General features: G+C 45.6%; 6 protein-coding genes across 9 annotated transcripts in view; 4 read left to right on the top strand and 2 right to left on the bottom strand.

The window, feature by feature from the left end:
- Positions 1 to 42,378, top strand: part of LOC118312704 (voltage-dependent T-type calcium channel subunit alpha-1I-like) — a 176,677-nt gene extending 134,299 nt beyond the window's left edge. For 3 of the 4 annotated variants that reach the window (XM_035637532.2, XM_047333994.1, XM_047333996.1), the window contains 17 exons: positions 5,554 to 5,732; positions 6,649 to 6,775; positions 7,997 to 8,122; positions 9,019 to 9,108; positions 10,713 to 10,905; positions 12,917 to 13,068; positions 13,711 to 13,820; positions 16,557 to 16,690; positions 18,056 to 18,126; positions 19,845 to 19,923; positions 21,093 to 21,214; positions 22,342 to 22,821; positions 30,103 to 30,243; positions 33,918 to 34,052; positions 35,214 to 35,400; positions 36,799 to 37,019; positions 38,472 to 42,378. In XM_035637532.2, the coding sequence (XP_035493425.2) occupies positions 5,554 to 5,732; positions 6,649 to 6,775; positions 7,997 to 8,122; positions 9,019 to 9,108; positions 10,713 to 10,905; positions 12,917 to 13,068; positions 13,711 to 13,820; positions 16,557 to 16,690; positions 18,056 to 18,126; positions 19,845 to 19,923; positions 21,093 to 21,214; positions 22,342 to 22,821; positions 30,103 to 30,243; positions 33,918 to 34,052; positions 35,214 to 35,400; positions 36,799 to 37,019; positions 38,472 to 39,140 (3,216 nt within the window). In that variant the 3' untranslated portion in view covers positions 39,141 to 42,378. The remainder of the gene's footprint in view (positions 1 to 5,553; positions 5,733 to 6,648; positions 6,776 to 7,996; positions 8,123 to 9,018; positions 9,109 to 10,712; positions 10,906 to 12,916; positions 13,069 to 13,710; positions 13,821 to 16,556; positions 16,691 to 18,055; positions 18,127 to 19,844; positions 19,924 to 21,092; positions 21,215 to 22,341; positions 22,822 to 30,102; positions 30,244 to 33,917; positions 34,053 to 35,213; positions 35,401 to 36,798; positions 37,020 to 38,471) is intronic. The other variant, XM_047333995.1, reaches the window with a different exon arrangement.
- A 16,459-nt stretch (positions 42,379 to 58,837) lies between these two features.
- LOC124850463 (cilia- and flagella-associated protein 251-like) lies at positions 58,838 to 59,892 on the bottom strand (the record flags this gene model as incomplete). Its single annotated transcript, XM_047333619.1, has 2 exons — positions 58,838 to 59,693; positions 59,726 to 59,892. Coding segments are annotated over 2 exons (1,023 nt in total), but the record flags the coding sequence as incomplete, so codon positions are not given.
- A 5,331-nt stretch (positions 59,893 to 65,223) lies between these two features.
- On the top strand, positions 65,224 to 82,261 carry zgc:92360 (uncharacterized protein LOC436988 homolog). The gene is made up of 11 exons (XM_035637986.2): positions 65,224 to 65,673; positions 67,082 to 67,212; positions 68,744 to 68,835; positions 71,345 to 71,427; positions 71,521 to 71,633; positions 74,137 to 74,283; positions 74,708 to 74,791; positions 74,953 to 75,015; positions 77,671 to 77,742; positions 79,511 to 79,742; positions 81,277 to 82,261. The coding sequence occupies exons 1-11, from the start codon at positions 65,583 to 65,585 to the stop codon at positions 81,303 to 81,305; spliced, it is 1,137 nt and encodes a 378-aa protein (XP_035493879.1). The 5' UTR covers positions 65,224 to 65,582; the 3' UTR covers positions 81,306 to 82,261.
- Positions 82,262 to 83,070: 809 nt separating this feature from the next.
- uts2r4 (urotensin-2 receptor 4) lies at positions 83,071 to 85,754 on the top strand. Its single transcript, XM_035637181.2, has one exon. It carries the CDS (start codon positions 83,781 to 83,783, stop codon positions 84,855 to 84,857), a length of 1,077 nt encoding a protein of 358 aa, XP_035493074.1. The 5' UTR covers positions 83,071 to 83,780; the 3' UTR covers positions 84,858 to 85,754.
- Positions 85,755 to 85,772: 18 nt separating this feature from the next.
- lgals2b (lectin, galactoside-binding, soluble, 2b) lies at positions 85,773 to 88,845 on the bottom strand. The gene is made up of 4 exons (XM_035637182.2): positions 88,719 to 88,845; positions 87,097 to 87,170; positions 86,790 to 86,961; positions 85,773 to 86,203 (listed from the first exon to the last, which is right to left on the bottom strand). Exons 1-4 carry the CDS (start codon positions 88,719 to 88,721, stop codon positions 86,057 to 86,059), a joined length of 396 nt encoding a protein of 131 aa, XP_035493075.1. The 5' UTR covers positions 88,722 to 88,845; the 3' UTR covers positions 85,773 to 86,056.
- A 1,551-nt stretch (positions 88,846 to 90,396) lies between these two features.
- On the top strand, positions 90,397 to 103,283 carry gtpbp1l (GTP binding protein 1, like). Its single transcript, XM_035637180.2, has 14 exons — positions 90,397 to 90,526; positions 90,851 to 91,044; positions 91,520 to 91,631; positions 93,374 to 93,554; positions 93,680 to 93,863; positions 94,935 to 95,099; positions 95,195 to 95,318; positions 95,873 to 95,987; positions 96,559 to 96,703; positions 97,479 to 97,661; positions 98,157 to 98,292; positions 98,375 to 98,553; positions 98,697 to 98,819; positions 100,860 to 103,283. Exons 2-14 carry the CDS (start codon positions 90,853 to 90,855, stop codon positions 100,971 to 100,973), a joined length of 1,953 nt encoding a protein of 650 aa, XP_035493073.2. The 5' UTR covers positions 90,397 to 90,526; positions 90,851 to 90,852; the 3' UTR covers positions 100,974 to 103,283.
- Positions 103,284 to 144,179: the final 40,896 nt, after the last annotated feature.

The raw sequence follows: 144,179 nt of genomic DNA, 5'->3' as shown, positions 1-144,179 counted from the left end.
TAATATTAATATCACCACGACCCCTGAGAAGACCTCATTTAGCCATGAAGTCTCATTGGAGGGATCTTAAACTGACAGACTGAATTGCATGGCCCAATGTCACATACTGGGCCAAATGCAGTGGGGACGTTGGGCCGCCGATGCTCAGGCCGCATGGATCAAAAGTGTCATTTGTTTGGGCGAGTCACTGCATACGCAATAAACAGGAGGAGAAATATTAGCAGGGGATTCTTTGGATTGCGTACGTTCTTTGAAAATGGAAGCATAACCAATTTTGCAGATGGCACAAGAAAGACTGATGTGACGGAAATGGAGTTTCATGAACGTGTGTTTACCTAAAACCTGATTATTGAAAACAAATGTGGTGAATATATTGCACGAAGAGTAATTCTAAGTTGCACCTAACACCATAAATGTGTTTGATTTCCAACATCACACGAGTTTTGCAGCCACATACGTCCTTACTTTCTTTCTCGGTTACTTATGTCCTTTGTCAAATACTTTCTTATACACTATTTCTTTCGTACATACATGAGTTGACCTGTCAACCAGCACTATTCTACCTTCGCAATAATATCTTTGTCTATGCTGCAATGATTCAGTGATTCCTTCATCTCACCTCGCTGCTTTCCTTTTGTCAAAAAAATGATAAAGAAATCATACATATATATATATATATATATATATATTTACGACATATTCGTTGTCGAGATGTCAGTCAAACAGAAAAAACCTGAAAGTTGATCTTGCTGATCGCCGCGTGAACAGCAGATCATTTATTATCCAGCAGCTTCACAAACTCCCATGTGAGCTGTGTGTTGGGTAGAATATAATCCATATATATGCAAAGTTTAATGTCTTTAATTATTATTATTATTATTATTTTTCCTATAATCAAACCAATTTTCTTAGAACAAAAGACTCAAGACTCAACAAAGGACAGTGTCGATAACGATCTCCCTCCACGCTGCTCGTGTTATTATCATTAATGAAAAGACAATGACATCATTATTTTCTTCTCACTGTATTTTTACGCTCTTCAATCCTGCGTCCCCCCCCTCCCTTCCCCTTCTCTCCCTCCCTCCCTCCCTCGTTGCTCTTAATCTGCTCTTCCATGCCGGTCAGTCTGATCTCTCCCCGAGGAGCACTAATTAAACAACCGCAATAATTAAACAGAGTTTCCTCTCGGAGAGGCACTCCATCACTGGTTTCATCTCCTGTCCGCGCACACACACACACACACACACACACACACGTGAGCAGCATGGATCAATGTAAACAGTGTTACCTGCTCAGTGTGAGTCTGACCTTGAACACAAGACTCTAATTAGAAACGGGGGGGGGGGGTTGTCGAGCGGGCTGTTTTCCACATTTTCTCACACACACACACACACACACACACACACACACACACACACGTGTCCAAACACACATTCACACACACGCGACCTCGTGCAAGCTTGTCCAGAGTTGACTCGGTCTTGTCACCCCGCGTCTTTCGCCCCCTGAGCCCGATCAGACCGTCCTGAGACTCGAGGAATCCTGACAGACCGAGTTCCATGCAAGAATTCATGCGGACAATCTGTGGCACTGCTGCTCTGTTGGTTCAACATATGATGTCACAGGATGGATATGGAATTTGTTTTGTTCTTTTGACTCTGTTGACCTTTAGTTTTCCTTCCTCACCTGGTCCGGTTTCTTTCCACCGCATCTCGCTCGAGGCTGAGCTCCAAAAAAAAGAAAGAAAAAACATGCTTCCACCAAGGTCTTGCTTTTTCTCTCTCTTTAAAACTCTTCATAACACTTTAGCAAGGAGCTTATTAATAGGAGCTCAAAGAAATGAGTCTGAGATCTGGCTTTGTTGCTCCCAAGAAGACAGACAGGGAGCTTCATATCCTGAGTCTGTACTTCAAGTACGGCACAATTAATGCCATTCGCTAAAGAGCATCTCGGGAAAAAAGCTTCGCAGGTACAGCAGCGTTCGCTGGTCAAAAGCCTTCCATTAAAAATCATTCTCTTAGTGTTTTTTAGCAGCGGTCTGTTGGAACCAGACATCTACCACATTTCAAAAGGTGGACGGAAAAGCTCTTACAGTGAAAAGTGAATGACGCTCTTCACCTCTTTAGGTTAGTGATTTTGAGCAAGACACAACATGTCCAGACTGCTCCACTGAAGCTCTGGTTTTATCGTGTTGTCAGGTTTTGGTCATTTGGCGGGCGCAGCTGATTTTGGAAAAAAGGATGATGCCGAAAAAATGTCTGAACTTCTACTGATGTAAGCATTCCAAATGTACGCCCTTAATATTTTTGCCAAACCTTCGAAGCGCAAGAATATTTTTTGCTTTTCCAAGAATGATGAATTAAAAGTGTGCGATGATGACTGATGCACCACGATGGGAGACACGCCCACCGATGCTCAACAAACCCATCCGCTCGTCCATCTTCTTCCGCTTATCCGGGATCGGGGTGCGAAGGGTGTTCCAGACCCTGGCCATGCCTTCCAGCTCCTCCTGTGGGTATGCCGAGGTGTTCCCGGCGCAGGTGGGATATTCCGTCCCTCCAGCGAGTTCTGGATCTATACCTCCACGTCTCCTCCCCGGTTTCCCAGTTGGAAGTTCTTGGTAAACCTCCAAAGGTAGGCGCCCGGATGGCGTCCTGACAAGATGCCCGAGCCACCTCCCCTTTCTTTCCAACTCCTCACCTTATCGCTAAGGCTGAGAAAGCTGATTTCAGCCGCTTGTATTTCGAGAAGTCGCTCAACAAACCCATCCGTCCATCCATCCCTTTTTCTTCTGCTTATCCGGGATCGGGTCACGTAGGCAGCGGCTAATCTTGGTGTTCCAGACATCCCTCTCCCCAGCCCATGTGGGATATTGATTCCATCCAGCGAGTTCTGGATCTATACCTCTAGGTCTCCTCCAAGTTGGCCGTGCCCCGTTAAACCTCCAAAGGAAGGCGCCCGGCTGGCGTCCTGACAAGATGCCCGAGCCACCTCCCTTCTCTTTCGCACTCCGAGTCCGAACTCCTCACTTTATCCGCGAGGCAGAGCCCAGCCACCCTACTGAGGAAGCTCAATACAGCCGCTTGTATTTCGAGATTTTCGCTCAACAAACCCATCTCCTCGAAAAATGAAATGCTGCAGGTATTGTGTGGGTTTTTTTTTTTAATCAACACAATGGGAGCATGTTTTTAATGAGGTTCTGTATGTCGGGCATGTTATATATTCTTTTAATCATCACTATCAGAGCATGTTTTTAATGAGAGTTCCTGCAATTTTCACACGTCAGCATTCCTGTCAAACTTTGACTAATAATATATATATATTTTTTAATTTAGGCTCTCACGCCTCTTTGTTATGCTCAGGAAAAGATTGTCGTCCTGGTTATATATCGAAAAGCTTGATATGGGACGTGTTTAACATTTAACCGTAACAAATGCACCATCTGTTGTTTTTGGGTTTTTTTTGTAAATTTGACCACATGAGGACATTGTGGCTAATGATGACAGATCAGATTCATAGATAATGGAGAATGAAAGCTCAACGTCAAAAGTGATGGCAAAGTGTAAAATAACATAGTGGACTCAAACGTCCGCTGACAAAAAACAACTGCGAAGCCACGAGTTTGTCTGATCAGAGAGATTTACAGATGGAGCTAAAAAATCTCATTTAAATTTGAATGCGATGCGACGTGCTCACCAAAGGACAGCCGGCGGTGTGAGAGCAGAGGAGAGCCGGCTTTGATAATAGCGCCGGCATCGACCCGCCATAGATTTCCCATGCATCATGTTTTATCACAGTGATATTTGATCTGCCTAATGGAGGTCCCCGCGGCGCTGCGACGGCCCCCGAAGGGGGCTTCGGTGTCGCCGGCTGCTATTAATAACCGAGCAGATGTATCATAACTCGCCATCCGGCCTGTCAAAACATGACAAAGGACCTTTGAATGCCACGGGTGAAGCATTTTTCCCACAGTGAAAGTTTTTCAGTTGGTTCCGCTCTCCCTGCCTTCTCTTGGTCCTTCTCTCCCTCCGTCCCACTTTGTCTTCATCGCCTCCATCTTCATTATTTCTCCTAATTCTTTTTCATGACGCTCATGTTCGTTGCCTTGACGGCAGTTTTGACGCTTTCCGCCGTCACTCACTTTGGGTTGCTGTGGCGACAGAGGGAGAATATGTCGCCAAGAGTTTCCAAGCAGACGTTAAACAAGCATTTCCAGAAGCAAGAAAGACGTTGCTCACACGTCGTCGCCGCCGCCGCGGCGGAACGGCCTCTTAAAAGAGGTGCGATATGAGCAACCGACGCCGAACTTTCACTGACCAACAGCCCCACGGAAAAAATATACTGAGGTTATAATAATCACTGCACGATGTCTCAGAAGTATCCAAGGTACGGAGCCCTGGAAAGGGGATTAAAAGAGATGTACTTTTGCGAGATTTCGCAGAACTTCCAATTTGCGTCCGCACAAACAAACCCAAACCCGTGGGAGAGGTTTATGGGGCTTTATTTTGAGATTGGCCTCAGTTATAAAGACATTGAATCAGCGATCGGCGGAAGACACGCGTCTGGGGACGTTCTCGACGCAAAGATCCTGCAAATTTTGCGGGATGTCGCAAAATATAGATACATAATGTCACCTTTTGGGACTTTGGGGCTCCATGACCAATGGCTTGATCTTAAAAGACAGTTATCTTGCGCGCAAAAAATAATTTAAAAAAACCCATCATCACTTTTTGGGAGTTCGGGGCCTCCGTAGGTGAAACCTGCCATTCCTTTGCAGTTTTCTCTTATTGTTGTTGTTGCCGTGGAGTCGCCTCTCAGCTGTCAAGCGATGTTGCACACCAACATCTGCCGAGTAACTTTTCTCGCTTTTCCTTTTTTTCATCTCGGAACTTTTCCATTTTTTCTCTCTCTTTGAGCCTCTTCTGCCTGTCGACTTCACTGACAGCTGTCTCCTCCTCCTCCTCCTCGTCCTCGTCGTTCTTCTTCTCTCATAAAAGAATATTCTCTTTTCCTCGCGCGCGACCTTGCCGTCCAGCGGTACGGTAGCTGGAAGGTGACGGACTGTGAAGCAGAGACGGTCCAAACACCCTCAGCCACATTTCAGTGTCAGCGAAACAAAGTTGTCTCACGCCACAGAGCAAATCCTGAGGACTTTGACGTCGCTGACGAGGCGTAATTCTGATCGCGGGTCTGATGTTGGGAGATTTCCACCTTTAATCGCCTCCCCTTTCCCCCTCCTCCCTTCGCTTCCTTTATCCCTCTCCTTGTGTCGGTTCCTTCCCTTTTGAACCTGCACTTTCTAATGTTGGGATTAAGGAGCCGTTGATCTCCACTCTCTTCTCCTCCTTCCCTACTTTCATCTCCTCGGAAATGCAACGGTGTCTTGGATTGAACAGTCCTCTCCTCCTCCAATATTTGTGTCTTTCATCTTTGTTTTCAAATCTCCCGTCCCCCTGAAATGCCTGTTGGAGGAGCTGAGGAAAATCTGAATATCAAAGGCGGCCCCCCGACTGTCGCGTCTCTCTCTCTCCCCCCGTCCCTTCCTCTCTGCAGGTGGTGTCCATGGGTCTGTACCTGGGGGAGAAGGCCTATCTGAGGAGCAGCTGGAACATCCTCGACGGCTTCCTGGTCTTCGTCTCTCTGATTGACATCGTGGTGTCCATGGCGGGCGGGGCCAAGATCCTGGGCGTGCTGCGCGTCCTCCGGCTGCTCAGGACATTGCGGCCCCTCAGGTTGGTGGGGACAAACGCTCACGTTCTCAGTTTTAGATTAGATTAATCAATATTTCTACCGTTTGGATATTTATATATATATATGTATATTTAACCAAGACAAAACCAATTGATAAGGAAGAGCAAAGAAAAAGGATGAGGTGTGACAGGGATATGAATAATAATCAATATTTTTCTCTAACTATCGTCCTATTACAAAATTTACAGTTGGCAAAAATGTTATATGCAGTACGTACATTTGCAACGTGAATCAAAAGCTTTTTACCACACGCCCCTCCATGTAACTGTGTGTGCGATGTCAGGAACTCGTTTACCAAAATTTGAACCGACTCTGTGAGTTGTTGTTCCGACTCCAGGCGGCGTTCACGTGAACGTTCACAGTCGGGCACTAATTTTTCCGATTATTCCGACATCACGTGAATGCACCGTTTTCATGCTTTCGTGTTATGGCTTCTCTGACTCCTTTTAATAATACTAATGATAATGACCACAAACTTTATTTCAAATAGCAGTCTTCATAGCATGAAGCATTAAAAGCATAAAATGACTAATAAAGACAATAAATGATGTTAAAGCGGTGAAAAAGCAACGTTGAGATTATGACAGAAGAAAAAACAATGGTTCTGATTGTTATTAATAATTAAAAGCAGGACCATGAAATATACATTTTGAGCAGGTTTCTATTAAGGTGTTAACAGAAGATGCATTTCAAACATGTGGTGGGAGTTTGTTCCAAGAATATGGGGAATAATCACAGAAAGATGCTTCTCCGTATCTCTTGCAGTTTGTGTTTGTGTGTTCAGCAGGTCGGCGCTGAGCGCTTTGAACACACTAAAAGAAAAAATGGTGCCAGGACATTTTTTGGCTTGAATAATAAGGAAGATGATTTTAAACATTAGTCCCTCCGTCTCTCCAGGGTGATCAGCAGAGCTCCAGGGCTGAAGCTGGTGGTGGAGACCCTCATCACGTCCCTCAAGCCCATCGGCAACATTGTCCTCATCTGCTGCGCCTTCTTCATCATCTTTGGCATCCTCGGTGTTCAGGTAGACATCAACAAATACGGATTCACAAGCCCCTCCACCTTTTCTTTTTTTATTAATCGTGGGATCTCACAAGCCTTTAAAAATGTATGCTTCCTCTCTGCAAAAAACTTTAATTGGGCCTGCGACGGTCAAACTGTTGCAGATATAATGGGACCTAACATCGCGACCCCTGTTCTCGCCGCGGCCTCATTAAGTCTCCGTAGACGTGAGGATTCAAGTGGGTCAAAATATTATGTCTCCCATAAAAAGAAATATTAGAAATATTATTATATTATTAAACAGTAACGGTGAACATGTATAGTAATGAGACACTGGCCCCGTTCGAACCCACGGTGACATCACACTCGCACAGCGCGGCTAATGCTGCGTCCCGTTGTCCCAAGTGGGGGGGGGGGGGGGGATTTGATAAATATTAACTGACGTTACGAATCAAGTGAGAAGTCGAGTCATAATTTTATAGACTTCCGTAGAAGCAACCAGTGGAGTCGCCCCCTGCTGGGCATCCCCGAGAATACAGGCTTCAGACACTCCAGCGTTGGCTTCATTTTCAAAAACCCGGTGACTATACGTCCATTTTTATTCACAGTCTATGGCAACCTGGCTATTTTTATAGTTTTTAACCTATTTATTGTCAACTTGATAATTCCCGTTCACGTCCAGCTGCCACGTTTTTCCCCCTTTTAATTAAATCGGTGCAGCAGCACGTATTCTTTATGCATCCAGTTGTCGACCGCACCCTGTTCTCCCTCACGCCACTCCGCCGTTTTTTTAAATTCTCTCTGTATGCCGCCGCCGTTATGCATTATTTTTTTGCTCACTCCCCTCCCGTCTTTGATGTGGTCAACATGATTGAGAATTAAATAAAACCCTTTTTTTCTTCCCTCATGAGAGGAAAAAAACCCGCCAAACTGTTGATTTGGAGGGCTTCACTTCAGACTTCACACCCACGCACACCAGTTACAGACGCTAATTACGAAATTACTTCAAACGCCGCGAGAAGTGGCTGCGCACAAGTGTTGTCACGGCCCCATCACGATTTATCTCTGTGAGCCTCTGCCTCTCATTTCCCTCTCGCTATGTGTGTTTTTTGTGTGTGTGTGTGTGTGTGTTCGTGTGTGTGTGTGTGTGTGTTTGTGTGTGTGTGTGTGTGTGTGTGTGTGTGTGTGTGTGTGCGTGTGTGTGTGCGCGTGTGTTCGTGTGTGTGTGTGTTTTCCTTCCAAGCTCTTCAAAGGCAAGTTCTACTACTGTGTGGGCTTCGACGTGAAGAACATCACCAACAAATCCGACTGTCTGGCTGCCAACTATCGATGGATTCACCACAAGTACAACTTTGACAACCTTGGACAGGTACGAAGGAAGAGGAGAAGAATCAAAACGCACGCCTGACATCCCGTCTGGATTGTTTTGAACACAGCTTATTGTGGATGTAAACACAAAGAGCGGCATAAACACGGATGAGGATTATTTCCGCTCTGCTGGATAATCTCTCGCGTTGTGTCGTGCAAGACAAATAACTAAGACGTGCTGCGTGGAACACAGGGTTGGGTCAGATTATTTTAAAATGTAGTCTGTTACTGGTTACAAATTACATTTCTGTAAGCAGTAATGTAATCCATTGGATTACAAAAATAATGTTATCTGATCTGAATAACCTTTGGATCACTTCAAAATCAAACCTTGAAAATATTGCACCTTATACCAAAGAAAATGGACGCAACCACAGGCAGAATGTACACTGTGATATACTGTTGAGTATTATTGTATATATATATATTTACATTTTGTTAAATGTGAAATTAAAATTGCCGTATTTTAAAGACATCATCACGATGTAATTGAGTAATCCTTGAGACCTCAACAATGTAACTATAATCTAATTCCAATTTTTTCTTCAAATGTAATCTGGTCGGATTATAGTTACTTTTTTTTTTCTAATCTAATTACGTGATCCAGATTCCATGTTATCCGTTACTGCCCAGCCCTGACGGAAGATAGTGAACTACATTGAGTTTAAGTTTAAGTAGTTAGTTTGGAAAAATTAAACTAATACATGGATTGATGGACAATTGAAAAAGAATTGGGCCTCAATGAAATTGTTGTGCGCCATTTTGTCCCTTTGTCATACTTTTATGGTGACCACATTATCACACAAATAACCATGACAGTGTGTGTGTGTGTGTGTGTGTGTGTGTGTGTGTGTGTGTGTGTGTGTGTGTGTGTGTGTCCTTGTGTCTCCTCTCCAGGCTCTGATGTCCCTGTTTGTACTCGCCTCCAAAGACGGTTGGGTCAACATCATGTACCACGGCCTGGACGCCGTGGGAATCGACCAGCAGGTAATAACAGACACCGTCGCCGACACACACCCAAAGTGTTGGACTGCCTCGTGCCTGGGTGCAGTTTTCGCACTGTCCAGCCGCTGCTTCCGGGAAATCCCGCGCATTCACAGTCCCAGATCGGGATATGAAATCCCTCGGTCCGCTCTGCCCCGTGACGTCCTCCCCCCAGACGGATGAGCTCAAACCTTTCCCAACGTGTAGGGAGTCCTGCGAGGCTTACCGACACGCACTGAAGTCCGGAACACGTTTTTCCGGAGGCTGAATGTGAGAACGCGAAATGCTCGCAACCGGATATCGTCCCCGTTGTAACAATTCCGCAGAATTCCCGTTGGCGTGAGTGCGACTTGGACACTCTCCTGCTGCGTTCGTCATAACGGCAATCTCCGATAAAATTGCCCGGACGCAAATTTTGCATCCGTTTCCCGGAGTCTGAAAACAGCAGATGTTATCTTATATGGTCACTAACAATAGTCGGCTTCTTAAAGTTCTGATCGTAGGTGAAGGTTGGATCGTGGATCGGCCGGTAGAGTGGGGGGGCATTATTCCGGATGATTCAATTTCCCCCTCTTCCCGGGAGAAGCCTCACTGCAGTCCAACATTACTAATCCTCACCCGGCCATGCTGAGCTTTTCTCTCTCCTTCCCGTGCCTCTTGTCAGCCTGTCTGAATGCTGGCAGCTCCGGTGATTGGTCATACGCGGTGCATCGGGGAACTTCAGCGTATTTGAGCCCAGAATCTTCGTGGGCTCCCATCATTTCAACTTTCTTCTGTTGTCTTTTGGATTTTTCGTCTCCCACGTCGAAATTCTTCTCCTTTGTCTTCCACGGTTTGTGCTGGTTTTTGCGCCATTCGCGCGGACATTGGCCCCGATCAATTCCTTCGTTCCGTTCCCCGACGAATCTCGTCTTGACAAAGACACACACACACACACACACACACACACACACACACACACACACGCACGCACGCACGCAGGTAAACATGAACCGTTGAAGGACAAAAGAAGTCAGACAGGAGTGCCGATGGCAAAGCCACACAAAGCGGTTGTTGTGCTAACTGTGGCTAGCTAGCTAGCTAGCGTCCAAAACTCCTCGATCACTTCCTGCCGAGCCCTCTCCTTCGTGACACATTGATAGGACGCCTGACGGCAGTGACGGAGGGAGGGATCTCAACGCTGACTTGCTATCGCGGCGCGCCAATGTGCCGCCCGAGTTCAAATACTTCAACTCAAGCGGCTGACGAGAATTTGCGAGCCTCGAGTCGCGCCACTCGCACCGTCCGCGTAGCCCACGTCAACGCCGCGACATCTGCGTCTTGTCGTGTCTTTGCGTTGACATAGCACGTCATCCTGTCATGCTAAGAGTTTGAGTCGCATCCCGTGTGAACGCACCATAGCAACCACTCACGGTATCTTCACTTTCTTTTCCTGAATGACTCCGACCCCTCTCTTCCTTCCCTCCTCCTCACTTCGCTTTTACCCAGCTATTGACTGTATTTCCTCCCCCAGTTGTTGCTCCTCTCATCCTCCTCTTTGTGCCTCTTCTTCTATCCTTCCGTCCTGCTCCCCCCCCCCCCCCCCCTTCATCCGACTTTCCCGCCAGCCGCTGACCAACAACAATCCGTGGATGCTGCTCTACTTCATCTCCTTCCTCCTGATCGTCAGCTTCTTCGTCCTCAACATGTTCGTGGGCGTGGTGGTGGAGAACTTCCACAAGTGCCGGCAGCACCAGGAGGTGGAGGAGGCCAAGCGGCGCGAGGAGAAGCGCCAGCGCCGCATGGAGAAGAAGAGGAGAAGTAAGATGGGGTGGGAAACAGGGTTCCTGTGGGTCCTTTAATAGTAGATTAAATTGAAATTGGTGAAATTAAGGGTCATAAATTGTCTTAAATGTACTGTGGGTATTAAATTTGCAGACGTCGTCACCGATTGTCACACACAATAGCCTACCGTAAATATGTCTTTGGCTACCTTAGTAGGCGTTTGTAGCCTATGAGGCAGGAGTTTTTACGCTACGTTAGCTAGCTAGTGACGGTGATGCGTGCGTTTCTAGGATTTCACCCAATTAGGCGTGGGTGCTGCGTTCAGCATGGAACGACACAAGCTGAATGAAAAGCGGTTGGACGAGGGTAGGTTTCAGGGGGGTGGGCGGAGTCGGCAGGACGTGTAATTTATGCCGTGTGACGTTCACATCGGGGACCGTGGGAGCGAAAGCCCCTTGAATCCCACATGAGCTCGCAAAAACGCAATTAAGCTCTATACCATGGCGGCGGCTAGTCGGGCTAATGCTAATGCCTGCGTTGTGTCGCCGCCAGAAACTCAAAGGGGCGGAGGTATTGTGGGTTCTTCACACGGCGAGCAGACACCATTCATTCAAATCCAATGAGGACATAAGTAGTGTCCTCAGGGGCGTAGCACTGGGGGGGGTAAGGGTAAAGACTACCCAGGGCCCCCAGCTAGCAGCTGTGTCGATCTTAGCTAACTAGCAGCTCCCTAGCTGAGACCGACACAGCCGCTAGTGCTAGCTAGCTAGCTAACTGTAACCTTTACGACCTGAATACAGTAGGAGTTAGCTAGCTTGTTACTATAAGAACACACACACACACACACAAAGAATCATAAATGAATCAGCATCATAGCTGCGGGGGGCCCATAGAGACTGCTCATGTATAGGGCCCAGAATTTGGTGCTACACCCCTGAGCGTCTTTGCCGCCATGTTCCCTGATTCAGATGATGCGAAGTCATTCACCTGCAAATTTCGGTTGTTTTTGGATGCACAAGGAATATTAAGACATTATTAAGCTATTCAGTTTGTTAATAATATCTTATTAATGACTCAATAAATTCTCCTTTCTATCAAAGAAATTTTTTTTTCAACATATTTTGCGTCTTAAACTTTATTTGTGGTGGTCTTGAAAAGGTCTTAAAAAGTATTACATGTGACTTTAAAAATGGTGCAAGAACCCTGGGAGAGGACGAGGTAAAGAAAAAAGAAAGAAAAGGAGGATAGATGGAAAGAGCTAAGGGACATGAGGATGGACGGGACAAGAGGAAGACAGATGGGACACACCTGAACCTCCCGGGAGGGAAAGAGGGGAGCGAGCACGGAGGCAAGAGTGAATGATGTCGGGTGGGATGAGTCCTTCTGGAAGGGTGGACGGATAGAGGTTTGCAATGAATCAAGAGAGAGAGCGAACAGGAATTTAAGCAATGTTATCTTCTCTCTTATAAATGTTTTTACCATTTCAGAATACATATTTCTTTTTTTTAATATCTTTAAGTTTCCTTGCCAATTCCTTTGGCCCATCCCGCGTGGGATTAATAGACACTCCTATTTTACAAAACATACATCTCCATAATAAGATACGCGTCAAGCAGGTGAGTTCACGTGTAAAAAATGATAATAAGTTAATACTTTTCTCCCTGCGTACGATCCAAATGCCATATGTCCAATTTAATGTTTTTTCTGCTACACATCTTCAATGCTGTTTGCTTTGCACCTCATTTCCCCCTTTTTGCATAAATATCTCACTATCATAAATAAATAAATCATTTTTTGCCTTGCAAACCTCTTCTCTTTTTATATTCAAATGTCTTATATCTTCTCCTACTTTATTCCTTTCCTGTTTCCTGCTATTTCTCTTGATTGTATACGTGCGTTGACTCGCTCATCTCCACTCACTTCCTTCTCCTCCACATCTCAACTCCCCCAATCTGGTCCATTTTTGTCCGACAATATTTCTCTTTCCTCCCTTCTCATTAATCCAATTCCCAGTTTAACCTTACATACCTCATCTCTTTCCCTCCAGAGGCCCAGAAGCTGCCCTACTACGCGTCGTACGGCCACATCCGCCTGGCGATCCACACCCTGTGCACCAGCCACTACCTGGATCTGGTCATCACCTTCATCATCTGCATCAATGTCATCACCATGTCCCTGGAGCACTTCAGCCAGCCGCGGGTGAGCAACGCAACGCTGCGGCGCTCGTCTCGTCCCAGGCGGAAGGGGAAAGGCCGGCGCGCGGGGGTGTCGGGGAGCGAGGCAGACTTGTTCGAGGGGAGTTCTGAGTAGGTGGTGAATGATGCACCATCTGGATTAGAAAGTGGGCACTCCCAGAGGCCGACGCGCCAACCTGCTGCTCTGGATCAGGCAGCAAAAAAAAAACAGAAAGAAGCCAACAACCAAAACATTCGCGTGCACACGCTGGAATACAAAAACACTCTGGCAGATTGGGGTATTAGTGATGTGAAAATATTTCTCAGAAGCAGAGATAGAGATGAATAAAATCCGCTTTGAGTTAAATCCCAACAATGAGACCTCGCGTATGCTCCCAGGTTCTTTCTTCTTTTTTTTACACTTTGCATAATAACACAAAAAGCTCCGGAGTGCGTCGTGCCGGCTCCGAAAAGAAAAGAAAAAATGTCCAAAACGCTGAGGTAGCGCTCCCAACTGCAGCACGACTGTACAACAGGGTGAGGGAAGAGGAGTGCTCCTGCGCTGACCTGCGGCCCAACGAATATTAATTCCCCAGTTTATTACAGGAAAGAGCCGAGATGAAGACGGAGGAGATTAACTTTTCAAACCTCCGTTTTGTCTTCTCAGTCTCTGGAAACCGCGCTGAAGTACTGCAACTACTTCTTCACCTCCACCTTCGTGATCGAGGCCACTCTGAAACTGGTGGCCTTTGGCTTCCGCCGCTTCTTCAAGGACAGGTACGAAGGGCGAGCCGTGGTGAGAATGTACCGATGTGCGTTGATGAGGTGTGTGAATTGTCTCGGCAGTGTTTACCACTGCCTTGGATATATATTTAATATAGAAGGAGTGTATAAACTCCTGATAGGGGCGTACTGCAATTGCTCGCAATATTCATTTACCTACGAAACGTCACGAGGCAGCTTCACTAATTGACAGTGAGGGCGTCGCCTTAATCTCCAGGAACACACAAATCCTTTAATGTGACATGAGGAATCTGTGCTCAGCACACGTGTCGTCTGGTTCTGACTCCTGCTCATTAGCAGTGCCGCCCTTTATACCTCCTTGTTTTTTCGATTCATGTCACAACCTGCGTACGTTCTGAGAATTGACGGACAAAAGCAATCGAAGCAGAATAAGATTTCGTTCAAAATGGCTTTTTTGCTGTTGCAAATTTGTTGTATATGAATGGAATTTCTGGTAGATACAGTAGGCTTGGATGGATTAATCTCTTATAACATGATAAATAAATAATAATAAATCCATCCTATTCCTTAGCAGAAATGACGAAATTCTAAAAGTTATATGTCGAATTATTGGTTGTAAAAAATAATTAATATAAACAGGGTTGGGTAGATTAGTAACTAAATCAGACCAGATTACATTTGAAAAAATGTGTATTTAAATTATAGTAACACTGTTGAGGTCTCAAAGATGACTCAATTACATTTTGATGATGTTTTTAACATATATATATATATATATATCATTGTTCGACAGTATATTACTGTGTACATTACTCCTCTCTGGTTGCCAGTTTTGTTAATGTTTTATTTTGCTTTTCTATGATTTAAAGATAATGATAACGTTGTTTTTATTTGATTTGTATATGCTGAATATGCTCAATGCATTTTATTTTCGCCGAAAATTCTTTTGATGCCTAAACAGTTTTGAAAGATGAATTTGTGGTATTCATTTTTTTGGTATACAATGCAATATATAAGTGATCAAAAAAGTATTCTGATGAGATTCCATTATTTTTTTGTAATCCAACGTGTTACGTTACTGATTGCGAAAATTGCCATGTAATTTGTAACCAGTGACTAACTACATTTCAAAGTAATCTGACCCAACCCTGCAGCTTTACTTGGTGTTGGACTTAACAAACGACTCACACTGAGACTAAGCAGGTGGATTTTAATATCTTCTCCCAACAAACCCTATAACGATCCAGCCAGAGGCTCTTTTTCTTTCTTTTTTTCTCCGTCAGCCACGTGCACAGGCCCGGGGAGCAGCTGTGATGGTGCTGCTGAATAATATTTGAGATACGCTGCCATGTAGATTTTATTATTGCAGCCTGCGATCCATTTTCTAAAGAATTGTGGGTGTGCTGGGCGGGAAATTGCAGTTGGTTATTTATTTTTTTTCTTCCAAGCTATTTTAATGTTCTTTTCCTCTCTTGCTGTTTCAGTCTCTTCCTGTTTGTCCTATTCTCTATGTATAGACAGAATAATTAATAGTTATATTATTCCTTCCGTCCCTCAATTTAAATGCATGTCTTTATCCCTCCATTCCTTTTGTCCCTTTCCAGGCTTCCCCACTCTTTGTATGGTTTTTATTTTGGAAAGCTTATGGTTTTCTGTAAGCCTGACGAGGGGCGGCGGTTCTGCTGAGAGACACATTTACTGTGGAACGAACCCCCGCCGGCGGCAGCAGTTTTGCAGTAAATTTAGTTAAGAATAAAAGAAACATCTCTAGATTGAAAAACAAAAATGGGGGAATATGATTTTTGTCATTATTTGGAAATGATATTGTAACGCCATCTCAGGTGGCGATCAATATGATTTGACTTCACTTTTTGGATCGTCTCATGTCGTCCATCTTTTTTATACAGCCTATGATATAAACACATTCAGGAAGATGCAGCATCAGGCGCATTTGCAGGGTGAACGGTCTCCTCACACGTGGAAGAACAACACACAGAGCTACACAAAACTAAAAGAGCAATTTAAAAATGAAAAAAGGGGTGGGGAAAAAATTAGGAAAGAAATGTGTAGTTAGCACAATGGGCACTTTTTGTACAACCTTTATCACACGTTAGATATTCAACTGATATTGTAGACGTGAAACTGAAACAAATATACTTTATTATCCACCACCATGTTAATTATAACATTCACATCCACGTAACCGCAGCAACAATCGTGTTATAACACCGGCGGTTCCTTTTGGCACGTTTACAAAAAAATAAATAATCACATGATGACTTTCTACGAGTCGAACGTGAAGTCGTTAAGTCAATTTTCCTGAAATGACAACAGACAAGCTAACAAACGAGGAGTAATGGTTCCGCATTTGCATAGTATTAAAAGGTGTTCTTCTTATTGTATTGACATAAATATTCATGACGCCGCTTCGGGTAAATGGCGGGTTGTGTTACCCATCCCTTCCGCCAAGTCAGTTGCGGGTGAGTCATGCAGATTATGCATAAAGTTGATGTAGAACATTAATATTCATTTGAAAATTAACATAACACAGAACCTGATGTGTGCGGGCCACGAAATCCTGAGCCCACACGCGCACACACACACACACACGCACACACACACGCACACGCGCGCGCGCCCACGCCGAGCGGAGACTTCAAATTCGCACAGATTCTCCCGCTCGTGGTTTTACCCTCAGTGTGTGTGTGTGTGTGTGTGTGTGTGTGTGTGTGTGTGTGTGTGTGTGTGTGTGTGTGTGTGCGTGTGTAGGTGGAACCAGTTGGACCTGGCCATTGTGCTGCTGTCCGTCATGGGCATCACCCTGGAGGAGATTGAGATCAACGCCTCACTCCCAATCAACCCCACCATCATCAGGATCATGAGGGTGCTCCGGATAGCACGAGGTACACACACACACACACACACACACACACACACACACACACACTGTCAAACCAACATTTCATGAGGTGAAAACTCTTTATCAACCTCACCTGCAGATTTATCCGGGACTCTATTTGAGTGTTGTAACCTTTTCCCCACAATCTTTCATGTTGAAAAGATGTATTTTTTCATATTTTAACTACACGTCTCCATGTTGTCTGCTTTCATTTTCTCTACATACTGTTCGCTTTGAATTCAGCCGAAAATAAATCTTCTACGTTTACTGCCGTAAGCTTTTAATGTGACACTTCAACAGGACGTGTTGAAGTTTCACCGACATGTGATCGACGCGGAATATTGAAAATTTAATTTGGCAAAATAGATAAACAAGGGAGAGAGAGAGAGAGAGAGAGAGATGCTTAGTGGTGAAGATGATATGATGCAGTAAGAATTGAATTTTTTTAGTGCTCAAACTATTCATTCGATTCCACACGTGTGTCATTTACCGTCCGATCGTTCTCCCTGAAACGAGGTGAAGCTGATATTCCACTTCCGTCTTTCACCCACTCGACTTTTATTCAGAACTCGTGCTCCTCTTATTCGGAGGAAACTATAAGACTCCCTCTCTCTCTGGGCCGCGTCGCCTCCTCTTGACTTCACGGCACGGAGGATAAAGGGCTAATTACGTCAATCTCTCTTAATCCCTCGCCCCGTTCCATCGACCTCTGCCCCCCGTAACACCACCCAGGGACCTGTGAGTGGACCCGTGGGTAATATGCCAATTAAAAACAGCAGCCCGCTGGTAATTAACAAGCAAGTGGGGGTGATCCGATGACGAGCGTGAGGGGGGCAACATTTTAAACACGAACCCAAAACGGAGCCCGTTCGGTGGAAAGGAGGCGAGGTCAGGGGCCGACGCTGGAACCAGGCTCCTGGTCATCAACAGGTAATCAAAGGACAAAGAGCTCCTCACTTAACGACCTGAAAGAGAAGGTTCAGAGGTGGATAATGATGTAGAGAGGCTCTAACCAGGCATCACCACCACCACTACATCCACCTTCGCCACATCATCGGCCGCGTTCGCCCAGAAATTGGACCGGTGGGAATATTGTGGAGGGGTCTCCGACCGCAACCGTTTCATCTATCGTCGGTTCATTATCCCTCTCTCCTCCTCTGTCTCTTCGTATACCTCTTATCTTATCTCGCCCCCTCCCTCTGCGGTCTTTTGAGTATCTGCCCTGTGCTTCACTTTCCGCTCACTCTGCAGGTGTTATTCATCACATATACACGTGTGTCATGTGTATCACACACACACACACACACACACACACACACACACGGTGTGGATGTTGCAGCCTAACCCGCTGTGGGATCCTCTCTTCCAGTGCTGAAGTTGTTGAAGATGGCGACGGGGATGAGAGCTCTGCTGGACACGGTGGTCCAGGCTCTTCCTCAGGTATGTGACATCACACGACACACACACACACTCACACACTCACTCACACACACACACACACTTCCTCCACCGAGCTTACCACAAGGACACACAGGAGTTTATTAACATTTGTGGAATGATAAACGACCGGAGCTCCCAGAGAATCGTTACATTCACGAAGTTGGGTTATACCCCAAAAAAAAAATTTTTTGCACCCAATGTTATGAACCATTATTAACTTACCACAGCTCCTCACATTCATTCAGGAAGAAACAAAGACCTTTGTGGCGTTAATTTAAAAAAAATGTTTCATCCCCACTACTGACTGCGGCTGAAAAGTTCTGCTCCCTAGGTACGAAAAAAACGGAACTTTTAATTATTCAACCTTCATATCATAATCAGATTCATACATTTCAAAGTTTTGCGGCGTCGTGGAATACGGAGAGCTGCAGTTACAGCCAGGGAATGCTAAAGAGAAGTTTAATCTTCTCTAGTGAGATCTCGGGGTTGAAGGAGAAGAAACCAAACTTCTTGCTTTCGATGAAGTTGTCTGGGAAGTAACATCTTTACCATCATTGGAAAAATCACGGGACGGTCGGATTCTTACGTCCTTCAGTTTTCATGCGTGTCCCTCTCAACTCCTCCAGCACTTTGTCCGCGTTCGCCACGAAAAACCCACAGGTATAAATGTCCGAGGTCCAAGTCTCGACTGCATTTCACGCAGGCCTCCGTGGCCCACAGGTTCAAGCCGCTGTTCGTTCCAACCCTCTGCGTCCGTAACACGCCGTTCTTTCCCTCCGAAGACGATGGGCCCGGGCTCTGCGCGACATCCTGCCTCCTGCCTCAGGGCGAGTCGCAGCCTCTTTCATCATCCACCAGGAAACATCAACACGCACCAGGGGGGAGAAAAGCCTCAGGTCCTCACCTCGCCAAATCGCCCCCGTTTTTCTCTCCATCGTCGTTTCATTCCCTCTCTCTCTCTCTCTCTCTCTCTCTCTCTCCCCCCTGTGCAATATTCTTACATCTTAGTCCTTCCTCATCCTTTCTCTCGCGTCCAATGGAATTCTGCCGTCACGTTCTCCAAAGCACCTCATTGCCTCCCCCCGCCCGTGAGGTGACTTACCTAATGGTGTTCAGCTTCAGCGCCTGATATACCCCCCCCCCCCCCCCCCAGGGGGTCCTTTTTTACCGAGTTTGCGTTGCATATCACTGTCTGTGAACGCTCTCGGCTCTCTACACGGATGGATTCACGCCAGTTACGGAGTCAGCAAAGTGACAATCTCCCTCCAAACCGTGTAATAGAGTGATTCCCCTTGACTCGAGTTTTGCCGTTTCCAACTCATCTGATTAAATGCTTGCAGGATCCCTTTGTGTGTCTATTTTAGTTTCATTAAGGCCGCAGATTAAAGCCCACTAAAGACATTATCTCCAAATCTCACGCATCTTGAAAGATGCACGAGCATCAATATGCAAAATAAGCCTTTGGTGAAAAGCGAAAGGCTTCCTCTCCGGGACGTCGTCCCATCCGGACACAGAGGGCGAGTCTTTGCACAGAAGAAAGGAAACACTGACAGATTATTCCGCAGCTCCTCTGTTTGTAGTTTGTAATATCTGCAACGGAAGCTGCACAGATCGTCAGTGAATGCTGAATGAGACCTCGTCAAAAAACACCGGAATCTTCTGTGCAACATCACCGCAACCCATTTCTGCAGGAAATGAATGTGCGTCTCTTGTGACAGGTGGGGAACCTCGGCCTGCTCTTCATGCTGCTGTTCTTCATCTACGCTGCTCTGGGAGTGGAGCTGTTTGGAGAGCTGGGTAAGATCCGCCATCGACTGTTTTTAACACTTGGACTGACTGTACTAGTAACAGAAGGTGTTCCCCCCGGTTACAGTGTGTTTGTCCAGTAGCCACCAGGAGCAGGAAAGCTTATCAAAGATAATATATCTCGCCTGTCAGGCTGAATAAAACCGAGGGAACGGATCTAAGAAATAGGCAAATCCATGTTTTATTGCTGTGGGGGGGAGAAAAGGAAGCAGCAAGGGTAAACTCAGTTGATGTGAAATTATTAATGCAGTGAACAAAGTTCAAAGACCATAATGCTTATTCAAGGTCACAGGGACTTCGTGGAGATTTGTTTTTTATTCCACCGTGATGCCGCAATTAATTTTTTTAACTTTACCGAAAGACGGACTCCCGCAACCGGTGAGTCCCGTTGCAACTGCGGGTCTAATGATCGTCATCCAAGAGTTACTTATCGCCTCATATTATTTCTCATGAGGAGCACGAACAGACACAAACAGAAAGAAACGGTACGGGTCATTCTTCAACTGTCTAACTGTTCCGGCGCCTATCGTGTTCTTTTCCTCGCTCTTATTGAAAGTAATTGATTTGGATTCAGTGGGGTTTTTTTCTTCTCCCACGGTCAAACTCAGGAGGATTCATATCAGTATTTAATCTTCTCTTCATACAAATAACCAACAGTCCAGGTTTCCTATACGTTTGGCAACAGCAAAGAAATATTTCACGGGCGAAACGTTAGCCCTCGTTGTTCTTGACAGCAGACGTTTTCCACTTTCCCCCACACATGCAACTATTAACGAACTACTGGCGAAGACGCAGAATTCGTGTGTCTACTCACGACTTTCCGTTGACGACTTTGTCTGTTCATTATCTCAATCACACAAGAAATTCACATTGCGTTTGGCACCATGAGGCATTGAATATGTGCAAATTATTAAGTTACTTTTTTTAATTAGTTTGACAATTTGCTTTCATAACCTCGGCATCCTCGAGGGGATGAGGCGGCGCCCACCTCGGCGGCCCTCCGCATTAATCGGCCAATCAGGAGGTCAATTGTTGCCTGTTTCAGTCAGACACGTTGGGCTGGGTGATTCACTTTTTGAACTTTCTCTAGTTTTTCCCAGGATGAAGATATCTCTCTCTCTCTCTCTCTCTGTGTCTTCCCCCGTCATGTCTCCTCTCAGTGTGCAACGCCGACTACCCCTGCGAGGGGATGAGCCGCCACGCCACCTTTGAAAACTTCGGCATGGCCTTCCTCACGCTCTTCCAGGTTTCCACCGGTGACAACTGGAACGGCATCATGAAGGTACCCCCCGCTTTTTTTTCCCCGCCATTCACGTCACACTAACCACGCGGCATTTTCACATTTCATCACTTGGAATCCGGGGGGGCAAACCCCGGGTAATCGGCCGTGCCGATTGGACGCTGCGTTCCGCCGCCGCCACCCTCACCTGCAGCGGCTGAGACGGCGCAATGTTGTCGTACACGAGGGGTCGACCAGATTTTTATTTGAAATCATACTTTCTCAGCGGCCCAATTATATTTTACAGCACTCTCCGCACGGAGGCCGGGGCGTGATTGTAATTGAAAGTCGTCAGCTCACGCTCCGTGGCCAGACGGTATTTAGACGAGGGGAATGAAGGGAGCAATGAGTTTGTCCTCCAGCGAGGGATAAGACGAAAAAAAAACTTGGGGGGATGAAGATTACATGTCCTCATCCATCACTGGGCCTCGTCGCGATAACTACTTTTTGTTGCACGATATATTGTCGCAGAAATGATCGCGATAAACGATATCATCGTGATTCTAAGGCCATTTTTTTAATGCTGAATCATGTGAACTTGCAGTAAAGGCCTAGATATTACACACTGGAGCTTTAAATCTTTAAATTCGAAATTGCTAATACAATTTTTTTTTCGGTTATTAATCAACTCATCGATCAACTGAATTCTTCAACAAAAGTTGCCGTATTCAGCAACATTATATGACACTTATTCAGCAAAACTGTCACACATTTGCTCGATGCAGCTTCTCTAATGTGATGCTTTGCTGCTTTCCTTTTGTTTTATTTCATTGTAAATCCAATCGAAATGTCCTTGGGTTTTGGACAAAGACGCTAAAACGAGACCGTGGGCTTTAGGAGATCATCATGGGGTTTTTGTTTCACAGTTTTCTGACATTGTATTGATCCAACGATGAATTTATTATATTGTTATTCTTGTTTTTGTATAACCGGTTCTTGGTCTGATTGATTTTCACCCTGTCCTCTCTTCCACCTTTCCGTTCCATTACCTTTTTTTCCCTCGGTCTCCCCAAATGCTCGCTCCTCTTCCATGTCGTCCACCCACTCGTCCTCTGTCTTTTGGCTTTTCTGTCTGACCCTTTCTTTCGTCTCACTCTTCCGTGACCCCCCACTACGCCACCACCCACCAGGACACACTCAGGGAGTGCCCGCCAGGTCACCCGGGCGCCGACTACGGCTGCCACGCCGGGCTGCAGTTCATCTCGCCGCTGTATTTCGTGTCCTTCGTGCTCACGGCCCAGTTCGTGCTGATCAACGTGGTGGTGGCCGTGCTCATGAAGCACCTGGACGACTCCAACAAGGAGGCGCAGGAGGACGCCGAGATGGACGCCGAGATCGAGCTGGAGCTGGCCCAGGGGGGCCTCTGCTGCATGATGGGCGGCATCGGCGCCATCGCCGGGGCCACGGGCGCCGCCGCCAGCGGGGCGGGCGTGGGCGGGGCATGCGTGGGCGGAGGAGTGTCCAGTGCAATCGCGGCGGGGACGGTTGCAGGGGGACCCCGAGGTGTCGGGGTGATGGCGCCGCCGCGAGATGGAGGCGGAGGAGGAGGCGGAGCAGCGGCTCACGAGGGACACGCTCGCCATCGCTGTCGGCTCTACTCTCCAGCTCAGGTGAGAGGACTTTTAGACTTTCCAGAGAATAATCACCTCTGATTAGGGGCGGGCGGTTTCTCCAATATGTCTGTCCCACTAGAAACCATTAATGGATATAATTAAGATTAAAGAATGTTTTAATACACACGACTAGAATCGTTACACATAAATTGGGCATCTATGTGCCTTAGAGGAGATTTAAAAAAAATTCTTGATGTATATCATGTATCGCGATACAACAAAAATATATCGCAATATTATTTATAGGCCATATCGCCGAGCCCTACCTCTGATACACCAAAACCTTTAATAATGCAGATAAGAGCGGAGGGTATTCCTCAGTGCTCTTGGACCAACTCACCTCCAGCAACAAAAAGACAATTGAAATAAAATGAGCTCATCGTACCTGTCGTACGATGAGCATTACAAGTATTCATTACAAGGAGCTCAACATTGAGGAGACTTCTGGCTACTTATGGACAATATATTCAGTTTCTGTAAGTTCTTCTCGAGACTACACAGTGAAGCTTGAAGTCAAACGAGCTGTGAAAGTCTAGTTTTTAGTCTCTGGTAACTTTTTTTTTTTCAGATTTGAAATTGCCGTCGTTCATCGTGCGGGGAAAAAAAAACCTTATTCGTGACAAGTTTTGTGCCGAGAGTTTGGTGATTCAGACTCGGGAGTATTCTGAGTGTAAACAGGCTGTGATATTGATATGATCCTAAACCAGGCGACACATGATTGGCATGTTTATGCTGGTTATTTCAGGACTTCATTAACTCGCAACAGGTGGTGCTGAAGCTACCAGCCGAGCATCTGGAGTTGTTCTTATTCGTGAAACACGGCCGCCCTACTTACATACGTACAGCGTACGGATGACTTTTACACACGTGCACAACCAATGAGTGTAGATACGTTCATCTGATCGTTAAGTGTCACAGAGATTGTATTTACAGAGACTGATGCAAAACGCGAGCAGCTTCTAAACATCAGGGATACAAATGTGAAGCCTTTAAAAAAAAAATTATGGAAAAAAAAAGGAAGAAGTGCCACTAAAGAAGCTGTGGAGTGAGTTTTATTTGGAAGTCGCCTGATTGGTTGCCGTTGCCGTCGAGAGAGAGGGAAGTTCACCCTGACGTCACCTGTTGGTCTGTGAGCTGCCGTTCTGAGGTGTCACATTTTGACCAGCGCCATGTTGGGTTATTTTGCAACCGCACGAAGAACTGGGGGGCGGGGTCTGACTGAGAGCTCGTCCACTGCGCGCCCACCTACACCTGCAACCACGGACGGTACCCGCTGTCAATCACACTGTATCCACGCTACGGTGCTTAATCGTATTATCGACACAAAGTGAACATCATCGAAGAAGACTTGAAACTAGACACTCGACCATTAACTCCTCCGGAAAAATGTTAACCGACGTTCACAAATCAAGTGAGAAGTTGAGACTTCCTCTAGAAACAACCAGCGGAGTCGCCCTCTGCTGGTGGTCACGGAGAATACGGGCTTCGGGCGCCTCATGTCCGTCCACTACGTCCATTTTTATAATCCAGGCCATGATTTCCACCCTACACCTTGAAGAAAGGTCTGTGGCTCCGGAGGTGGAGAACGGGCCGGTGCCCCGGCTCCTCCAGTCCGCGTGCCCATGAGCAAGATAGTGAACCCTGAATTGTATCGGGTTCGAAAGAACGCTTTCGGATAGAAGGTCAGGGCGAATGTGACGTGTCCCCGTGTCATTGAGGGTTTTCATGTGCCGTCACAGTGCAGCAATCGCCACAGTTGGAAAGTAATTCTGCGGCAAACGACTGCCGCGAGTGTCGGCTCTCGCTCCTCAGCTCGCTGATTACTGTATCGCAGAACAGCAGGTCGGTACAGGCCACGTTCATAATCACAAAATCACAGCACCCGCCGACATGAACAGGTATTTTTAGAAAGACGGGGTAAATAAACAAACGCGGGCGGGAACAAAGGAGAGAGGGGGGGGGGGCGGGATGGAACAAAATATTAAATGAAAATTGTGCGCGACATAGTAATAGGAGTGAAGTGGAAGGAGAGTTTTCGCTGGTGTCGGAGAAGTCAGCAAATGAGCAAATGATGGCTGCCGCGAGTGGCTGAACAGATTACAATCTAACTAATGACTAACTTAATGAAGGAGACACCTCGTCACTGACGGAGCGACTACCGGCGCGTCGGTCTCCCAGCAGGTTCACGACGGAGCGTTCACTCCTTCAAACTGCGGGTGGTTTATTTGGCGAGTGACAGCGGTAAACTGCAAGTGGGCTCATTAGGAGCGACACGAACGCCGATGAGCAGAAGTCGAGGGAGGTTTGAGTGACAGGCGCGCTTTAACGGCAAAGAGGCAGCTCCGACGGCTGCCCGTCTAATCGCTGTCGTTCGCGTCGTGTTAAATATTCACTGCGTTTGACATTGCTAGGAATATGCACATTAAAAAATATTATCACCATTTCAACAACACGCAGTTTTGTTTTTTTTGTTTTGTCTCAGCAGTCGAAAATTGACAACGTGAACAAATTGAGTAAATGCAGGATAAGTTCAAGTTCAAGTTTAGTTATTTGTCATTCTGCTCATTGGACATGATATAACGAAATACAGTACTCAGGTCTCGGTAATGATAACAACAATATAGCGATATCTGTAGTGAACACATGACACATGATATAAATACATAAAATGACCATAATGCAACTGGGTAACCCTCCAGACACATTCATGTTCCTGTACTGTGGGTTTGTTACTATGAACACATTGCCAATTAGTCAACTCTATATGAATATGTAAAAATATTTGTCAATGCAGCTTTAAGAGTTATATTAATATAATATTTAAAGCTTCTTTCACTGCCTTTAAATTGCAAAAAAAAATGGCACCACACAGTCCAACTTTGTCCAGCGTATTTTAACTGCCAGATTATAATAATAATCAACCGAACAATCTAAATCCGTGTCCGTCATCTTGACTTATCCATCAGGAATCTGATGTCGGACGTGTTGTGGGGATATTGTCTTCTGACACGAACCTCGGCCGGTTTGAAACCGTTGGCCCCGCGGAGCCAATCGACCTAAGTAACCTTTTGTACTTTGGTTTCATACCAAAGGAAGTTAACTCTGTCATCCATCTTGAAGACTGACACCGGATCAATGGCTGAGTGGAGCGGGAGGAGAGACGGAGGCTGACTGCGGACAAGGGAGATTGTGAGAGTCGGTCTCATTGTGCTCAGAGCTCACTGTCCGTCAGCCGGCTGATCACGTCTTTCTATACGCACTTTATTTAGAATCTCTATGTACAGTATTCTGATTAGCCAGCAAGTGGCTTTGTCAAAGCATAAGCAGTTTTTTTCCAAGGAACACTTAGTCAGCGGAAACCAGGATGACAGTCGGTACAAAAAGAAAGATTTGTAGACAACCCGCTGATGTTCCAAAACTAAAGCCTCTCATTGATACTGTCATCAAATATTTGGTTGATCTTCTTGATGAAATTCGTAGGCATATTAAAACCAATTTAAAGGAGACATATTATTAGGTTAGGCTCCTCTTTCTGAAACACTTGTTTTGGTTTTTTTTGGGCTCCTGTCTCTTTAAGAACCCCCTCCCTCCTGCTGAAGCCCAGTCTGCTTTGATTGGCCAGCTGGCTCCTCTTCTCTGTTGTGATTGGTCAGCGCATGTAGGAAGTTCTCTTGCTGTCACTCTACCCGGCTTTGTTGGGGGCGCGTCCGACTAGCCGCTAGCCGTGCTTGATGCACGGAATATCGACCGGACTATTGACGAGCCGTCCGTGATTTCTGTCGGGGAGAGGAGTTCCCTTTGCCGCCGACTTTGGGCTTTTAACTTTGCAGCCCTTTTTACGTACTCGAAGGAAAACTATAAAACACACCAGAGGAAAGGGGAGAAAAAAAGCATAATATGCATAAACAGTACAGTTCTTACCAACCAAGAGCGGTGAGCATACTTACGTACTGTAAGTTCCCTCATATGAAGCGAGCTAATGAAAATTAAAAAATAAAGTGTTGGAGAGCGGAGGGCGAACAAAGCGAGAGAAACACGAAGCTCATTAAAAACAACTCAACTTGTGTCAGTCTTATTACTGTGGAGTCAAAGAATATCCCTTTGTGGGAAACTCATTAGAGTTCCACAGATTATTAACGCTCCCTGTGGAGAAGAAGGTTATTTATTTATTTATTTTTCATGCACAGCTGATAAAGTCGGAGTCAAAATGAGAATTGTGGCACGTTCATACGTGGTATTCATCATTATCTGGAAGTGTCGTTTTAAATCACGACGGAACGATCACTTGTGTGACTCCGTGTCTGCGCAGTATATATCGGCCGTGTGGGGTTCAGGTCAGATCCCAGTGTTGCTGGATGGCAGAAGCCGGATGTGGCAGGGGCCGGATGTGGCAGGGGCCGGATGTGGCAGGGGCCGGATGTGGCAGGGGCCGGATGTGGCAGAGGCCGGATGTGAAAGGGGCCAGATGTGGCAGAGGCCGGATGTGGCAGGGGCCGGATGTGGCAGGGGCCGGATGTGGCAGGGGCCAGATGTGGCAGGGGCCAGATGTGGCAGGGGCCGGATGTGGCAGGGGCCAGATGTGGCAGGTGCCGGATGTGGCAGGGGCCGGATGTGAAAGGGGCCAGATGTGGCAGAAGCCAGATGTGGCAGGGGCCAGAGGTGGCAGGGGCCAGATGTAGCAGCGGCGGTGAATGAAAGAGGGGTCGCGGGCCTCGTTCACCACCACCACCAAGGCCCCCAGCTCAGCCAATCAATCATGGCCGCCTCATGCCCCTCGCTGTGCTTTTCCAGGCACTTGAAGCGAGCACGTCAGGCGGGCGCGGGGGCCGAGGATCTGGCTATCGACTGCGGTCGACCCTCTTCACCGAGCCGGCTCCTCCCATGTGGAGAGAAAGAGAGAGAGAGAGAGAGAGAGAGAGCAGACTCCGGAGGAAGCAATCAGTTTGAAATTCAGACATGCAGAAGAAGTGCGCTGACGAGGGAGAGAGAGAAGAGAAAAAATCAAAAAGGAAAAGCCAACGTCAGAGGCCGCAAAGTAGTTTTGATTTCTCTTTCGCTGGGAGGTTAATCAGTAAAAGAGACAATGTAAGATGAGATGTTGTGGTTTTAAAAAAATGCTTATTCACCATTAATAAGCCTATTATCAGTTATCACTTATTATGGGGACTTAACTGGTCCACCGGGGGTGTGCAGCTCCTCTGAGTCCTTCGTGTGGCTGCAAAGTGAAATACAGCTGATTAGCTACACAAGCAAATTAAACACCTGCTGTTTGGAAAAAATATATATTTGAACAACACACGCTGCCAACTGCGTTTTTATCTCCTTCAACATCAGAAATAAGACCTTATTATACTATAAATGCGTAAATGATCACGCCGCCATGTGTCAGATTCAGTCTGTCCGAGGTTAAAGGGGCAGTAAGCGATTCTAAAGCAACACACGCTTTGTAAAAATCTGCGAATATTTCCTCACCGTCCGTTAGCTGTCGCTTTTGTGTGCAAATCGGGGGGGGGGGGGATGGTGCGGACCGCACCACGCAACACTGCGAGTGCATTTTGTTACATCACTTTCGACACCTTAAGGGACGTGCTAGCGGACGGCGCTGCCAAATCTGCGATTTTTTTGGGCCTCGTGGTTAGCGCGTCGGTCTCCCGTACCCGCCGAAGTCGTGAGTTCGTTTTCTCCAGAATCTCTTACTGCCCCTTTAAGTGAGATTAATTTCCTAAACTATAGTTTTGAGGTAACAATGTGAACAACTAAACTGCAACTGCTGACCTCTAAAATTGTTTTCCTGACTAAAACATGTATATATCTATATATATAGATAGATATATATATATCTATATATCTATATATATATTTATATTTGTACGACGCGGACATTCATCTGTTTCCTCTGGCTCGCCTCGCAGTGGCAGAAATTACCAGCAGCTCCGACAGATTGCGGTTAATTAAGCACAAGGTGTTGAGTCATTACAAGTTCTACACAAAACGACGAAGGCAGGAGAGGAAAAACAACAAGGGTGAAGGGAGGGAACGCAGAGGAGCAGCTGAGACGGTGAGTCAGAAGCTCGCGTTGTCGGCTGTAAAAGATTTTGTACGGCGGCCGAGAAATACGTGGACGTCGGCCACAATGCGAGGGGGCTGAGACGGAGGCAAAAGAAGTAAAAGATGACGGCAAAACCGTGGGACAGGGCTGACTGGAGAAGAATGACGGTGGGGAAAAGCCAACGAGCAGATCCACCGACTGTGGAGCGACTGAGGGGTGGAGGCGGTGGGTGTTTCTGTGGCCGCGTCAGTCGTTGCTTCCGTAATAAAACTCTACAACTTTTTCCTTCCGTTTGTGGAACGACGCTCGTGCTTCTTCAATAACTCGGCGAGAGTCGGCTGAAGAGCTCCACCTACCTGTTCTCGTGTTCGTGACCAATGTGGATTATGGGGGCCGATATCGATATTAGGCAGTGCAAGATTTCCAATACCTCTTCGATAAATGTATTTATTTAAGAGAAAAAAAGTAATCTGTCACTGACTCCTAAAATGTAGTTATCAAACCTTTATGATATTTTATTTTTACCATGGACTAAATGACATATATAGATATATGCAAATATGTAGAAATTGAATTAAGAAAATTAACATAATTTATTCTGCGTAAAATATCAACATGAATGCAAATTTTTTTCTGCATTGTTTATTCTGTACAATAAAAGATTTCAGTGTAAAAGCAATAATTCTTTGTTTCACAGAGTTTACATATATATATATATATATATATATATATATATATATATATATATATATATATATATATATATATACTGTATATATGTTACCAGGATGACCACAATCAACTATTTCAAAACAGAGGACTGAGCTTTCTAAATGATTAATCTAATTTCCTAAAATGTCAAACGGATCCTTGTATCTAAACCTGTAAATATAAAATTGACAACTTATTGTTTTTCGGTAGCATCTATATTGAAAGTTAAAGTTTATATAAATCTAATAATTTATTACTCTGGGGGGAGAAAGTGATGAATTTTATTCCCTTAAATAATGTGTACACATTGTTTTGTACATTCTTCAACAGTAATGAGAAAAAAAAGTTTATTTCAGTCACAACTGTACAATGCGTGTGTGTGTGTGTGTGTGTGTGTGTGTGTGTGTGTGTGTGTGTGTGTGTGTGTGTGTGTGTGTGTGTGTGTGTGTGTGTGTGTGTGCGCGTGTGTGTGTATGTGTGCGTTTATGTGTGCGTGTGCGCGTGCGTGCGTGTCGCAGGAGAGCCAGTGGCTGGACAGTGTGTCTCTGCTGATTAAGGACTCATTGGAAGGCGACATGATCGACAACCTCTCCGGCTCAGTTTTCCACCACTACTGCTCTCACCCCGTCTGCAAGGACTGCAAGAGTCACCCGCAGGAGGTGAGTGGTGGGCACACACACACACACACACACACACACACACACTGATATACATACACACTCATCCCCTCTATCCCAGGTTTGTTGACCCTGTCGTTCGGTCGATACATGTTGGTCTAGAGCCGTCTTTTAACGTTCCCTTATTTCCCATTGAGCACTGGGCTTTCAATATAATATTCACTCATGAATCAGAAGCAGCAGTTACGTGTTTCACTCCTGTTGGATGTTGGTGGTGCTGCACCAGATGTTTATTACTTATTTCTTTGTAGGTATTCATATGACAGAGCGAGAGATCAACTCCAGGCAGCATTCCTGTTCATGCTAATATAAAGTCTACCACTGTGGCTTGTTTGACCCCCAAACCAAAAATAATGCACCTCACATAAATGAAGGTTATTGTTCTGCAACCCCTTTAATCACAGTCTTCTTTGTTGCTGCAGTGATATGGATCCTGATAAACTTTGCACAGAAAGAAAGAAAAACAGCATCTTCAAAGAAAAACAACTTGCAATTTGTCAAGGTTGTGTGAACATTCAAACAAAGTGTCGCCTGGGACTTAGAGACACATATACTGTAATTACAGTCAATGCACAAACCTTTAAATAACCGCCGCTGCATTCGTGTTCTGAAAAGTACATTTCTCCCAGATGAACTATCAAAGAAACATAACAGGCCCCGGGTACGTCCTCAACAAAAGCTACAACTAAATATTTAATAACTGAAGCTGCAAACAGATTATACAGGTTTTTTAACCTGAGTCTCTTCACTAATTGAGGCGTCTGGTTGGTTGTTCGCCCACCGGCACATCCTCGACGCCTGGCTGCGCTGTTTGTGCTCGGCCATGGACGCGCCGCGGACCACATTGAGTTTCTGGTCACACCGCGAGTGGGAAGCTGCGGATCGATCTGTCGACTGTGCCTCCTCCAGTCGTCACCTTTCCTCGGCGCCCGAGTGGAAGGTAGCAGCGGTGAGAACTGCATTGTGGGGGAAACAGTTCCTCGGAGCACTTTGCCAAAATGTGGTTCCGACCAAAAGAGGTGGTTGTCTGTCCAGATCAAACTGTTAAAAAACAGCTGGGTTGCTGTTGCGTCTGCAGGGAGTTTCAATTATTCTTTTATTTCCCTGACCCTTCTTTTTTTGGCTCATGGCTGAATGTTGTAATTTCTTGTGGTTGGATCTTGGCCATGCGAGGAGAGCAGCTGTTATACATTTTATATATTTTAGCATCATACATGTAGCATACATATGTACGGTACATATAATACTTGAATGCTAACATATACAGTACATAGTAAATCATTTTTTTTACAGGTATGTGTGAACCGCGGTTCGGTTCGTTAGCAGCGTGAAGACACTTGTTTGGGGGGTTGCTTCGGACATTTGGACCAATCACAGGAAGCTGTAAAGTGGCAACGTGAAACCAAAACTCACCCGGTCAAATATTGGCAATGTAACGAAAACACAAGCGTTGGTTCGGACCGCGGGATCTGACATTCAAGTGTGAAAACGGCCTAATACAGAATCGTGGGCGCCTACTGTAAATACTGTACATGGCTGTACTATATCACGTTGGCCATTCTTCACATGCCCTCGGCTGCGTCCGTGTCCCCTGGTCAATGTGAAATCAAACATCTCAGCGAATCCACAATCCTCCATCTCCCCAGGTTTGTTTGTTATTAGACTCGTTTATATATTTGCGTTTCTGTCCCCAGACGCGCTGTAAATAATCCTACACACGTTTCATCGCTGTAAGATTCATTGCCTCTGTTTATTTAATAACACACACACACACACACACACACACACGAACGTCTTGTTTTTCTTGTATTTGAGAAATGTAATACTCCTTCTGTATTCTGAAATACATCATTCAACTAAATGATCAAAAATAGTATGAATACAAATGTCCAAACTACTGCGAGTTTGCTGCTAAAGTCTTTCTGGGTGAGAGGAATATGACCGTGATGGTCCTTGTAATAGATTCGCAGTTCAGCACTGAATGTTCTCAGTGCTCTGTAATCAGGACTCCGTGTTCTAATGGTGTTTTCATAGCTGTGGTCAAAAAACGACTTTCATCCACAGTTTCCATCATGACGATATTGACGGACTAGTTGACCAAATCACCTTTATTTTATCGCTCCAAGTTGGAAAAGAAAGATCAAGTTTCATAAATAAAAAATTATATTTTATCAATATCGCCCTAAATCACTCCATCCTGAATAAAATCTGGTACAGTTAATACCCAGATCTACTGCTATTTACCGTAAAGATAGAGACAGCGCTATCGCATATCGGAGGACTCATCTGCAAAAGAATTCCGATCGTATTAATTTCTGTGGCCGGTCACACGTCGCCACGAAGAAATGATTTACACTCCCGACCTGTTTTCTTCTCACACGCGTGACGCGAACGCATCAGTCACTCATAAGAAGTAAAAACCAAATCCCGCTGATGCATGTGCTGATTGCATATTGTGCATATTGTGCGTGTGTGTGCGTGTTTGTGTATGTGTGCGTGTGTGTGTGTGTGTGTGTGTGTGTGTGTGTGTGCGTGCGTGTGTGTGTGTGCGTGTATGTGTGCGTGCGCGTGTGTGTGTGTGTGTGCGTGCGTGTGTGTGTGCGTGTGTGTGTGCGTGTGTGTGTGCATGTGTGTGTGTTTACTCCTTTCTCCCTCTGAGCAAATCAGAAGGTGCCGACGCGCTCGCACGAATGCAAATATGCTCGAGCGCAATGTGGCCTTTCATATTTTTTCTTCTTATTCTTTGTTCCTTTTTTCCCCTCAATATCAAAGGTGTGCTCCATATTGGAGCCCGACCGATGATATTGGCCGATACGAACCTTTTCACAGACGTATCGTATATCATGCGCTTATGTTTACAGATACAAAATCTTTTATTGTACAACGCAGGAAAAAAATTAGCATTTTACGTACAATAAATGATTTTTTTTCTTGATTCTAGCTCTATAGATTTGGTTGTGTTTGTGTTTTCTTTTTATTCACAGTTATTAATGATAAATGTTTATGGTTAAACTAAAACATCAAGCCTCAGTTAAATTCTGTGTCATAAAGGTTTGGTAACATCATTGAAATATTAAAAAATATCGGCCATCGGCCCCCAAACATCCACATCGGTTCATATGTATTTAGTCTTCTTTCCCAGGTGGAGAATGTTGGTGATTTTATAATTAATCTTCAAATCTTCAAGATAACGAATCTGTATTTATCTGTTATATATATTATAAATATTTAGGCCTAGGCTGAGCCTAGTCCCAGACTCACATCGACTTGCACAGAATTGTCTTTAAACAGTCGTGGATGTGGCACGTTCTGAATTAAACTAAGCTGATTGCAGGAGGGAGGATTACTCGACCCGCCCCTGGGACTAAATTGAAGTGTTAATTAATCCTTTGAGGAGGCAGGTTTTAACTTCTGCTCAGCGATTGTTTGTGAGGGGGCATGGACGTCATGAAGTATCTGAATGAACGACCAACGCGCGCTGGTCGCGAGTCCAGCGGTCGATTCACTGTGGTCACATAAGTTTTCGAGACCTCTTTCACGTGTACAAATCCAAATAGAGGAGAGGCAGACAATATCGCCCACTTCCTGTTGACAACTCCCATCTCCTGTGGATGTCACCCTGACTTGACTTGTTTCTCTGCGCGTCCGCGCGACAGATCCGATTGGCCGAGGTGGAGCAGGCGTCTCTCATGTCGGAGCAGCTGTCCGACAAGTCGTCGTCTCCGGCGCTGCCCGATGACCTCAGCCTCGACGAGCACAGCAGCTACCAGCTGCTGGTCAGGGAGAGCCAGGTACACAAACACACACACACACACACACACACACACACACACACACACACACACAGCATGCTCATGTCAAGAGCACAGAGGGATGCAGCTGTTTTAATCAGGCAGGTAAAGCATGTAAATAGTAATTAATGATGATTAGTAGCTGTGTGTGTGTGTGTGTGTGTGTGTGTGTGTGTGTGTGTGTGTGTGTGTGTGTGTCTGTGTGTGTGTGTGTGTGTGTGTGTGTGTGTGTGTGTGTTTTCTGAAAAAGTAGGCTCGTTTTTATATTCTAGTGTGGACTTTAATGTGAATGCACACTAACCCACGGTCCCGAAGGCAGCGACTGCTTTTGTAAGAATTCCGTCAAGGTTGGGGGCCGGGACTGCAACTAACAATTATTTTCATTAATCGATGAATCTGACGATCATTTTCTTGACTAATCAAAGAACCCAGAAAAATGTTCAGAACATATTCACATTTAAGAAGCTGAAATTTGGAGGATTTGGATCGATTACTAATCGATTAATCGATTAACTGTTGCAGCTCTAGTTAGGGGTCGAATTTGGGAGAAGGTTCGTCATTTAAACGTGAGAGCAAATCAAAAAAGATTATGAAGCTGTTATTTTTAAAGGGGCAGTAAGTGAACCCGCAGCTCGGGTACGGGACACGGACGTAGTGTTCAATTTACAGACCAAGTGCTATGTTTGTGTGTGCGTGCGTGCGCACCACTTTCATATCTCCATCTTCCCGCGATGGCTCGGCTCCCAGCGGTTCCACCTGGCCCGTTTCATCGCTGCCGTTATTGAGGGGGCCTGTTCATTTGATCCAGTTTACAACCGACGACGACGACAACAACATCAGCAGCAGCAGCCGCCGAGCAATCTGGAGCTTTGAAGGCCGCCGTCACTTTCTTTCTACCACATCCAATTTTAATCAGAGCCGTGTTGATGGATAAAGGAGGGGGACATGAAAAGGGAGCTTTTTCTTTTTGAAATTGGAAACAAATTGTACTCAGATTTCTATTACGACAAGAGGAAATGAAAGGCTTCGCCCTCGTATCGCTCTCGCTCCGGTGAACATCGGTTGCACCTGCAGACGTTATGCTTATTCTTCCTCCGTGTCGTTGTCTCTCCCGACTCTTCACCCGCTTCCCTCTATCTTCTTTCCATCTCGCTCTGTCAGATCGGCAGCAGTGACTCCCACAGTTCAGAGGAGACGCCCACACACCAGGTGGGCTACAGGGGGCTTCGTCCGTCCAGCTCAGGGAGCGAGGACGGCGTCCAGGAGCTGTTGGAGGTGGGCGTCCATCCCCGGTTGAGTCCTCCATCGCTGGAGCAGCAAAGCCCGGCACGCTGCACAGGTGACAGAGGTCAGTGGTCAAAATGGCAGCTCACAAACCAACGGGCTGCCGCTTGTTCAACACCAGTGGAATGTGGCACATCCTATGATAATCCCTCTCAGGGTTACCTTTCCTGAGCGATCCTTATTATCGTAACCAGGGTTCTCTGTGACCCTCGTCGGTGTTTAACCCCAACCATGTCATTAAGACACACGACTTTGACATGACATTGATAGTATCGTTTAAACGAGCGGAGGCTCGTCTCTGTGTGTAGAAGCAGGCACACGGGGACGTGTGTCATATTACACACAGTTGATTGGCTTCCACAGCAATTAAAGCAAAGTGATAGATGAGGCCCAGCAGCGAGGCCGACGCATGTTGATGAATGACGTGATGGCATTGCTGATGACTCCCCCACCCCCCCAATAACACGGTTGTCATCACGGGAACAGATGGAGCACCACGAGGCGAAGTCAATTCACGGGGACTGTTTGACAACGCAACAACTGTGTGTGAGCGATGAAGACAGGATGTCACTGAAGACGAGAAAGAGCTGTCAACATGGCGTGTTTACCGTCACTTTACTCTTCATCTCAGAGCCCCATATAAAAGATCTAGTTGCTCTGACGTTCACCTTTTGTGTCTCTAAAAAATACTTATATGTAGGTTATGTTGGCACTTAAATCATTCGTGCTGTTGTTAACATTGTTTTCATATTGTAATTAATAATTCAGTTGGTTCAGCAAACACTGGAGGTCTTACTGGGAGCCACAGACTTTCACTATAAGATGATCCCTCATCGTCTGGAGTGAAGCCATGAAGTTATTTCACAAATGATGAGGAACATTTTTAACCTAAAAGCAATTGTAAGGCATACAGGCATATATGCATATATGTATATATGTATATTGCTATGACGCGTGAAGGAATTTAAATTTTGGTGATTATACCACCTTATATACTACCTTATACTACCTTTAAGTGGGAAAAGTCAACTTTTAGTTGCATCTCAAATGTGTTAAATTAATCTCAAAGACTGTCCCTTGATTCTTATCTAGAGATGTAGTGTTAAAGGAATATGTGCCAAGATATTAAATTAGGTTCTCTCTTTTGACTTGTTCCACAATAACCAAAGATCTTTTTTTCCTCATATAGCCGGGGAAATCATAGGCATCCAATTATTATGCCTAAAATTCAATTCACAAGATTATCCACTGGGCTGCCATCATCAGTCGAAGCAGACATCTAGATTTTTATGTCATCCGCGTAGGAGTGGTGACTGATTCCATTTTTGCACATGACAGAACCCTAATAGCTGTAGGAATCAAAAGGGACCCAGGATCGAACCTTGGGGCACACCACAAGAAATACTGCACGCTGAACTTATTTACACCCACAAAACTGTACGACACTATAACTTCTTTCCAGATGGTGATGGAGAAAGTCGCAGTGGAGGCGGAGGTGGAGGCGAGTCCTCGCCCGTCTTCCATCTACCGGCGGATTTCTTCCACCCGGCTGCGGCGGCTCATCCAGGCAGTCCCGGGAACGGTGTCAACCCAGGGGACAGGGGGCCGTCGACGTTGGCCTCCCCGGCCTCCTGGGCCTCCCTCCGCTCACCCGCAGCCAACAGCAGGCCCCTGAGCTCCCAGGTATTAGCGACAGATGGGTGGATTTGTGTGTTTTCGATGGTTGGATGGACGGATGAATGGAAAATCCTGCCATCGGTATCTCGGCGCGGCACCTCAGAGACGAGACGGAGCAGTGTAAACAGACGATTCCTGGGAGAACGTTCAGTGAACCAGAGTTGTCATGCATCATCACACATCAGGCAGTCAGATGGGATTTGCCAAATGAGGTATAATGTGGAGCGGGAAGCTTGATACGGTAACCTGCCGCAATTTATAGCTACACGTGACAGAGGCACCAAAGACTGTCATCCTTATAGGTTCAAAAGTATTTCATGACAGTTTGCCAACAGTGAAATGAGGTTCACCACGCTTTGGTGACAGAAAACTCGAGAATGTCTTCAGTGGCTGATCAGATCTCGTCCACTTTCATTGATGTCCCACCGTGGTGTGAAATTGTTCAGTTATAATAAACGCCAGAAACTCAACAGCATTGATATTCTCCCCCGTTCTCCTCCCCTCTGTTGGCATGAAACAAACCAGAATGAAAAGGCCCTTATTTTAGTTTCTTGTTCCCGCGTCACCATGGAGACGGATTTTCTCTTTCCGTCTCCTCTACCTGTTTGGTTTGTTGAGCGCGGCTCGTGCCCGAGTGCCTCTGTGATCCTCAGCTGCTACAGTAATGCTCTGCGGCACTCGGCTAATTAGCCCGGCCATCCCCCCGAGCCCGATACCGACTCTGTGCACATTGTTGTTCCTGGCCCTTCGCGCTCTTCTCGTGTCGCCTCCTCTCCCGTTCCCTTTATCGCTTTGTGTCTTTCACCGGAGCTCTTTCTCTCCGCGCCTCGTCCCTCTGTCCTTCTACCTTGTTCTGGTTAATCCCTCCATCCCTCCCTCTTTCATTATCTTCCACCCTAACCCCTCGTGGTCTTGTGTTCTGAGGGCATGGCGTGTAACAGGGCCAGCGTGAGCAGTAGTGATTAACGCCCTCCCGCCCCATGTGAATGAAACAGATACACACGACACAATGGGTGGGTTGCAGCCGCGAGGACGCAATTCTGTCGCAGCCGAACTTTAAACCCTTGCTTTAAACTAAGCAGTTTGTATTTTTAAATCGTTCCTTTTTTTTTAATCTATAAGCCACGATTAAAATGACTTCACCAGTGGCTGCGTTGATGGAGCAAATTGAGCTCAGTCAATGAAAAAGGAAACAAGGACGATTTTTGTTAATTGGGAGAAAATGAAGTGAAATCAAAAGCTTCCTCTGTTTTCTTCTGTATCAACTTTGGTTTAAATGATCAAACTGAAATCACTAGTCCTGATTACCGTTGAACCTGGTTCAATTACTTTAAATGATGTTTAGCTGAACTCTTCTCCGCTCAGAATTTTAAATTCCCTGTGGCTGCAACCCACAGTCCTCTCTTCTGATTGCCTCTTTCCTTTCCTTTCCCCCGCCTCCCTCCCTCTCGTGTGCAGCACCCGTCCCACAGCGACTCCTCCCTGGCCACGGGCAGCTCAGAGGGCAGTCTGCAGACCACTCTGGAGGAGGGTCTCAGCTTCAGCGCCTCGCCGCCGCGGGGTCTGGATCTCGCCGCGCCCCTCCCCGGCCACCGCTCACATCCCCCGGCACCGGTCGCGGCGGACCAGGGCGACCTTTCACTAAAGAGACGCGGCACCACGTTGACTCTCAAAGCCACCAGGGGGCACCAGAGGAGCCAGAGCAGCAGCGGCGGCGGCGGCGGCAGCACCAGCCCCGGCTGTCCCCGGCAGGACTCCGTGGACCCCTCGGACGAGGACGTGGGCACGGGGGCGGGGACGGGCGGGGACGGCTGCCGTCAGACCTTTGACAGCGAACAATTGTCGGAAACACTGAACAGCCTCTCGCTGACGTCGCTGCTCACCCCGCGCCCTCTCACGCCCCCGCTGGTGAAGAAGTGTAACAGCACGGGCTCTCTGGACCAAACCAATGTATCCGGCCGGAGTAAAGTGGGACGCCACGTGTGCGGCGTGGATGCCCACGGTTACCTGTCCAACCCCTGGACAGAAGGAAGGGCGAGGGGCGAGGAGGAGGACAGTGATATCACAGGCTTCAGCGTGGAAAGCGGCGGCCGACCCGCAGACACAACCTTGAGGAAAAATAGATGAAACTCTGCAGCGGAACTCTTTATCCATTCGCATCGCTGGACCTTCTGGACCTTCTGGACCTCAGGAGCAGAACGGAGAGAGACTTTTAATGCTCGTCCCGTGTGAACCCAATTCCAAAGTTCTCTCTCGTCTTTGAGTCGTCTGTTCTCTCTCTCCGGCTGCTCGGGAACAGCTGTCACTTCCCCCCAAAAAACGACAGCCTCTGCTGAGTTTCGGCCCCCCCTCCCTTTCCCCACAGGATCTGTGGTTCCTGTTGAGAGGACTTGACAATAATGACAAGGGGCTTAGGGCCTGGGCGGTCCTGGGCTTTACAGTTGAGCCATGCTGAAACACAGATTATTCAGAAAGCCATGAGAGAGAGAGACAGGACTGAAAACTCCCCGGTGATTGATGAACATTACTAACGGTGATGTCATTCGGGTGAAACTGCTAAAAAAATGTACATTTCCTCTAAGGAACAGGGCTTGCTTGACCCCACGTGCCGTCAACCTTTGTGCAAAAACAGTCTTGTCAATATTGAAAAGATGGCCGACCCTGGTGCCTCTGAGGACGAACTGAACTTTGTACAGGTGTTTTTCCGTCTGTCTGTTTGTTTGTCTGTCACGTCCATCTCTAACGGTAGCATCGACCGACCTTTCGTCCTCTTTGAGCAGATCCGACGGGTGACAGAAGACTGACCGGTTGTATGATTTCTGTGTTCTTTTTTTTCCAACTTCCATGTATTGAAGTTGTGCGAATGTAGACGTGTGTGTCTCAGTTCGTGTGGGAGAGGGAGACGGTCTGGACATCTTTGAACAGAAGGACAGGTTGAGTGAAACGTGTGGGTTGCTGGTGGCCGCGTTGGCCACAACCCCATGAAAGGGCTAAAATGTGTCGAGTGCAGACCTGGGCCAAATCGGCAAATAGTCTTTTGCTATGTAGTTTTCAGTGTTTCAACAAAATCCGCGTCTTTTAAAGAAAAAAAAAAAAGGGTGCATTCATTATTTTTAAAGACTTTTTCCGATGCTAATCATATAAACAGAGATGATAAACAGATTATACTGTTTTCCGTCGCGCTCCCCGCGGAGTTCAGCCACCGGGTGATTTGAATTCCCTCGCGCGAGTGACGTGAATCACCACCCGAGGATATCCGCCCGTTCTCTGTCAGACGCGGACGTCGGGAGGATCTCGACGGCGATTTGCGTCCGTGTCATCGCATCGCGCAAATATTTCCTGAAGCGAACGGCGGGCATCTCGTGCCATTGCGTTTGTCCCGTTGCGGTATTCGCGTTGCCGACCGACGACCTTGCGTTGACTTTGCATGTACTCTCGCTGCCCGGAAAATTTGACTTGCGTTTTGGTGTGAGGGCGCCATCGTGCTGTGATCGCGCCAATTGCAAAGCGATTTGTTTTGGAGTCATTGACCTCGGCCGCACGCGGATGTCCGCCCGTTCTTCCCTCCACCACATGTAGTGTAGCGGCTCAAAGATTCTATTGCAAATGTTCTTGTTATTAAGCTATTTCTGTTAGTAAACTGTCGACATTATAACTGATCAGTCATCGCTGCGGCCATGCTGATTCCTCAGTAGATCCTCACCTTTTCCCAACTTGTTTCCGTTCGGCTACAGACCAACGCTGCGCCGTCATATTCAACTCAAAGAGAACTGCAGAGGCCAACACTCAGGGGAGTAATGGCTAAGGAAACGGATCCGGTGTGAGCTGTTTGGGTAAATGCAGCTCACGTTAGCTCTGTCACCTGTTCAAGACGTTCAACCTGCGCACAAAGGCGAGAGCCAAAAGAAACTAGACCTAGTCCAAGAACTACATCCTCCCAACAACACGTTTGTAGAGTCGATGAGAGTAAATCCTATTGACTGCTTTGGTCTTAGCTAACCGAACCGAAACAAAATGGCAACCGATTTGGAAAGTTTCACCAATTAGTGGACGGGGTTCTTTGGGAATTCGGCGCACGCTGGATGACACCCGACCGCCGTCGTTTACTTGAGCAGCTCTTAATATGCGTTTAAACGTCACGCTAGCTAACTATGGGAAACGCCGCTAAAGGCCCTCGTGGGGTCACTTCCTGTGTCCCGACTTACCGGCGACATGACAAGATGGGACTTTACAGGTTTTGGTTTTTTTTCGCTTTTAAAACCCCAAAAATGAGCGTTTGACTCGGGTCTGCTCGAGTGTAGCAAGATGTACAGAGAATGACCCGCTGCAGTGTGGACCACGTGGGCTGTCACTCCACGCTTGGAACACTTTGTCAGACATTTTTTGACAAAAAATGGAACGACCCAGCATAAATCGCGTCGCACCTCATCTCTTGAAAACCCATGGCAGGGAGACGCATCATAAAGCGTAATACATACGGTTCACACACGTTGTCACCGCGCAGGACGTGTCCGTAGCCGTTTGAGACGCGGCAGGCGAAGACCCCGGTGTTTGTCCCTTCCTCGGCTTTGTCTGCGTCCCTCCTGCTTATTCTCGTTCAATTGTATTATCTCTCTTCCACGGGGAAGCCGGAGTATTAAATGACTGTCGACCGCCCCCGCCCCCTTCCTCTAATCGAGATATGCAATATGCTACAGTAGATGTACAGTTAGACGTGTGAGACTCGTATAGATAGGCAATACGGTGAGAGAAGATTATATTTATGAGTTCATGTATTAGAATGAAATAATGTCACAGAGATTCAAAAGGTCACTGAGAGGACGATGATGGTGATGATGGTGATGATGGTGATGATGATGATGATGATGATGGTGATGATGGTGATGATGATGTATTCATGTATTCCAGAGTGTCGGAGTGTGTGTTCTCTCTCTTTTCACCCTCCATCTCCCCAGCCTGATTTTTCGTTCTCCAAAAATGCATGTGGGTTTTTCTGTCCCCCCCCCTCCTTCCCCTGTTTTCTCAATGTCCTTCGAGTGTCATATAAAAGTGAGATAGATTTTCAACAGCCACTGACTCTGGACGGTTGTTTTTTTTTCCAACTGAAGTTTGGTTCATTTTTCTGTCCTTCACGCTTGTGTCAAAGGTCAGTGTTGGTTTCAATTCCTTCTTTCTTCACACACAAAAAGCCCAACCTTATTGTTTTTACAAACCTTTGGCTCGACGAGATGCAAAACACCTGAAACTGTTGCCAGCGACATGCCGTATTTTGTTTGCATTTAATTAAGCTGAATGAATAATTCAGCCTGTGGCTTTAACTTCGTTCATTTTTCATGCATTGATTCATTAAATATACTGCAACTCAGTGTCGTCTGTCTACCTTAGAGCCACATGGAGCTTGAGCCTCAGCTAACTGGGTCCTTTAGAGCTCCTTGGGAAGAAAATCACAAACCAATCAAAGACCTTTTAAAATACATAGAATTTAATGTTGTTGTTTTGTTTCTTTACACTGCTTCTTTCCTTTATACTGTTGTTTATTTTCCTGTTTTGCAGTGTGACCTATTGGTCAGACTCTGATCAGCCAATGGTGCGTTCACAGCAAACCCGTCGCGAAAAAAGCCAATTAGCGCTTCAACCGGCATTGCTGACGCTCGCGTACGTAAGAGGAGCTGTGGCGGCGTCCTTCTTTGTCTTTTTTCATTTTTATAGTTTATTTCCGGCTAGCAAATGAAGCGGCGCAGTCCTTCTGCTCTGCAGCTCCTATTGTCGCAGAAGCAACGGAGGGGGTCTTGACAGAAGTGGTGATCCTCCAAGACAAAGACGAGATGCAGAAGGTAAACGGACGGCTTGGACCTCGGCACAGCGCGTCATGTTGTGTACCTCCCCGTCCCATAAGATGCAAAGCATTTCCTTCAGTCGGCAGAGGTTCCTGCACCAACGTTGCTTCCGCTACTTGTTGTTGTCGATCCCGACCCAGTGGCTCAGTCTGTGGATGTCACTGCGAGCGGCAGTGCTACTGTCGGAGGAGCTCTGTCATCTTACCCCTGCACTCGGTTACTGATTGTGTGGATGTGGTGGAATAAGGTCAAAATACAGACCTTTTTTTTTTTACGATTCCTGCACCAGAGAGCGAGACAACACACACTTTGAATACATGATATGAGAAGATGCTCAGGAATCCACTCGCTCCCTTCCATCCCCTCCTCGTCCTCTCTGACCTTCACCCGGGTCCGGGGCCCGTTGCGGCGACGAGCCGCCAACTCCGAAAGAAATGTCATTGGGGGAAATATATTTGACACTATCACGTGAAAATAATAATTCAAACTCTATTTTCTGCTCATTTTGCAAAAGCCCCGGAAACGTCTCTGCCGAATCCTCCCGGCGACATGTGGCACCGACACGTTTACACATGTATGGAGATTAATATGAGCCAGGCCTGCAAATTAATGAGTGTATCGACGGCAGTCACAGACACACACACGGTGGCGGACTTCAGTCTGAACACATGGCTGCATTCAAACACGGAGCCCCGGGGGCAGAAATGAGCCGCGCTCGCCCGTCCCTCGCCCGTCCCTCTGCTGCCTGTGTGTTGTGTCGCCTTCCACTCGGCCGTCAATACGAACAGCAGAACGCACTTTAATTACATTTCTGCTCCGTGCTTCAAAGTTACTCGCTCGACACGGAATCTGTTCTCGGGGAACGTCTGGAGCCCTGATGTCAAAAGTCAACAGAACTCGGTCCAACGTCCGCTGGCTAGTTTTCTAATGACTCATTTCACGGGGTTGAAATAGTTCAGCGCCAGTGATTCCAATGTGATTCCAGACTCTTTTGACAGTGTCTGTTTCATCTTTCAGCCAATATTTGAGTAATGGAATAGCAAGTGGCACCGTTGGTTTGTGAGCGGCCATTTTGAAGCCTCCAGTTTAGCAATTTTGACAAGTGCCATCTTGATTTTTCTGCAAACAGACGTGGGGGGGGGGTCTGACTGAGAGGCTCGCCCACCTACACCTGCAGCCACCTGTTGGACGGTACCAGCTGTCAGTCAGTCTGTCTCCACGCCACAACGTACACGGTGCTTTATTGTCAATTTTCCTCTAAATGAGATCATAATGTACAAAATGAGTCATCATACTGTGTTGAAGAAGACTTGAAACTAGAGATTGAACCATAAACTCCTCAGGAAAAGGTTTAACTGATGTTTTAAATCAAGTGGGAGGTAGAGTCACTTCCTCATAGACTTCTATTGAAACAACCAGTAGAGTCGCCCTCTGCTGGTGATTACAGAGAACACAGGCTTCACGCACTTAAGTATTGGCTTCATTTCCCGGACCCAGTGACTACGTCCATCTTTGTATACGAGTATCTGAATGAAAATGACTTTTGTCAGACGTCTTTTGCAAAATGCAAATGTACCGTGACGGTATGGAACACGTAGGTCTGGCAGAGCACAGCATCTTTTTGGATTTGGTTGATTTTTAAAGTAACACGACGTGAACCGCCAATACCGACGCAGCGCGATGGCGATCAGCACTGAGCGGTGAGTCGACGCGACGGACTCTGGTGAAGCGGCCGAACACTTCTCCGCTCGCAGGACGAGAGGCGACTGTTCGATCTCCGACTGAGGAAATTCACTCGCCCTGCCGGCGAAACTCCGCTCACGTTAATGGAGAGTAATGTTGTACACACACAAACACAAAACACACACTTGAATCTGTACCAAACCTCCCACCTGAGACTCCACACACACACGGACACACATGCACACACACACACACACACCTGGCCATCTATACTCTAATCAAAGGTGTATTAACATGTCCAAACCCATCCAGCAGACTAACGAGATCCTGATCAATTGAATGTGACTGTGCAGCGGTCGGACGCCTGAGAGCAACAGAAGTCGGGACGGGAGGACGGATGGAGAGACGGAGAGACGGATGGAGAGACGGAGAGACGGATGGAGAGACGGAGAGACGGATGGAGAGACGGAGAGACGGATGGAGAGACGGATGGAGAGACGGAGAGACGGATGGAGAGACGGATGGAGAGACGGATGGAGAGACGGAGAGACGGATGGAGAGACGGAGAGACGGCCGATCGATGAAGAGGCAGGTGAAATGTGCTCCTATAAAATTCCAAATGAGGTGAACGAGGGATCAGTGGCTCAGTTGATAAACGACCCCATAAATGGATGGATATGAAATGGGTGCAGTGGTGCACAGTGGTGATTAAACTCAAACTTCTGGATCCATAATAAATATCTGGAATACAGAAAATACAAAAAATTGCCAGCGCATTATTTTCAGGACTGCCTGTATAAAAGTAATTATTGATTGTGTTAATATTTTGTATGGAATATGATATTTACAGTGATGGATACAGAGGAAACTCTACTCGAGGGTCGACAGTAAGAAAATAAAAAAACTGCATAGGTAGGTTTGTCAGCGCAGTTATGATTTTAATATTCTCTTGTTTTATTTTCAATTGAAGAGATCAGTGCCCTTTTGGTCACTGCCATTCAAAATAAGCAACGAAGATGAAATATACGGCATTTTAATAACTATCTTGTTTGACAGTATGGTCATTTTCTCTCTGTATGTTAGTTTTATTAGTTTGAGTCTGTCATTTCCCACAGTGGACTACAGGAAGTGAGGAATGCGTGTCTCAGCTTGTTGCTTTTTTCTATCTTTAGTCATTCATTTTTTTGTTGTCGTTATCAAAAATACGTCTACAAAAAGCAAGACACATCATATTTGATATTTTGTTGCAAGGTTTGTCACCAGTTTAAAGCGATGACAACTCAAAAATTTTGAGGGAAAAAAAAATAATATTTCAGCAGCTGTGAGTTTGCTGCCATTTCCCATTTGGCAAGAAGAAGAAAAATAAGATGAATTGATATTTTCTTTGAATTGTGTCGGAGTCGGGGAAAAAAACCAAAGACTGTCGCACATCCAGAGTCTGAACAGAGCCGGAGAGAGAGAGCAGATGTCGGCCAGCTGTGGTGTGTGTGTGTGTGTGTGTGTGTGTGTGTGTGTGTGTGTGTTTGTGTGTGTGTGTGTGTGTGTGTGTGTGTGTGTGTGTCGTCCAGGTAATATATTATTAAAGCCGTTGTACCTGTTACTTGTGGACAGGGCCACATGCTGTGAACATCAGCGCCTCCTAATTGGAAACTTTAACAAGGAAATGTTCAATTAGATGTGACCATTAAAAGTTAAATGCCACACGGCTTCAGTGACATGTGACACACACACACACACACACACACACACACACACACACACGCCTAAATGTCACTCATTCGCTGACTTCCCTCTGAGCTCCGGAGCAAACTGCTTCAACATGAGAGTTCATTTCTTCCCATGCCTCAAAAAGGATTTCCCCCAAAAGACGAGAATAAAAAAAACCCCCTACATCCTCATTTTCAAATCCATCTGCGCTCCGACCGTCTGTGGCTCCGCAGCTTCCACAGCGGATTAGAGCGTAAATGCGACGGCGAACCCCCTTTCAGGGAAAATATGTCAGTGACGAGAATATGAACTGGAATTACATTTTTTTTTTAAGTTTTCGAAACACTCGCGTGAGTCAGAGGTGATATGTGCTGCTGTGATGTATTCTGGGAAAATACCACAAGTGGTTTCAGTCATGGACACACACACACACACACACACACACACACACACACACACACACACACACACACACACACACACACACACACACACACACACGCGCGCGCGCGCGTCCTTGACAAACCAGGCGCGACCCCTTGATAGGATTTACCACGCGACGACGCGATAAGAGCTCCTGCAATTTAATTCCCATTCCCATTAGGAGGAAAACAATCGAACTGCGTCGCAGAGCGTGAACTTGCCGGCGCCACAGAATTCACCAGCGTCCGCAGCTGGACAACAATAAGAGGTCACGAGACTGCAGAGCCATATATATATATATATATATATAAACCTCCCTCCCCTCTCTGCGACTCGGGCTCTGCTCGAAGCTCCCGCCGGAGGCCTCAATAACAACTTTTATTACATATTTTAAAGCTGTGTGCTTCTCACCCTGTGTATGGAAGTGATGATCGTTTTGAAAACCAGATCCGTACAGAGAATGAAGGACATGTACAACTTCTTTTGACAGTCGTAACGGGGGGAAAAGGACACAACTGAATGAATGTGGGGTTGAATAACGATAAGTTCCTTCACGTAACTGATCTCACCAAAGTTTTCCCGCTGGCAACAACTAGCTACGACCAATGAACATGGACGACATGACAGCGCCCCCTAAAGGAGAAACCAAAACATCTTGGAAAAAAATCCTAAACATCTTGGGCACCCCCTGGTGGCTGGCTGCAGTATAGCTCATAAACCCCGCCCCCTTCATGTTAGCAGATGGAACATGGACCCCCCCCCCCCCCCCCCCCCAAAAAAAAATAAAAGAACACGCCAAATTTTAAGGTCGTTATATAACGCTGATGTATGTTCTAGTGTTCAAGCTTCTAACAATTTGGGTTTCAATTAGTCATCTGATGCTATAAAAACATCATCATGATGACGTCATGATGGACGGGTGAGAACGACTCGCGGTACCGATTCCGTGGCTCCACTTCACGATCACCCCGCTGGCTGCGAGTGACTTCGCCGGCACAAGATGGCCGCCACCCGTGAGCGAGACACGTCGTGCAGTGGCGGGAAAGTGAACAGGCGTCGTCCGATCTTACACAGTCATTGGATAATAATAATAATGTGACTGCAACAGTTCCACTTAAAAAATTAATTACACTGCTGCGAAAAAAAGTCTGCTATCGAATGCGAAACATGTGCACGTGATTAATCTCCGGTGTGACATGAGAGCACGCATGTGGGTGTTGGGGCTGGTTTCATGGAGCAGAGAAGAGGCCGGAGGCAGATTGAAAAATGAAGCATGTTATTACAGCAATGACTCTGTAGGCCCTCGAGTTGGAGGACTGAGATGGAGTGTGTGTGTGTGTGTGTGTGCGTGTGTGTGCGTGTGTGTGTGTGTGCTTATTGCATGCCTGCATGTGCGCATCAGCGTGATTGAGAGTCGAGGGGGCATCGCTGTGTAAATCCCATCCCATAATTTGTAATTCCGCGCTAAACTGTACTTCCCAGGCTAAAAGGCTTGACGGCGGAATAAGAGGACGGAAGATGTGGAGGATGAGGAGGATGAGGAGGAGGAGGAGGAGGATGTGGAGGAGGAGGAGGAGGAGGAGGAGGAGGAGGAGGAGGAGGAAGAGGAGGAGGAGGAGGAGGAGGATGTGGAGGAGGAGGATGAGGAGGAGGAGGATGAGGAGGAGGAGGAGGATGATGAGGAGGAGGAGGAGGAGGAGGAGGAGGAGGAGGAGGATGATGAGGAGGAGGAGGATGTGGAGGAGGAGGAGGAGGAGGAGGATGATGAGGAGGAGGAGGATGTGGAGGAGGAGGAGGAGGAGGAGGAGGAGGAGGAGGAGGAGGAGGATGATGAGGAGGAGGAGGATGTGGAGGAGGAGGAGGATGAGGAGGAGGAAGAGGAAGAGGAGGAGGATGTGGAGGAGGAGGAGGAGGAGGAGGATGATGAGGAGGAGGAGGATGTGGAGGAGGAGGAGGAGGAGGATGTGGAGGAGGAGGAGGAGGAGGAGGAGGAGGAGGATGATGAGGAGGAGGAGGATGTGGAGGAGGAGGAGGAGGATGATGAGGAGGAGGAGGATGTGGAGGAGGAGGAGGAGGAGGAGGAGGATGATGAGGAGGAGGATGTGGAGGAGGAGGAGGATGAGGAGGAGGAAGAGGAAGAGGAGGAGGATGTGGAGGAGGAGGAGGAGGAGGAGGATGATGAGGAGGAGGAGGATGTGGAGGAGGAGGAGGAGGAGGATGTGGAGGAGGAGGAGGAGGATGTGGAGGAGGAGGATGAGGAGGAGGAGGTCGCTGGTCGGGTCAATACGCCACAATGAGCCTGATGCGTCGTAATGGGACGGACAGAAGCATCAGTCTTAGGGGGGTTGAGCCCCTTGAGGAGCTAAGTGACGGAGAGGACGGAGAGTAATAGGTGGCTCTTGTGTTTAGCCTCTCTTCCAATTTACAAGATAATGACTCCACCACGATAACATCCCCACGTCCTGGTCGCTTCCCCCACTCGGACTGTTAGCACATGTTCACATGCCTGACACAGGGAGCTACAAGCCTTGAGTTTGGTATTTTGAAAACAGGAGTTACCATATTTTTTTGGGGGGGAGGAGCAGGGGGTGTGGCCTGACTGAGAGCTCGCCCACCTTCACCTGCAAGCATGCAACTATTGGACGGTACTGTCAACGAGGCGATATCCAGGCCCCAGTGCATCCGCGGCTTTGTCGTCTTTTTGAACTCTAAATGGACCACAATGTACAAAAGGAACATCGTCATGCATTGAACAAGACTTGACACTACAGGTTGAACCACGAACTCCTCAGGAAAAGGTTTACTGACGTCATGAATCAAGTGAGAAGTAGAGGCCTTGTCTCAAAGACTTAAACGGGCCGTCAGGAAATAGTCGCAGATTTTTACATTTTACAAAATGTCCGAATGTTGCGCTGCTGCAGTGCATGTAAAAATAAAACGTCATTACATGGACTTTCTCTCAGCAGCCCCCTGCTGACTACACAGACCCAATAACATTTGTCTCTTGCCTTCGGTGGGAAAGGACGGTGCCGTCGATAACCGTCCCCGGGTCGATTGAATCTGCAGTTGTCACGAGTAATCAGCAGCTCCAGCTCCGACCAGCGGGGGGTGGCGATGGGTGTGAGAGGGTTTAGAGCGTCGAGTTCCTTTTTTCTGAATCTTCCCGTGAAACCAGTTTGCACTTGTTGTTGTCTTCACCTGCTGGCCGTCGTCATCCTCGCTGCTCCTCCGCGTTGTGCCGGTGCAGAGCGGATGACACCTCACAGATTGAATTCGGGGGGGGGGGGGGGGACAAATGGGTTTTCTCTCTCGTTGAGCCGCTAATTGGCCACGCAGTGTTCTTCGGGGCCTGACCTCTCCATCCTCTCTTTGGCCCGCGAGGCGTATTTGCCATGCTACCGACCCTTCGGGCGCAGAACTCTTCTACCTCTTTCTGGCGGCCTGGTTCCCGAAGAGACGGCGGACGCGAGCACCATCCAGCTCCCGCCCTGTGCATCTGCCGCGCCGGCTTGTTAATTGGCGGCGAGAACATCTGCCCGCCGCTGGCGGAGAAGGAGCGAAGGGGAGTGTGAGGACTCTGCGGAGAGGGAGGGGAGACAACCCCCGAGCTCGGTCGGGACCCCGCAGCAGACGGATGGAGCCGCACACGAGTCCTCCACCGCGCCGCGCCGTCAAGGGGTGGATGGTGGCGAGTGTGGGGAGGTCCAGGCAGTTACGTTTGGATTTTTCTGACTGAATGAAGCCATATGCAATATTGAGCATATTTATTTACAGACTCAACCAAGCGAGAGTCAGTAGTGGATGAGAGAAGAACTCTATCTAATCTGGTAAGTCTAATGGAACCTTAAGCACTAGGCTACATGCACACTACGAAGCTACGTTTTAGTTTCAGAACGCTTCACAGCCGTCCACACTTTTCTGAGGTTCTCCGAAGTTTACGAGCGCCTGAAACCGAGACTTTTGGAAAACGCATTCGAGAAACCAGGAATGTTGTTGAATGGACGAGCTAAAACGGATTCTATTGGAAAATGCACAAATTCTCGGGGGAGGCAATTCGCCGTAAACTCCTGTTGGTGGCTCCGAGAAAAAAAGAAATCCCTGCTCTTCCATTTCACCATTGGCCGCTTCTCGTCACTGGTGTTGTCCGGAGTAGACGATCCTCTTCCCGTTTACACCGGCACGCACACGGACGGTGAACGAGAACGACCTGATGCCGAGCAAACACACCAACACGTCCTCCGACTCCTACGGCGAACTGTGTCGTTTGAGCCGAAGTAAGACCAGATCGGCCGCTTTACTAAATTAGCGCCTCTACTGGTGACGGGAGGTACGTCGCAACGCATAGTTGGTCATCTTGTTAGGGTTTGTGTGACATGGCAGAGAATCCCAACGATTACTTAACAGAATATAAGCAAATGCTTTGAAATACTCGACGGACTTACCAGGTCCGCCGCTGACCTCTAGTGGCCGTGAACGTGACTACGCGCTCTTTAAAGAACGACCACATGCGTCGCAATGAGCTGCTTCCAAACAGCGACCGACAGTCTTGACCGGGATCATTTAACTTTTAAAATGAAAAGGTTTTCGTAACACACAAAAGCTCAGCGTTGTTCCGCAGACATGAGACGAGCCGCAGCGTCGTGATCCGCGTCAAACCGCCGTCTGCTGCAGCCTCGGGGGGAGTAGTCGTTTGATTTCCTCTTCTGCTGCCTTCTTCCCCCGTCTGCGTTTCCGTTTCACTTTGCGACGCTCAGCAACCGTTTGGAATCTGTTAACCTAGAACACGATCAAATAGTGCACGAGCCCCCGACTGAATAAGCATCGATTTTTCTTCCCCCCGAGCGACTCGGCCGCGGAGCCGAGGGAGGCGTTAACACGGTGAAGAGCGTGAAGAGACGGGGAGAGGGTCCGCGCTCCATCAGCGGTAATTTCTTACTCAGACCAGTGGACATGATGTTATTGGATGAGAGCGGACAGCCTCCGTCCCCTGAGCCAATCAGATCAGTGGACCGTGACTTCACCGTCTCCCACCTCCGTGCGATCGCAGCCTGTTGACCTCCGGGCCGCGGCCTGCTGCGAGGTCGCGTCACTGTCAGGTGCACAGCGTGTCGGGGCGAGATGGTGTTTTGGTTTCTGTGTGTTCAGGTGTTTTTAGTACATGTGGAGTAAGGTCGGAGGACAGTGGCCGAACGCACCATGTCTTGACAACCACAGCATTTCAGATGGGACATAAGATCGTCAACGTGTTAGACTGACAGAGGCGTAACCTGCTACTGCCAGCAGCCAATCACAGGCGGTTCAATTTTCTCTCTTTCCCTGCATTTCATTGAACTGCTCGGCTCGTAGAAACGGGTCGAATAGATGAAATCCTCCTTCACGCCCTTCCTTGACCTCATGACGTTTTCCATCGAGGGTCAAGGAATGGGGGACAGGAGAAGACGACATGAAGGACGATCCCAATCCACCCCACCATGTGGACCAAGAGACGGCCAATGAGCATCGAGCTTCCTCTATTTTGGATTCTCTGTTTCGCCGTCTGATTAAAAGGTCGCCGCCGTCGAGCTGAATGTAAATTCCCAAACGTTTGCACAGATTTAAATTGTTGCCTCCTCCACACGCGACCACAGTCGTAAACATTGTCTCGTTACAAGACGGAAATCAATGCTGCTCTGGATTGCGACACGTCGTCGCCGTCGTCGTCCTGCTGGAAATCACAAATTGGCTTCGGTATTTTAAAATGAAGAAATATTCAAAAAGCTAATACATACACAGTAAAGATGTTGAGTTTTCCAAAGCAGTGAGAAGCACAAAGAAGTTCATTCATCTCTCTTGTGTTCGGCGGATGGCAGAAATGAATATATGATTTACAACTTATTGCAAAACCCTTGGAGCAAAAAAAAACAAAAAACGGAACTAAGTGCATCTGGATACAACAACAGGTAAGTGAGACAATATTACCTTTTTGAATTTGAGGGTAACCGGACAGTTTTTGTCATCATAAATATTCCAAACGTTTTAATGGATTAAAGCACATTGTTGTCGAGACGACGCGGGCAACTCTCCAAATGAAGACGCACACAAACACACCCACACATACAGTCGCCCATATGGACAGTATATCACACACACACACATATAAATATATACATATCTTCCTCCTCCTATGCAATTTGCAACATATCATCTATGTTGCAAATTGCAATTGGTGCAAACATCTGCATCGGCTCTCGCTAGGTTTAGGTTTGTCAACTTCACCAAACCTCGTCCACAAATAACACGACCCCCCCCCCCCCCCCCCCAATAATTTCCCGTCCACATTACATAACCCAGATAGATAAGATAGATAACCGTCATTTTAAATCAAAAAACCCACAGCTTTGCCTCTCAGCGTGAAAATTGCTAATCCCAGCCCGGGACGCCTCGTCGGCCGGCGTCAGCCAGTTTCATTTTCAATAACATCTCAACAGGGTTCTTATAAGAAGTGGTAGTGGAGGGGGGGGGGGGGGGGGGGGCTTCTGCCATCTTAAACCTCACAGGGAGTCGTGCTATGTGTGGACGAGGTTTGGTTAAGTTGACAGCAATGAGTCCCCGTCGCTCGTTCCCATTATTCTCCGCCCGTAAGAAACTCAGAAAAACAATCCCAATCTCTCCTTTTCTTTCTTTTTCCTCTCTTATTGCTCCCTCCGCTCTTTGCATTCGACGTGGTCGTCGCTCGCTATTAATGTCACATGAGAGTAACGCTGCAGAAACCCGGCGGAGGAGGAGGAGTGGGATCACACACCGGCGTGCACACGGCCCGGACCCCCAAAGCCGCCACGCACACACCAGAGAGAAAACCGATTTGATCAGTAAGTAGGACTCTGGAGTCTTGATCCCACCACAGTGAAAAAAACAAAAAAACTGAATTAGTTCTGTTCTATGAAAGGAAGCATGATAACATTGACTGTCCCTCTCTCTCCTGCCTCACGCTCACGCTTGGACAAAAATAGTCTGACGCCTGATGAATCTGTTTGGCTCCTTTCCCGTCATCCATGGTGAAAGTTATGGGATGTGGAGATGTGGCGATGCGGAGGGAGGCCGGGGGGTCGTTGCCGCGGGAGACCCACTCAGGACGGGGGGAGATATGATCGTGACGTCGGAGGAACGTCCCACGCCTGTGGACTTGTTATCTCCGTGTTGAGACGAGGGAAGAAGAGACAGATGTTGGTGGAGGTCGTGACTCCTGATCGCTGAAGAGGAGGAGGAGGAGGAGGAGGAGGAAGAGGAGGAAGAGGAGGAGGAGGAGGAGGAAGAGGAGGAGGAGGAAGAGGAGGAGGAGGAGGAGGAAGAGGAGGAGGAGGAGGAGGAAGAGGAGGAGGAGGAGGAGGAGGGTGGCTGGGCCGCGATTGGCCGAGAGGAGATCAGGTCAGATGACAAACCCTGCCCTTCCGTCCTTCAACAGTCTATTGACTCAGAACTATAACGTGATAAGAAAAGATCTCTATGGCGTCGCCTCTGAATCCACTACTGGATCTGCTCATCAGATCCTCTTTAAATCCCCTGTCCTAGCCTTTTCTTTTCCACCATACACTTTTAACCCCCATGGATATAAAGATATCACATTAGCGATCGTGGAGTGGGGGGGGGTTTGGAGGACAGTCAGTCTCAGTCTCGACCCACCACCCATGACCATCAGCTCCAAAGGTGAATCATCTGGAGAGACCCTCCCATTGAATATTCCCACCAAGTTTGGTGGAAACTCGTCCATGCGTTCTTTAGATATTTTGTACACACACACACACACACACACACTTTTAGAAACTAGTTCACTGCGGTGCTGGCAGGTTAATAATGAAGCACATAACATTCAAGATGCCGTGTGTGTGTGTGTGTGTGTGTGTGTGTGTGTGTGTGTGTGTGTGTGTGTGTGTGTGTGTGTGTGTGTGTGTGAGTGAACGCACACTCGGACGTTCTGCCAGTAGATGGAGGAAACAGATGCTACCCAAGCAGAGCACAGTGTGATCTTCCTTTCCCACGCCCAAATGTCAAACTGTCGTTGGTTTACAGTACACACACACACACACACACACACACTTACACCTACAGTGAGATTGAACAGAAAAGATGAATCACTCAATCCTACACCCAGACACACACACACAGACACACACACACACACACACACACACAAGCCTACAACTGCTGCGTATGTTCACACACATCTTGAGTGTTGAGTTTAAAAACGTGTCGGCAGCATATCTGTACCTTTTTACATGTAACGCAATTGTGAGAGAAGTCTCTTGAAAGAAGGATTTTCACTACAACTCGACCGTGAACCTTAACCATCACAGCTAAATGCCCAAACCTGAACGTTCAACTCACGGGATTCTAACGTAAAGACTCATCGAGGCCGCCTTCACGTACGAAAAAATAATTTGTCCGTTTCAGCAAAAACAATCCACCAGAGGGCAGCGCGGAGTCAAGAGTTTCCGACAACAAGAAACATGGCGTCTGTGGAAGTGTTCATCTTACCGCATGGGAAACGACAGTGGCGGCCATGTTTGCAACTGCTTACCAACTCGTAAAGTCTCCGAGGTTTGTCTGAGGCCGACAACGCGATAAGAATGAGGCCCTTCGTTGATTTCCCCGCTTGCGCCTGCGTATCGTTGCGTTTCCCCTACAATTATAAAGGTGGTGAACAGTGTACGTAATATTCCATGCATTTTTTTATGATTTTGTTATTGTAAAGTGTTCGGGTAAGGGTCGGGGTTTGTTGTCGTTGTCTATCAAAATGAAGAACATATTGATTTCTAAAAACAAATCGTCACTTAATCTTTACAAGGTCAACGTAGCCATCTGTCTTCTTTCCCTTTGTGCCATATTTTGATATCTGCCACTGTCAGAGGAAGCTACTGTACAACCGATCACGTTGCGATCTCTCATCGTGTTGCGGCCCTACGACACCACGATTCCCGGTGGTACCGCTCCGTTTCGTCCTGTCCGCGAGCCATCGTGATGGCGTCAGGACCTGAACTATGAAAGAGAGAGAGAGAAAAGGCAATTTTGGCAAAAAGCGAGGAGCAGTGGAGCGGAGAGGACAGATTTAAAGAGAAGGAAAATTGGATGCGTCTTTTTATCCAGGGAAGCATTTAGTCTGGCGCTTCTGGCCTGTGACACGAGGGGAAACCATAATTGATGCTGAATCTGAAGCTGCTGTGGAGCCGCTAACGGCAAAATTACCTGCGTTTGTGCTGCTGCGAGCAATTTAAGGTTGTTTTTTTCTCTTTTGACTCGCTGCAGCGTCCGTATGAAACCAGACACATTGATTTAAGATACACGGGAAGACAATTCTCTTCCAAACAGGTCATTGGTCACAACGAGCCCAAAAAACCAATAGTTGGTTTTGTCTCCTCGTGTGGGGCTGCAGCTCAGTCAGAGCAGGTGAAGGGCGGCAGCATGAAATAATATTAGACAAAATCCTTTCATACTTAAAAAACACTGTATTGGTCAGCCTCTAGTTTTTTTGGTAGATGACAGGCTGGATGACCAACACAAGGCAGAATTGGGCAAAGGTCTCAAGGCCACAGAACTCAGAGCTCCCCAAACGTTTTTGGACAAGCTTCCCCCGACTAACTGGTCTTAAGGCGGAAATTTGTCCCCGAAGGTCGTCTCCATAAAATGGCCAGAAAATTGGGCCTGGCGGGAGATTTCCCCAAAACATTCCGGCGAGTGGTCGGGTCCTGGGCTCCACTGGCTCGCTGTGAATCCTCCGGAGATTATCCTGCTCTATTCTCCATGGGCTCACTCACTAGGGGGCTCTTAAAGTGAAAGCTCCTGAAAAAAATGTCCGGAGCAACATTTGCAGACATTTGCGTTCTCACATACAGCCAAGTCAAGGAATCACCAGAGTCATTAGGACTCATCCGACATCCAAGACTGCCATCCATCAATTCCATCCATCCATCCATCCATCCATCCATCCATCCATCCATCCATCCATCCATCAATTCCATCCATCCATCCATCCATCCATCAATTCCATCCATCCATCCATCCATCCATCCATCCATCCATCCATCCATCCAAAGAGCCATGGTCAGTTCAAGTTCTGTAGGATTCATCCAGTTGAGGCCATGAGTCCAATCTGGCAACGTTTCCTGGCAGTTCATCCAATAGTTGAGATGTTTCAGTCCGGACCGAAGAGGCGGAACGCCCGTCCGACGCCGTCATCCCTAGAGCCGTGTGGTTAGAATTGTTCAACTCCCCCCACGCCTCCATAGTTTTCTCTGCCCATCTCTCCTCACAGAGCAGGTTTGATACAGCTTCATACTGTAATTACAGGACAGCTCCCGGCTCATTGACTCGTGTCCTGCCACCGTCCGCCCGACACGTCGGCCCTCCCCGGCGCTGACACGAGACCGAGCCCTCGGGCTGCGAGGGTCTGACACTGACACGTGGGTTTCCTGTGAAGAAGATTCCTCGCTATGAGAACGGCACAGTCGCCGCCGCAGGTGGAGGAAACATCACAACGGCCCCTTTTTCTCCTTTCTAGGACTTAATCTATTCATCCAGCGGCTGCTCGACACCAGCTTAACCTTGGCTTTGAAGCGCGCTGCGGGTGATTGCGGCATCACGTCTCATACATATGCCGCTCATTCGTCGCCGTTCATCATTTGCGCATAACAACACTGTCAGGGAATCCTTCATCTGGCCTTGGTGCTCGCACAACGCAGGCTGGATAAATCCTTCTCCTGTGATCTGTCTCCCGCCGCCACGATCCCCGCCAGCGGTCACGTTCACAAACGGTCTCTATAAATAGAAGCCGTGCGCTATTTCGCCCGGCGTCGAGGCTCAAACATGTAATCTTGCACTCCATCACCGTGAGAACGATCAAGGATAAACAGACAATTGTGTTTTTTCAAAGAGGAGACAATAGATACAAGCAGGGAAGCCTGAATGAATTAGAGGTGGAGAGGATGGTTTTTTTAGGGCGTCATCTGCTTCTGCTGTTGCTTATGGATTGTTGCAACATATCCATATCTGACTTTGGGAATTCCATCTGTTATGGAAGAGAAATGTTTTAAGTGCACTTACCTCCATTTTATCCAAGTGGCAGCCCACCGTGACGTGACCCGTCGATTTGTGAGCTGCCGTTTAGAAGCCTTGAGTTTCGCATTTTGACCTGCGCCATGTTGGCTTTTTTGAAACCAGACGTAGGATTGGACCAATTGGACGGCACTAGCTGTCAACCATGCTGTAACCACGTCTATTTGACTCTTAGTGAGACCACGATTTACAAAATGAACATCGTGCTGTTATTGAAGAAGACTTGAAACTAGAGATCGAACCATAAACTCCTCAGGAAAGTGTTTACTGACGTTCTAAATCAAGTGAGAAGTAGAGTAGTTTTCTAGTAGACTTCTACAGAAACTGAGGTCTTCTTGCAACCAGGGAGTCGCCCTCTGCTGGTGATTCATGAGAATACAGTCTGCAGACACTTCCATTGGCTTACTTGACCGGACCTGGTGACTACGTCCATTTTTATAAACAGTCCACGATTTTATCATATTGAAATCTTGTACGACAAGTGTGTTTCTGGCCACCGGTGGTGAATCTGTGAAACCAACGTTGGACGACAAATTCGGTGACTGAAGTAACTTGGGAAGTTTCCCCTGAAAAAATCAGGGATCAAGAGAAAAGGGGGCAGCAACGCAACTGCTGAGCCCATAATTCTCCTCTTGTCTAGATCAGCGTTCAGTCAAGGGAGCATGAAAGTTTTTCTTTTTTTAATCAATTTGCAGCTCAGATGAAGAAGACAGACGAGCTGTTTTTTTCTTTCCCCCTCTCTCTTCTCCTCACCCAGACTGAAATATCAGGAGTTCGATCAGACACGAATGCACAGCGTCTTGATTCATCGCTTGTTTGTGATTTGTGTTCTGGCTCCGCGAGCGGCAGGATGGAGTGAACCTGCCGGAATAAAGGAGAGGCGAAGGAAGGGGGATGTATGACAGTGACCTCCCTCTGGCCCTGGCCCTGGCCCTGGCCCTCTTCCTCGTCCTCCTCCTCCTCCTCCTCGTCCTCCTCCTCGTCCTCCTCCTCATCATCCTCCTCCTCCTCCTCCTTCTCCTTCTCCTTCTCCTCCTCCTCCTCCTCCTTCTCCTCCTCCTCCTCCTCCTCCTCCTTCTCTTCCTCCTCCTCCTCCTCATCCTCCTCATCCTCCTCCTCCTCGTCCTCCTCATCCTCCTCATCCTCCTCCTCCTCCTCATCCTCCTCATCCTCCTCCTCCTCGTCCTCCTCCTCCTCGTCCTCCTCCTCATCATCCTCCTCCTCCTCCTCCTTCTCCTTCTCCTTATCCTTCTCCTCCTCCTCCTCATCCTCCTCCTCGTCCTCCTCGTCCTCCTCCTCCTCGTCCTCCTCCTCATCATCCTCCTCCTCCTCCTCCTTCTCCTTCTCCTTCTCCTCCTCCTCCTCCTCCTTCTCCTCCTCCTCCTCCTCCTTCTCCTTCTCCTCCTCCTCCTCCTCCTCCTCCTCCTTCTCCTCCTCCTCCTCCTCCTCCTTCTCCTTCTCCTCCTCCTCCTCCTCCTCCTCCTCATCCTCCTCATCCTCCTCCTCCTCGTCCTCCTCATCCTCCTCCTCGTCCTCCTCCTCCTCCTCCTCGTCCTCCTCCTCATCATCCTCCTCCTCCTCCTCCTTCTCCTTCTCCTTCTCCTCCTCCTCCTCCTCCTTCTCCTCCTCCTCCTCCTCCTTCTCCTTCTCCTTCTCCTCCTCCTCCTCCTCCTCATCCTCCTCCTCGTCCTCCTCCTCCTCCTCCTCGTCCTCCTCCTCATCATCCTCCTCCTCCTTCTCCTTCTCCTTCTCCTCCTCCTCCTCCTCCTTCTCCTCCTCCTCCTCCTCCTTCTCCTTCTCCTTCTCCTCCTCCTCCTTCTCCTCCTCCTCCTCCTCCTCCTTCTCCTTCTCCTCCTCCTCCTCCTCCTCCTCCTTCTCTTCCTCCTCCTCCTTATCGTCCTCCTCCTCCTCGTCCTCCTCCTCCTCCTTCTCATCGTCTCCTCCTCCTCCTCCTGCTCCCCCTCCTTCTCCTCGTCCTCCTCATCCTCCTCGTCCTCCTCATCCTCCTCATCCTCCTCCTTCTCCTCCTCCTCCTCCTCCTCCTTCTCCTTATCCTTCTCCTCCTCCTCCTCCTTCTCCTCCTCCTCCTCCTCATCGTCCTCCTCCTCCTCCTTCTCCTTATCCTTCTCCTCCTCCTCCTCCTCCTCATCGTCCTCCTCCTCCTCATCCACCTCCTCCTCCTCCTCCTCCTCCTCCTCCTCATCCACCTCCTCCTCCTCCTCATCCTCCTCATCCTCCTCCTCCTCATCCTCCTAGTCCTCCTCCTCATCCTCCTCGTCCTCCTCATCCTCCTTCTCCTCCATCTCATCCTCCTCCTCCTCCTCATCCTCCTCGTCATCCTCCTCCTCCTCCACCTCACCCTCCTCCTCCTCCTCCTCATCCTCCTCCTCCTCCTCCTCCTCATCCTCCTCCTCCTCCTCCTCCTCCTCCTCCTCCTGACTTGAGGATTTATCCACCTGATTACCCTGCGGGTATCCCGCCGGTCCATCCCCGTCCCCGCTCTGCTCCACTCGGCATCAACAGCTCTGCGGTTCGGTCCTTGACCTGCAGCTTATTGCAACATTAGCGGCTTATAATAGTGAGCGTCGTGGAGTTTTAAGCTGGTCGAGACCTCGCGATTACCCCGGAGCGGCTACCTGCGTTCTCCTTCACCGTCACCGGAGATGCACTGTTATCAGTAAATACAGTTACTGAATCACGGACGCGAGCTCTCCCTAACAGCTGTAGCGCCAGTTTTATAGCAAACGCTCAAACAAAATCACATTTTCCAGCCGCTGCGGCGGAACTGTAGCTGCGGTGTGACGTGGCATTCGGCTCCACCTGATGAACGCAGGTCCCATATTCATTCCCGTTTCAACTCTGGTTTTTCGCGCCTGCACCGTTTAGCCGCTAAACGCTGACCCGGGCAGCGGCTCGCGGCTGACCCGGTCTGGCGGCCGGTTGGCGCCGGGACGATTGTACGTAATGGGTTTTCCAGCTGAATTCTGAGCAGTTGTCTGCTGCGGCCAAATACACGGCGGCGAGGAGAGCGGTGACACATTCAGGTACGTAGAAGTTCTTCATTGATCCCAAACTGGGAAATTCCTGTGTTCTACAGCAGCAGGTGTCAGGCACACAACACGCCTTACAAATATAACACTGTGAAAAGAAAGGAAAATATGAACTGCAAATGTCACGGTGTTGGAAAAGTCTGTTATTAAAAAAAACACACAAAGGGCAAAAAAAGCTGCTAATCACCAAGAGCTGCCGCGACAGGTCGCCACCTGGCACAGCGCCATCTTGCATCTTGCCATGTGGTCGGCTATTTTAAAAAAAAAGTTTTGGTGGTCTCTTAAATACAACTGGAAAGTTATTGTGTGACGTGTAAAATGATGATGACCTTTTTTGGGGGGAAATTGATGCCGTCTTCATGTCGCTGTCAGACCTCTCATTTCAGTGTCGCTCGGTTGGTGTCATTCTTGATATGACCACTAGATGGCACCTCGCCAAGGGATTTTAGAGGGCTATAGTCACTTTGATCCAAAATTATAACAATATTAAAACAATGAAGGGTTAGTAGAAACCATGGCAACATGGTGCTTGAGAAAGTGATTAGGGTTTGTATGAAGTAAGATTTTAAAAAAACTGACTAAATTTCCAATTAAGCATGAAAATCCTTCCAAAAGCAACTTGGATGGGAATAATCCAAGCGTTGTGTAAAGAAACAACCCCCCCCCAGGTGCATTGTGGGTCCAAGACTCCAGAATGTTCCTCTCTCACCGACACCGCTGGCAGTGGGCGGGCCGCCACGGCAGCGTTGAGCCCTTCAGATGTTTATCACCGAGGAAAGTTTTGTTTTTTTGGAAAAAGTCACTAATGAGGAAAATAACTGGACCGTCGCTTTTGGGGATTTGGCGTCGGACACCGGGTCGTTCTAGGTCGTGGAGGCCTCGAGAGTCCAATTGGGCCCAAATGTGTTTCAGTCTTCGTTCGGCTTTCCCCTCTCTTCTCGCTCAATCTGCAACATCTCAGTCAAGTGCCAGTGATCTTCTCAGGAACATGTTGTGCACTGTAACATCCAGTGTGACAGTGGTGAGACGAGGCCGAACCGAGGGTTAATGATCTTTCTGTATGCAAAGGCCACTGGGATGATAGGAAGTGGCAAAACCCCATTAAGTCCATGACAGAGTCTGCCACGGGTAATATGCTCTTCTTCCGCTCTCTCTCTCTCTCTTTCTCTCTCTCTCTCTCTCTCTCCTTCTCTCTCTCTCTCACCTTCTCTCTCTCTCTCACCGGTTCCCTCTTTTCTCGGTGCTTCCTGTTCTCCGCCTCTCACTCTGGTCCTCTCACGCCACTCTCCTTCATCCCTTCTGTCTTCAGGATGTGTCTCCGTGTTCCCCTTCTTCTTCTTTACTTCCTTCTGCATCTCTTCAACTATTCTCTCTTTTCTTTTTAAAATCCCTTTTCTCTTTGAACGGTATCATGCCCTGTTCCTGTCAACTCCCTATTGCGTTGGGCGCGAACACATCATGAGCCCCAATTGACAATCCCAATACATCTTTTAACTCTATAGGTCTTTGGTTTTCGCGCGGAATTAAACCACCGCGTCTCTCAGCAGAGCGCAAACCACCGCCGAGGCCCAGCGGTCCTGACGGTACATTCAACCAGGCGGCATCAAATCTCACACACTCATAGATATATCGGTCCACTTCTACTCGTGAAAGGGTTCTTCGAAGATGAGACACCGACCGGTGATTTTGCCTCACGACTCGGGGGGCCGTCCTGAGGCATGAGCGGACTGAGCGGCTGCCAACGCACAATGTCACGACAGGCCCGGTGCAGGACAGCCGATGGAGAAGGCAGTAGCTTAGGAAGATACGGATGAAGGCATATGTCACAAAAAAAAGGACATGCATGATGTCCCGTGTTGTACCATAAACATTCACCGGCCAGGTGGTCCATCGTCACGGTATCTTCAGCTAACGGGTGTGTTAGATGTACAGAAGGTGTGCGAACGATCAAGCATCGACAACAGTACCGGGGCGCGCTCACGCTGGGTGTAGTTTGTGTTTTCAAAGGAGGCCGGGTCAAAGTAACCGCCGTCCGATCTGCCCGCCTTCGCTCGTGATGCAGTGCGTGTGCCGGTCGGCTGGAATCTTCTCGACCACCGCAGTCCCGTCGTCCACGCCTCCTCTTCCGACGTGTCGTCCGAACTCAACACACTCGCTCGATTCGATCTCTTCAACCGCGTAACGCACAGCGGGACTTTGTTGGGTCGGCTCCTGCGGGTTCATTTACTACGGGTGTATAAATCACAGACTGGACCTGAGAGACACGGCCGCAGCACGCAGCCAAGACACTTACTAATGACCTGGACGCTCCGCCATTTAGTCCCTGTCATAGCTCGCCAGCTTCAAAATGCCACCTACCGCTGCATATAAATCACAGGAGAGAGAGAGATGGAGAGAGAGAGAGAGAGAGAGAGACGGAGAGAGAGAGAGAGAGAGTGAGAGAGAGAGAGAGAGAGAGAGAGAGAGGGGACGCGATGTGCATTTGTGGTTCCAGAGTGTGGCTACGAATAAATACAGGGGGGAATTTATACGGCCGCGCCCGAGGCCACGGAACGTAGATTTTCTCTGATTGGATTGTAATTGTGCTTCTTCAGACAAGCGAGGAGACGACGCCTATAAATTCATTAGATCCTCTATTCATTTATGTCTGTATAAAAAAAAACCCACTCAACAGCCAGGTGCTCCTACACAACACACACACACACACGTCAACTTGATGCGCAATCAATTGACTGTCGCCAACCCACGGCTTTGACATGCAACTCCAAAACTGACAGAGAGGAAGGGGCAGATTTAGGGGCCGTGGTGGGGTCGGGGGAGAGAGAGGACGAGTGTGTGTGTGTGTGTGTGTGTTGACGAATGAGCTCTCTAACAGGCGATTAGCCTTTTAGCCGTCAGATCCTCGGCCGCTCACCGGTATTATCTGTCTCGCTCGGGCAAGTGGATCTTCAGGAGCGACGGGGAAGATGCTCTCAGGGAGGATGGGGGGGGGGATCTATTTCTCGTAGAGTATCGTTTTCTTTGTAATGGAAAGACGATTACAAACTGCCAGTGACATCAGTCCTGTGTGTCTTAAGATAAGGAGGGGAGAGATGGTTTGGTACAAAAGACACGAGATGTTAAATCCACAGAAGGTACAACAGCCACTCCTGAACTACACAGCAACTGACTCATTACAGGAAGCAAAAGTGGGGAACTGTTGCCACCTAGCGGCCAATCACAGAACTGCCACGAGGTGCAGACTTACTTCTACTACAGCAAATACTCAAAGACAGGGACATTAAACGCCTCGCGGGGGAACGTATTGCCATGGAACACACTCGGTCCAGACCCGTGGGCGTCGATCTACTCTCCTCTCTAAGACTTTCCATCAAGGTTTTAAATAACCCCACAAGGGTCAGTTTGTCTGCACGAGGTGCACTTTTATATTTGATATTTAACTACTTTGTGTACCTTCATCTAGTCTTTATTTAGAATTTAAACGCAGGATTCTCACACTTTTAAACATGCAGAATTGATACTTTGCTACACTTCTCAATACCTGTTTCCTCCCTGCATTCACCTCCCTCGACTGGCCCCGCCCACATAACTCCACTCTCCATCAAATCCATGGCTGTTTTGAACTATATTTGCTTGTTTTAACTGTAGCGTGTCCCCGGGTGCTTTGAAAGGCGCCCTGGAATTAAAAAGATTTATTAGTATTATTATAAAATAAAAGATTCATGAGGCGATAACATTACATTCACACAGTTATCCGCACTTTTTCATCCGGCCCATGACTCCGGTCGTGTCCTCTGTAAGTGGTGATCACTGGCTGGAGTTCTGACTCTTCGCCACCATGTGGAAATGTGTCAGCATCACTTGAGCTGGGGGCCTTTACTGTACATACAGTAGCAGCCCACACACTTCACACGCAGCCACATCCCCTCCTCGTACACTTTTACAGTGTAAAGCCTTTAATCCAAAACATAAACGTCGACCACACGCCGGATGAGTAAAAGTGGCCTCGTCGCGATACAACTACTTTTGGGCGCACGATATACACGTTGTCCCAGAAATGATCGCGATAAACCGATTTTTTCTTTTTATACCTTTTCTTTTTTATTATTCAGATATGTGACCTGAAAACTGTATTATTGTTAGAATGCCGATTTTATTTGTCTGTGATTTATATGTTTTTGTGAAAGCACTTTGTGAAGCTACTTCTAAAAGGTGCTATATAAATAACATTATTATTATTATTATTATTATTATTACGCTTTGTCACTTCTGCTTTTTCATAATCCTCTTTGAGAACTCTACTGTAGGTAAACGACGCTCACGTGGCGACCAAAAAAAAAACCCCTCTAAATATGCGGAAAGGCAAGTTTGAACAACGACCTCAACAACGACGCGTTCCACTTCCTAGTCTCCCTCCGCCCCGCACCGCACCGCCCCGCACAGGGAGGCCGGAGGCAGGTCCGTCCCGCTGCGGGACTGGGGTTCGGCTCCAGGTGGCTGCAGGACGTCGCCACCAAGCTGAGGCGGAAGTTTTCCCAATTGGATCTAAACTTCCTACGACGCGTCACCTGTGTGCCGTGCCTGTGCCGTGCCTGCGCCTGTGCGCTCTTGCGCGCACTTGCCCGCTGGACAGAAGAGGGGGGAGTGGAGACACACCTTTACCTTTCGCGGCTGCACGGCGCCCTCCGCCCCACCCAACCCCACCACCCCCCTCCCTCCCCCTCCCCCCTCCCCCTCTCTCTCTCTCTGTCGGTGGAGGAATAATAATCGCTCCGCGCGCGGACATGTCGGCGGCGAACGAGAGGGCGACGCGCGCGCTGAGGGAGACCCTGCTGACCCCCGGGAACGACGCGTGCGCGGACTGCGGCGCACCGGGTAGGAACCATTAATAATACACACACACACACACACACACACACACCACATGTCTTCATTCACTGTAATGAAGGAGTCTATAGGAAAGGAAAATCAGTGTCGCCGAGGTGAGACGCGTCGGAGGTGCCATGTTGTCAAAGGAGTCAAACACACCTGTAGCCAATGATATTGTGGTATTATATATAGTGTACTGGATTTGTTTTAACTATATGGTAACACAGTTGGTTGAGTTGTGTGTTTCCTGAGTCCGACTGTAAATGTGTGACGAGGTAAAGGAGGGGGCGGAGCTTGAAGGTAGAAGTATGTGGAGGCCACGGGCGTAGCACAGGGTGGGTGGGGGGGGGGGGGGGGACGACAGACTACCCCAGGGGCCCCGAGGGTGGGGGGACTCAGGAAAGCCTGGAATTAAAAGTTTTTTTATGTTTGTAGTTAGTGTCATAACGTGAATTAACAATGTGGCCGAATTCACTGGTTGAGAGACTGAACTGTGTATTTCAAAAAAATAGTGGAGATTCTCTGAGAATGAATTAGTCCGCCGCCCGTCACGACACTGCACGGGGATGTGTCAGCTGGTCTACTGGCCGGTGACTCCGTCCGACCTTGTGTTCCCTCAAGAAAGAGTGACGTCTGGGTCCCAGAAGAGAAAAGAGATGAAAAAGAGATTAGAAGACAAACCAAGGGGTCTCTGGTGCTGCGCTCCTGGGTGGAGGCATGTGTGGAGGCTGCCGGAGAAGAAACTATTCACAGTCCACCAGCAGGTCTGGACATGCAGAGTGTGTGTGTGTGTGAGGCTGCATCTCACACACACACACACACACACACACACACACACACACCTCGCCCTCACCTGGCGCTTTGAGCCTCCAGCAGAGCAAGAGGTCCCTGCACGCAACTCCCGCCTCTATAAACACTTTCACGTGTAGCTGCAGTCGAGCAATGCAACAAATGCAGTTGCCCGTTTACTTTTAGTTTCCACTGAGAGGGGGGGGGCATTTGGGGTAATAGTGAAGCTGCCGGTCAGGAGAAAGGCAGCGTTCTCACATCCGACCCCTTCGCTCGCAATTCTGGCTCACGTTCCTGTCAGTTTCGTCTGTTCCTCGTGTTTGGAGAGTGTGTGTGTGTGTGTGTGTGTGTGTGTGTAAGAAGAATATTGGGCATCAGTACTAACCAGCCAAGCACACCATCACACTCTAATCTGCTGTTTTAGAATCAAAGGATGTTAAAAGACAGATAATTAACCCTTGGAAGATTTCAGGCCGCAGAGTTAATGGTGTCACCGTGATCGGGTTCTCAGCCCCATCTTTTCTTTTCTAATCCTCATTTCCTCCGTACGCTCCTCTCATCCATCTGTTCCCTCGCTCCCCGTGTGCTCTGTTGTCCATCTCCCCCCCCCCCCCCTCCTACGCAGACCCCTTGTGGGGCTCCTGCTCCCTGGGGGTGTTCATCTGTCTGGACTGCTCGGGGATCCACCGCAACATCCCCGACGTCAGCAAGGTCAAGTCCCTGAGCCTGTCGCGCTGGGAGGACCACGAGATGCAGGTGAGGCGCCCCAGAGCCAAGCGTTGTCTCCATGACAACCAGCGTCATGGTATCCAACGCACCGGTTATGATCACAGTCACAAGGTCCTGAACCATCATGTGTCGCAAAAGACATCGTCTTTCCTCCATTTGGCTGAAGAACATAACGTCAAGTCATCTTCTTCCCAACTGCTCATTTCATAGACTCTGAACTCTTGAATTCAAAGACGTGTTTGATGCATCTTTACGTCACTTGTCAATCTAACGGTGCGAATTTTGAGTTTGGTCTCCAGCTAGGGCTGGGCGATAAAACGATAACGATATGCATCGCGACAGACGCGTTATCGATATCAACAGAAAATGCGTTCGATAGAACGTTTCGATCATTTTTTTTTTTCCTCGTTGGAAGAAACCGGAGCAAAGAGTCTCGCTACGCCGGCACTCGTCCTCTGGTACCTAGCAACGTATGGGGTGACACGCCTAATAGCCAATCATGTAACAGTATCACGTTTGGTTGCGCCATCTCGTTGGCTCGTGTTTGTGTTTCTTAGGTCATGAAAATGATCAATAATTATCGATATCGACCGATATGAAACACTTATATCGTGATACAGTCTTCAGCCATATCGCCCAGCAAACATTTGCGTCATTCGCGCATAATATTTGCCCGTTCTTCTTCCTTCCACCTTTCTCCGACAAATCTCATCTGAACGGACACACAAACACACACACACACACACACACACACACACACACACACACACACACACACACACACACACAGCGACAGTAGGGATCCTCCGTCCCCGACAGGACGCGACTTTGCACGTGATCGGAGTCGCGTCGCGTCCGGTGTGAACGCGCCACAAGGAGTCGCTGTCGGTTGAATAAAATGACAAAGTTATTCACACAGTGATTACATTTTGTATTTCTGTGCTTTCACGTCCAGTTCTGTCTGATGGCGGCGTGAAGGACCTTCATGACGCAAAAGAACAAACTTCAATCGCCTGGATAATTGAAGCTTTTCAGTTTCATCCGCCGTGTGAAAATGCTCGAGGGGAAATTATCACAAGAGGGAAAAAAAACTGTTTTCCAATTTTTTTGTATGTAGTTTATCAAATGATCTTCCTCGTGAAACAGGGTTCATTTGTACGTTTACACATTATCAGCCTGTTGATGGATAACTGACCTCCCACTGACGCTGATTATGGGAACGTACAGAATACTTGGGGGGGGGGGGGGGGGGCATCACATTCAAGTGTGAGAACTGAAACTGTGCGAGCGATTCCCAGAAACGAAAATAAAAAATGTTGTCGGTACCTTGCACGTCTTAATCTTCCAGGTATTTGTCGTGTTTATCGTCTGAGCCTCTCTCGATCTATGAGTTTAACGGATGTTCGTTCCTGTTGAGTGTTTTTTTTCTCCTGCCGGGCAGATAACGGACGATGAACCTGTCAGGTTGCGTGTCACGGTGTCAATCATCCCTGAGTAATCTGTTGCCTGTGTGTGTGTGTGTGTGTGTGTGTGTGTGTGTGTGTTCACGCTTTGTTAGTTCATGGCTGAGAACGGCAATGAGCTGATGAAGAGAAAATACGAGGCTGCTGTTCCAGTCTACTACTACAAACCAACGCATAAAGACTGTCAGTGAGTAACCGTGGCAACACACACACACACACACACACACACACACACACACACATCACACGTGCTGTATAAAATGTTCTAATTATACATTTTCTGTTTTGAATCTATACACAATATTTGTGCACTATATTCAAAAGTTTGTATTGCTGTACTGTGTGTGATCAGGTTCTTCTATGCGTGTGTGTTTCCTGTTTCAGTTAAGATGCTCATACACTCACATACGTACATCCTAGAAATGTCAATTAATTTCAGCTCTCATTCCAGAACGAAGATGGAAAATTAAAGCTTGCGATATTCAGTATGTTTAAAAAAGCTAAAAGATGACTACAACCAAATACATAGAACTGGAATGAAGGAAATAAATGAAATGTAAACATAAAAAAACAAACTTATTGCTAGTGTATTGTATATTCTCTAGAATATACGTCTTATTATATCCGTGCATATCAGGGAACATAAACCCAGATACCCATGCGTCTCTGAAAGGCTCATCAGCCGACAGCTTCTTTTTTTTTACATGTGGCTGTACATACGTGTGTGTGTGTGTGTGTGTGTGTGTGTGTGTGTGTGTCTGCTTGGTACATCGTGAAGTTTAATTATTATCTACGTAACTCAGTCTTTTTTTTAATGTTCTCCACGACTTCATTTGATGTGTAGAAAGCAGCTTTAATGAGACACAGTTATTGTGGCACTATGACTCATCGTCGTAGTGCGTCTGTGAGACACTATGAGATGGTATGAGACATTTTGAGATGCTATGAGACACTATGAGATGGTATAAACACTATGAGAAACTATGAGACGCTATGAGACACTATGAGATGGTATGAGACGCTATGAGACACTATGAGATGGTATGAGACGCTATGAGACACTATGAGACGCTATGAGACACTATGAGATGGTATGAGACATTTTGAGATGCTATGAGACACTATGAGATGGTATAAACACTATGAGAAACTATGAGACGCTATGAGACACTATGAGATGGTATGAGACGCTATGAGACACTATGAGATGGTATGAGACACTATGAGACGCTATGAGACACTATGAGACGCTATGAGACACTATGAGATGGTATAAACACTATGAGACGCTATGAGACGGTATGAGACACTATGAGACGCTATGAGATGGTATGAGACACTATGAGATGCTATGACACACTATGAGACACTATGAGACGCTATGAGATGGTATGAGACACTATGAGACGGTTTGAGACGCTATGAGACGGTATGAGACACTATGAGACGCTATGACACACTATGAGACACTCTGACACACTATGAGACACTATGAGATGGTATGAGACGCTATGAGACACTATGAGATGGTATGAGACACTATGAGACGGTATGAGACACTATGAGACGCTATGACACACTATGAGACACTATGAGATAGTATGAGACACTATGAGATGGTATGAGACACTGTGACGGTATGAGATGGTATGAGATGGTATGAGACACTATGACACACTATGAGACGCTATGAGACACTATGAGACGGTCGTCGTGTCTCGTAGAGTCAGACACTGGGATCGTCTCACGTTGTGTGACTGTGGCTTCAGCGGGCGGCCACCAGACAAGGAATGTTTCATTTGAAGCCAACTGTCTCAGGAGACACAACATCAAACACACGTTGAAAACCCGCCGGCGAGTTTTTGGCCAAAGTCTCGAGAGCTCGCCTGGAAAAGAAGGAGAAAAAGGAAAAAGAGTGTGTGAGCGGAAGGAGAAGCTCGCCGCTGGAGTTGTGAAAGTTTGCCCGAGGACAGCTTGAATGTGTACACGCCCTACACTGTCCTGACACACACACACACACACACACACACACACACACACACACACACACACGACAGAGCTGCTCGTAAAAACCCACGCAGACGAGATGTTCAGTGAAGGACGATTGAGCTGCATCTGAAATACTTGAGCAGTGACGTTAATAACACCAATTGCTCAATATTTGAGTGTAACAACTGACCCCGGCGACGTTTAAAGCGGAAACTGACCGATTGCCATGGCGACAGAAAAACGACCCGCTCGTTCACAGTCGGCAACTGAGGTCGGAGCTCCGTCCATTAATCGCCAAAGTGGCGACGACAGCTTCCTCCGGAGCTCTGAGGGACAAAAGAACCACGCGTCCTCACTGCGGCGTCTTTTACGACGGCGACCGAACGACAATTTCACCTGGAACCACCAGGGGGGCAGAAACACAATATGTTTCTGCCCCCCTGGTGGTTCCAGTCGGTATTGTCGTCCTTTTGTTTATTACCAAGCGGCATTAAAAAACACTTGGTGTTAGTCTGCTTGCTTTAATTTCTGTATTATTGTTAATGGAACCACATCAGAAACAAGATGACCTAAGACGATTTCTTTTATGTGACTGTAAACTTTTGCTTGAGGACAAAACACGGTGTGGGGAAAAAAATCTGATGTATGAACAAGTGAATTGTGCACAAACAATGTGTTACTTTGTGTGTGTGTTTGTGTGTGTTCAGGGTGTTGAGGGAGCAGTGGATAAGGGCAAAGTACGAGAGGAAAGAGTTCTGCGAGCCGGGGAGGAATTTTACATATGAGGAAGGTGAGTGTGTGACACACACACACACACACACGCGCACACATGCATGCACACGGGCATGCTCACAAATGACCTTTGTTGCCGGTCGTCCTGCAGGACCTCGAGACGGCCTGTTGATGAAGAGAGGGCGGGATAACGGGCAGTTCCTGAGCAGGCGATTCGTCCTCTCCGAGCTGGAGGGCACGCTGAAGTATTTCACCAAGTATGACGTAAGCAGCAGCAGCAGCAACACACACACACGCAGCCACAACACACACACACACACACACACACACACACACACACACACACACACACACACATACAGCCACATCTCACACACACACACACACACACATGCAGCCACATCACACACACACATGCAGCCACATCACACACACACACACACACATGCAGCCACATCACACACACACACACACACACACACACACACACACACATACAGCCACATCACACACACACACACACACACACACACATGCCGCCACATCACACACAGTTCTTAACAGACATGAAATGTGCTGCAGACGACTCCCCGGCACTTACGTGCTACAGTATTTTTGACACACGGTTTCCCTCAGACAATCATACATACCTCACGGAAAGACAACAGAGCGAGATTTGCATGCTCAGACAGGCCTCACCGGCCTGGATCCTGAGGCGCTTTCCTTTTAAGACGGGGATTTAGACGATGAGATTTATTTATTGATTCCGACCTGGGAAATTCCCGTGTTGCAGCAGCAGGTATCAGTCACACAAAACACCTTATGAAATATAAAAAAATTTATAAGAAATACAAATGTAAAAAGTTAGTTAGTTAGTTCAGATAAGATAAACCTTGTTTGACCCCCCGCAGGGGAAGTTCTGAATCGACAACGCAGCGGGAAAACGTCATGATAAAATAAAGTAGAATATAAAATAAAGTAGAAATAGTAACAGAATCTTAGTTAGTCAGTTAGTTCGTTGACTCTGAGAAGAGATTTGAAGTGTGTCAAATATTCCGGAGACGACTCGTCGCCCGATTTGTCTCTTTGTGGCTGGCAGCATTGTGTTTTCCCATTCTCATGAACGCAATCTCTCTCAGGAACGCCTAGAAGGAAGTTCTTCAACTTCCGTTTTTGAGCTGCGCAGAATCTGATGGCCAAAGGTCAGAGGTCATGGTGACGAAAGACACGTAATACCCCTGGACGCGCATTGGATGTGGAGACTTTGGTGGGGGCGAACAACCGCCGGGCGGGATTTCTAGTTTTAGACTCGAGAGATGGAGAGAGAGAGTGCGAAACCCAATCAGATATCTTGTAAAAGAACAGACGAGGGCAGACAGATACACACAGACGAAGACTCTGGTCCCGCGGAGGCAGATTTAAATTCCCGTCAGGGTAGATTAAAGCGGGGGATTAGTTTCTGTTTCAGACACGATGGTTATCAGTGATGCAGGTCGATGTGGAGATAACAGTTCAGCATGGAGCCCCGGGCCGTGACGCCATACACACACACACACCTTGACTTAATAACTACAACTTTTCTTCTTTTTCTTTCAAAGTCAAGTCGTGGAAGCACTAAACTTTATGAGTGCTTCATAAAAAAAAGTTTGTGTGTGTTCAAGGCGTTGGAGTCGGGAAGTAGTTTATAAATGAGCCCCAGGAAATTTGATTCTTAAATAGTAAAAAAACAACAACACATACTTAACATTATTTTATCATATTTTTTCCCTATTATCTGATAACTGCTTGTTGCGTACTTCTAGTTTTTTTGGAGTAATCCTGCTGAAAGATAGAATATTTAGAGAAGAAAGTCGAAATGTGGAGATTAAAGTTCAAATAGCCCCAAACGTCCGCGTTGTGTTTCCAGTTCAGCTGTCACACATCCACGTTAACTAGCGTTAGCAAAGCTACGCTAGCTCCGGTAACTGCACGCCGCTCGAAATTCATCGACGGTTGTTTTGCGATTGAACGTTATCGTGTCGGGACGCACGTCGACGTTCATTGTCACCGCATCGTTTCTTCCAGATTCAGCCTGTCGATAATAATATCGCAACTTTACAACTTGGTTAGCGGCTATCGTTAGCTTAGCGAACTGGCTAGCAAAACATCAACATCCTGGTTGTTTGGTGTTGCTGAAGAAGTGCTTCCGGGTCACAATTTTGAACTTTATTCTCGACATTTAGACTTTATTCTCGAAATGTTAAAAAATAAATAAAAAATCTTCCCCGTCATTTTTCTTCTTCTTATGACTATTATTATTATTATTATTATTATTATTATTATTATTATTATGGCTATATTTCGCTGTTATTATTATTATTTTTTTTTACACATACAGGTTTGTGCGACCCCCGGACAATGAGGAGGTAAAGTCCGTGTCAACGAAGCACTGGGGTTAAAGATAAATAAGTAAAAGTTATGGAGGTTAAGCAACAAGATTATTTGATTCCAACAGATGAAATCAAGTCTGGTTTTTTTTTCGAAAACACCCGACTCCACGTTCATTTTTCTACCAGTCATGTTTTATCTTTTTGCCCTGAAGCCTCACCCAGAGCAAACATTATGAATATGACATGTCTTCAACCTGAAATCAACAAATTTACAATATTCCATCCTGTATTGCCTGAAGGCAAGCAGGCTTGTTGTTATTCCATTTCTCTGACCCCTGCATTTCACAGAAACACACTCTTACAGCTCTTCCGCCTCCTCTCCTCCCCCCTTCACGCAGGCCAAGGAGCCCAAAGCCGTGATCAAGGTGGACACCATCAACGCCACCTTCCAGCCAGAGAAGATAGGAAACCCCAACGGCCTGCAGATCACCTACCTGAAAGACTACAGCACCCGCAACATGTTCATCTACCACGAAAACGGCAAGGTCGGTTCCGCAACGGAGAGAAAATCGGATTCCTCAAGTGAATAATCCAAAGTAGAACCCAAACTCCCTCGTTTAAGCTGCAGCACAAGTTGGCGTTCGAACGTACGTCGGCCGAGGACGATCGTGTTGGATTCATGTCGATGTACCAATTTTCCGCCTGGTTGTGTTGTGGAAAACACAATCATTTTTTTTTTCTAACTCCATACATGACACAGTGTGGACACAGTTACCACACGACCAAAACTCCATGTGAAGGTCATGTGGTAACGAGACCCAATATCGCCATGACGAGTGAGCAAAGTCCATCTGATGAGGAAGGCGGCAAAACGAGCTTCGTGACGCGAGCTCATGTTTTGTCAGAGCCGCGTTACATTCACAGTCTCCTCAGTCTGTGTGTCTGATCCTCTCTCTCTCTCCGCACCAGGAGATCGTCGACTGGTTCAATTCAATTCGTGCCGTTCAGCTCCACTACCTGAAGGTGGCCTTCCCCGGAGCGACGGACGCCGAGGTGAACAACGCACACGGCCACTTGCCGCTGCTGATGACGGCCCGAGATAGAAATGATATTTATATTGGCTTTAATGTCTGCTCTGATGAAGTGCTGGAACTGTGACGGATATAAGAACTCTCTGAATTTATACCTTTTTTGTTTTTGCTTGTTGCCCTCAGCTGGTGCCCAAACTCACCCGCAACTTTCTGAAGGAAGGGTACATGGAAAAAACAGGTCCCAGGGCAAGTAACGCACACACACACACACACACACACACACACACACACACACACACACACACACACACACACACGCACGCCTCTAGATCTTGGTGATATTAAAATCACCCCAGGTCGTCGGACTGGGGTTTAAAATACAAAAGGTATGGGCTGAGGGAATAATAGCCTAATTGAAAAATTGTTAATAATAACAATAAAAATGCCCACAGGCAGTTATTTAAATGTATTTGAGTAAATCAGCTCACTGGTAGACCGAATGATTAATTTACAATAACTTCCCACTGCATTACACCTTTTCAGCTCTGACGCTCATAACCTGCACACACTGTTAATCACGTTCACGCCCTGTTTGTGTCCATGTAAAACAGTTTTCTGTTGCATGTTGATACAGCAAAGGACGGCCAATATGTGAGGTTTAAACATATCATTTTTGTTTTTTTATTTATTGAATTAAGATCACACCAAATGGTCAGACTCAAATTTGACAAAAAATTGTCAAAAATTTCTTCTTTCCTAGAAATTAATTCAAAACAACACGTACATAACAGACGTTCTCTGTAAATCTCCATTTCATTTTATCGTTTTGAAAGCAATAATTCCATCTCAAGATTCCAGCCATAATATGCTGACGACATTATTCTGCTCGTGCACTGGAGCTGTTGATTAGTTTTGACAAATGATAATTTATTTCAATGTGAAAACTTTTAAAGAATGTCCCGTTCACGAGTGGACAGAGCAGCACCACGGACTTTGCTAAGACTCGCAGTATCGTAATGTGGTCATTTAACTGTTATCATGCACCATTTTCTCTATGATATATATATTTATTTTAGAGTCAGAGCAGCGATTCACGTGAATTACACATGAACAGATGAGCTATCGGTAAGAGAGAGAAAAAATGCCACAAACCCAATCTGTCGTTTCCTCTACACTTGCTTTTAGAATTACCTTCTTTTTTTTTTTTCCGCTTTAATTCCGAGTCGAGCTAAATTGATCCTCGGTTCTCGCTCTGCGATTGAATCTCCCACTCTGCTCCGATTTAATTGAGCGGAAGGCGAACTAAGAGGGTAACTAGCCCAGCTGTCGGTGCAGCAGCTGCCCCGACAGGCTGACTGACAGCCGGGGGGGGGGGGGGCGGGGGGCGGCGACCCTGCCACACCGTCCGGCCGTCGGCCGGTGCGGGAGCGAAGCGAAGCCCCTCCAGGATCCACTTAATCCTCGAGCGTCAAACCCTTGAATGCGCTCGCAAAAAAGAAAAAAACAGCACGGACACGTCGGGATTAAAGAAACTCGCAGAGAGGCCCTTGTACATATGCATGCAGTCGTGCGCCGTTGCACTTTTGTAGTAACGTATATGCAAAAAAACACACGCGCAATTGCTTCTTCACATCAAGCACCTGCACAAGCAGCATCAACACACACACACACACACACACACACACACACACACACCGACACTTTAATCCTCGTCTGTCAGGTTGAGACATGAACTGACTTGGGCGAAATGGGCGTTGGGCTCATATGCTAAACGCTAAATGTCATATTTCAGCTCCCTCTCATATCCGGGAGACATATTGGGATACTCGTGGAAGGAGTCGGTGGTAAATTGAGGAGGGAGCGGTCGCTTTTTTTTTTCCGGGCTTCTGTCAGAGCGAGAACATCACTCAGTCGCATCAGAACGGGTTTGTCAGCATAGTCGGGGGGGAAACCCGAGCACCTTCGTCACTTGAATCTCGGCTCAAGTGACTTCAATTCTGAAAAAGAATTTTCAGGTGCCTGTGCTTTTCAATAAACGCTCCAATGGCGTCGCGCGTCACCTTCTTCAATGGCTGCCGTCGGTGTGGACTCGGAACCCCTGCACTGATGCAAACCTTCAGATCCGGCATCGGCGTTTTGAGAACCTTGTCAGGAAATCTCAAAAGGAAAGAAATTGCTTTTATATCACTTTCTTCAAAGCCTCATATCATGTTTAATACGCACACATGGTGACAACGCAATGCTTTACTCATGATCCAAAATGAAGAAACTCTTCTTGAGTAAGTGGCTGCAAAGAGAATCATGGTTAGTCGAGGAAAAAAGTGAAAAATGTGGCATTTGATCGGTAATTATTTTATTCATGGTGCACTTTTAAAGCAAATATGCACAAAGCGCTATTCCAAGGTCAAAATTAATCATGCACCATCAAAACGTAGGCAACATTTAAAGATTTTATTAGGTGCAAATAATGAAACGTGTGCATACAAACATACATGCATAAAGAAACACATACAGGTATATGTATATATATATATATAAAAACACACATACAGTAAAAAAAGAATTTTTAGTGACCAATAGCTAAATTCTATCAGTTAAAAAAGAAGCCGTCCTGTAAAAGTAAGTTATAATACAAGATTTATACGTAAAGTCATCAGATCTGTGGAGGAACCTGTTTGGTTCTGTAACGTAAGAGGAAGTTTAAGTGCGAGAGTATGATTCACATTTTGATATAAACAAAAACCAGACAGACGTCACCTGCGGCACAAGTACAATGCTGCTCTGTATATTGTTTCCATATTCTCTCTCTCTCTCTCTCTCTCTCCCCCTCTGTCTGACTTTCTCTATGTCTCTCGCCCCCGGTCTGACTGTGTCTCTTTCTCTTGTTTTCCGTCTGTGCAGCAAACAGAAGGCTTCAAGAAGCGCTGGTTCACCCTCGACCAAAGGCGACTCATGTACTTCAAAGATCCACTGGTGTGGCATTATCACACACACACACACACACACACACACTGGAAAGACTATACAGTCTCTGCATCATTTTATATTCCATAGCCGGCGAGGCTGCTATATGGTACTTTAATTCCCGATGTAACGTTATTAAATCATGGGGCCTGTCACTTTTTTTTCCTTTCATTTAGTCCCACAATGGGGAGATTTGGTCATTACAGCAGCACAGTGGACAGAATATAGAAGACATATATATATAACAAAATATAAATAATATGTACAGAGCCGTAATAGTTGCACATGGAGGCAATGTGGAGCTCCTCATGAGCAACGTGAAACTACCCTAGATCTGTCCTCCGGGCAACACTTTCGGCTAAATGATCTGATGTCAGTGGTTTAAGATGTTGTGGAATTCAGGATTCAGAGTCAGTGACTGATTAGAGGGGAGTTTTTACTGCAGAGGTTATCGCGGAGACGTAAGACGGGTGGGCGGAGGGTGGTGGTGGTGGATCGGATTGCTTAATTCCTTGGCTGAATTCACGTCAGAATAGCAAAGGGCAGATTGGCTCGCCGCCACTGCTGACGCAAACGTTCAATGGAGAGAAGCAATAATCATCAGACCTTTCCCTCGATGGTTAGGGGTTAGACGAGAAAAAGGAGTAGATGAAAGGAGAAGGGGGAGTCTTTAACTTCTATTCTATTTCCAGAAATAGACTTTTTATTTCCTCATGTTTGTTGGTTGGTTGGTTTGTCGGCTGGATTATGCAAAAACGACTTAATGGAATTCCCCGAAACTTGGTGGAAGTTTGGAACATGGACCAAGTTTACTTTAGGATTACTTTCTTTAACATTGCGAGATTATGGCAATTTTTAAACTGTTACAGATTTTCCCAAGCGACTGATATTTTATAGCTGTTTTCAGACATAAACTTCTGGTTGGAACACCTGGTTGGAACACCTGGTTAGAACACCTGGTTGGAACACCTGGTTGGAACACCTGGTTGGAACACCTGGTTGGAGCACCTGGTTGGAGCACCTGGTTGGAACACCTGGTTGGAACACCTGGTTGGAACACCTGGTTAGAACACCTGGTTGGAACACCTGGTTGGAACACCTGGTTGGAACACCTGGTTAGAACACCTGGTTGGAACACCTGGTTGGAACATCTGGTTGGAGCACCTGGTTGGAGCACCTGGTTGGAGCACCTGGTTGGAACACCTGGTTGGAGCACCTGGTTGGAACACCTGGTTGGAGCACCTGGTTGGAACACCTGGTTGGAGCACCTGGTTGGGGCACCTGGTTGGAGCACCTGGTTGGAACACCTGGTTGGAACACCTGGTTGGAACACCTGGTTGGGGCACCCACTCGCTCGCCGTGAATCTTTCTGTGATTTTTTTTTCCTGATGGTTTCTCACATGGGCCCCCTAGGACATTTTCCATGAAAATTGACTCGGGGGGGGGGACTTGGCGGGAAAAGTTTAAGAAAATGGCTGGAGCAACATTTGCGGTGCATTCTAGAATAAAAGCCCCTCCAGAAGGTCAGGAAAATGTCCGGACTTCTTAAAGCAACTATTGAGCAGTGTGAAATTCCGTAAGACTTGTTTGAGTTTGTTGGGATTGTTGGGCCTGAGTGCCATGCTTGTTCTGAATTGTATTTCACTTCCCGCGGTGTTCATGTTTCCTCCGTGAAGTGGATCTGACAGAAGCTATTCTAGGAATTCACAAAGACAATGCTAGCATGTTGCTGTAACACGGGTCATTTGATTTGGTCATTCTCCCTTCGGCCCGCAAGGACGCTTTCGCCAAAGGCGAGGTCTTCCTGGGCAGCAGGGACCATGGCTACAACGTGTCGACCGGCTTCCCCCCCGGCACCCACCGCAACGGCGCCTGGCAACACGGCGTCACCATACAGACGCCCGACCGCTACTTCGTGTTCACCTGCGAGATGGAGAGCGACCAGCAGGAGTGGGTGAAACTCTTCAACGAGGTCATGGACGCGCCCATGTCCCCTCAGGAGTACACAAGTGAGAGTTCAGAATTCTTTTAAAGATTGTAATTCAATATTCATAAGCCGTTGGCCTTTGTAATGAGCGGCTGATTAAAGTGTGTTGTTGTTGTTTTTTAAAGCTCCACATCAAATAGATGCTCTACTCCACAGGGGAAACTACGGCATGAAGAAGATTCCACGAAAATGAATTTTTTTTAAAAAGAAACTTAATTAGGCGTTAACATTTGTTCATGAAATAAACCCCCTCTGCATCATCCAGCAGCTGCCTCTTTGTGGACTTTCCATGTTCACACGAAACGGCGGCATACCGGCCACAGAGCAGTTTCAGTGGGGAAGCTGTGGGTTTAACGACGCCTGTGATAGTTAAGGGAGGATGGGATTTTTCTTTGCAGACTTCCAACTTGCATTGCGTCACTCGTTCACCGCTGCCTACATCCGAAACCCCTCAGTGCTTCACTCTGCAGGGAGCGAATAAATCCAAGACGTCAGACACTTAAATGACTCATTGTTGCTCTGTGTACTCCCCCGGACAGCTGGAGAGTTTTGTGTAGGATCGCATTGTGCGCAGCTACGAAATCGTAACCTTTCAGCGAAAATTGGTAGTTTTGGCATCCGCATATTTTATGTGAAAAACGCCTTCTGTGATTTCCCATAGAAAAAGGTGATGTCCCCAAATGACTTTAAGTGAATGATATTTAAGTTACAATGATATAAAACAAGTCTCTTAATTTTTTTTTTAAAGCTACAGTGTGTAATTTTTTTTACTTTTCTGGCGACATCTGGTGGTGAAGGTGCAAACCGCAACTAACTCAGCGACCAACAGGGACAATTTCTGGTGGCGCACCACTAATTCCAATTCCGTTTTCTGGCGGCGATGAAAATTCAAAGCGAATACGACGTATTCTGGACCGTTAAGTGCAAATACCATAATCAACACGACGTATCACCTCATGTAGCTATATTTAACTCATTCAGAGTTGAGGAAAAAACTTTGTGATTATACATACAGTATATGAACACATAGTTATGGACAATATATTCAATTTCTGTGAATAAGTTCATCTAAATATTACACACTGTAGCTTTAAAAAAGTTGTTGCTGCATGTTAACATTGTCCCGCTAACGCGCACATGATGACATGGTTGAGATGCTAATGTTTAGCATGTTTACTGTTCTTGTTTGGCGTTATGCTAACATTTGCAAAATTAGAACCGAGGACAAAGGCTGTGTCCGAAATCATTCCCTACCCCCGACTCACTATCTAGTGAATTCTATGTAGTGCGCTATAAAGTGAAGTCATCGGCAAAATAAAATTCAAAAAACACTTTCAAACACTGCTTGCGTCGCTGGATTATGGCGTACGACACCAAAACCGGCCGGTGGACAATCCCAACAAAATATTTTTAATGTTTTAATTTGAATGCATAGATGAAATGGAATGACTCTTTTGCAGATATTCGGTCATAATTGAAAGTACTGGAATTATCTTGTTGGCCGATTATTACGAAATGTTTCATTTTCTAATTTGGGGCTTTTGTGTGTTTTCAAGTGGAGGCCATGTTCAAGCACAGGCACTGATGGACCAGAGGCCTGCGGGACCATCTCCTCTCCCCCTCAGTCCATCACCGATCCGACACAGGACCCACATCGGTTCTGGCTCCGTTAGTACTTTGACTCGAGACTTGACTGTCATCACGTTCATTGGTCACCCTGGAGGCTGGTAGTGAGGTTAGGAATGCCAACAAGAGGACCATGGCAATATTCATTAGTAAACTAGATATATAAATGGCCAAAAAAAATGTCAATACATATGTAGTAATTGTGATTATTTGGGTTTTGTTTTAATTGCTGCAGTTTTTTGTTTTCACTGCAAACTCCCGAGAGATCACTTTCCTGTCTCTGGACAGTAACAAGGTTCGTCTTGGATTTTATGCAGCTCATGTTTGAAATAGTAAAAGGCATTCTTGTCAGACTCAGTGCCGGCTGCCCATGCTAATGAACTATGGGAACATAAACACACTTACTCTCGGCCAGTGGATTGAATTTTTAAAGAAATTATATTAGATATTCAACTCGAGATATAAGAAATTGGATGCTGTCAAGGTGAGAAGTGCCTTGGTCCCCTCAAGCATTTTATGCAAGTGTGATATGATGATTTGGTAATACTAATGAGGAAAGAGTCAAATGGGTCAAACAGCTGCAGAAAACAACTGTATCTGCTGGATTCACAATTACTTTTCAGGTTTTTTTTAATAAAAGAAACAGTATTCATCATTATGTTAACTTCTCACACATTTACTGATATTTGTATCGTGCTCCATGTGCTGTTTCAGTTCAAAAAGTGAAAAATAGTTGTTGTTTTTTTTATCTAAACTTAGCAACACTACAGTGCTACACTTACGTCATGAATCAAACATTATTTTCATGGTTTTGTGTTTTCTTTAATGAATATTCAAATGTTGATTTTGATATGCATTCATCAAGACAATAAAGGAGTTTTGTACAACTGTAAGTTAGTACACGATCTAACAGCACCTCCATGTGGCAGATAGTACACAAGTCTGTTAAAACCACCAAGTCCACTACTAAGTTATTTTCCCATGTTTTTATTCATATCAACCATTGAATAATTTGTATTCTTTTTTCCCCCCTCATTTTTTTAGTTATTGGTTAAAGAGGTACTCACATTATTATTTCAAAGGCATTTCTATGCTTTATCATGGCTGACTGACATCACATTATTGAGCACTAATAAAAAAAAAAGATATGTTCATTCATTAATTCATCTCACAGCACTGTTATTTATTTATTTTGATTCGCTTGCATTTACACCCTCCTCAAATATCAGACGAAGGTGAGTTGTTCCTCTGCACAGTCGACCTAAATAGCACGACGCTGGCAACTTGAAATGAATGCATCAAAAAACTTCTTAATACTGCGAACTATTGGAAAAATATTGTTCACATGAAGGGTAAAGTTTGTTGAAACACCCCTTGCAGTTCACAAAAGTTCTGACGACATTTTTTACCTTTTAAGATTAATGAAAATGAACTCCCTATTTATAAGAAATAATCTCAAAGTGCGCGTGCACCTGTGACAGTTGCCCCCAGTCAGTGATTTTCGGGGGGTTGTCTAAAACTACACCTTGGTGCACGATGAGGCCCGCCAAAGGAATACCTCATGAATCTATAGGCCCATGCTAGTTTTTCACCCTGGTGAGAAAGAGGTAGGACCGAGGGGAGAAGTGAAGGGCAGGGAGAGAGGACCGTGACCAGAGAGAACATAAGTCTTTTTTTAAAATCAAAACCGGGAGATGATCTGAGGCTGGGAGATTGGAGGGGTAACAAAAGTTCGTGGATCCGTGGACAGAAGATCTGCGGGGAAGCATCATGGAGGATTTGTGTTAAACGAAGGATCTTAGAGGAAAGAAGACGGGATATTTGCCATCTACTCGAGACGCCATGCTGTCGTTTTTCCCTGTCACATTGAAATGGATATTATGAATGTTCCGTCGCAAGGCGAGACTCTCCGGAGATGTCAGTGGCCGAAGTCCGCTCTGGAACTGTGGGAGCTCATTATGAGCCATTTTGAACAGTCTGTCCAGTTGAAAGGCCGAGTCCTGACTCACCGTGTTGCCCCTCTGCTCCCAGATGTCCCCTGTCAGATCCACGTCGGCCCGACACCCACCGGAGAAAAACCGTGCACTGTGAGAAACTGAGAGAATCTTTTAAATCTCTCCTGGAGGCCTTATCGCGATTTGAGAGACGTATGGGATCATGAGCATGTGGAGGACCTATATTATTGGGGGATAAGCCACAGGCAGATCAATAGTCATTGCTCAACTCTATCTGCTGCCTTGTAACTACTGTTCCTTGATGTTTTCTCTTGAACAACTAGATCTAACAAATCAAACAACCCCAATTTGACTGTTCCATTCAGCTGCCATCTTCGTACTGTGCTTCATCTGACAGCGTGATATGCTCGTGAGCCTTTTTCCGATTTCACGAGCCAACCGTCAAAGAACTGTACACGTCGGACCCTGACCATTCTGCAATGAACTGCACCCCTAACGCCACCGTCACGCCACAGCTGGGACTTGTCCTGAGCCCTGAGGCTGGAGATGGCGCGTCCCAGGACAGTGGTGGCGGCGGCGCCGGCGCCGGCGGGAGACTGTGGGTGACGTCGCTGCTCGGCGCCACACTGATAATCATGTGCGTCATGGGCGTGGCAGGCAACACGTACACACTCATCATCACGCGCTCGGCGGCCCTGCGCCGAACGGGCTCCATGTACGTCTACATCGTCAACTTGGCCCTGGCCGACCTGCTCTACCTCTCCACCATCCCCTTCGTGGTCTGCACCTACTTCGCCCACGACTGGCTGTTCGGTGAGGCCGGCTGCCGCATCCTGCTGAGCCTCGACCTCCTCACCATGCACGCCAGCGTCTTCATCCTGGTTGCCATGAGCCTGGAGCGCTACCGCGCCGTGGCGAGGCCCTTCAGCGCGCACAGGTCCCCGTCCCGCCAACGGCGGCTGGCGGCGGGGATCATCTGGGGGTTGGCTTTCGTGCTGACGCTTCCCATGATGGTGATGATCCGACTCAGCGAGGGCAAACCCACTGCGGCGGGTTTGGTCAAGAGGATCTGCTTCCCCACGTGGACCCCTGAGGCCTTCAAGGCTTATATCACCGTCCTGTTTTGCACGAGCGTTCTGGTGCCGGGATTGGTCATCGTCGGGCTGTATGTCGAGCTAGCCAGGCGTTACTGGGCCGCGCAGGCGAGCTTGGGGGGTGGCAGCCGCTCAGCGCGGAGGAAAGGGCTCAAACAAAAGGTCATATCGATGATCTTTAGCATCGTGGTGGCTTACTGGGCCTGTTTCCTACCGTTCTGGGGATGGCAGCTCGGCAAACTGTTCTCTCCGGAGTCCCTCAACGCCTTGTCTCCGGCTGCTCACAACTACGTGAACTTCTTTGTCACGTGCCTGACCTACGGCAACAGCTGCATAAACCCATTCCTTTACACACTTCTGACCCGGAACTACAAAGATTACTTGGCCCAGAAGGGTCACTCGGTTGGGTCAAGCAGGGCCGACCCCTGCTCGGCGGTGACCACGCCCCTGCAGGACATTTAGTGGGGAAATAAACGATTTCTGAGCATAAACACTCAAGTTAGACATTTTGTCAATCACCCTTTTTGCTCTACTTTTTTGTATGAAACGTAAAAATGTCCCATATGTGACATACATGCAGTCTGTAGTCGGACTCTATCAACTTTATGAATGTTCGAAACATATGTTGTGTGATTTTTTACACATGTTAAGGAATCAGAGACATTCAGCTCAGCAGGTGGATGTTTGCTGACATGACAGTCTGACTTGCACGCGTCTTCAGGTTGAAGGGTAAGGAGCGCAAATGTAATGGATTTCTGTTCTTTATGTTATAATGACTCTGACGATGTAATCCATACAAATTAGTTTGGAATACTTGGATTTAAATGTTGAGTTCATTTTCAAACTAAAAAAGTTTCAAATTACAGATGAAGAAGTTGAAAATTGGGGATTTTCAAATGCACTTAAGGAATTTTTTAACTTTTTTTAAGGAATACAGATCAGAAGAACCATAATAATCAAATTCACAATAGAATAGAACAATATAATCAAATGTAAAGAAGTGTTTCAATTTTTTTCCTCTACTTTCCTATTTGATGTACACATACACACACACACACACACACACACACAGACACACACATATATATATATATATATTTCATCATCCCTCTAGGGAATGTCGTTGCATCGTGCCACATTCCTCAGCCTCGGGCCACGGCTCTTTTGAGTCCTCCTGTAAATTGTCCCTGTAAGAATGTTTCTCATCTCACCTCCGTCATATATTGTCTTTTCAGAAACTGCTCAGATCTAGATTGTGTTTGCGCTGCATGGATGTTGCATGAAATGTAAATCGCTCACACACATCAGTTGCAGATTAAAGTGTAAACATACAGTGTCCTGTGTCAGAGAGTGAGAGACGAGGAGATGAAGAAGAGATTTTTTTTCCTTCACAGCATTTATTACAGTAATAAACCCGGAGAGTGACGAGACGTCAAAGAGACACAGCTCAGGGACATGTGCTGTGTCTCCCTCTCTGGGCCATTTCCTCTTACTACAACATCAGCACTCCACTGTGTGCGGGTACATTTCCGGTGTAATATTTCCCATAAGCCTCAACGGGAGAGTAAAAAGATGGATGATCAGGCCTGGGCTCAGTGATGTAGGAGAGACTCCAAACGGTGGACGGGTCAAGAGTCAAGGGGTCAGGACGAGGCGGACCTCTACTTGATCTTGATGCCGATGATCCTCGCGTCGCCGCTGACGTCGAAGTACTTGTACTTGACGTCTCCCAGGCGGTTGGGGAAGTTGGTCATGGAGCCGTCGGGGAGCTTGATGTAGAACTGCTCGCTGTTGAAGTTGATGTAGAACTGATGCGCGTGCGAGACGGGGGAGGGACAAAACACACGCACAATTATATATCGCACTGCTGCGCGTTGAGGAGAACAAACAGGTAGGACTCGCATGTAGGAAAGAAGGACTGGGGCGGAATAATACGCCAGGAGACACGGAGGTGAGACAATCTATCTTCGTCTGGGGGGGGGGCATTTAACTTTTACGAGCCTCCGTGAGTCTGTTGACCAAACAGTGCCACAGTCCACTAACAACCTCCCTGTGGTTTAAGACATGAGGACATTTGAGCTTGAGCCAAATGACCGGACAAAAAAATACAGCAAAAAATACTTTAATTTAATTAAAATGCTGTGTGAGTTATTATCACGCTCCCCAAGAACAGCTTCATGCCTCTGTCGTCTAAACACGATAAAACCTCAAGGCTTGACAACTTTGTCTCACGGACCAATCGCTGACCTCGACTGGACGTGTGTTTTCATTCGAATCAAGCAGATGTGGCTTTAACTTTACATCGGAGACAGTGAATAACATATTTATCCTTTTACATCAGAGGATTTGAAGATAATAGCGGTTTTAACTTAGTAGTTGAAGTTTCACACACACCTTGGATTCCTCCCCGCGCGAGAAGGGGAAGTTGCCGTCGCGGTGCTCGTCGCCCCAGCAACCCCCGGACAAGGAGTTGAAGACGAGGGTGTTGCTGTCCCCGCCGTAGTCGAAGCGGGGGTTGAAGTGCAGCGCCAGGTTGTCGGAGTCGTGGCCGATGTTGATGGAGAAGCTGCGTTTTGGGGGGGGGGCACGGGACGTTACAGTGCAGAGGTCAAGACCACGAGTGTACGTCAACAATGCGATCGAATGAGAGATTTTCAGTCTCAGCGCGTGATGAGTTTCTATCTCATGAGGGGAAATTTACCAGGTGCAGTCGTCCTTGGGTTTGACGCGGATCTTGAACTCCTGACCCTCCTTGAATGTCATGTCCTTGACTTTCTGTGAAGGGAAACGACAGAGAGGATTATGGGAGCTGCTCTGCAGGGGGGATGGATGGATGGATGATGTCATCAAATGAGATTAAAAAAAAAAAAATTGATTTAAAGCAAAACTCCGGCAGTGGTATCTGCATTTCACACGCCAGTGAGGGAACAAGTGAATTTACAGATTTTACATGACAGAATTTTTTAAGCTAATTTCCTGATTTGAACACATGAGCCCATTTTAACAGATTCTCTCGGTGGCGAAGTTCAAAGAGGAAGACAATTTCCTCGTTTTCCATGGACAAGTTTCATTTGTCATGTCACTTCTGCATTTAATTCAGCCACATCTAAACGACTGTTTGCACGGTGCGCCCTGGGAGAGGAGAATCGATAAGTTCTTCTTATCTTCCCCCGTTGATGATCAACCAGGGCGGAACAGTGTATACGCACGGCTGTAAAAAGGAGAGGAACAGCAAGGTGCCGTGTTTGTTCGTTATCATGCGGTCGTCATGCGGAGACAGTAAAACCATAAAGCCCCCACACAGGGACCTATACCGCCGCTATAGATCCTCGGTCGGACGGCAGGTATGGCCGCACCCCGCCACAGGATGCGTGAGCTTATATGAGGATTAAATAAAAACTCACCTTGACATACCTGACCTGTTCACCTGATCAATAAAACGACAAATGCCATTCTCAGGGGGCATCACCTGACCGTTACACATGACATCCAACATCCTGGCCCCTGTACACACCTGCACCTGCACCGCACCCATAGAGTCTGCAACACCCACAGCATAATCTCCCAAGTCATGACTTATCTGCCTATCTCACATCGGTACGAGTTTATCATTGACTAAACTGGGATATGTGTTGGATAATACTTAAGCTTATTGATCTTGGTTTGGTGATTTGAATCATTCTGCCAGAATATTACACCTGAAAATAACCAATTATTAATTTCTTTAGCAGGTTACCTGCGCTGAGATGAGTGGATATTTTGGATTACTTGCTCATTATTGGTTTTGGTGTACGCACTTTTATCAAAATCACATCAGGGCAGATGATAATAATCGAGGGATCTCTGTCCCCTGAATTAATGTTAACAAAATTATTGGTAAAAAAAACAACCATCATTAACAAAGAAATGTATAAAGGTCAATGTGGACTTAAAATGAAGCCACCAGCAGCTTTTACAAAACCCGGTGAATCTGTGTTAATGACGTTAAAGCACAAACCTATTAGACCTTTACTAATATCCAACCTGTAAATCTGAAATGTATAAATATGTGTTTGAAGATTGTGAAGTGCAGCCAAACTCTTGCACACAGCAATATGTACAGTATATCTCTTTATGATAACATTAAACACTAAAGCTAAATCATAAGTATTTACCCTTAAAGTTACAGATGATTTAAAAAAACAACAACATTCTTTTTCTGAGCTTTGCCTGTCGCTCTAACTGAGATAAGGATTGGAATGACACACTGACTGCAGATCTTTTTTTTCTTCCATGTGGCGACTGAAGAAATGTCCAATGAACGGACCTGTTCCCTCCACTTACCATCTTGGCCGTCTTCAGTGGGTTGTGCCGAGAGTAACGAAGTCGGCGGACAAGTGCGGGGTTTATATAGCTCTGGTTAACGTCCGGGGGCAGGGAGCAGCCAACAGAGGACCGGTTGTAAAAAAAAAGAGATCATTCACAGATGATGATATTTACCACTCTATGAATTTGTTCTGCCACGTCGCTGTTCTGCCTCATGTTACAGGATTTGGATAAAAGTGTGTAGGTGTAAATTCACCTTTCATAAAAAGACAAAACTCTAACAACTTGTATCTCACAAATAGACAGGTTTAATACATATATAGATATATATATCTATATATGTTGTTTTTTAATGGAAAAGCTTCATGAAGTCATGAACAAATTGGTTGCTCATTTACTCTCTGATAATGTTTAGCATTTCTAAGGATTTCTGATGAATACTGATTTCGATAAACATGTATTTTGGTTTTTCAGAGGGATATTTTAGTTCAACACCGTATGTGACCTTTTTTTTATTACATGTTGCTGAGACATATCATATTTGCTGAGTCAGAAGAAGCAGTTATTCATTAGTTTGCATTTATCACTAATACTTTTACATCATGACTTTAAGACTTAACAATTTCAGTGACTCCATAACAAATAAATAAACACATGTAGAATAACAAAAAAAAATACCCATTACATTTGTTTGTGGTACAATTTTGAATGTTATTGGAATTTTGGCAACGCATATATGAATTGAGAACTGATCATAATTTGTGCAAATGGGTTTCATATTTACATTAGTAAAAGTCTACGAGGGGTCTAATATACTGTATGCAGAAAAGCATGTGTTTTGCAGAGAAATCCAAAAGTCCATAAATACTGTTACTTACGTAAAAGTACACTTTTTAAAATACTGTTACTTACATAAAAGTACAGTAGTAGTATTAATGTCAAAAGTAAAAGTACTTTGTGCACAACAGCTCTTTTCAGTGTTATATTATTACAGTATATCAAATAACTGTTTGAACTACCAATTTTTATACTACTGAGATTTTGATATTAGCGCTGCACCATATTATGTCAAAGTTTATTAAATACTCAAGAAAAAGTAACTAGTGTATTTCCATTTTCACTTTAATTCTGTTCAGGAGTAAATGTACTTAGTTATACATCCCATCACAGATCATATGCTTCAAACAAATAAACAAATAAAACAAGGAGAACAGGAAAAAGGAGGAAAGGGGAAAATGTCCAATATCATTATTAATTTTTAATCATTATTAGCCAACTTTTAAATCAAACCTTGACACCACATCAGAATACATTCTGCACTAAACTGTGGATGCTTTCAAAAAAATAATGCAATGATTATTTTTTTAATTTGTCACTTATTGGTATATATCATTATATGAGATATGGCTGGCAGAGTCTGTGCCTTCTTTTAAGTCACTTTTAAAAACCCATTTCTATAGACTTGCTTTTATCTGATGTCGTCTTTTATATTGTCTTTTAATATCTTTAAAAAAACGTATTATTGTTGGAATGCTGATTTTCATTGTCTGTGATTCATAAGTCTTTGTGAAAGCACTGTGAAGCTACTTGTGAAAGGTGCTATATAAATAAAATTATTATTATTATTATTATTATTGTTATTATCGTTGGTAAAAATACTCTGACGTATTAAAGTCGGTGTGCGTCGACGGTGGGCGTGACTTGACGTGGAGCAAGCCAATCCCCTTTAGGCCGTTTTGTGATGGGCGTGTCAGAGATCCCACTGACCGTAAGCCAAGCCCGCATAAACAACCGAAGTTAGCTTGTCGGCTAGCTAGCAGCCTCCGGTACGCTTTCATTTAATATGCGATTTTAATTGGCTACTTCAGCTTCATTTAACCATTCACATGTTCAGAAGTTACAAAGTGAAGTTGACGCGTTGCAGTTGTGGCCAAATATCTGATGCACATGTTTTCCAATTTGAACAGTCTTACGTGTTACAACAGCAAGTTTGATATTGTGTTAGCATTAGCATTAGCCTGCTGTGATGATCAACCTTAACTTTCCGTCTTTGCTAGCGGCTAACGGTTAGCTTAGCAAGGGAGCTAAGTTGGTTTGTTTATGTATTGCTTTTGCTGATGTTGCAATTTCTTTTTTCTCTCTCTCTCTAGAAATGGCATCGGTATCGGCGACAGATGAAGCAGCGGAGTGCCCGGCCGCGACAGCCGCGGTGGAGTCCATAGTGCCCGCCTGCATGTTCGCACCCGACCGGGGGTGTGCGGACGACGCGGCCGAGGAGGAGGGCTTCGAGGACGGCGAGGGCGCCAACGGCGAGTCCGCGGATCATCTAGACTTGAGCAGTAAGGTGGGCCTCTCCCCTGAAAGTGCTTCTCGTGACGTGACGTTCCAGGCAGCCTCTTTGTAAATATTATTTCTAATGTTGTGTTGGTAACGTCTGCGTAATCCCACGTTGCACGTTTTAGCTGCACACGGTGCACGTCCGTGCAAGGCTGTGCAGCAACTGAAGGAAGTGACACGTATGTTGCTCTGCGTGCATGCAGCAGCTGGCAGGTTACATAGACCTGAAGTGTATAATTATACCTGATTATCCAGGGTATTTATAAAGCAACGTTGCATTTGTTCGCATACCGGCTTTGTCAAATCAAAAATCAAAAGTGAATTGACCGATTTGCAGAGAACGAAACCTTAAAAGTTTTCTTTGATGAATTGCTGGAGTTGTGACTTGTTTGCGCTCATTTTTTCTTTTTTAATTTTGTTTTTACAACTCTTCCTCTGTTGTTGTTGTCCGTCCCCGTCCCTCCTCCTCCTCACGTTCTCAGATGGTCCTCGTGAGTCCAACAGGGGAACAGTACGACTCATTAATCCGACACCTGCGCGAGCGGATAGACGAGGGCAGCGGCGAGACCATCTTCGTGGTTGGAATGGGCTCAGGTAGGATGAAAGAATGAAAACTCTCCTGGCACTTAACGGACGAGGTCCTCGGCTGAGTGAAAATTATTTTGTCATATTTAGGCTTTAAGACTAATGACAAACTCCGCACCCGCCCTTGTTCTCACTGTTACGTGTTGAGGAATTCCCGTCTATCCTCCCTAAGAAACCCTAAAGACGAGTCTTCTCAGGCACCAATCGAGGTCATCTCATCTATGGCAAGCCGAAAATAATTTGAGTGCAGCTGAAGTCTCTCTCGAGGTGTCATAGTCGCGGGGAGATGACGACACTACTCAAAGCTAAATACACTACAGAGACCAGGATGGGCAGACTGTCTTGGGACGGCGGACACTGTGAACGTGTTGATCTGTGCAGCGAACCAGAAGTCTCCTCAATATTGAGCTCTTATAATAAATACTTCTGCTCAAGATGTCCACGGTTTCCGTCTTCCTGAATCAGCATCCACGCCATCGATTGTTCCATTTCAACGGTGTTGGTTGGGCGTCACTAGAATCCCGAGGAAACATTCACATCATGTTATTTATATTGAAGATTTACTGATAACAACTACCAGATTATTTTACATCACTCATTTTCTGCTAAATCCAGTAACTATAGAACGAGATCCGCCAACTATTTAACTTTGGACATTCCCTGCATTCACACAAAAGATACAAAAAGATAATAAAGTAGATTTCGTTGCCCCAGCACTGGTTATAGACCAGTGCCCTCAGCACTGGTTATAGACCTCTTGTTAGACTCTTGTGGGTTTTGTCACTGCCTCTACAGTCCCAGCAAATACTATTTTATAATAAGAAGGGGGGAAAAATCCAATAAGTTGCGAAGTAGTGTTTAAATGTACTATTGATTTTTTTTCTCTCTCCATGACCAAGAACGAGATGTCAACTGTGTCAAAATGTGTGTCGCTAAGTAACCACCAGGGTGCAGTCGCAGCTGTCACTCGTGTCACTTCGTGGCTCCCGGGCAACTAAAACCCATTTGACTTGTTATTTAGTTTTTTCGTTCAGAGACTCTCTGCCCCAGGGCAGACGCATGAAGGGCTTTTGTTGACAACCAGAGTAATTTTTTTTTGCCTGTTACAGCAACATGTCTGACCCTCTCTGACCCCGACCCACCCCCTCCCCTGAGAGCATGTGTGAAAGGGTGTCGTTTTTTCCCCTGCTCAGCACAGGGACTGTCACAGGTTCAACAGTTCATGGATGGTGTGTTTGTCTGATCTGTGTGGCTGTTCCCCCCGCCCCCCCCCCCCCCCCCCCCAAGTCCTCCATAGTGAATTCTTTCAAAAGAAAAATTGATATTTACATTTTAAAGATACAGGTATTTTTATTTGCGTTTGTATTTGGATCCCCATTAGCATCACAGCATAAGCTAGAAGCTATTCTTCCTGGGGTCCTGCAGTTTATGTTGTGACGATGACATTAAACACAAACATTAGCCATAACATCACATTACACACACACTACACAAAATACAGCTCATGAATAGTTACAAAATATCAGCAGATGCAATTAATAAGAAGCTAAGAAAAACAGACCATTACACCACTCCGAATGAATCTATATCTAAAGAATTAGTGATGACAAAAAAGCCCATGTAATTGACTCAATACAATAATTAGTATAAGACACTGAACTTTTTTATTATGTTCTACATAATGCAACACGTGTCTCTTTCACCCTCCTGTTTCGTCTCACGCCTCCTCTCTCGCCGCCTCCTCCGTTCAGATGGAGGCGACTACGGTCTGGATGATAAGGACATGGACGCGTCTGTAGCCACGGTGCGGTCGCTGTGTGACCAGATCGAGGCCGACCTGATCCTGCTGCGGGAGAGGGCGGACACCGGCGGAAAGATCCGGGACTACCTCATCAGACGCCGTGTGGGCGAGCTGGACTTCCTGGAAGTCAGGTGAAGAGAAAAACAAAAGAGAAGGAGCACCCTCAGTCACTGGTAGAACATGTACAAGGTGCAGGCCTAGTGAAACACGTGTCTGCTTCACTCTTAACATCTACTCGTCTCCACCTCGTCTCCAGAGTGGCGGTTGTTGGGAACGTGGATGCAGGGAAGAGCACTCTGCTGGGGGTCCTGACCCACGGCGAGCTGGACAACGGCAGAGGCTTCGCTCGCCAGAAGCTCTTCAGACACAAACACGAGATGGAGAGCGGCAGGACCAGCAGCGTGGGCAACGACATCCTGGGCTTTGACCAGGAGGGACAGGTGAGCTTCTGCCCATCATCCGCGGGAGGCGTGACGTACCTAGGACAGCATTGCACTCCAATAGAAACTTTACTAACGTGAAGGAGGAAGCTGTCAGAGCAGGGCTTTATAATGCAGACGGATCAACATTTTCTGCACTAGAGTTGTTAGGATTCATGGAAACCTTTCACGGTCATTAAGTTGTCTGATTTCTACTGTGACTGCCTGTAATTAGTCTTTCACATTTCTGACAACTCTCCATAATTAAGTGAAGGGAATCTATTTTCTCAATTTTTTGGGGTCCTGAATCACTCACTCTCTGTCCGACTCTAATGGAGCCTTCACACACACACACACACACACACACACACACACACACACACACACACACACACACACACACACTCTGTTTGTGAGGGCTCCATTGGAGGAGCTACAGTTGAGGCCGTGTTCTTGGGCCAGTACCAGATAAAAGATCACAACATGATTGGTCGGACACTCTTCTTTGTGGGTTTTTCAATGGCGGTTGGCAACCAGCGCAACAGGCCTGTATCTGCACCTTCTGCTCCGGAGTTTTCCCTTTGTCCTCTGACAGTGGCAGATATTAAAATGTAGATGCATGAAAAGAGGTAGATGTAGCGATTATTTGATTGATTGAAGGTTTGGAAAGTTGTTGTTTGATGTTAAATGTCGTGTACAACGACTACTAACCCCTTACCCCAACCCTAACGTAACCAAATTAAATGCAGCATTTAAATGCTTTCAAAGAGTAAAATCAAAGAAAATATGTGAGTTGTGAAATGTTACATTTGTTGCCTGCCATCTTTGGAATTCCGGGAAACATGACAACACGCATGCACAAGCAGTGAACCAACGAACAAGCTCATTCTTATCGCACTCTCTGCCTCAGACATTCCTCCTTTTGAGGCGTAAACGCCGCTCATTCACTTCTAATGTGTCGACACCGGGCGTTGCCAAACTGCATTGTGGTTCCGACGGGGGGAAAAGTTATGAACTTTTCAAGCAGGACAATCGCACCGAGCATCAGGCATCGTCCACCATCCGAGCATTAAAGGTCTTGCGTTTCTCTAGGTGGTGAACAAGCCAGACAGCCACGGTGGCGGCCTCGACTGGACCACGATCTGCGAGAAGTCGTCAAAGATCATCACCTTCATCGACCTGGCCGGCCACGAGAAGTACCTCAAGACCACCGTCTTCGGCATGACGGGGCACATGCCGGACTTCTGCATGCTCATGGTGAGACAGAGAGAGAGGGTGGTTGTGCGTCTTTAGTTCTGTTTATATTTAATTTGCATCATATAATCCCCCCCCCCTGTCCCTTTTTACCGCAGGTTGGCAGTAACGCCGGCATTGTTGGCATGACCAAAGAGCACCTGGGTCTGGCACTGGCCCTGAACGTACCCGTGTTTGTCGTGGTCACCAAGATAGACATGTGTCCAGCCAACGTCTTGCAAGGTAACGAGACTACTGATACTGTATCGCTTATATAAATCCCTATACCTGCAGGGCTGCACATCTTTAATAACCAGCTTCACATCATTTTCTTCTAAAAGGCAGTTTGTATAAACCCCCCCCCCATCAAAAAAAAAACTCAGACACACTCGAGGCAGTGTGTGTGTAAAACTTAACACTTACTCACAATAAAAGCCTCTCAGGGAAATGGAAGGAATTGCTCCCTCGAGACTGCTGCAGGGTTTTTAATGTGGAACAAAAATGGAGAAAGAGTTTTGAGTTTGCATAAAAGTGCAAATTAAAAAAAGCAAAGCAAATGGGAGCAGTTGAGGAAACGGGAAGTCTCCTATAATATGATTTAATACGCCTTTAAAACAGGGGGATTGGAAATAAAAGGGGGGTTGTCTAATGAACGGCCGCCTTTGACCAGCGTCTTCATCGCGAACTCGTTAAACCCAACTCCTTGTGAAGTGCGTTCGCAGATGCTCTGATGTGATATTTTTATTAACTCAGGCAGTGGATTTTTTGTTTGTTTGTTTGTTTGTGTTCACCTGCAGAGACCCTCAAATTATTACAGAGGTTATTAAAGTCGCCGGGCTGCAGGAAAATCCCAGTGTTGGTCCAGAACAAGGACGACGTCATCGTCACAGCCTCCAACTTCAGCTCGGAGAGGTAAGAGGTTCTTTGCCTCACATTTGAGAGATTCTTGCTACTGCAGCCTCGGTTTGTGTTCTAGCTCATGAGACGAGAAGCACTTCCACTACAATTTGCCCCCTCTTCCACCCTGAGTTTCGTCAAGACGTCTCAAATCTCAAACTTTGGGTAAATATTCAGCGCCATTCCCTGAAACTAGTAGAGCTAAAACACTTTAGCTTCAGGGCATTTGAGCAGAGCAGATGATTGCTGACATTTGCGCTTGAAGTCCCAAAATCCATTTCCTTACATATATGTTTTTTGGGGCCCCTCTGGCTTTTATTGGATAAATGACAGTGTTGGGAAAAAATATTGAGAGAAGAAGGGAATGACTTAAGGTGAACTGTCCGGGGCCGTCTGGGAATCGAAACAGGGAAACGGCTGCCTGAGGGCATGTACGCCCCATTTAGTGCGTTAGTGCTTTGACCATTCGGCCATCGGGTCGCCCAGCTCTCTCTTTGACAGTTTGACGAAAAACAGAACAGAGTGCAATTTTTTTTCAATGTTCCTTCATTTGTTCAACGCCGCCTGTCCCCCTCTCTCTCCGCAGGATGTGTCCGATTTTCCAGATCTCAAATGTGACGGGCGAGAACATGGACCTGCTGAAGATGTTCTTGAACCTGCTGTCCTCCAGGACCACCTTCAGCAACGACGAGCCCGCGGAGTTCCAAATAGACGACACATACTCAGTACCGGTATGGGGGGAAAAAAGGCACAACTGCACTAGAGCTGCAACAGTCAATCGATTATATCAAAATTCTCAGTTTTCAGCTTCTTAAATGTGAATATTTTCTGGTTTCTTTGCTCCTCTGTGAAAGTAAACTGAATGTCTTTGGTGTGTGGACAAAACATCATCTTTGAGTTTGGGAAACGCAATCAACCTTTTCCCAATTTTCTGACATTTTATCGATCAAACTAATGTATTAATCGAAAAAATTAATCGACAGATTAATTGATAATGAAAATAATCGTTAGTTGCTGCCCTACTTACTTATATTTGTAAATATTAGTAAATTAGTAAATTAAACTGTTTCAACTTATGTTCAATTTCAAGTTTCAAATTGCCTTAGCAGTAAAAAAAATCATTTTGTGCATTTTGTGATTATTTTCTTAATCGATTAGTTGTTTGGTCCATAAAATGTCATAAACTTGTGAAAATGTCGATCGTCTTAACCAAATCCCAAGATGATGTTTTGTCCACACACCAAAGATATTCAGTTTACTGTAACAGAGGAGCAAAGAAACAAGAAAATATTCAAATTTAAGAAGCTGAAATCAGAGAATTTAGACTTTTTTTCCCATAAAAACTTTAACCGATTAATCCATATAGTAAAAATATTTGGCGATTGATTTAGAAATCAATTACTTCATCCTGTTGGAGGTGGATGAAGACTTTCTCTGTAGATGAAAACAGACAGTAGAAGCACCAGATGTTGACTTGACCTCCTGTTGATTTTTTTCTGTCGGCAGGGCGTGGGCACGGTCGTGTCGGGGACTACGTTACGAGGGATGATACGGCTCAACGACACGCTACTCTTAGGGCCGGACCCGCTCGGCATCTTCATCCCCATCGCTGTGAAATCCATCCACCGTAAGAGAATGCCCGTCAGAGAGGTGCGCGGCGGACAGACGGCGTCGTTCGCCCTCAAAAAGGTAGTTTGAAACAACCTCTATCGTATAACATTTAGTGCTCGTATCTACTACAAAAACAGCACAAAGACAACTTAAAATTAAGTTAAAGCTACAGTGTGTAATATTTAGAAGGTCACTCGACGTATTTGTAGAACACGACATTGCAGCGAGTAGTTTAGTCTCTTTTCGGAGGCCGTCGCTGCTCCTGAGCGCTCCGGAAGGGCGGTCTGCAACTTCACCACCAAGTGCCGCCAAATATCAAACAATGTAGCTTCAAGTTGTTAAGTACTTCTTAAAAAAAGGCGACTCTTTTGAAACTCTTCGATGTAATATGCACATAAATGAGCTTCCTAACTTTTGTAATCAGTTTTGTAATGCATGTAAATCCCAAAGCTTGGGAGCAGGTAGTCGTGTGTCTCTAATTCTTGTTTGGCCTAACTAACCCCCCCCCCCCACGCTTTTGTTCCTGCTGTTTTTTTATCCTCCTTCTTCCGTACTTTCTTTCCATCGGCTCAGATCAAACGTTCATCTATAAGGAAAGGAATGGTGATGGTCTCCCCAAAGCTGATGCCGCAGGCCACCTGGGAGTTTGAGGCGGAGATTCTGGTGCTGCACCACCCGACCACGATATCCCCGAGATACCAGGCCATGGGTCAGTAGTGACCTGTACCATCGAGTCCCTTTAACGCTGACATGCGTACGTCTTTGATTCAATGAGCTACTCTCTCTCTCAGTCCACTGTGGCAGCATCAGGCAGACGGCCACCATCCTGACGATGAATAAAGACTGTCTGAGGACGGGCGACAAGGCCTCGGTTCACTTCCGCTTCATCAAGACGCCCGAGTACATGCACTGCGACAAGAAGCTGGTGTTCAGGGAAGGACGCACCAAAGCTGTGGGCACCGTAACCAAGGTACGAAAGTTTTGTGGCGTATTCCGAAACACGTTAAGAGCAATTCGAAGACTAACGTGGTGGCTGGCGGCCATTCGATCCACTCGTCAATTCAAAAGTCACTGAACAACGTGGAACACTTTCCTGCGCTCGTGCGTCCGCAGCTCCTCCAGTCGGTGAACACCCTGGCAGCGAAGGCCCAGCAGGCCAAGATGCTGGCCAATAAGAAGCCTGAGGAGGCGGGATCGACAGCGCGGCCGCCTAGTCCCAACTCCGCACAGCTACCAGTGAGTAAATCCTGAAAAATAAGGGAGACGCGTTTCTGGTTTTAACAAGCTTTAAGTCACCTTATATGAGAAGAGAGTATGTAATAAAAACTTGTTTCTTAAGGTTAATTCCACCCGAAATAATAATAAGTCAAGGACGAGTCAATGTGTTGAGGATGATATAATTGATGCACTGAACAATGTACATTTTTGATCTCATATAGGTACTGTTCCTAACATACATTTAATAACATCCTGAATTTAACAGATAGATAATCTTCAGGACACAGTTTTGTAATCCTGCTTCAATTTGGATGAATTATTTTGTGCCACTGACTGAGAAGGAGGAAGTTAAGATCACCTTTTAAAAAAAAAAAGATACTTATTTCCTTTTCTTATGCTGCGTTCACACCAAAGAAAGCTACATTATCGTTTGGCCGCCGGATCATTTATATCTACTCTCGCGAGATTGACGTGGGTGAACGCGAACCGAGAGCATCCGCCCGTTCTCTGTCGGACGTCGGTGACTTTGTGTCGTCGCGTTTGGTGTGAACGCACCATTGCTCCTTTTGAACTTCTTTAAATCCACAAGTTAATTTCTCTTTCACTGTTTCCTCTCTCGCCCGTTCTGACATCTCCCCCCTGCCCCTGCCCCATAATATCCTGTTTTCATCTCCCCGTATGGTTTCCACCTCTCCCCCCTCACTATTATTTTTCCTTTCTGCTGTACTCACACTCTACATTCGACATCTTTTTCTGCTCCTGTTTTACTCCCTTTTCCTTCCACTGTAACACTTATTACTTCGATGCTGTTGTCCCGTTTTGCTTTTCCTTCCTTCCCTCTCTCCCTCCCTCCCTGTCTTGGCATGCTGCGTCAGACAGTGGCGGAGGAGGAGGAGGCTCTGTGTAAAGATGGCAACAAAGAAAACAAGGTAAAGAGACGTTTCTTGCAGACTGCGGCAGTCGAGTTCGGCTCTTCTCTCGTTGATTTCCACACTTTTTAAACTCCACAAACCATTGTTTCCTGAGCATGCAGCCGTCTCCCAGTACAATCTTCTCTGTCTATACGTGGAAGCTACTCGGCAAGGTGCAGTTGTTTCACTGCCGGTCACCGAGCAGCTTCACTTCCTGGCAATGGAGTGCAAAAGTAGAAGCCCAGTGATTTTATTGATTCAGAAACAGTCAATGTTTTTAAAGAGAGAGAAATTAACTGACTGTTACTCAGTCTAATTCAACTAATTTAGAGTCTTATCTGGCCATGAAATTCAATTTCAACAAGTAGTTTTGAAAGTTTGACTTAATAAAATGACTTACAATGGGCGATAATTTGAATTTTCATACTCTCTTGTCAATTGCCTCTTAAAAAAAACAAGTTGGGAATTTCCCAGTTCTCCTCATATTGTAATGGGCCCCCCCTACATGTGAGGAGGACCCCACTTGCTCATGTCACATGAAGTCATTACACTGTTATTAAATAGAATAATAACATGGATGGATGACATGGCAGCTCCCTAAATTGAAGCCAAAACATCTGGATCGCCCCCTGGTGGCTGGCTGCAATATAGGTCATAAACCGAAAGTCAAAAAGCATGTTGACATTTTTTCCCCCTCAAAGATGGTTTCTGTTATTTAAGGTAGTTTTTATCACGCTGACGGACGTTCAGTTGTTCATGTTTCTGATGAGTTTGGTGTCAATTAGGTATTTGACGCCGATCGATGATGTCATGATTGTCAGCTGAGATTGATTTAACTCCCAGATCAATGCTCTGCAGATTTTCGCTCCAAATTACTTCACCTGCTCAAGTATCCGGGATACTTTTTGGCTTCAGTTTTGTCCAGAGGGAGGAAGTGAAGACGTGTCGTCCATCTTTTTATACACTCATTGATATAAACCGCTGTGACTTCTCCTCACCTCATCTTTACCCTCTTAACCTTTCACGAGTGAGAGATCCGAACATCTGCACTGCTGTGGAGCAGCCAGCGTTATTTCCCCTCAGGATTTACCCTACACTTGATTTCCTGTAACACGCTGGCTCACCCCGTTCCCTCTCTGTCTCGCAGCTCAAGTCAGGAGGCGGAGGACGCAGGAGAGGCGGCCAGAGACATCGAGGGAAGGGCCTGAACGCCGCCACCATCCCCACGCCGGTGGCCGCCGGAGCAGCCGGCACAGCGTAAAAAAAATTCATATTTCATTTCCCCTCAGCACGTGTCATCTCGTTAAAGGGAGGAAAAGTGACTGCACGGCCCTCTGGTGGTTGTATTCAGACTCTTAACAGATTGTTCAGCAATTTTGAATCCGAGAGAGAGTGAAGTACGTTTTAAAAAGTTTTTATCGGGGTATTTTTTTCTTGTGGGCTGCTGGAGACGATCAAGTTTTCTTAGTGTTTTTTGAGTTTTATTGCAGTTAACTGCGTCATATAACATTTTATTTTGTAATACAAAAAGGTTTTCGGGGGAGCGTTCACCTTGTCTGTTGTTCATCAGAACTCGTTTTTTTGTAAAGCATTAACTGTTTGTTTTTGTCCCAGCGAGCAGAGGCATCAGTCACTTTCCCTGCCTTGACATTTTCCCAACCTTTCACACTGCTGCTCGTCCGTTCTTCCTCATTCTGCTTCCTTTCAGCCCAACTGTCATTAATCAATGCACCATTCCTGCGCGACGCCCGTCTACATACCGGTCACATCAGTCCTTTGAAAGGGACACTCGCTGAAAAAGGGTTATTTTTCTTCTAAAAAGCTTCTGACTGACAGTTCAAATCGACTAACAATGGAAATGGAAACTGATGCCAGACTTGACGGCCACACGTTTTGTCACATCTGCTAAATGATGTTTCACGCGTCTGCTGATACGTTTGTTCGCCGCGCCACCGTCGTTCAGGTTGGTAGCTAAAAGTTGTTTTTTCCCAAAAAATGAGAGATGGCGTCGGGTTAAATTTTGTGGCCACTTTAACGGAGAAGTTCCTGGGATCGTTGCCACTAATTGCACTAATGTTAACCAGGGGTTACCCGACAGGAACAGAAAAAAAAACGCCTCTCGTCCATTTTATACTAGACGTTTTTATATAAAACCCCTTTTCCAAGAGCCCCCGTGGAAGTTTTACTGGATCCGTGTAAGTAAAGTCAAGTGTCGATGTTTCTTGGTCACGTGTCACCGTGGCGCAGGTCCTCCTCACGTCACCATGCCAACTGGTGGGTTTTTTAGGTACACCTAGCTAAAAGCTAATGCAGGCTAATGCTACAGGGTGGTAATGACTTCTAGCTACATTTTTTTTGAGTGGTGCTGATTCAACTGCAAGAACATTGAAGGCTGCAGTTTGCTTTACTTGCATTATTTAATAGTTTGATTATTAGGCTGCATTGGCTTGAGCTAGACGTTCCTGATCAAGTGAAAACTGAGAATCTTAAACCAAGCAGGCGCGTGCACAACTTTCTTCCACGTCGATGAGGCTTGACCACCAAAAACAAACAAAGAGGCTGATCCACGAAAATGACTGAACCTGTATTTTCCTTTATTAGACTAAGTGGTGTTTCACACCTTAAATGTCAAAAGCCAAGTAAGAACATGTGTGAGTCCCAAAGCAAAGCATCAGGGGTCAAATACAGATTTGTAATCAAGACGCGGGAAGTCGATCGGAGATCATTTTTAATACGTTTAATACCAATAATCTACAGAATGTTTCAGTTTTGACTCTTTGGGAGTCGATCAGCCGGAGGAACAATGAGACGGAAACTTTGTGGCGTTTTTGTTAAAGGGGCAGTTATCGATTTTTTTTTAACCCCCCCCCCCCCCCCCCCCAAAATGGGACGTGCTAGCTCGTGGCGCCTTGACTCGGGTTTTGGCCTTTGTGGTTAGCACGTCGGTCTCACATAACAAAGGCTGCGGGTCTCCGGGCTCCGACCAATCGATCAACAACAACAACAACAAAGACGGAGACAAGTTTTCTCCAAAATCGCTTACTGCCCCTTTAAGGGTCTAAACGGAGCACAAGTTGAAAGTGCAAGTCATAAGTAAGCTAAGCTAACGTAAGCTATCAATCCCAATCAGAATAAACTAGATTAAGTTGCTACAGTTTATCGCCACCAATAACTACAACCTTTTCTTTTTCCACCGGTTACATCCAGTCGTTGGACCGCCCCTAGTTCAGAGTTTTAATATTGGGGATGAAACGTTGAAAGTTTGATGATTTCATCATCCTGGTCAGTCTCGAGTCTTTGACGCGCTTGAATTACCCATTTTATGATGATCACTGAAACTGCCGGAACACCCCCCCCCCCCCCCTTTTCTTTTTTCCCTTTGACTTGTTTTTTTCTTTCTTACTGTTAGTGCATGGGTTAACGTTTGAAGGGACACGTTTCGTGTGTATGTATGTACAAAAATGCAAGTTGTGCAGAAGAACTAAGGATGAAAAAAAAGATGCCATTTAAGTTAAGTGGTGCCAGTTTGTTGTTGTAAATCCTTTTAAATAAAGATGTTATAGAAAACTGACAAGTGGTTAATACTATTTTTTTTCTTTCCAGTGAAGCTGTTGGCAGAGGAGTGAGCTTTTTTTTTTCAGATGACACAATTGCTTTGGCAACATCCACATTCATTTAGTTCACATAGAGAAAGTGTTACTTTCCATTTCACTCAGATGCCGAGTTCGGAAATTTGTAGAGGCTCTCCGGGGACACGTACGGGTCCAAGATGTTCGCATCAATTAAAAGCAAAGAAAATGGGTTCTTGCCCGGAGAAGAAAAGTTTTCATTTTGATGCAAAGTGAACCTGAGAAGTTGGCTTTCTTTTACTTTCCTCGTCGCCTGAGGAAGTCCTTTAAGTTATTCTGCTGTCATGTTGGAAAAAGCTAAAGCTACATCAATTAACTCATCCCACTGCTACTGTAAAAGTCATTATGTCAAAATCAATCGGCCATAAATAAAGGTGTGATTTAACAGGTCACTCCTTTGCAATAATAGAGTCACAGGCCTCTCAACATCAATAACTAATGATGATAAACTTGATAGAGAACCGTAGTATTTTTTTTTTTAAATAAGTAAAGCTCCCAACTAAATAATCCTTAAAGTTCTTTGTTCGCCAAAATTGTAGAAAAATATGTAGTTAAAACTTCTGTACACTAGAATGTACTAAATTATAATTATATTTGAGAGTGCAGATTTCTTAACCACCAATACTTTTTCTCTTTGAATCAAATAATCTAACCTTGCCCAAATTTTTCCTCACATCGGCGTCACATGAATTAGTTCAAGCCACTTGAATCATAAATATATAGACCAGATATTAATACGTGTGAAAAAGTGGAAATCCTGACCTTGCTATTATAAAGGGTCACGGGTCTTTTTATAACATCAATTACCATTAACCCTTGATGCTAAACTATAGAAGATTTTTTACATGTGAAGCTCAAACAAAAAAATGCTTTTAAGTTCTTCATTCGCCATAATTGCAGGAAAATATGTGGTCAAAACATTTGTACAGTAGAATGTCACTCAGTAGAGCGCATATACCCTGCCAACAGTCCATTGTTAATCTGAGAGATCCGGATTCTTTCATTCAGAGCCGCATCAGATTGCACACACATACATATCAGTCCTCTAAATACACCCTAGTTCTTTAATCAAGATGTGTGGAATAGAAATTCCCCAAATTCTGCAATCTGCAAGTTCTGTCTTGGCCCATCACCAATTCTTCCACCAAGCGTCGTGGAAATCCGTTGAGTAGATTTTGCGTAATCCTGCAGACAAACAAACAAACGGGCGGGGGTCAAAACATAACCGCCTTGGATGAGGTGTGTCCCAAAACAACCCTATTTGAGGGAGAGTGCAGACTTAGTGCCACAGATTATATTTCTCCATGTATGAAATGGCATTGATTTGATTTTGGAGCACATTGGTTGACACGTTCTCTGGACCATCACCAACAGGAAGCTGTCGAGTCAGAAATTGCTTTTATTAAAAAACACAAACAACTTTTAAAATGTCTTTTTAAATGGCTTTGGGACACTTTGCATAGCCGCCTGCTCTCGGTGCAAAAGGCCGCCCGATCAGACGTGTCCAATAGTTCAGAGCTGAGTCGACCTTCCAGCCATAATTATCTTCAAAAAGCCGCAGGCCCTAAATACGGTGCGGTCTGTGACGACTGATTGCCTTGGTCGCGTTTCAATCAAAGTCTCCCTCTGCGAACCCGTCGGCTCGGTGTCGGCGCTTCACCTGTTCGCCGCCCAGATGGCGTGGAAATCGAAAATGGGAATGATATTTGGAAAAAGGGCTCGATGAACGTTAGAGGTGGAGCACTTTAAGGGTGGCGCTCTTAACGGTTTGTGAAAGTATTAAAAACAGTCACACACACACACACACACACACACACACTTTACCAACCTCAGACCTGAGCTGTCAGCAACTTTAGTTCATCTATAATTGTCTTATTTTTACATTTCATTTGATGCGGTTGATGCTCTTCATTCATGACGAACACTTAGTGCCGTGGAAGAATAAAAATTAATTGTCTGTGACAAACATTAGAGGCGGCTGATAATAGGGCGATGCCGTGAGCCGTAATTCGCTGACAACAGAACTAATAAAGTGTAATAAACAGGAACTATGAAAGTTAATTGTGGCTAAAGAAAAATATGGGATTTTTTTGGTCTTCTGTACCGCATTGCATTATATCTGAATCTTTATTTTCATTATTAAGGGACTAAAACTTGCGCGAAACCTTATATCGCCTGATTGCAATTTAAAGCTGCAGTGTGTAATATTTAGAAGAACTTATTCACAGGAATTGAATATATTGTCCATAACTATGTGTTCATATAGGAGTTAAATATAGTTCCATGAGGTGGACCCCACCTCCGTGTGAGCCTCCATGTTTCTACGTCGTGTTGAATACGGTTGTTGAACTAAACGCTCCAAAATACGTCGCATTCACGCTGAACTTTCACCGCTGGAGGAAACTAGTGGACGGACATAGAAAAAAGTAATGTTCACAAACAACGAAAGCACAAAACAAAAGCCACTGTCCGACACTTGCTTCACATGTTCGAAAAGGCGTGAGAAGAAGTAGAACTTCGTCATACCTTCAACTAACTGCGCTGTTCAAAGCACAATATTTCGTAGTAATGTAATATCTGCCTCTTTGGTTGATGGCACAGCCTCTGTGCTGAACACTTTCGAAACGTAATAAAACGCTTTCTTCATTCCCGCCGACAACAGATATCAGATCTGTGGAACAGCAGGGCAACATGCGATCATCCTCCTCCTCCTCCTCCTCTTCATCCTCCTCCTCTTCATCCTCCTCCTCCTCCTCCTCCTCCTCTTCTTCCTCCTCATCCTCCTCTTCCTCCTCCTCTTCATCCTCCTCCTCCTCCTCCTCCTCCTCTTCTTCCTCCTCTTCCTCCTCTTCTTCCTCCTCTTCCTCCTCCTCTTCATCCTCCTCCTCTTCATCCTCCTCCTCCTCTTCCTCCTCTTCATCCTCCTCTTCCTCCTCCTCTTCCTCCTCCTCAGATGAACCGGCAACTTCGGCGACATGAAGGAGATTTATTTTATCAGCTGCAAGGCGGCCGCTGATACTGCCACCGGCTGGCGAGGCTATACATCCGTCAAAAGACATGCCAAGTAATAACTTGGTTGAAGTCAAACTAGTTTTTTTTTTGTATTTTGTGTGTTGCGACTGAATTTCAAAGTTTCATAATTTGACTGAATTAAAAAAAAATTGAAATTGATGGCGGAATTTATGGTAATTTTTACCAACACATGAAAGAAATGCACACATTGCTCATTAATAACTCAGAAATTCTGCACCCACACTTTTTTTTACACACAATTTCTCGTGCGTGTTACGCTTTGAAACGATCCTTTCCCACATATAATGGACACATCGCATCACTTAAAGACGGCGTATGATCCATTCCAGCTGTAAATGACGATACGGAGCCATGTCAGACACTTGCGAGTGAACGGGAAACAGAAATCTATTTTAAATTACTAAAGAGCTTTTCCTTTTTTATTTTGACGTGTGCACGTTCTGGATTAAAAAGGAAAGAGTAGAGACTCCTTTAATTAGTCGAGGCGGAGTGCGTCTGTGCTCAACTGGTGGCTCTTCGTACAAGAGTGAATCCAATCAGTTGTAAACCAACTGGCACTGAATATCCATCCTCTTCTTTTCTGAATGAAGTGGAGTGGGGGAATATGAGATTCCGCAGATTGCTTTGCCAGCCGCAGTGACGGCTCACTGCATTGCAGTTCATTAGTCTGGTTTCAGTCGTGCGAAACAGCCAGTTGCATTTATGACCAAATAAGAAACAGACGCGCAAAAAGGACCGTTTTCCAAACGGGTTTCCCCTTTTCCCTTTTTTTTCTTTTTGGTAGCCTGCAATATGGCGAGATGTATACTCTGATCCACTTTGTCCATTAGGTCTTTCAAAGCGGGATGTTTTTAACCCACGTGAGCCCAGAGAGTCCGTCTTGATCTGAATGCTGTAATTAGTTCGGACTCTGGGAGAAACGAACAACAGAACCCTCAAAGCAAACGGTTCCGTGATAGTATCTCATTGGCTTCGTCCGCTGATTACCCCTCTGAAGCTCGCTGCAATGGTTAAACAGAATCAGGATTGATTGACTGATGTCTCATCAGTCGACTTAGCAGTATAGTCGTTTCCCGCTGCTTGTATTACTTCCAAGTATCAACCCAACGTCACCCATCCGTTGGTGAGCTGCCGGTTCCGAAGCCTCCAATTCAAGCATTTTTGACCGGCGCCATTTTGGTTTTTTGAAACCAGACGCTTAACCATACTTGTAGGAACGGGGGGTGGGGCCTGACTGAGAGCCGCACGCCCACCTACACCTGTAACCATGCACCTTTTGGACGGTACTAGCTGTCAATCGCGCTGTATCCACGCTCCAATGCGTGCGGATCAAATATCGTCTATTTGATGATCGTCTCTAAATGGAACCATGATTTACAAAATGAACATCGTGCTGTATTGAAGAAGCTTTGAAACTAGACATCAAACCATGAACTCCTCAGGAATTTCTCCCATAGGCTTCCATACTACTACTACTTCTTTTTTTGCAACCGGCGGAGTCGCCCCCTGCTGGTCATTGCAGAGAAAACAGGTTTCAGGCTTTTTCCGCATTGCCTGCACCTTCCGGACCCGATGCCCTACGTTCCTTTTTATTATACACAGTCCTATGACTGCCTCGCAGAGCCATATGCTGCGCCCCGGATTTGAACCCCCACAGGTTCAAAGATTTGTCCAAATGCCGTAAACTCGAAAAAAACCCAAAAGTTTCCAAATGTCGCTTGAAAAGTATCTTCCACTTTATCGCCTAAATATTGTTTAAATATATGAATATATGTACATATTTAGAATTAGCGCCTCGTAGTGTTGGGGCGGGTACAGCCCATTGCTCCGCCTCCATCGAAGGTGGCGTTGTTGTCGCGCGGGCGCCTCTGGTGTCACTCCCCCGCTCGACCGCCGCTGTCGAAATTCACAGGTCGGGCTCGTCTCGGGGTTCATCCAATATTCATGTCCAGTCGCCGCGCTCCCCTGGTCACTGTGAGTAGACTGCAGCGCTGAGCAAGAACTCTGTATGACTCCATTTATGTTCTCCTTTTCTTTCTTTTTTTAACTATTCCTCCCCTGGGTTCTCTAGTTGCTGTTCTCATTTGCCTCCTCTCCCTGTGTCCCTTAACGTCTCTCTCTCTGGAGACGTGACGTTCAGATCTCCCTCGGTAAACGTCCACATTACGTTGTCTGAATATATATATATATATATATATATATATATATATATACAGTATATGTATATGTGTAACCACACTATGCATTCAGGGTCTTTTTTTTATTAAAGAGACAGCGTTTGTTTGTATGTCCCCTGTGGGCGTCGGGGGGAACAAACAATCAATCACATCCGCAGAATCCCTCGGCTCGGCCTGGTATCGACCGGCGACGTGTGCTCTGTGCCACCCGCTGTGGGCGGCCTGAGCGAGATCGCACACGGGGGCTGCGAGACTCGTGGCTCCGAGGGGTCCGGCGCTTTATCTCTTCCCCTCGGCTGCTCGTGAACGCGCTTTAAATAATGTGACTCAAGCGCAGCGGCGGCGGCGGCGGCGTGGCCATCCTGGCCCTGGTTTGTGTCACCAGTCAGACATTGTGGTTACAACCAGGGGGCTGACGATGAGTATGTTTCTCCCCAATAACACGACGACAAGACTGACTTCTTCCAATTAGAAGTTTAGTTCAGAGCTTCAACAGCCGATCGATTAATAATCGACGGCTAAATTAATCGCCAACTATTTTGATAATGGGTTAATCGGTTAAAGTCACAATTCCTCTGATTTCAGCTTCTTCCATGTGAATATTTTCTGGTTTCTTTGCTCCTCTGTGACGATCGGCCCGTCGGAGAGCGTCGGGCCGACTGAGGAAGCCCGTCCACTGTACAACCCGGAGGGGAAGAACAAGCAGACTCGTAGACAGATGGAGAGAAATGAGCTGGCAGCGATAGAGGCAGAGAGAGAGAGAGAGAGAATGGCGTATTGATTCAAAACACGGGTGGGTGAAGAGAGACGGACAGTGAGACGGAGCTGTGGAGAATATTACATGACTGTAAAGGAATAAAAAATAAAGGGGGGGGGGGGGGATTTGGACAATGTGGTGGCAGATGTTAGATTAGATGGTGAGTCCATGGCTGAACAAAATAATAAGATGATAAAAAACATTTTGGGGAAACATGCAACCGTTCCACAGCGCAGCATCTCACCTTAAATTGATCTAACATTGTTAAATGTTACCATGGATACGATGCTGCGAGTCACAACTGTTACTGTCCGTCTCCATGGAAGCAAAATGAATCTCCAACCTCTGTATTGTAAAATTGGAGAGCAGTGAAATATGCATTTGTAATTTGTTTGATTTTTAATTCCGTCTCTCCTGAAGACTCACCTTTACAAGATGGCCGTCACTTAACAGCGCCTCGTCTCTACTATTACACATTACTGTTACTTTTTGGGCGTTATGATTTAATCTCATCCATTCTGTGATTTTTATCGCTTTGATAGATTTTTAAATGGTGCTTGTATCATTTATGGATTTCTATGAGCTATTGGAGAATTTCATTTGAAATACACTTCATATTCACTTATTTTTATAACCGTATTGTACCTTCATTTAATACATTTGATATATCGTCCTCTTGGGGACGGTACAGGCCGAATAACTCGGTCAAATTTGACCTTCTCTACTTTGTATCTAAGCAATATAATACATTTTTTGAAGACTATATATATCATAATTGTGATGAGACGGCGGTGCTTATCGTTTTCAATCTCCCTGACACATTTCCTTTAACGCTAAGGTGGCGCGGCGCGGCGGTAAATAAAGCCAGACGCGCTGATTCGGGATGAAAGGTCAATGACGGTGGAACGAGCCGCTCGTCAGTCGAGAGTCCCACTCACACGGTCGAGGACACACACACACACACACACACACACACACACACACACACGCTTCACTTCTTCAACACAGACGGATTTCACAGACGTTTTTTTTTTTTTTTTTATATTCACTCCAGCTCTCGACACTTTAAGCAGATTTATTTCCAAATCGAGTCGCCCCGGACTCGGAGAGCCGCTAAACCCCGAGACGTGTCCCAAATCCTGTTTCAGCAGGATTTTCTTTTTCAAGCCTGAGGCGAATTCAATTTTGCCAAAACCTATCGACGGCTTCCAAGCGAACCTCAAGAGCGTCCAGCGATGAGGCAAGAAGTTATACCAGGAAGACCGAACGACAGATCGAATCCAGTTCGTGCCGCTGGAAATTATCCATAATGTAGAGCACATATGATGAATTTGCGCGGGTTCTCTCCGGGTTCTCCGGCTTCCTCCCACAGTCCAGAGACATGCAGAATGGGGTTAGCTTCATTGGAGACTCTGAAGTGACCGTAGGTGTGAATGTGAGAGTGAATGGTTGTCCGTCTCTGTATGTGGCCCTGTGATAGGCTGGCGACCTGTCCAGGGTGAACCCCGCCTCTCGCCCAACGTCAGCTGGGATTGGCTCCAGCCCCCTGCGAGTCTTAAATGGATAAAGCGGGAGATGATGGATGGATGGATGGTTAATGTAATAACTTTGTACCGCGTTAGCAGATAATTACAGTCCGCTTGTTATGGACAGAACGACAAATGGCATCGGTCTATATCAGGTTAAGTTTACATTGATTACAAATTAAAATGTACACATTTGTTGCACTGTTAAAAAATACAGAATTACGTTTCATCCATGACTGAATCGAACTTCTTCTCCGCCACGTTTGGAGCTCTCTGGTCTTACAACGGCCTTGTTTTCTACCTCTCAGGCCCGGGGGACACACGACGCATGCTCCGAGCTCCTGGCCCCCTGACCGGTCGACGGCGAACACGAGGAGACGTTCCTCGTCACCCCGTCCCCACGGACACTCCCCCGGGAGGGCGGGATCTATGTCTGCTGCGTTTCTTAAAGATACAGGCGCACAGTGGTCCAGATTCCCTGAAAAGATATCGACGGGGTTGACTTGGCCGAACAGCTGCTTCGCACAAAATGTTGGAAAAAACTAAAAGTCAAAGGCGACCATTTAAAAAAAAAAAACGAGGCTCCGCCCTTTTCAATTAGGGCAAAAGGTCAGAGTCAATTAGTCGGGAGCCGCAGCGATGGACGAGATGAGATGAAACCACACGGACCAGCAGAGCACAAAATAACACTGTTAATAAATAAATATATAAAGATAGATATATATCTATCTATATATAGATAGATATATATCTATAAATATATTTTACTCAGCATCTTTGGCTCTCATCCAAAACACTTGTGACCTGGGGTGCGTCCGGTATTTTCCTCCTAATACAACTTTTTTTAATAAAGACTCTGATTTAACCGGGTCTCAAACCCTCATTAGTTACATTCTGTTGCCGCTCTTATCTGGAAGTGCAGCTTGAAGTTCACATGCGTGATCTCTCCCGATCCCGTGTGTGTGTGTGTGTGTGTGTGTGTTCGTGTGTGTGTGTGTGTGTGTGTGTGTGTGTGTGTGTGTGTGTGTGTGTGTGTGTGTGTGTGTGTGTGTTCGTGTCAGTTGGCCAGCAGGTGTCGTCGTCGTGTAAGGATGCGTTCGAGTGCAGCTGCGTGACACAGAGAGAGGGGGGACTGAGAGCAGCGAGTGTTTGCTGGTGTGTTTGAGCGTGAACAACACCACACTGGCACGTTGACATGGGGAGAGAGCGCGGCGTCTCCAGTAAGGACGACGCTGTAAAGGCAGCTATTGAACATATCATGTTTCTAAACGGGTCTGTGCACTCGAGTGCTCTATCCACTGCAGATGGCGGAGCGGGGGGGAGAGTTCAGATATGAAGAGAGAGAGAGAGAGAAGGGAAGTTGTCTGTTGTATTTATGGTGCTTCATTAGGTGAGGGCAGCTCCGGCTCTTGGCCCCGTTTCTCCCTGATTCAGCTGCCGAGGTCTCTGCCAACTGCACACACACACACACACACTCACTCACAAACACACTCACACTCACACACACACACACACTCACTCACAAACACACTCACACTCACACACACACACACACACACACACACACACACACTCCCGCTGTCCGCCTCCTCCCGTCGTCCAGCTCTAATGGGAGCGTCCAGACACAGAGCACAGGGCCGGGACGAGCCCGACAGCCAGGAGGCGACTGCGGCGCCCGGCTCTCCGTTGAAGTCCCGAGACAAAGTCTGAGTCTTTTTCAAATTCTTTTACTCCTTGTTTTCTTGTGTTCCGGCGTCCGTCTCTCCGCTCGCCTCCGTCTCTCCGCTCTCCGAGTTGTCAAAGCGCTCCGCGTTGTTGTTTTTCCAAGATTTTTCCGAAAGGTTTTTTTTTTTTCCCCCTTATTGACTTTCTGAGTTTGTTCCATGAAAAGACAAATCAAAGTGAAGATGCAGAACGTGCTGGTTTCAGTTACGCATCAGGGTGTAATGCGGAAAAAATTGAAATGTCTCCACGACCACCTGATGGATTGACGTGAAAGTATGTCCGGACGTTCATGGTCCCCGGAGGATGAATCCTAATACCGACTCCTCGCCGATTCCCTCGACCTTATACCTCACCAGTGATGTCATGAATCTGCTGGATGGATTTCCATGAAACCTACGCGCAGATAACCACGAAGCCCTAAAGACTTCACATATTCTTGTACTTTTTTTTCTTCTGGATAAGTTTTCGCTTATCTAAGAATCGCCTCCTCCACCAGATGGATTGGCACCAACATTTGCACAGACATCCCGTGGCGAACAGCAGCCTTCACGGAGCCGCCGCCGCGGCTGCAGATTGAAATGTAAATGCACCGGGCGCCATCGTCTTCGCACGGTTCTTTCTCCCCGCTGCAGTCCCGCCAAAAGCGGATCTGCATCGGGGGGGAACAAGGGTGTGGATCATTCCCTCTGCAGGAAACGTTTCCTCCTCTCGAGGTTCAAAATCGGACTCCTGGAAGAACATTCAGTTCATGTGGTGAGCGTCCGCCTCCGTATTAAAGTTCCCTTGGCGTTGCCGATGCATTTTTCAGTTTGTGGCCGAGGCGTTTTCTCCTCAGTCAGAATTTGTCGAAACCCTCGTGACTTCGATTCGGCCCCGGCAGCTCGTTACGGCCACGCCGACCTTTTGACTTTTAGATTTTTTGCCGAGAGCGCGGTGCAGGCCTTAGGCCCCAAGTGATCGAGCAGAACAACAACGTCGACCGCGCAATACGAACACAAGCCAGTTTGTTTAACCGTCGGCTGCTCTGACATGATGTAGAAGCGTGGAGCAGGCCCATAGTCATACACAGAACCTTTGGTACCATAAAATACAGCTCAAAGTGCTTTGCAAGATAAAAGGTAGGTGAAGCAGATAGAAGAGATGATTCGGTTAATGACAGGAGAAACAGATTACAGAAAAGGCAAAGAGATTTGAGTTGTAATACGTATAAACAGAAGTTGCTTTTCTAATATGTGGTGGGCAAGTGGCAAACCCACCGTGACGTCGCCCGCTGGTTCGCGAGCTGCCGTTTTCAAGCCTTGAGTTTTGCATTTTGACCAGCGCCACGTTGCTTTTTCCGCAACCGGATGCAGAATTGGGGGTGGGGTCCGACTGAGGCGCCCACCTGCACCTGCAACCATGCACCGATTGGACGGACCAGCTGTCAATCACGTTGCACCCGCGCAACCGTGCTTTGTTGTCTATTTTACTCAAAGTGAGGCCACACCATTGTCACCTCATTACAGGTGTGTGTGTGTCTGTGTGTGTGTGTGTGTGTGTGTGTCTGTGTGTGTGTGTGTGTGTGTGTGTATGTGTGTGTGTGTGTATGGATCGTAGGACAGCTGCTTCCACAAGTCAGTCCACAAAAATTTGCCAACGAATGCAATTCCCATGAAAAGATTGCAGTAAATTCAATAAAATCTTCAATAAAATCATCCTAGCTCCTCACCAACCCACTTCCTGAATTCATTGCGGCGAGTGAAGTTGAACAAGAGATCATAGTTGCGTTTGTAAAGAAGCATTCATCGGACGAAACCTCTTCATCAGTCGCTGGCGGCCGACCGAAAGTCCGTGTATCACCAGCTCAACAGTTATTATATAGACGTCGTCTCGACTCTTAATATGAACGATTGGATAAAAGCTCTGGGTAAATTGCACGTGCTTGCTTTTCCGCGACGTGTAGAAACTGCTGACGAGGGGGACGAGCTCCTCGGGGGCCGTCAACAATCACTCTAAATGTGTGCGGTTTGTTCCTCGTTTGTGTTCAGTGTATGAATGAATGGACTCTCCGTTTGAAAGACTACATTGTCAACTGTTGAACATGAAGTGTCTTGTATCCTGAGAGTGTCGTCACCCGCTGTTTGTTTAGTTTGTTATACGTAACTGGAGGAGGAGTCTCAGGTTGAGAATCAGGTGGAATCAAGGAAGACGGAGATCGTGGATGACCCGGTCAGAGGTATTTATTACAGCAGATCAACCAGTGGTCAGTGCATGGCGTAAACCTGCCTATCTCCGGTCTGTGTGGGCGTGTTTGGCTCTCTCAGAATAATGACGTCATCAAATGTAACTGTGACCGTTCCATTTTCAGTTCAATTACGGTGATATTTTAAATGTATCAGTGAAAACGGTCATGGAAAATATATTTCCTTTCTGCCAGAATATTCAATATCCACTTGTTCCTAAAGTACAGTTTCGTTGTAAACGTGGTGTCTGGGTGGCGCGGTTCCCCGGCTATGCTCCTGCTAATTAGCATATGTTAGCATGCTAACCAACTACACTGATGTGTGCCCACAGCCTCAATGAACCTGCTAGCATGGCCGTTTAACTGTAGTATTGTAAATAAAAAGGCTGCATTGGACTTTCCTTTCCCAGCCATAGCGCCGCATTGTAGGAGGAGTAAGTTTCAGGGTCTTTAAATCCGTCTAAACACTTATTTACCCAACTCCCACGGCAGTAAAATGTCACATCGTCAGGGTGCTCCGTTAGGGGATTTAACCAATTAGATAGTCAATTTGAAATCGTGGCGAATGTTGGATCAAGGTTCCGCTCAGATCTGAGCTTCGGATCGGATCAGCTCAGGATTAGTGGCACATTTCACCGCCTCGCACTTAAAGAGTGGGGTTTTTTTCTCCCATCTGCCTCCAAATGCTGTCTCTCTGATTTGACAAGTCTTTTCCAGTGAGCGAGCATCGTAACCGTCTTCCTGAAGGAACGCTCAACAGGAGATCTCGTAGCAGGTTTTTTTTCCTACTCATTCGTTCCTTTTACGGAATCAAACCCGTGACCCGACCGTCACTCAATTACCCCTATCCACAGACGCGCCCCCCCAACTTTCGTCTTTGTCACTTAGCGTGTGTGTTGTCTCGAAAGCGAATCCCATTATCGGAGAGAAAAATCACGCCGCTGACATTGTTGGAAAAAAACAAGAGACCCCTTTTTCCCTCGGAGGACACGGCTCCTCTCTGGAATCGACTTTTCCCCCCCGCAAAAAGTTACATGGATCAGCGCAATTATATTTAATTCAAAAACAGCCCTTTGGTCCGCGGCTCTCCAACCATCTCCATTGATTTGTTTTTTTCTCCCGCCTTGTCTCTGTTTAATTGAAATAACCAACAATGAAAAACAACTGAACAGTTGGGCCCGTCAATCGCACATTCTTCAAAGCGTGCACACAGGTGCCTCCATTGACTGAATCAATGGAGGAAGAAAAGAAAATCACGGAACATTATGAAATGTGAGAGACGAACCGTTTTGTGCAATTTTGAGAGATGGTGTTTGATTTTTCCTTTTTCTTAGCTCAGTTGCACTTTTGTTCCCCTCCACGCTTACCTGTACCGTTCAGTTTGACCTTTTTAAACATTACAGTGGTTCATAACTTGAAGTGCAGGTCCACCTTGAACAGTAACACAGGCTAAAAACAATCACATCTTTATGTGCAGCAATATGTTTTGTGTGGTTTTTTTCCTTCAAGGTTTCGCATCTCTGTCAGACCTCTGGAGCCCCGCAAGCGGTTGATAAAATAACTTAATTTTTTGAGATGGAAGTTATGAGGATGTCAAGGATGTTGATTGCATATTGCCGTACTTCAACGATGAAAACAATTTGAAGATCAGAAATATAATTTTTTTTGTTAATTTAAGTACAAGCAGTAGAACAAATAGACTTCGTGAAATAGTTCTCGTCCACCTCCTTCAACGCTCTCGGCCTGCGTAGGCCTACATCGTACAGGGATCTGAGATCTTGGAATATGAATGGCACTCGTGCACTTCCAAATGGCCCTGCGGCGTGCAAAATGGATTCTTTGATAAGATGTAGAGACAGCAAGAGGATAACAGTGTGTTGTTGTTATATCCGGAACCGGATTGAATTCTCCGCCTGCAGGAGTTTTCAGGAGTTCAAAAATCTTAACAGTTTTGGTGATATTCAAGTTTTTATCAAGGGGGAAGCGCAGTTCTCTGCGGGGCTGAGGAATTTGTAGCGCCCCGAGCTTATCAGACCTGATAGCTCAATAATAATAAAATAAAACACGTCAAGTAATGCACAATCACTGTCGCGTTCAGTCTCCATGAAAATAAAAACCAGAGGAGACCGAAAATTGACTGTTGAATGAAGAGTCTCATAAAACCCGTGTGTGGTTTGCGGATAAAGCCCGAGAAGCCGTCGCCACAGACACGATATATCCGAGCCGAACGCAACACTGATAATGAGGCGAAGAAAATTGAGGCTGGGAGGTAAAAGCGGTTATCTCGCCCGCTCTCAAGGCGGCCGCGCTTGTTTCCCCCCCGAAAAGCCGGCAAAACGGCAGCAAGGGGGAACTTTGTCATTTATGTCATGATGACAGACGACTACAAATGTCACACTTTTACGCCAAGTGAAGGCAAACAACACTCTAGTTTTCAATTTGTGGTAATAACAAATAATGGCAGATAGGTGAATCTAATATATACCATCGAATTGGGGAGGATTGTAACTGCTGTCTGCACATGGAACTGATCAAAGTCTACTTTCATTTTTGCTCAATGTCAAACTTTGAAAAACAGGGGGCTGACGTGTTGTTTTATGTGAATTGGAACAACGGAGGTACAGATACAGTCAGTCAGTTTATTTTTAGATTATGTAAATACTTTTATTTTAGTTTTGTATATGTTCTTGATTTTTCTTTCTTATCTTGTTTTGGTAGCGTGTCTATGTTCCCTCATCATGTTCCCTCATCCCTTTGTTCCCTCATCCCTTTGTTCCCTCAGCCCTATTATCCCTCAACCCTATATTCCCTCATCCCTATGTTCCCTCATCCCTATGTTCCCTCATCCCTATGATCCCTCATCCCTTTGTTCCCTCATCCCTATGTTCCCTCATCCCTTTGTTCCCTCAGCCCTATGTTCCCTCATCCCTATGTTCCCTCAGCCCTATGTTCCCTCATCCCTTTGTTCCCTGAGCCCTATTATCCCTCAACCCTATGTTCCCTCATCCCTATGTTCCCTCAGCCCTATGTTCCCTCAACCCTATGTTCCCTCATCACTATGTTCCCTCAACCCTATGTTCCCTCATCCCTTTGTTCCCTCAGCCCTATATTCCCTCAGCCCTGTGTTCCCTCATCCCTATGTTCCCTCATCCCTTTGTTCCCTCAGCCCTATGTTCCCTCAACCCTATGTTCCCTCATCACTATGTTCCCTCAACCCTATGTTCCCTCAACCCTATGTTCCCTCATCCCTATGTTCCCTCATCTCTATGTTCCCTCATCCCTATGTTCCCTCATCCCTTTGTTCCCTCAGCCCTGTGTTCCCTCATCCCTATGTTCCCTCAGCTCTATATTCCCTCAGCCCTGTGTTCCCTCATCACTATGTTCCCTCAGCCCTATGTTCCCTCATCCCTATGTTCCCACAACACTATGTTCCCTCATCCCTATGTTCCCTAAACACTATGTTCCCTCAGCCCTATGTTACCTTAACCCTATGTTCCCTCAACCCTATGTTCCCTCAGTCCTATGTTCCCTAACCTTTTTCCCCCCCCGTATAGAACAATCTGCAGCCATACTTTAAAATCTGTCAGGTCAAAAATTGGAAACTGGTTGCAGGTCATTTTCTGGAGGCAACAGTGATTGGCCAAATGGGGCGGAGGGGAAATATCACAAGCAGAGGACACAGTGTACACTTCAGTAAAATCACAACTGCTGCCAAAAGCACAACGGATGTAGGTACTTTTGAACATTTCACATTTGTATCGGATGCCTTTGAATGAGCATTAATAAAACAGGCTGGGACATAAAAGCAGTGAGAAGTGACTTATTCTGAGCCAGACTCCCGTCACATCAGTCGCTGCTCGACGATGACGTCTGTTTTGGGGTTTTTTTGGTCTGGTTCTTTGATGGATGTAAACATCGTACGGAGAAAGGCCCGTCGCTCTGATCGTGTTTGTTCCTTTAAAAGCTGTGATTCCACTTGTGTGACATGACATTCGAAACCTTCAGAGAGATCAGATCAGAAAGTTTTGGGGCTTTGCTGTCGAGTTTCTTGCTGCATGAAATCCAACTGAAATGATATGGTTTGTTCATAATGTAACTGATGTAACTTTAAGATATTAGACTGAACAAAGACTTTATCAGCATCTGAGGAGGCTGTCGATCCTACTATATTATTTGTGGAGCATTATACTATTACACTTTTATTCACCAAATTGACAAGATTGACCAGCTGTCAGTTTTAGAGTCATTTTCTCATAGATTTCTATAGAAACAAGTCGCCCTCTGCTGGTGATTCCAGAGAATACAGGTTTCTGTATTGGCTTAATTTTCCGGACCCGGTGACAAAGTCCATTTTTATGTTACCTTTTCCTAACTTGCAATGTTTTACGCATTTCGCCTCATCATTGCCATTAAGCTTCATATGGAGTTTTGCAGAATTTGCAAATCCTACATAATCTTCTGTCCTTGTGCTGATGGTTTGATATAATATTTCACACTCGTTTGCAGTGGATACTGGATTATAACTATGACAGTCTGTCACTTTCTGGTGCAAATACAAACAATCACCAAAAACTAAATGAAGTTCAATAATCAAAGAGACTTGTTGAGACGATTTCAAAACTTTCAAAATTGAAATGTACATTTTTTTTCTTTTTCCTACCTCTCCACATCCAATGATTCTGTGATGATTTATGGATACGTACATACATATACATATATTCTTTCATCCTTCGCCACAATGAGGAAATACTCAGACTTTATGCTTCATATCCTCCCACCCCCATTTTAATCAGCTTTCATCTCCCAGTTATCAATAGGACTCTGGAGTCCTGCAGCATTACACAAAGTGATGACCCCACAAACTCATTATTGACGAGGGACTGAATTACTGCAATGCTCCGTCGAGGCTATGGCTGTCTGCAAGGGATATTCGATAATGAATCAGAGCGAGATACAAACACACAAATAACCGTGCAAATATACACACCCCGTGTAACTGTACTCCCATCCATCCATTAGCTATGTCGCTTATCCTTCGATGGTCGCAGACGGGGGGGAGTTAGGTGAACAAGTCCATCCACTCACATTTACACCTACGGGCAATTTGATTTAACCTGCATGTGGGAGGTAACCGGATTACCTGGAGGTAACCGGATTACCTGGAGAAAACCGTGTGGAGTAACATGCAAACTCCACACGGAAAGGCCAGCGGCACAACAACAGCCTGGTGTAGCCATACTAATACTCAAATGCGTATTAGTCTGGGACCTCTCGGTGCATTTTTCGATTTCCAAGATGCGTTACCGACGAACGCAGACCAAAAAGCCTCTGGACCCAATTGGACAGAAACTACAACCAGTGAGAGCAACGAATCATGTGGCGAGGAGACGCCTGCGATGTTGATTCCACAACGTCTGTGAACCAGCGTGTCTGTTTTTGTGGGAGAAATTTGAAGATATCGGGTACTTCAAGACAAATGCAGCCATCTTTGTTGTTTACAAAAGTCGCTTCTCTCCGCGTCGCGTAATAAACCCGATGTTTATTTGATTGGACCGCCAAGTTTTTCTTCCAGAGGGAAATCACTTCCCGATGGAGGGGGATCCAGACCCTATTATGGCTGAGCAAATGAAATGAGCTCCCAGAATTGGTCTGGGTCCAAGCACAACCAGGGCTTGAACCCAGAACCTTCCTGCTGTGAGCAACGGTGCATATACATGCAAATCTGCGCGTTCCCTTCGCGACTGTCCTACAAGGTCGGACGGATTCAGCGAGCGTTTCCCCTTCAAATACACGGAAAAAGACAGGATTTGACAGTTTTTCATAAAAAATGGAGAAGCATACAGACATACATGAGCACATGCTGGGGGGAACACACCGCACCTGCCTCTAGCATCTGCTCGGTGCCAATAAATTCAATGTTTCTATGTCGGATATATTCTCGTGGGCCCATAAATAAATGGGAAACACTCGGCCCCTGTGGTTGAAAGTCTTTCCATTTCCTCCTGATATGACGCTAATATACATCTGCAGCCGGAGGCACTGGCAGGAGTCATTAAGGGGAAATGATACCTCGCAGTCATGTAGAAGTGTTGCTCGACGGCGAAAGCCAGCGTGTGCGACAATAGATTTGCGTAAGCGGCTGAACTGTACGATGTGTTTCAGAGAGAGAGAGAGAGTTAACTGAATGTTTTATCACATTGTTGCGTTACGATGCAGAAGATGCATTCCAACTAAAATTACAATAAGTATGGTGTGTGTGTGTGTGTGTGTTCGCGTTGTCGTGTGCATCTCTGAATTATTAACAGTCGCTTTCACAAATTTGATAAGCAGAAGGGAAGACTACATAACTTTTCTATCGCCTGCCAAGGCTTCCAAGGCGCCACAGATAAATATTAATCCCTCTGCCTCGCCTCCCAAGCAGGTGGTATCTTCTAAAAACCCTCATTAAAGGGCGCAGTCGTCTATCTCCTCAAACTGTCAGTCCTCAACCACGTTTAATGGCTGCCAGGCTCTGAGAGACAAAAGTTTCCCTTCTGTTTAGGACAGTATGCCATTTATCTCTAAGCTTATACCATTCAGATCACATCAGGCGTTATGGCGCGTTGCGGAGGCAACCTGAATGTCACGGTTTTAGGAAGCGTTGGTTGGCGCTGACTTGTTTTGTGTGTCACTCACCAAATTGCTCCAAATCCAATTTCACAGAGTAATGAAATATTCAAAACATTTTCTGAAATTCTTTAACTTCTCTCATTGGGGTGGGTTCTATGAGAATGATTTATTTAACTGCCTGACAAAGTTTTAAATCTTTTGAATTGTCAATGCCATGTGCACGTCTTGCAGATTAATTTGGTGTCAGAAAAAAAGTGTGTCTGGTGTCCCATCGCCTGGATTTTGCAAAACTTTTGGAAGATCTCGCAACAAGTTTCAATGTGTTTCCGAGTCAGTTCAGCACACGAGATTTCGAGATTGGCCTCAGGTGTTAAGACATTAAATCCGTGCTGGGCAATAGACGCGGTTTTTAACATAAGCGAGGGGCGTCTGAAGAGAGTACTTAGTGCGTGGGGACACTCTCGCTACAAAGCGTACTCTGACCTGGTTGATTTCATTTGCAAACCAGCATTTTCTAACGTTACAGCTTCTGTGAGATCTCGCAAAAGGTACAGATACAAGGTACAGATGAGACCAGTTCTTTGAAGTTTAGGGACTTCCAAGCCGAGGGAGCCGCCTCCTCAAAAGCCCTTTCCCCAGATTCATACAGACTTCGGGGATAGGTAGGCAGGAGAGTGGTAAGAATAAGTCCTGGGAGCGCAAAAGCCATAGTTTCACGTACCTTTCTGTTGGATGTACATCTGTAAGAAAGAAGGAAGCAGTAGACGTATAGCTTCATAAGTAAGAACGTACCAATGGATAAACACGGGCGGACAACCCGTCCATTTGAGATTTGTGATGAATCTCAAAGCTCCGTGATAGACCGTGTCCAGTGAGTGTAGGCATTTTTGTGAGGATGTACGTACGCAAACTGTATATATCCCATCACCATAGTCCGGCACAGGCATGAAGGTGGCAGCAACAAGTCTCAAGGAGCAAGTCAAAGGAAAACAAGACTTGCCCCTAAATATTAATGAATAAGTTGACATCAAGTATTATTTATACCCCCTCCATACCCCAAACAATACCACTTTGCGTCCAGTTAGAGCAAGTGAGGATTTGCAGTTAGGCCCTTCTATAACCTCTCTGTTATAGTGTTCTGTGCTGTGTACACGGTGGCATCCATGCAAAAGGGAGAGAACTGCTCTCAGTGGACCACTGAGCATAAATAAAGGATGAAGGGATTAATAAATTCTCAAGTCTCATTTCATTTTGTCATCCCCCTTATTCTTTAGCTCTCCTCTGTTAATTAATTTCTGCTAATTTACTTTAGCCATCTTCCATTGTGCTCTATTGACACTGATAGAAAATCAATTTCCTCGACTCTGGCGGAGTCGGTGGAGAATAAACCTGCGGCTCTGCAGCACATCTTGGACACGAACAGACCAACAGACACAGGTTCTCCTCTGGCTTTCACGCCCCACCCGTCAATTCTTATCATTTAATGCCTGCAAATTTCTGTTGCCAGCCAAAAATTGTGGAGCGGCAACATTCACGATGTCGAATGCGTGAAGCAACAACGGTTCTGTTAAAACCCTATTTCCTTGTGCAAAAACCAACTTATACCTTTTCAAATTTAATTGGAGTCTGATCAAGGTTGATGGAGTAAAACATCTAACGAGTAGTTATCTAGTGTAGCAGTCTTCACGGTGTAACTTTTTCCCAGAGAATAACATTTAAAATCCCCTAAACTTGCTTGACAAACACACTTTAGAATCTGGTTCCGCAGTGAGTAGTATGAATATTTCAAAAAGGACAACTGCAAAATGAAAAAATTCCATGTGAGTCAGTGGTGAAAGCGTTCTACCTCCAACGCTGATAAGTTTGATCATTTATTCATGAAATGTATGAATCATCTCTATTTAAGTGTCAAAGCACAGACAGGGCCCATAGGAATACAAGACGCATAATAATAACATAAAAGAAGGAAGTCATATAAAAAAAAACAGACAAAAGCTTTGCTTCATGTTACAGCACACACTTCTCCGTCCATGCATTGTTTGAATAGTCGCTGCGAAAACTTCTTTCTGAAAAAACTTTTGCAACAGGAAGTGTCACTACTGCTAATGGACATGAAGATTCAGGATACTTGGTCCTTTTATGGGCGACTGCTTGGTGAATGGGAAGGAGAAGAGTCTCAACTTGGATTTAAAGACGGGAGAGAAGACAATGTGATGCTTCCTTCACCTGAGGACGGTGCATTAGTGGGGCTGCGTAAATCAGGGGTGACTGTTGAGTTATGCTGCCCAAGCCCACTTGCTGATGGGGATAATAGTGGGCTTTCTGGATGGCTGGGTTAAGCACATTCAGTTGTATTTGTCTCCTCTCGCTGCGTAATCGGCTCCATTAACCTGATCGGCTATTCCTTTAAAAGGTCCAGACTGGCCAGTCTTCAGTCTGAAGGCCTCAAACTGGCGTCCACGAAGTCTGAAGTACAGGAAACTCACACAAAGAGTGAATCAAGCATATATTAATTTCCATATTTAGTGCATTTCAAACATTGATTCATCTTCCTCGCACCCCTGCAATCTCCCTCTCCCTCTCCCTCTCGGTCTCTCTCTCGCTCTCATGTTTAATCAGTCCACCGGGCGGTTTCCTCTGCAGGGGACTGTGAATTATTGATGCCAGGGCCACGTGGAGAAGGAGGAGAAACAGCAGGAAGAAGGACGGAGGGGGAAAACGAGCCAAGTAAGAGACAGAACATTTCCCCTTAGTCGGCTGCTGCCGATGGAGATGGACAGATAAGGAGATAAAAAAATGAGAGCATGGATAGATACAGAGAAGGATTTATTCTACTCAATTTTCTTTTTCCTATAATGTCATTATCACGTCTTTTTTGTATGAGGAGTCATGCTGTGAGGCCCGCAATAGGGAGGAAACTAAAGCCCCAACGTCCAATATTGGAAAAACCCGAGAGAAAAGAGTCTGTACAGCTTCTTTAACTTCTGTGTATTAATATTTTGTTATAGAGAAGAGAGAATGAGAAGGAGTACCACTCAAAAGTTACATTGGCATTGGACAATTTCACACCCCACAACAACAAAAAAAGAAGCTTACGCTGATGACACCCAACTTTACCTCAGCACACATCCATCCAAGTGCACAACTTGCTTTCTAACTAATGTTATACATTATCTAACAATAAAACATGTTGTCTGTAGGACAAGGTAGTGCTACAAATGTTGGGAAGTCTTGCAGTTACACGTGTTTACATCCTTGAACATTCTCAGCACAAACAGCACTTTTCACTTCTGACAGAAAACATTTGCTATTTAAATGCAAACACGAACCTTGTGTATTAGTCACATTTATATTTAAGTGTTTTTTGCAGCTTATAATAAATGATCAACTATTTCTGTAGGCCTAAACTGAGAATTTTAAATGCAGTGTTCCTCTGCTCAGTGGGTGGATAATGCCTTGGTTATGAAATCTATTTTTACATGCACACTAATGTAAACACTATATACAATGATCGTCTTTCAAAGCGGCTTCTGTAAAAGCATTCATTAAGAGAAATAAGGTTTTTAATTTGAGAAAGCAAAATTGAGGAAGATTTCAACCGGAGCTCCTCTGCACGGAGTAAAGGTAGATTTTTGAGGAGACGTAACGAGACCTGGGGGATGATTTTTATGCAGAGACAACCACATTATCCGACTGAGACTGTGAGAATCGCACAATTAAATCGCTCGTTTGAAAAGAACCAACAGCGCAGAGGGACGGGGCAGCTGGGGAAGATGGGATTACAGAGTGTTGAATTAGCAGTAGATACAGAAACTGAAGACAACAGGACTAAAACAAATACACACTATTGGCCTTGATTAGAATCCTACGGAAGACTCTTAAGACCAGAGGAAAAAAAGATGAGAGGAGGAAGATTTTTTTAATCATGCATTTTGAGAATAAAGTCGAAATGACGAGAATAATGTTTAAATACTATTTCGTTAATAAAGTCGAAATTTTGAGATTAAAGTCAAAAAAATTGTGACCCGGATGCAGTTTTTAGAACAAAAGTTTTTAAACAACCGGATGTTGATGTTTTGTCAGCCAGTTTGCTAAGCTAACGCTAGCTGCTAAGCGAGTTGGAAAGTTGCGATATTATTATTGACACGCTGAATATGGAGGAAACGATGCAGGACTTTTGCATATGTATGTCAACGTGTGTCCTGACACAATAATGTTGATGAATTTTGAGAATCGTGCGGTTACCGAAGCTAGCGTAGCTTTGCTAACGTTAGTTTACACGTGACAGCTAGCTGACCACAACACGGCCGTTTAGGGCTATTTCCACTTTATCCTCGACATTTTGACCTTATTCTCGAAATGTTAAATAAATAAATAAATAAAAATCTTCCCCCTCATTTTCTTTTCTTATGCCTGGCCCTATTACTCTTCCGCAGAATCCAACGCACTCATACATAAACTCACTTAATTGAGAGTAATAGCACATCCCCCTAAAAGTTAAATGGAAAAAGACGCAACTAATTAAAATCAAAAGAATATTTTGGAATAGTGGATAACAGCATGGGACAAACAGACGTCATATCTGTCTTCTCCCAGATGGCTGCAGGAGCACAACACAATAAATAGCTGAAGGCAAATAAAACCAAACAGAGGCACCACGCAGGGACGGAGGGAGAGTTGTTAGTTCAGTCATTGAGCTGGAAACTCAAAATGTCTGAGATGGAGCCCCTCGAGGTTGGACGGAGAGATAAAAGTTGGACAATATAAGCGAGGGGCTGCCGCACCGCCTAATCTGGTGGCTCATGCAATACGGGGGCCATCCACAATAACTGCCATGGGTGGGAGAGTAATGGCGGTATTCCATCACGATCCAGGAACATTTGATAATAAGAGAAAAAGATTAACCCCTGAACGTTCATTTGAGCCTTTGAGGTTTTTAGAAGAAAAAAAGAGGACATAAGGTCTCATATATGGGAGAGGGGGAAAAAACACAACAAGGTGGGTCACAACAAGGAGACAGAGTGCACAATTTGTTAACATCGCCCTCGTACATTGCTGTAAACCAACATCCCTAAATTGCCTGCTGCAGGATTACGTTCCTTCAGGATAGTTCAGGAAGTTTCCCAGACAAGGATTAAGCCCAATCTTATTTCAAGGATTCCTTTTAATGGATTTTTTTTCCCCCCGAGCAGGCTTAAACCTCGTTTGGGAGACTGTAGGCTTTACTTCTTTGTCCAACACACTGTGATGTTAATAATAAAATGTCTTTCACTGCTTCAGTGCACAAGAGGGCTTATTTAGTACTATCCGTTCGTATATGTCCTACCCTAGGAGTGTGTTGTATGAACCCAAACGCACCATGTCGTCATATGTCAAAGCCCCAGTGTGTCATTTTTGTTATTTTCTGGCGGTAAAGTTGCAAACCGCAGCCAACTGAGCAGCCGTACGAGTTGGAGGGCCCCCCCTCTACACTCTTCATTCCATGTTGCTGTGGTCCTTTGCTCTGTGTGCATGACGCAAACATAAGAACCCGCTAGTACAAAACACTGCTCTATAGCGCTACTAGTGGTCATAAAACTCCACAGGGTTCCTTTAAGGTCTTGAACAGTTCTTTCTGCTCTTTGGAGTGGGAGCTTGAGTACAGAGATTCAAATTCTAATGATAAAATATACTTCAATGCAGTATTCTTGAATTACTAGTTTTAGATAGATAGACAGGTTAGACAGGAGATTGGATTTTGCACTCGTATTAACTGCTGGATGTGGAACAGGCCGTTTTCTCGTGACATGCCTGTTGAGCCTTAGTGCTCTTTACCGTGACATGTATATGACCACAGTGATGGAAGCTGCAGGCAGGTGACTCAACAGCCTCGATCAGTTTCTCCCCGCTGACACGCTCCTCCTGTAAATCAGCGGGAGCTGCTTGTTAAATATGGTCACATTGCCTCTCTTGAATCAATGGCTTTGTTATACAACAGCAAATGGCGTTGCATGTGTGTGTGTGTGCATTACCTCTCAGTTCCCCGTGGTGCGGTCACCAGACCAGACCAGGCTGCGGTCGATGGGGTTCTAATGAATGAGCCGGGGCGGAGCACAGAACTCCTCGGCAGGCATCAAGTGGCAATTGGGAAAAGTGTTGCATTGACGTTAATTTCGGTTCCCGCTGGTTTGAAAGTGTGTCGGCTCGAGTGGAAACGAGCTGATGAGGGGTCGTGATGAAGGAGGAGGAGGGGGTGTAAGAAAGGAGCAAGATGAACGGGCGATCGGGTGATCAGAAAAAAAAGCCTCATCGGACATTTCTGCATCGATCTGCTTGTAAGCCTCGTCTCGGGCGTATCGCATGCTGCGCGCACAACTTTAAAAACGTCACATCCATCAACGGTTCTCTCAGTGTGCACGGTGCACATTTGTCAGCCGCATCAGAAGAGGGCAGCATAAATACTACTCAGTACATGGTTTGGGACGCTTTCAATATGAATATGTGCACATAAAATACTGGCACTTAAATCCAGGCATTTAAAGGCCACTGGAGAACAATATTTATTTAGTGTGTCTTTAAAAAAAATGACTCTGATGGGAAAACTAGGTTTCGAAGGAAAGTTAGACAAACCGTAATGAAAATTTTTCACGCATTGATCCACACAACCATTACTGGGCTATAGATCTATGGAGGGAGGAAGGTGTTCGTTGCTCAGTGATACAACCGCTATGAGCTCAATGTGTGTTTCATCCCAGTTCCCATCTTTGCTTCATTAAGGCGACGGATTAAATCAAGAACTTGAAAAATGAGTGGAGATACAGACTATGACAGTGACAGTCATCCGTTTGGCACAAAGGGGTCACTGAACAGTTAGATAGGAATGAAAATGAAACCATAAAAGTAAAGTGTATTATTTTTCTAATATTATTATCACTACTACTTCTACTACTAATAATATGCAATATTTATAGTATAATATAACTTTATTCATATAGCGTGTGCTTAACAGAACACCAATTCAAACAAGAGAGAGATAACCAGTTCGTTAAATGGAGGTGAACAAAATGGAGCTACACACGAAAAATAAAACTGAACAATGCTTTACAATATTTAAAAAAAAATGTTTTAAGACAAGATTTAAAGGGGCATTAAGCAACTATAATCCAATACACTTTTTGGGAGAGATCAGCTAATATTTCCTCAAGAAAACAAATAAAAAATGGTGCGGACCGCACCTCACAACACTGTGTACAGTTTGTGCACATCCTTCTCTCTGACACATTAAGAGACGTGCTAGCAACAGATGCTACGACTCAGGGGGTTTTGGGCTTGTGGTTAGCACATCCGTCTCCCGTACACAAGGCTGTGTAAAAACAAAACAAAAAGAGAGATACAGTCTTTCTCCGACATCGCTTGTTTCACAGTTCGGGGGCTCCAACAGCCTGAGTCACCAGCCGTGATCTAGAATAAACCCCTAGACAAAACTGCCTTTTTTAATCACAGGAGATATTTTACGCTTACTTGTCTTGCGGAATAACAGGATCAGTTAAATACCTCGACAGTTGTCAAATGTTGGTGATCTTTCGGGGACTCGGGCGGCCCCATGTCTCCGCGGACCCCACCGACGTGTGTCCTTCAGAGGACAGGAGGTGCTCGGGCTCGTCGCTTTGATTAATTCTCTGTAGCTAATCAATCAATTTCATACTCGGTGTGAAACGAAGCCAGCCATCTGAAGAACAGGCAGATGCTGTACAGTATGTATAAGCATATGCATAGCTCCATGTGCACACATGCATATATTTACACATGAACATTAATGAACCAAGCAGCTCAGTAATTTACATACGTAGCTTTGTTTTTAATCCTTTGTAATTTCAACGCTTCTGTTTAAATAAAATTAATTACGATTGAGGATTTTTAGTATATCCCCGTTGCCGAGGAGGTTATGTTTTCACCCGTGTCTGTAATTGGAGGCAGGATTACGCAAAAACTATTCAACCGATGTCCAACCGAACCTCCTGGAATTTTTTTTTCACTTACTTTAACCATGTTGTTATCAGACAACTTCAACTTTTTGTATTTTATATTTCTTCTATAAGAATTAGAAAATCATGTATAGGAACTGTTTTGGCTTAGCGGAGGTATGAGCGCGACTTAGTACCAATCTAGTATTAAAAATTTAACCTTCTTTAGAGTATGACCCTGTTTTGATGTTCATGATTTGTTGCTCTCTGGTAGTTGGAAAAGTTTTTGATTAATTTCAATTTCAATTTTAAATGAAAATGACAAAATATATCTGCCGAATAAATACAAAGAAAAAAACTTGAATCAATATATTAGAAAAATGCATTTCTTCCTCGGATTTGTCTCGAAACCACCAACCACCAGTTTGGATCCATCACTTTCAATATCCCCAAATTTCTTTTTTCACCATTTTTCATCTCTTTGCAACGCCACCATATCACACAACTTTTTTTTCAATCTGGAGACTGGATCGTATATAGGTTACTTTTTGCGCACATACATATTTCAAACATATCCCCCCCCCCCCCCCCCGTCCCCCCAGGTCTCAGATAAATCCTTTGATTCTCACGCTGATGAGAAACCTCCATGGTCCTAATTAAACAGACTCGTGTTGCGGAGCAACGCTGCTCCTCTGAGGATCCTCGACATGTGAAGTTACAGTGTGACACTAACAGTACAATACTGGTGAATATCCTCCGCACTGAAGTTATTTTTAACCTAGTGAGTGGTATTTTTTTATTGATCAATTACATGTTAAAGTAGTTGGGTTTTTTTAATAAGGGAACTTTATTAGAGAAAATTCGAGCTAAAGTTCAGTCCAGTTTATCTAAGCCTACAAACTTATAACAATATAAACCATAGGCTGTAATAATCCTTTATTAGCCACTTTAATCATTTAGAGTAATACAGAGTGAGACTAAGCTGTTTTTTCTTTAATAAGTGTGCCATTTAATTAAAGCTATGGATGGATGTCCAGAATTAACAAGTGATACGTGAATCTGAATCCACCGTACGGCTAAGAAAATTAATTTAAATGAACATTATTATAGATTTAACCTATGGCAGTGATCCCAATGGGGGGGGGGGGGGGGGGGGGGGGGGGGGGGGGGGGTTTGCAAAGTAGTTAATATCCGTATTCCATCATTGTATGCGAGTTGTAATATGGTATGACGGCTCTTGCATGCAAGCTCACCTTGAGGAATTTCCTTCTGCCGTGATGCGGACTGTAATTACTTTGAATAATTTCCACCCCCTGTGAAAGAGATCAAAGAGATGTGTGTGTGTGTGTGTCCCTTTCTTCCTTATCAGCTTAAAGTGTAATTACAGTCACATTTCTGCTAATTTGTGTTGTCTGCATTACCTTGTGCGTGGCGATGTTTCGACACCTCCACGGCGAAATTGGACTTTTGGAGACGCTAATGTCAATATAGATGAACCCAATCGCACGGGTGCTTTCAAACTCTCTATCTGCGCCCCAGTTGGGACACTCGGCCAAATAGCATCTTATTACATTAGCCATGCAAGACTCATCCCTCTCATCCTCTCTGCATTTTGTGTTTATGAGTTGCACTCGCCCAGAGGACGGAACGTATTCGGCGATTACCTCATTGCAGTTATGCTTGCTCCGAAGTCCGAGGCCGTGGTTCTCTGCCAGAAAGCGGTGGATTGTGAGTTACTGCCCAAGTCTTGTTCAGGAGTCAGGGAAAAATGGAACGGGAGTTTAGTTTTATTCGTGATGGTACTTGCTGCTCCGATTTTATTAGTGATTGATTATGGTTTTAAAGATCTCGTATTTGTTTATCAGGATTTTACAAGTATTTTACTAGCACTTTAATTATGGAATGTAGAACTGTAACTAATCTAAATTATGGGAATTTATGGTTGAATTCCATGTGCTTATTATTCAGTGCCCCACTTCATGTGGATCCCCTTCTGTTGTTGTGCCGTGTGTCTAATTGTCTTGCACGTAAACCTTGCTGCAGCCACAAATTGACCCTCGGGGACCATTTCCATAAAGTTGAAGTTAAAGATTAGACAGCAGTAATGCGACGTTGTACCGGTCCGTTGTGGTGGAGAAGGAGCTGAGCCAAAAGGCAAAGCTTTTCGATTTACCCGTCGATCTACGTCCCGACCCTCTTGGTAGTGTCCGAAAGAACGAAATCGCAAATACAAGCGGCCGAAATGAGCTTCATCGGCAGGGCGGCTGGTTTCAGGCTTAGGGACAATATGAGGAGTTCGGACATTCGGACGGACCTCGGAGTAGAGCCGCTGCTCCTTTGCGTCGAAAGGGGTCAGTTGAGGTGGATCGGGCAATTTGTCAGGTTACCTCCTGGGCACCTTCCTTTGGAGGTCTACCGGGCACGTTGGAGGGACTTCGTAACGCATCTGGCCTGGCAACGCCTCGGGATCCCCAAGGGTGAGCTGGAAAGCGCGGCCGACGACAGTGACGTCTGGAACACGCTGCTTCCGTGACCCGATCCCTGATAAGCAGGGGTAGATGGAAGGATGGATAGATGGATGGAGTTACGCCTGCGGTTTTGGGAGGGGAAGGAAAAGTAATTGACGAGGGCTGTAAACGTTCAAACACTCCCGAGCATATAGTGCAGCGTTGTTCTCGTCTCTGTTGATTCACCAGGTGGCGCTTCAGTGAGTCGAAGAATTGAATATTCCTTTCCTGCTGAAGGGAAAAAACAGCAACAACATCAACAACATTTTTGAATCCGTTTCATCAGCGAGTTCAACAAACGTAGCAGGAATTTGTTCGTCAGTGTCTTCTGCGAGTGACGCAGTGACACACTCATGGTCGAAGGAGCGTATAATGAAGTCTGTATTACACATGAAACGCATAGAATGTTATACACAGCTCTATAATAAGATGTGTTCTCTGGAGGAATCCCCAGCAGGGATGATGGATGGCTTTCTGCCGGTAACTGCACATTCTTACTTTACCTTCCCTCTTCCTTTGACCTGCTACCGCTACTTTCCTCCTCTTCCTCTCAGATGTCCTTTACTGTACTCTTTTTTCTCCGCCCTTCTCTTTATACCTGTCATTTCCATTTTCCCCTCTAACGGATGTCTACATATTGTTCTTCCTCTCCCCCTCCGCATCACCCCATCTTCCCCCCTTCTTCCTCTCGCTGTCACTAGGTACTGTACCGTCCTTTGCTCAAACCTTTTTTTTTACCCCAACTCCTCCTCCTCCGACTATCCTCTACTCACCGTTCTCTTACACCCCCCCCCCCAGTACGCACCGCATACTGCACCAAGCCTCTACGCGCATTACCATCCTATCTATCTCATTATCTCTCCCACGCGCGTCTTTATTTAAGTAATTAGAACCATTAGCCGAGGCTTGGATTACAGTGTATTAGAGACCAGCCCAAGTCTAATGACATTAAGACTTCTTTTTTTAAAAAATCTGTGCTCCATTATTGGTGGTTCGACTTCGCAGCTGGTATAGCTCAGTGGGTTACACCGATGATTTGAGGTTTGATTCTAGGTTTGATTCCAGGTCATCCCAGCGTGGGCCCTTAACGCTATCTGCCTTGACGACTACATTTTCTCCCTTACTTTAAATGAAGATGATGTGACATTTTTCTTTTTTTTGGATTAATTGATGAGATTTTCAATTCATGAAAAGATGAAAAATGTTGACCGTGTTTCCCAAAAATTTGTCCAAAATGTATGTTTTGTTTTGGTCCACAAACTAAAGATATTCAGTTTACTGTCATAGAGCAAAGGAACCAGAAAATATTCACATTTAAGAAGCTGAAATCAGATAATTTTGACCTTTGTTTTCATAAAAACTACTTAAACTGACTAATTGATTGTCATAATAATTAAGTAGTTGATTACTAATAGAAATTACTTATTTTTGTTTATTAAAAATGAATAATCTGTTCAGGAGAGATTCAGCATAAAAACAAGCCTCACGTCACTATCGTTAACTTCAATCTTCAGATTTCCTCTCTCATCTCCGTCTTTCGGGCCTCTTACTGTTCCACCCTCCGTCCCCCATCAGTGATCATCCATTACTGACTCACCAGCCAGTTAACAGTGCACAGACTGCACACTGATTTTTTTTTTGCCCCGAGGTAAGCCTTACAGGGAATTCTGTAAATAGTGTCAAGTTTGGGTAAATGAGCTCTAACCCTCCTTTCCCCCACTGTGGCCCAAACATCATTTGATTAAATTTAGCTGCTCCGTGGAATTGAAAAATACTGTTAATGATCAGATTTCAAGCTTCTTCTTTTTTTAGCAGGGGGTCAAGTTAGCTTAATCTGTATCGAGGCTTTCGTCTCAGGTTCAAGACTAGGCGTACGCTGCAGTGATGTAACCAAAAGATGCAGATTTATGTTTACGGTGAGATGGATCAACGGGATTAAAGAAGAGCGATACATAATCCTCAAGATTGTCTACTGGAGATATTTTTCTTATGTAGACGAACAAAAACAACTCCTCACAAAATATTTTTATAGCTCTTTGCCGTAGTCTCTCACTTGTCATAATTTCCCTGTATTTCGAAACCCAGGCTGGGTTATGCAACACTACTCTTGCTGTCAAACACCCGACACTCGCAGGAACAAATGTAAAAGATTTCAAACATGTAGGATTAAAGTTGGAACTCCACCGAGTGAGCCAAGATTCTTTTTTAACACAGTTTCCATTGTATTTTAGTTCTTTTTTTAATGAGAGGCTTCGCAGTCGTAAGTGTGAAAGATGTGATTTTTTTTCTTCTTCAAAAGCCTGTTATTACAAATTTAAGTATTCAAGTAAAATTTTCTTTAATTTGCATCAGACCATTTCCACTTAAACCACTGAAGGTTTTATCTTCTCCTTTACTTCACAAGCTGCTCTACAAGCGACTGTCAGAAAGTGGAATGACGTTGGGGAAGAGGACAAGGTTTGAAGGTTTGACAGTTGTGGCTGATGTTCATGATGTGGAGTGACAGTATAACAATAGAATGCTTGGAGCATTAGCGCAGGAAGGGCGTGGTTGTAGCACCTGCGTCTTTCATTTGGCAATGACCTTAAACTTATAATTTTATTAATGAAAATTAGAAAACTTTTTACAGTTGTGTCTAGAATATGTCAGAACAGAGCAAACATGGTTGCCAAATGTATATAAACAAAATACAATTATTAATTGTGCGACAGATTTATTTTTGAAAACTCCTCTTTTACGGAAGCCATGAACGTCACGCGGTCGCAGTCGGCGAGCAACAGTGGCGAGCAACAGGAAACATGAAAGAATGTCTGATTTTTTTTCAAGTAATGTTAATTTTTCAAAGAAAACTATCCTGAACGAGGACACGGATTAAAATAACGACGACAGCGCTCCTGCAGCTCAACCGGCCACCGCAAAAAAATGGCTAGCGCTAAAGCTAGCATTGTGTTGGGGCTACCGACGAGCACTTTCAGCCACATACTACTTCTTTGATGGTCACCACCACAGAATGGCAACGCAGCTTCAAATGTAACGTGGTAATGTTGGGAAGACGTTTGTTCATACTGCAAATGTGAAAATAGGTTCCTGCGCGCATGGCTTTGATTGACTTTCATCAAGTACAATCCTCAAGGGAAAACTGAAACACTGAGTCTTCCGATAAAAGTCACCAGGCTTTTAGCTAATATTCATCAGTAATGTCTTTTTGTTTATTCTTGTTTTATGCAACGACGAACGGTTTCACTTTCAAAGATCACATTATCATCCATCGCCGCCGCCGCCGCCGCCGAATCTTTTCCTTTTTACAGTACACTGATGGTCGACTTTCATCCGCGTCTGCCTCGACAAGACTCTTTAAGAGCTCGTCAACCTTTCATTACCTTGATGGACGTAAACACAGTTTTGACGAGTGTCATTTGCAGCAGCGCGACTTTTCTACAGCACATGTATTCGCAGCTCCGCTTAGATCAGGGCAGGTGCCAAAAGTGTCAACACAATCTGCCGCTCTTGTCAGACCCGCGTTGTCAGACCGAGCCGTCCCGTCTGAACAACGTTTTAAATATAGAACTACATGAATGTGACAGAGTTTGTGTGTGAAAACTTCCAAGCTTCTCCCTCCAAGGGAGGTGATTGACAAAATTATGCAGGGGGAAAAAATAGCTGTCTTGTGTTTTTGTCTTAATGAACTATCCACCTGAGGCAGTTGTCAAGGCTGGAGAAGTTGTTTTCCTACCTTTAAAGAATGATCAGCGGCAAATTGGCTTCTTTTTTTCATGAGGAGAGGAAAACAACACCTTAAAAACCTGAAAGACAGACGGGTGTTGTCCTTCAGTGCTTTGCTGCTAGTTGCTGAAGGAGGGGGAGCGCATGCATTATTCACACAGATAACCCAGGAATCCTCAGCTCGTCTCACTGCCGCCAGGTTTTATCCTGGAGATAAGTTAGGAAAGCAGCCGCAACGTACAAGTTTCTGCTTTATTCATTCCCGGTGGACATGTAAAAAAAAAAGGGAAATGTTGCGTAAACGTATGATAATAAGTTTAAGTATCAAGTCAACATTTGAAAGTAGTTATGCAGAGTTTTTAAATATTCAGCAGACTTTTAATGAAATAGTCAACATTTTCTTTTTTGTGTCGCGAGGGGAAATGGAGACAATAAAACAACAACCAAAAGAGTCAGAATATGTTTAATCCAAAACTAGAATGGCTTTCAGAGTGCATATTTTCAGCAACAATATGAAACCAACGTTGCAAATCTGCTAGATGGGGATTTTAATCTGGATCCAAAGCGAATTGTACACAATCAAAGATACCACTCTCCATAATATGCCAGATTTTTCAATGAGATCCATGGTTTATTTCCAAGAAAGTCTGAAAAATAAAAAAAAAATAAGATTCATCTTGAAATGTTAAATATGGTCAAAAAAAAATAATTCTAGATCCGCACCATATACTGTATATAAAAATGGATATAGTCACCGGTATTATCTGGAATCACCAGCAGAGGTCGACTCCACCGGTTGTTTCTATAAAAGTCTATGAGGAAATTACTCTACTTCTTGATTGACAATGCCAGTAAACTTTTTCCTGAGGAGTTTATGGTTCAATCTCTAGTTTCAAGTCTTCTTCAGTACAGCATGATGGCGATGAAGCATGGTGGATACAGCATGATTGACAGCTGGTGCTGTCCAATAGGTGAATGGTTGGAGGTGTAGGTGGGCGCACACGGTGGATGAGCTCTCAGTCAGACCCATCCCCTCAATCCTAAATCTGATTCCAAAAAAAACCAAGATGGCGTTGGTCAACATTCTAAAGTCGAGGCTTCAAAACAAGCGTTTTCGCAAAAAACAATGGGTGACGTCGCGGTGGGTTGCCACTTGATCTGCACCAAAATTGTATGGGTTCTTTCTTGGACCTTGTCCGGGCCTGCCACCAATTTTCATGGAAATCCGTCCAATAGTTTGCGTAAATGTGCTGACAAACGAGCCAATCAACCAACGGGACAGGGGTGAAAACATAACCACCTGGGCAGATGTACCAAAAGAGAGTGGCACATTTTTCTAGATTAAAAATCTACCAAGACTACACCTGGTGTCCCAGTCATATCATCCCATCGCCCACCACTTACCGTTTATTATTATTCCCGACGGGTTCTTTGGGCAGAAACAGCTCATGCAGGCCACAAGTAGAAGTGGAGAGAGAGAGCGGGTCTCCATTGTTGTTGATGATGATGATGATGATGATGATGATAGGCCAGCTCAGTCAGGGGAAACCAGGCGTGACCGGTCTGCTTCAGGTGGAAGCCAACCGGCCTGTTAACACCTGGAGAGAAGAAGCAGGAGGGGAGAAAAGCAAACAAGGATCTGTGCCCAGGGGGTTTGTGGGAACTCACCACAACAACTATTAATACAATGACTGGTTCTGAGTAACAACCGAATTTTGAGAATAAAAAAAATAACCTCTTCATTCGAAGTATCTTTGTTTTATCTGCCAAGAATTTCTGGTTGCGTCCTTTATGACAAAATAATATATATATTTGTAAATCTCTAGCGAGCGAGGTTCGTGCAGCAGCAGCAAACGAGATCCCCCTGGTGTCTTTCTCTCTTCGTCATTTCTTTGTCACACAGTATTCCGGCCGAGGTGCGTCTGTGCAAGACGGCGGGAGGAGAGAATTAAAAAACGCAGGTGTTCATTAAGGAGCTGGCGTCGTTTTATTTGGTCGCACGCTGATAATCGGCCGCGCGGTGCAGGAGCTGCGAGTCCCTCCGGCTGATGATGCACAAGAGCAGAACGACATCATCCAACAACTGGATTGATTACAGATGGAAGCCGCCCACCACCTACATGTCTGCACCGGCGCATGTGTGCGTGTCCTTATTGCTTATTAAAAAGATTAAGATACTTTTGTTATTTTAAACGACTCACACACACACACACACACACAAGCGCACTGACACAAAAGATACGATCCCTCCGCGACTGTTGTTCCACTGAGCCGTGTCTTACTTTCTCCTTTTTTAATTTATCGAGATAAAGGCCGGCATTTTTATGACCTCAAAATTAAACACAACATAAATCTTATTGTTGCACTTAACAGAACATTAAGCAGACCTCCGCAACGAGCACGCGGACCACGCACGCACACACAACACTAACACACACACACACACACACAGTAGAACTGAAAAGTAATATAAAAATATATGGATCTTATTGAGTTTAACCATTTTATGTATTTGGATAAAAATGGTTCCTATGGGGCAATATTATAGCAATATTGTGTGTGTGTGTGTGTAACTATCTCTATCTGTGTGTGCGTCATCAGATTTGTGTGTGTGTGTGTGTGTGTGTGTGTGTAGATCTGTGAACGTGTAGATGAATCTGTAAATGCATACATACTAACTCTTTGAGCAAAACCCTCGTCCTTTCAGCCATTAATATCTCTGTACGCATTCACAGATTCGTCTACACATTCACAGATCTATACACGCACAGTGGCAGGTTTCGCTTACAGACACACACAATCTGATCTGGCGCACACGCACGGATTGAGATACAGTAAGACAACTCGCAGATTCCTGTACGCATCTGCAAATCTCAGCAGGTATTGGCAGATTCCTTTACACACACACACACACACACACACACAAATCTGAAGTTGCACATACGGTTACACAAATCTACAAGTACACACAAACACACACACACACACACACACACTCAATGTTGGCCCTACAGGTTCCTGTGTGACCACTCAAAGAGACGCGGTGCCCATTTTTTTTATTGCACCATCCACTTCTCCCCAAAATTGGTGCATGGTCTGCAGACGGTTATGAGTCTTTTGAATTGGTGTGTGTGTGTGTGTCCATGTAGTTTTTGTTTAGCAGGGTGCAGGGGAGCGCTGCCGGCATCTTGACAACACATCACCGCCACCACCACTTTATGAAAGACCAGCTTCCGCCATTTGGGTTCATTATGATTTGTTTGACACCATTTCTATTCATTTTTTTTTTTCCACAAGTACCGACCGGAGAGGAGGAATTTCACCCTCACGCTCGGCATGGACGAGCGTTGCTGCTCGATCCGACAAGTGTAGAGGGAGGAGTTGAAGTTGGCCGTGTAGCCAACACAACACACAAGCTTACAACATGCATGGCGGTAAAGGCAAAGCACATTGATCTGCTCCGCAAATTGGAATTTCCGTCATACACCTCGGGATAGACGCACACGGCCAGAACAAGCTCCACCTCCACATTTTGGGGGTTACCGGGGTGACGAGTCACACTCCCATCTGGTTTGCTGCTCGAAAAATTAGCCACAAGCCCCCCCCCCCCCCCTCGCTGGGAACAATCGAAAAAGATGCTGACACACACACACACACACTTACACATGCTGTCCACTTAGCATCCAAGGTACCTCGCGCGCTAATTGACAGTTAGCTGAGTAGATTTTTCCCGGCGAAATTAAAGTGATATGTCACCGGGCATTCGGTCCCTCGGAGCCGCGGAGTCATTCTGCTGAGTCAGGGTGAAACGCGAGGCCCGGGCGGAGTCGGCTGCTTCACCCGACTTTGTTTCATTAAGTGGAGAAAATCTATTTTGTTTTTCCACCACAAATCTTCATCTGCATGAGACTTTCCCTTTTGTCACACACTTTTTTTTTTATCTACACTGACAAAAGCGACTCTTCAAATTAAAAATACAGCCCAGTGTAGTAGGAAACCAATTGAATCCACTAATTAGAACGGTGAGTCTGCTCCGGAGTCCAAACTCAAGACTGAATACTCTCTTTAATGGACTTCCTGTGGGTGTGACACGTTGATATTAACACATTACATTTAAATAATGAACGCTTCGTATTGTAGGCTAGTCGGAGGTCGGTGAGGGAAGCCGGCATCGTGCTGTCCTTGTGAAAGTCTCACATCCCGTCTCACATCTTGAACAGATGCACTGGTGATTATGTTCGGTATCATCCCTCTGAGAAGACGAAGATACGGAACCGGGCTGTCAATATCCTCTGTTGTATCACTGGCGTATGTAAGTGTGTGTGTGATAGAGAAGCGCTGTATGAATGTGTGTGTGTGTGTGTGTGTGTGTGTGTCAATGGGTGAATGTGGCTTGTAGCATAAAGCGCTAAGAGTGATCCATAGGACTGTAAAAGCTCCATATGAATGCAGTCCGTTTACAAAGATCCATAAGAGCTGCTCGGAGAAGCCAAGTAGCTTTCTTGAATTCATCCCGGTTATGTTTTAGGAAATTTCGTTGTGCCGAAGCAACTCACAACCAAGTTTAAATCCCAGAGATAAGACCTGGACTGAATATTAAACTGGAATTTCCTAAGACACTATAGTGAACACAAGAATTATTAAAACAAATGTATTTACAACTAGGGATGGGACGATACCACTTTATCGTGTCAGATCCGATCCAATCATGTAACCTTGAGTATCTGCCAATACCGATTCCGACATACAATACAATACACAACCTTTTCCCCACTCGTGAAATTTAAATAATAATAATTCATTGTTCAGGATGGACTTTGATTAACCTAGCCATCTGAAACCTCACACTCAACTGTGAAGCAAATAATCAACTCCCCTAAAGAAAGACACACTTAGCCAGCAACATGAATGAGTTATGGAATGCTGCTGTTTCATTTCTCACAGAACTTTTGGCTGAATGATTTATGGTCAGCACCCTTCAAACAAGTAAAAAACAAATTGAACTTTAAACTGATAATTAAATAATAATAAATTAACACAAAAATATGAACGGAATGTCGTTCAAGACTTAGTAGATATGTAAAAAGCATTTATTTGGTATGTTTACTGTAATGTATCAGATCGGAATTTACTTATTATTTATTCCGATATCCGATCCCGTCATTTTGGCCAATAATACCCCGATACCGATATTAAATATTGGATCGGGACATCCCTATTTACAACAAAAATAATATGCGATTTCCTTCAAGTACAGCTCGTCGTTTTTCAGGGGTGGTTTTGTGTGTTCGAGTTTTGTGCAAACAAAGAGTATTTTAAGCATCTGAATTTTTGCCTATCTTCACATAAGGATTTAGCCAACGGTTAGCGCAACACATCAACGTCTCACAAAACGAGACAGAGGCTGGAGGAAAATGCAAGTTTAATACAGTTGGACAAGGCGGACATTCCAGATTAGCTGAGGATGTACATGCGCTAGTATGTGGCCTTATTTCATGCTATATACTTTTCCCTACACAAATAAACCATTGCTACTGCCGTTGTTGCCGTTGTCATCAACAGCAACTGAAACGGACTCACTGAGGTTAATTGGAACTAGTTTTCCGAAATTACACTTTTATAATTTTCTCAAACTTAATTAATCAATTATACTAATGTTTTTACCCTTAATATAAACACTAACGTTGTAAAATGAACAGATGCGCAGCCCGACTTCTCCCTCTCAGTCTATGTGGACCCAGCTGGTGCAATTACAGCAGCCACCAATCAACCAATAACAGTTAGAGAAGGGCAGGAGTCTCTCTGGTCCCTGATTATTAACTAAAGAAGAAATCTACAAACAAATACACAAAAAAAACCACGCAACAGCACATGGGGGAGAAAGTAAAAAGAAGAATCATACCTGAGAAAATGATGATATAGAACCAAGAACTTTTATACTATAATAAAAGTATGACATAAAAAGTAATCCAGGTTATTATCTGGAGTAATGCACACCTTTGAAGGTACAATAAAAGTTGAGTTCTCTCCGTCTTTTCATCCATGTGACATTATGGTTTACCATTTATCAAAATAAAAGCGTCCTCATCAAACTGAAAGATACCTGCTGTCGGCGCAGTCAAGCGCTTTCAATTATAACCCTCCTCTGAAAATACTGCACACGTTACTCAGGTGGGAAACAGAAATACTTTACGGAAAAACATCGTGACGAGGAGATTTGCCATTTCAAAAGGATTCCTCTCTCTCTCTCTCTCTCTCTCTCTCTCTCTCTCTGTCTTTTTCTCCAACACCAACTTTCCAGGAGTAATGAGCCTGAACAATTTCAGGCTTTAACTTTAATTGGGAAGCTGCGGCTTCTTTAGAACAGTATGTTGGAAAGATTCTCTCTAATCATTATCCATCAAGTTAGCATATGCTGCAGATGAAAAAAAAACCCACAACCCTAAACATTTCATTTAAAAATCCACACAAAAAAACACTAAACGGATAAACAGATGCAACCTTCTCTCGCAAAAGTAATTTGCTGACAACAGACTTGTTATCGGTTTAAAAATAGCAGCCATCTTACAAACTCAATAATTGGATGAGATCAAGACCCCTGTGATTAAAATTTGCAACATCATTATCATTGTCACCATTGGTTTTCGATTATGCATCGAGTCCTCCCCCCCACAACATATTATTTAAATAAATTTAAATTTTTTACCTATTACAGATCCTTTTAACTTATGAACTTTGAATAAAAAACTGCAAAAAGTTTCCTTCCCTCAAATTATTCAAGGGAAGTCGATGCTTCTGCTCCGGAATAGGCAGTAAAGTGTCTGCTTTCAGAGCGACGCCTATGCTACGGTTAGCACGCTAACGTCTTTGGTGGTTTACTGTCAGTTGAAACAATCAAGAAATCAAATACTTAAGTTCAGTGATTATTGATGTATCCTTTGTGAAACTGTGGACGTCCGTGCAAAGTATCAATGTCATCCACCTAATAATGGCCGAGACACATTTTTAGTTTGTCCCATAATTGCGTAGTGACCCGCCAACGAGCTACAACATTGTCATCTCTGAAAAATATCCAGGGGAAAAAATACTTTTTTCAACGGAATGGTAGCTGCAATTACGTGCTAACGTGTCCCTCCCGCCAACATGCCAGGATGGTTTGCCCCACCAATATCTGTCACTTTACTCCGTGGCTAACGTAATTTGAGCTGAGAGCCCATAGCTCAGGACATGAGTTTTACTGCATTGCTTCTGTGCATTGTCCCCCCCCCCCCCCCCCCCCCCCCCCCGCCCCCCAGACCGAAGCCACTTCTCCGAAACCCGCGGTCGACTCGACGTCTTGACATCGTTCATAATGGAACCATAGAATGTAATTAGGGAGAGTGATTGGTCCGCGAAGCAAGAGGAGAGGGTGAGAAAGCAAAAGAGCAGGACCGGGGCTAATGTAATGTCATTTTGAGGAGATGGCCTCTGTGCTCACGCTGATCCATAATTCGATATAAAGATGGAATATCATCAATCCCGCTGGTAGAAGACACAGTAGACAGATGACTGCCTGTGTCCTGAACACAGCTCACATGGTATATTGTAAAGGAATAGTGCAAAGGTAAAGCTTGGGGAGAGGTCACCTGCGTATCAATGGCCTGACGACAACATTTAAACCAGGAAGTGACTGCAACATTGCCAGAGATTTAGGTGAGGAAACGTGTACCAGACATGTGGAACTGCTCTGTTACATGTTGGGAAAGTCGGACACAAATACAACCCAGTGTCGTTTTAAAGCCACACACTTAGCCACTTAGATTAGAGTTGTAAAACTTCTCACATTATTCTTCCCCTTTCTTAGGTAGAAAGGACGGTCATTATCACACAGCTTCAATTAGTCTTTTGTAAGGAAAATCTAAATATAAGCATTTTTTTGTAGATTTAAACAATATGGATTTTTCGTGGGGAAAAATCTTGTTATTAAAGCCCTAGTGTGTAATTTTTCTGGTGGCATCTGGTGGTGAAGTTGCAAACCGTAACCAACTGAGCGACCTACAGGGACACTTTATGGTGGCGCATCGCTGAAAAATAAAAGTTAAATCAACCGTATTCAACACGACGTAGCAAACATTGCGACTTAAACGGAAGTCGGGTACACTTTATGTAACTATATTTAACTCATTTAAAGTTGACGAAAAAACATTGGAGCTTTGTTGCAGGTGATTATAAATATCTGAACCCATAGTTATGGACAATATATTCAATTTCTGTGAATAAGTTCTTCTAAATATTACACACTGTAGCTTTAACATGTAGTTGTCAGCACGGCTCTGGCCACTTTAGGCCTGAGCCCTTTTGTAAAACTTGTGATATTTGGTCAAAGCTCAACCAAAAAAAGGGGGGGCTAGTATAAAGATGATGGCTCACCCCTGTAGCAACAAAGAGCTCATAAATGTATGTTTAATGATGATGGGTCACAGGGCTAAAGAGTTGCGGTTTCTCATTTGCAGTGGGTCAAAGGCAGAAAATATTAAAGAGCAGCTTCCCTGGCATTAATAGAGTTCTATTCATATTCCGGCTTTAATGTTCTTATCAACTAAATTCAAAGGAAGTCACAGTGACAAACGACTGTGTA

The sequence above is a fragment of the Scophthalmus maximus genome, chromosome 8 (genome assembly GCF_022379125.1).
Source record: "Scophthalmus maximus strain ysfricsl-2021 chromosome 8, ASM2237912v1, whole genome shotgun sequence".
In the NCBI taxonomy this organism is placed as follows: Eukaryota; Metazoa; Chordata; class Actinopteri; order Pleuronectiformes; family Scophthalmidae; genus Scophthalmus; species Scophthalmus maximus.
This window is presented reverse-complemented; position numbering and strand designations above follow the sequence as displayed.

Bases quoted from the DNA above. Each gene is read 5' to 3' on its own strand.
- zgc:92360 (XM_035637986.2), top strand. From the start codon at position 65,583: ATGTCGGCGGCGAACGAGAGGGCGACGCGCGCGCTGAGGGAGACCCTG. The intron at 65,674-67,081 runs GTAGGAACCATT...CCTCCTACGCAG, and splicing joins CGCGGACTGCGGCGCACCGG to ACCCCTTGTGGGGCTCCTGC. The intron at 77,743-79,510 runs GTGTGGCATTAT...TCGGCCCGCAAG, and splicing joins TGTACTTCAAAGATCCACTG to GACGCTTTCGCCAAAGGCGA.
- uts2r4 (XM_035637181.2), top strand. From the start codon at position 83,781: ATGAACTGCACCCCTAACGCCACCGTCACGCCACAGCTGGGACTTGTC.
- lgals2b (XM_035637182.2), bottom strand. The intron at 86,962-87,096 runs GTAAATTTCCCC...CCCAAAACGCAG, and splicing joins CCCAAGGACGACTGCACCTG to CTTCTCCATCAACATCGGCC. The intron at 86,204-86,789 runs GTGTGTGTGAAA...CACGCGCATCAG, and splicing joins CGCGCGGGGAGGAATCCAAG to TTCTACATCAACTTCAACAG.
- gtpbp1l (XM_035637180.2), top strand. From the start codon at position 90,853: ATGGCATCGGTATCGGCGACAGATGAAGCAGCGGAGTGCCCGGCCGCG. The intron at 91,045-91,519 runs GTGGGCCTCTCC...TCACGTTCTCAG, and splicing joins ATCTAGACTTGAGCAGTAAG to ATGGTCCTCGTGAGTCCAAC. The intron at 93,864-94,934 runs GTGAGCTTCTGC...GCGTTTCTCTAG, and splicing joins GCTTTGACCAGGAGGGACAG to GTGGTGAACAAGCCAGACAG.